At 33.7% G+C, this 144,179-nt stretch overlaps 1 protein-coding gene and 1 long non-coding RNA gene across 4 annotated transcripts; one reads left to right on the forward strand and one right to left on the reverse strand.

The window, feature by feature from the left end:
• Window positions 1-30,375: 30,375 nt before the first annotated feature.
• LOC126968816 (limbic system-associated membrane protein) lies at window positions 30,376-103,131 on the forward strand. Of its 3 annotated transcripts, none has more exons than XM_050813960.1 (10): window positions 30,376-30,490; window positions 34,013-34,191; window positions 52,893-53,017; window positions 59,921-60,128; window positions 73,900-74,073; window positions 87,475-87,603; window positions 95,589-95,727; window positions 98,062-98,210; window positions 101,187-101,240; window positions 101,819-103,131. In XM_050813960.1, exons 2-10 carry the CDS (start codon window positions 34,119-34,121, stop codon window positions 101,923-101,925), a joined length of 1,158 nt encoding a protein of 385 aa, XP_050669917.1. In that variant the 5' UTR covers window positions 30,376-30,490; window positions 34,013-34,118; the 3' UTR covers window positions 101,926-103,131. The 3 variants fall into 3 exon arrangements, with proteins under 3 accessions (XP_050669917.1, XP_050669916.1, XP_050669918.1); XM_050813959.1 differs by having other exon boundaries at window positions 30,435-30,586; XM_050813961.1 differs by lacking the exon at window positions 30,376-30,490 and adding an exon at window positions 31,025-31,158.
• Window positions 103,132-114,910: 11,779 nt separating this feature from the next.
• LOC126968844 (uncharacterized) lies at window positions 114,911-116,653 on the reverse strand. Its single transcript, XR_007730295.1, has 3 exons — window positions 116,547-116,653; window positions 115,762-115,891; window positions 114,911-115,084 (listed from the first exon to the last, which is right to left on the reverse strand). It is a non-coding gene; the product is annotated as an uncharacterized LOC126968844 (long non-coding RNA).
• Window positions 116,654-144,179: the final 27,526 nt, after the last annotated feature.

Raw genomic sequence — 144,179 nt, forward strand, 5'->3', positions numbered from 1 at the left:
GAGGAAGCTGAAGGTCCACTTGCATATCATCTCGGAATGCCCAAATGATGGAAGTTTTGAGAGAAGCGCCTTATGCATACACGATCAAAGGTTAAAAAAGAATCTTTACTTGCTGTTAGACAACCAGGATATGTTAGATAAAAACAGGCCAGGAATATTAGTTTAGTGTGCGTGACAAGCTGCTTGAGCTACTACTTGAAATCTTTTCACCCAAATAATGAAAAAATAGTACTTTTAAAACTTTTATGTTAATGTTCGTTCTGTGCCGTGAATTATTAATAAAGTAATTATAAATATTCATAATCATAAATACCTCTTTCTTTTGAGCTATTAGATACTGACCATTATATTATGATCTTAAGTTTGTCTTTTAAACCAAACAAACGCTCCTTTATTTGTCTTCAAATGGGGGTTAGAAGGGTTCACGGTTTCTTGGTCGCCTACACATAATGCCGAGAACGGATTTCGATACATATTACAGAATATTTCAATATCGTATTTATATTACCTGTGGGAATGACATGGCATTAAATTTCTCGACGTGTGTGAGATTGTTTTGGGAAGATGTTTCTACTGTCGTCTATTGCTATCAAATCTTGAATATTTTATTGACTCTTAAAGTGAAATATCGATGTACTGTTGTGTTATTATTTTTTTGAGTATGATGTAGTACCTCTGCTAGTAGTATATAGGCTATTCTAATTATATTAAGAAAAAAAAACAAAAGAAATTTAATAAAAATTGGACAAGGGCGATTCGATCTAGCCCACAGAAGGTTCCGTACAACTTTTTTATGATTTAATTTCAATGATGACGAATTCGTTCTCTGCACCCTCGAGACCTCGGATTCGATATCAATATTGTTGAAATCATAAGTTTGAGCGGCGGCCATCTTGGATTTAAAAAACAATGTACCGAAAATCGTGACGATTTGCTATAAAATTTCTCTCTTAAGTCGATAAAGAAGTTTCACTTCAAAAACATACCGACGTATTGAGAACCTCCTCCTTTTTGGAAGTCAGTTAAAAAGAGTGGCCGGTAATGTTCTCACGAGCTCAACTTTTTCCGAAGATATGGTAAATTCAGTAACTTAAAAGAAATATTTATAGTGCTTAAGCTGCTTTATATTAAGCCTTATAATTAAATTAAGATTATAATATTTTGACTTTGACTTTGAATACTTATAACATCATGTGGCATCGTACATTACAGCCTCCTATCAATATCTACCAACAAACACATAAAACTATCCCAGCGGAGGAACTCGGGGTACATAGTACATTCATAACTGGCAACATATTTTTTTAATGGCATCTGTTTTGTTTACAAAATATTTTTCTGTTTTGACGAACGTATTAGTGTGAACGTGAAATGTGATTTTTTTATCATAATTTTTATTATAAGACGCTTTGTGACACCTTTTCACTGCACAGTAAATCATTTTTCAATTAAATTTCGTGCACTGATTGTCCTGAAAGTTGAAAGAATGACACTGACGCGGCGGGAAACGTATATGGTCATAAACGACCACATTGAAACTGCTTCATTTAGCTTGGACCTACTCACGTTATAAGTGTTATTATTCTAAGGCTGTCACAGTCTGTCTGGACGCAAAAATTATTTAAGCATATTTTATTAAATTCCGAACAAAGAAATTACCAAGCTTAATTTTATAAATCAGCTTCATAAGATTGTAAATATAGATTTATATTATAATATTCAGAATAGTAATCGTGTTCGCGAAATATTCTAATAAATACAGACTACAAAGATACCCAATTTCTATACAACGCCTTCATTGCCTTTATCTAATTATATATCTAAACTTACTAACACAAATGTATAGCAAAATTGTGAAATTCGCTTACAAAATTAAGTCAATTTTCCTAAGAACTCTGATACCGAAGCTGTCATCTCATTTTGCGACTGCAAATGAGATCACAAGCTACCTAATATCTACTTATTTTGCGCCCCTGGTAAAGGGATGCGAGGCAAAACTTTGAATCTCCTAATTATTTGCCCGAAGGATGTTGATGATTATTATTATGAAGTTGCTCGAGAAAATATTATAAAAGTGATAATATTGATCTGAGTTAAGACTTATTTATAATTGGTAGTCAGCTGCACTAAGTTAGACATTCTTTTCTCTAGCCTATAACCTTAATGTCCTAGCAACCTATCCAGTATAACTTTAGAATAAGCCACGAGCAGTGTAATCGATGATAGAATGGTGATATAAAGAGCCCTTAACTTTAACTTACTTATTATACAACACGTACAGTTTATTATTTCTTCTTGAATTGTATAAATTCAACTCACAATCTTCTTGAGGTTACATTTTTATTGTGAGGGAAGGCTTAGGATGTTTAACAACTTGAATCTTTCCCGAAGCATCGAACAATCGTAACTCCTATTACTCCACAGCTGAATATTTAAGTGATCGGTCAGCCTGGGACTGGATTATGATTATTTTAAAGCAAGAGTAATGACAGTACAATATTGTATATTTTCATTAAAAAGAGCGCAAAAAAAGAATGCTGAGAGTTTCTTGCGCCGCTTCTTCTCTCTCAGAACGCCATTGGTTTCCGAAGCTAGTATAGTAGTATCTAGTACATTAGAAATGACATCAAAAAGAATTCTAAAGGAATCAATTTTGAGAAAATAAATGCCTTTTATGCCTTTTAAGCGAGTCCCTTGGTCGCATATTATAAATCATTATAATAGTCCTCTTTTGGAACACAATAAAAAAAAATTTAACAAATAAACACACCGACTTCAAAAACACTATTCCAAAACAATGGATATAATATCCACTAAAATGTATAATAATAATTGCGTATTTTTATACAATCTAATTCTAGTTACGATTATTGTTATTTTTGGAATCCTTCCTTATTGAATTGGTGTCCTGCCGCCGCGACCCGCTCTTGCCTCTCGCCTCCTCACGACTCAGCAAATCGCACCTATAACTATGTATGTAGTTCCAAACCTATAATGGCTGACACCGACTCCAGAAATTAAATAATTAACTTAAAAAAAAAACATACCGACGCATTGGGACCCTCCTCCTTTTTTGAAGTCGGTTTAAAATACACTGAAGATCAGCAGAATTTCTCCACAATAATAAAGTGTATGACATTATGTTATGGAACAATATTTATAACGAGCTGTATTCATCAAATCTGTAGAACTCAATCTATTTCCTAAGTTACTGATATGTGGGCCCGACTATAGTTTACTATCTATGGTAATGCCAAGAAAATCAGTGGCAGGTACAAATTCTAGAGTTTTGAAATCTAGCATTACCTTAACCCCCTGTGTGTTTCTATTAGGCAGTAGAAATGAGATGAAATTTATTATTATTACTGTTTTTAAAATTGGTAGTTGCACAGCACAATCAGCAATAAATGGGCATACAAATATTTTACTGTCAATATTGAAGTCAATTATATATCTTCTGACACATTAAGAAGCTATAATTAAATAATATACCACTACCAAATAATCACATTAAAATATAAGCATTTATGGATATAGAATTCCTTTACAATAGAAGTTTTTATCTATTGGCCATAATTTTAATTTTGTATGCATTAAAGTTTTAGGCAACTTTCTAATATTTTTTGGAAGATAGTTAAAGACTTCCTTTACAATTTTATTATCATTACTAAGTTATTATTTGTGAACCAATTTAAGTCCCTTAACTAAGTATCATTAACCATTTTGCTGTCCACCGTATTTATTACCTTTCCGTTTTATTTTGAATAAAAGTAACGCGTCATCAGCGAATAAAACTATATTCGCGAGTTTCTCTACCATGAATGGAAGATCGTTAATAAAGACTAAAAAGAGAAACGGGCGAAGTATCAAACCTTGTGACACGTTTATCTCAACATCCTAGCCTTTGATTGTATATTACAAATGTATACAAACTGTTCCAAGTCTTTAAGTAAGAAGTCATTCATTTTAATTGAAATAACTAAAACTAAAATTCACGCAATCAAAAGCCTTCGAAAGGTAAAAGAACATTACTATTGCATCATGGGAGTCCTCCCAAGCATCATACACGTGTTGAAGCTGTGCCTTTCCAGCATCCAATTAAATTAAATAGGTATATTGGTAAAATCTCCCCTGGTAAAACCAAATTGTTAGTCAAAGTCACAATCAAATAAATTTTATTCGATTAGGCGTATGCTAAGTGCGTTTGAATCGTCACTATAAATATTTCTTTTAAATTACAGAATTTACCATATGTATTATTTATCGTAACTTATGAAAGCAATTGATTAAGTATTAATTTTTAAAAGATTTTACTAAGCACTGGTGGAATTGCTATAGGTTCTAATAAGGCTTCTAAACCAATTAATTTTATAATGTTCATTAACTAATCACAAAAGTATAATGCACGAGAAATGACGTCAAATATAATATTTTCGGAACTACAACTAGGCAGCTTACAAAAGCTTTGGGCAAACTAAAATACGTGCATGTAACGAAAGCTCCTATGAAACTTGTTTTGGCATAATAGTTAGAACTTCGGCAGTTAGCGCGCCTAGATATTTTATGTTTGGTGTAAGTAATAAGCTGAACATTAATTTTATTTTTTTATATGATCGTCGCAATGAATAAAACATATTTCCATTGGGGTATAAATGTAAACAAAATTTCATAAAAACAAACCATATTGCTGCACAAATACAATTAAAATACTAGTCAAACTTAATGAACGATTTATTTTAAATTACAAACGTTATAAAATCTGTTAGTACAGCTAACGAAAATGTAATGGTTTAATATTTTGAATTTGATATATTTTAAAGCTCTATCTATGGATTTAAATTAGTAAATAATATTCGCATAAAGCAGTAGTTATTTCATGACTTGAACCAAAAAGTTTTCCCTACCTGGCCACGGTTGGTGGATATAAGGGGGTCTCACTTAGAGTGTGGTCCCATCCTAATGACCAAAGTTTTGCCAACTTTACACATGCGTAATTACCGGAGTTATGATAGAATATTGTTATGTGATGTACGTGATCAGTTTCATGTGTATCGATTTTATTGTAAAATCTTGGAAAAATTTATTTTGAGCTCTAAACTCTTTATGGATCTGCTCCCCATTTGATGAAAACACTGGAATAATATCTCTGGTACGTCATTTCAAACTTTTGTATTATTGGAAATGATTTAAAATATAACAACGAGTATAATAGATATGTTCAAAGAAAATGAGTACAAATTATTAGTATTGTCTTACCTGTTTATACCTGCCATGTTTTGATGGGAAAAATAGTCTACTAAAAGCTTCCGTAATGTAAACTTGATACTTTTGATTGGTACGTAATTGTTTGAGTAAGGTCCAGTTAGCTGTAGGTGTTATAAAAACATGACATATTATGTCTTTTTACCAAAATGTTTTCATTATCCTATTTTTTTTTATTTCAGTAAATAGAGTATTTTCTTTTATTAACGCCAGTCTTACACATTTAAAGCAAAAAACTCATTTAAAGGATTAAAATGCGTGTTTTGTAATTGTGTTTTTACATTAGATTTTTGCGTAAAAGTTACATTTTTATTTTACTTAACCCGATGTTTCCATACCTTTCTAGATCTCGTTTTCGGGACTGCAGATAAAATGAGTCAAAGTTAGTATTTATCGTAGTTGTCATTATGAAGTTTAGCGCCATTTATTGTCTCGGAGGTGGTATTTGCTGTAGACAGATGGTTTTTGGCAAAAATTTACTGACAGTGTCCTCTTCTTTTTTGGTATGTGTAGTTGTGGGTTTCAATTTAGAGATTATTGGATCCCAGGTGTTAGATAATTTTACACCGTAGATCTAAGTCTCTTATGTACATAAGTTTAATATAAAAATAACACTATAATAATAATTTCATTATAGCATAGCAATAGCAATAGCATGCAAAGTTGGTATTGGGCAAAAATTTTATTACAATATAAATTAATTTATTTTTTATAATACAAAATTCACACAACAAAATTATAATTTGATGTAATATAAAAAAATTATTAAAGTCAAGATAAGATTAATCTACTTAGAATGCAATGTCAAAATCCTTTACTCTTTGTGGTCAAAAACTCTTATATAGAATAAATGTGTTTTCAAGAAGCCAACTGTGTAAGGATACTTTAAATCTTGAAAAAGGTAACAACTAAAATGAATCAGGGATCTTATTGTAAATTTTTATGCCCATCCAGAAGCATTTTTTCTGAAATAAAGTTCTATGCAGAATGACTCTAGTCACTAACCTATCAGCGTACCTAAGTCTTCTAGTACTGTGGGTCATATGTTTTTGCTGTAAGTATAGCACACTGTGATTTTCCTTCACAAATTTTGCCATCTCGTAAATGTATAGACCGGGAAGTGTCAATAATTTCAGTGACTTGAAAAAGGGCTTGCATGAAACGTCAAGCTTAATACCACAGATTGATCTGATGCACTTTTTCTGTGCAATAAATGCTTTTTTTATTTTTGAAGAGTTGCCCCACAATATGACACCATATCTAAGTATTGACTCAACGTACGCATGGTAGGTTATTACGGATGTTTGCCTCGAACTAACTTTTGTCAGATTATAAAGTGCAAAGGAGAAACTGTTTATTTTGCTACAAACTTTACTTACTTGATGTTTCCAACTTAAATCTCTATCTAGAGAATTTACCAAGAAAATTTAAATTTATAATCTATGACCCTGCTGCTGTTCCGTTATGGGCGGCGGTACTTTCAACGCGTCACACCGCACCGAACACTAAGTCTCTTCTATCTTCTGCTTCTTCTTCACCTGGATCACTTTCCACTTTTCACTACTTCTTCTTTTCTTCTTCCTTTACACTTTCGAGTCAGAACTACAACTGCCGTAGGCCACGCTTAGTACGGCTTATATACCCCCGGATCTGTTCCATTTTCAAAATGATTCTCCTATTCCATCTTTAAATTTAAATTGTACTATAAAATTCTTTTAACCTGATTTGATGAACTTACTAGAAAGTATTGCTGACGGAGCTGTTGAAATTATCAATGTCTTGAAGTTTGACTACTCTCGTCATGTACGTTGCTGCACGATATGACGTTTGACAACTCTCGTCATATACGTAGAAGCGTTGCTACATGACACTGCCCCCTCCCAAGACATGATCGTCCCGATCATCGTTGCTTCCGTAGTACTTAGCCACCCGATCGACATGTACGATTTTCGGGGGACTGCGAGGGGTACGCTGGATTCTGAGAGTCACATCATTTATCCTTGTGATTACTTTGTATGGTCCCTCCCAACTTGGTTGAAGTTTCGGAGACTTCCTCTTTCGCCTTATTGTGTAACCAAATCAAGGTTCCTTCTTCAAAACTAGGAACATTAGCTCTTCGATCGTAGCGCGTCTTCATCCGTTCACTTGCCTTAAGCCCAGTTCTTCTAATTTCCTCGTAGATGTTAATCATCTTATTCCGTAACTCATCCACATATTCTGTTATACTTTTCGGAGTGTCCGGTGGACAACCTGAGAGTAAATCAGCTGGCACTCTCAATTCCCTTCCAAAATTGGCGTACGCAGGAGTCACCGTAGTCGTCTCGTGTATTGCGGCTCTATACGACGTGAGAAACAGTGGAATGTGCTCATCCCAGTTACCCTGATGACTGCCCACTAATTTTGCCAGATTCCGCTCCAATGTTTGGTTAGTAAACCTCTCCACCATCCCGTCCGACTGTGGATGATATGGCGTAGTTCTGGTTTTATGGATTCCCAAGATCTTGCAAACTTCTTGAAATACTTGTGACTCGAAGTTCTGCCCTTGATCACTGTGCATCTCCAAAGGCACACCGAATCTGCAGAAAACTACATTCACCAGCTTCGTCGCAACGGTGACTGCTTCTTGATTCGGTAGAGAAAATGCTTCCGGCCACTTCGTGAAATAATCCATCACCACCATTATGTAACGGTTTCCAGATTTGGTGACTGGGAACGGTCCGGCCATAGCCAGAGCTACTCTTTCCCACGGAGCCCCAACATTGTACAACTGCATAGCTCCTCTGCTCCGGGTCTGAGGTCCTTTGACAGCTGCACAACTCTTGCATTTTCGGCACCAGTCTTCCACATCATCACGGCAATGCAACCAGTAAAATCGTTCTTTAATTTTTGTAAGAGTTCTTCTTATTCCCAAATGTCCACCTGAAGAACCATGGTGATAAGCTCTCAGGATATCGTTCACCTTCTCCCTGGGAACGAACAGTAGCAGGTGGCAATCTTTTCCTTGCGGAGTTTCCCATTTCCGGCAGAGTAACCCGTCATGCATCACCAAACTGTTCCATTGTGCCCAGAGACTCTTGGTTGCCGTACTGTGTATAGCCACTTCAGACCATTTTGGTTTAAGTGATCCACTTGCTAGCCAATGTAAAAGTGGTTGAAGATCCTTATCATTTTCCTGAGCTCTCCTCATTGCATCGTTGCTCCAGTTCTCGTCGATCGAATCTGTTCTGATCAGCCGGATCATAAAATTCTCTTTCTCCTCCTGACGAATGCAATGTTTGCATTCCATCGGACAAGATCTTCTAGATAAAGCATCTGCACTTCCATGACTTTTTCCTCCTCGATGCTCGATTTCAAAGTCATACTCTTGAAGTTGCTCAGTTCATCTGGCCACTTGTCCTTCCGGATTCTTGAATTCTAGTAACCATTTTAAGGCGGCATGATCAGTCCTTACGAGGAATTTGCGACCCAACAAGTACTTTTTGAAATGTTGTAATGTCTTTACCACGGCCAGTAACTCCTTACGAGTTACACAGTAGTTTCCCTCCGGCTTCGATAAAGATTTGCTAAAGTATGCAATGACAACTTCTTGATCTCCTCTCTCCTGAAATAGTACTCCACCAATTCCGGTGTTGCTAGCATCAGCATCCACTATGAATCTTCCCTCTGTGTCAGGATATCCGAGGATAGGTGATTCACATAGTCTTTTCTTCAACTCTAAGAAAGCTTGTTCGCATTCTTCATCCCAGGAAAAGGCTCTTTTCTCCTCCGTCAGTCGATGTAAGGGCTTAGCAGCATTGGAAAACCCTTTCACAAAGCGTCGATAATAAAAGCATAGTCCTAGAAATGCTCTCGAGTGTGTCTTTTCTGTCGGCGTCGGCCAGTCCTTGACAACACTTATCTTGGCAGGATCCGTCACAACGCCTTGCTCCGAGATAACGTGCCCCAAGTAATTCACCTGACGTTGAAATGAGGAACATTTCTTTGGACTCAACTTCAAGTTGGCACCCTGCTGTTTTGCGAAGACTTTTTCGAGCTTCTTAAGATGATCTTCAAAACTTCGTCCCATAATGATTATGTCATCCAAGTAAACAAGGCAGGTTTCTCCCAATATACCTGCCAGCACATGCTTCATCAACCTTTCGAAAGTAGCTGGGACATTGCATAATCCGAAGGGCATTGTTTTGAACTGCCATAACCCTTTTCCGGTTGAAAAAGCCGTCTTCTCCTTGTCTTTAGGGTCCAGATCGACTTGCTAGTAGTACTTTTCAAATCCAGAGTAGAGAACCACGTCATGCCACAAAGTGAATCTAAGGTGTCATCGATTCTTGGTAATGGATAACTGTCTTTCTTGGTTACATCGTTCAAACGCCGATAGTCCACACAAAATCTAGTTAATCCATCCTTTTTCTTCACCAGAACCACGGGAGAACACCATGGATTCGATGACGGTTCTATCACACCATTTTCTTTCATATCCCGAAACATGACTTCCACTTCTTGTTCGCGTGCAAACGGAATACGTTTTGGTCTTTGCCGTATAGGAACAGTGTCTCCTGTGTCGATCTTGTGTTTCACCAAACCAGTTCTTCCGATGTCCCCGTTGTTCTTCGAGAACATCCCGGCGTAGCGTAGCAGGAAATTTCTCGCTTTTATTAACTGTAGTTTGGTAAGATTGTCCTTACAGCCATCCAGAAGTTTCTGTATGTTCACATCCTGGCTTGCAGCTACGGTCTTCCTCCCATCTTCACACTTTCTTAAACAAGCTATCTCCTCACAAGCTCCGATCACTATTCCCTTCCTAATGATTTGCTTGTCCTCATGAGGATTAAACACGGGCACCATCGCAATTTGGGAGTTTCCCACAACAGTCCTGGCTGGGATCCATGTCGTGTCCGATGTCTCTCTTTCTATTATAGCGCATTTAAAAGGTCTTCCTCTGTCATCCCTTGGCAGGACTACTGGGACTAGGGTCAGCGATCTTGCATTTAAAGTAGTGTCTCTTAAGCACAACACTTTCCCAAAAGTTCCGCCTTTTATTGGAATATCTGCACCTCCATGCTTCAATACACCATGTTTCATGTTAATGGTACACTGATGATTTCGAAGAAAATCCAACCCAATGATGCAGTCATCTGTGATATCCGCGATTACCACTTTTTGCCAGTACAAAGTATCCTTGATTTTCTTGGCCACGATCTTCTCTCCCTGGACTGGTATGCGCTGGTCGGTAGCTGTTGTGAGTGTTAAGTTTACATTTTGTCGCATAATATGTCGTTTTCCGATGCTCTCTAGTCTTCTTTGGCTAACGACTCTACGTGATTTTCCATTTATCATTCCTTCTATAACTAAAGTGTTTGCGACACATGTCTGCTTAACGATGATCCTTGGGGCTTTGCTTCTACCGGCCAGCGCCCACCCCACTGCCCTGGCCTTTTCTAGTTTTCCTGCTGCTCCAGCGGTGATGTTGAGACCGCCGTATCCTTCCTACCTTGCGTTATGCTCCCACGCCTGGGGCAAGTGCTCTTAATGTGTCCCCGCTCCCCACACCCATAGCATACTGGGTTATATGCATGCCTTCGGCTGGAATCTGCTGGTACAATTTTGCGGAGTCTCAACGCCCGAGTATCGTGGCGAACCGCTTCCACTTCCAACGCATGTGCCACCGCTTCCTTCAAGCTAGTATGATGACTCAACCGTACGGCTGCTCTGACTTCGGCGTCGCGTATTCCATCGATGAACAATTGGAACAACATTTCTTCTATTGCAGCTGGCGACGACTGATATGCTTTACGCACTAGCTTCTCAGCTTCCACGGACCACTGCTGCAGTTTCGTTAGCCCTTTGACTGCGGTCCTTAAATTGCGCCCGGTACACATGCTAGAGGTGTTTATCGCCATAACGTGACTTCAACGCGTCAAGAAGGTCTGTGTAGGTCACTTCCTGCTTCCCAGCGCCGAGTGCTTCCAATACAGAGAGTGAATCGTCACGGCGAGCTAGTGTGAGGGCAGAGTGCGCTTCTTGGTCACTCCAACCGCAGGCTCTTCTGACCGTTTCCAATTGTAGCTTGAAGACAGCCCAGGAAGACTTGCCGTCGTAGGGAGGTACTTTTAAATTTTTCAGAGCCGGATTTTTCTGACTCGTCCTCTGCCGCTGCAGCTGCTCCCGCTCGCGTGGTCACTCCCTTCTCGTTCCTGGGCACTAATGGCATCTTTCCAATCGCACTTCTGACACCAATTGACACGAGAGTGGGTCAGGGATTGGAAATAATACTCCGCTTATAGGAACGAGTCTTTATTTGCGTTCACTTTTCTCAACGTGCACTTCGCTGGTCTGCTGCTGTTCCTCTTGTGGGCAGCGGTACCTTCAACGCGTCACATCGCACCGAACACTAAGTCTCTTCTATCTTCTGCTTCTTCTTCACCTGGATCACTTTCCACTTTTCACTACTTCTTCTTTTCTTCTTCTTCTTCCTTTACACTTTCGAGTCAGAACTAGAACTGCCGTAGGCCACGCTTAGTAGGGCTTATATACCCCCGGATCTGTTCCATTTTCAAAATGATTCTCCCATTCCATCTTTAAATTTAAATTGTACTAGAAAATTCTTTTAACTATTTTTATATGCTTACACATTTTCCATCCCTTTTTTTCTGTTCGATTTGATCCTGAACTTACTAGAAATTTCCATTAAAAATCCAAAAAATCCATACACTGGTAGGTGTATCGAACCCGGGTCTACAGCGTCTAAAGTAAACACTTTTACGCCAAAACTACGATTATTGCTGACGGAGCTGTTTAAATTATCAATGTCTTGAAGTTTGACAACATGTACGTAGAAGCGTTGCTACGCCACAATATATTACTATTTATTAGCGGAATAAGTATGAGATCATACATCTTGGGGCTAGATTACATATTTTATGATTCTTACTTATTATAATTGTGATATTAATTCATCTAAATTAGTACTTAACTACTTAGGGTCAGCTTTGTATATCCAAAACCCTTATAAGAAAATGAGATTAAATGCGGAATAAAAATTGGAAGCTGAATAGTTGAAGGGACGGCAACCTTCTTAAGGTGACGTCCATAAATCAAATTGACCGCAAGACAGAAACTAAATCTCCTTCATCCGCCCTTCAACCCTGCTCATCAACCAAACAATATAAACGACCCTTGCATTATTAGCATTATAAGACATGGAATTATTGTGATGAAGATAATATTGTTCCGGTACATGAAACTACTTTAGGGAAGTTCACCCATTCATCATCGTGTACCCCAAAAATTAGCATTACATATTATATTCCTTTTTATTGAAGAGAACATAACAGGAGTGTTAACTAACTCTTACAACACCAATGGAACCACAAGATCATTGCAGACCTTATAAAAAGTTCGATTATCGTTGCTCTTATGAATTTGTTAACTGAAAACACATAACAACCTTCGAGAATTGATCCAGCCGTAACAGTCAACACCAACTTATTGCGCTTTTAAACTGATCTGTGACACACCACTCTCCCATAGACAATTTACTACACCAATACTACCCTCACTGTTCCACATCTTTACTCTGCAACGCCATTCCGAATTTGAAATTCAGTTTGTGGACACGCATTTTTATATAATCAATGCTCTGTGGACTAAAGATGGCTATATAATATTAATATTGAGATATATTATATTATAATTTTATTAAAATATAATTGTGGAGTGTAAAAAACAAAAGGGACGAGAGATTGTGAAAACCGGGACCAGCGTTGTATAGGAACTGTGAGTATTTCCATACAATGACTCGGTAGAACTTATGTATCACGCGGTTTCTGCTGAAATTTATAAATGACGAAAAAACAAGGAAAGCAACAAATTGATTGATGCAAATTGAAACTTACTATTGCATAATTTAAACAATGTTTACTTTAATTATTTTGTAAGTATAACAGGTTTAAACATAAAAGAGCTCCGGTTCAAAGGGTGTCAGGGTTTAAGTACATTAATATCCCAGATATTAATGTACATGTCATGTAGGAGCATCTGCTCGTTCCCTCACTGACTCCACTACAAACATACATTACTAGAGAGTGTCCGCGACTTTGACGTAACATTTGTTTGTGAAACGTTTGTATTGAAAAAAAAACATTAAAGCCAAACGTGGAAACTCAAAAATGACAAAACTTTCATTATAAATTACTTATCAGTTTCATTTGAGTATTATTACATACATTCCTATAAGAAACCACACATGACGCAACAAGTTTGAAACCCGTTTGAAAAGAAATCCAAATCAGTTGCGTTTTAAATGTTTGTAGAAAATTCGTGTCAAGGCTATAAATATATATATATTAATTTCATTTTTATAGTATCCTTGGCTGTACAATGCAAGTTATCAAGCTATTATAGCTTGATAAACTTTTAAGACGGAAAATGGAAAATAAAGTGTGGACAGGCTTTAGAAGAACAATGAAAATGATAGGTGAGTAATCAGTTTATTTTTGTTAAAAAATAAAAAACTATAAACTGTGGTTTAAGTAGTAATCATTTCAATTATTTCTTAAGATTTTTCTAAAAATAAAAAATAAAATGTTGTATATCTTTATGAGCTTAATAAAGTTAGATCCCAATCCTATAGATAGGGTTGTAGAAATAAGCTTTCTGATACCTACGTAAAAGGCCTAAACTGTTAATTGCTTTTATTAATTAGATAGTAAGCTCTTATATTAATATACATTTACATGCAATTCTTACAACCGTATGTAAAAATTGTGATCCAAGTGCAGCAGAGGTCACAAAAGCTATAAATACAAGTACAACTTAAAATATTTAAAAATTACAAATGATGCAAATTCCGAACATATTATAACATAAACACATGGTCGGATTGGGTACGACCGGACCAGCAACAAGATAGCATCATACTATGGAATAGGGTCCTCTACCGGACCGCTTCCGTTGGTTCGGCCGTACCAAATCGGATCATGTGTTTAGGCTATTAGAATCGACCCTACTCCTGCTAAATCCAATGATAATTTTGTTCAAACTCCTTCCAACTCATAGAAGAGAAAGGTTAAAAATCGTTACATGAGACTGATAAACATTTTCATAAACTATTTAAAATAGTAATTTATTCGCTTGAATGAATGTCAGATCTCCGATGACTCTGTTATGTTTTCTTGAATAGTGTCACCTCTGAATTTAGGGAGACTAAATTGGCGACAATTCAAAATATTCAAGACGAAAACACTAAGCTTTATTGATAACAAACTGAATCCGACTACAACTGCGACCGCAACAACAATTAACAAAACATGCTAACAACTATTTAACAAGGAGTTCTTATTCGCATATAAGAACTCATTGTTATACGGTTGACCGTAACGGTGGAATTAGAAATTATTAAAAAATTTAAACTTAACTGATACGAATGGAAAATAATCGAGAGATAGACAGGTCGTGAAGTGAAGTACGAATGGTTCACTTATATTTAATATCATTAAGTAAAATAATATTTAATAAGAATAAATTAATATAGTATATAAAAGTAAAGTTAATTATTATACAATGTAAGGTGTGAGGAAAATTATATTTTTTAGAAGATTTAGGTATATTATGGTCAACCCTATAACAATTCAATTCAACAATAAACAAGTTCTTATATGCGTCCTTAACATATTATGTGGCAAGCAGCAATACCTAATCTTCTACACTATTGAAATAAATCAATCAAAATTTATAAAATTGTACTACATTTTTTATTATCATTAAATTAAAATTTTAACAGAAATAAATAAAAATATCAATTCGAACACAAACTTAGAGATATATTACAAACAGTAAAAGCCGAGCAATGTTCACCTTTCTTCGATATCAACCATTTAATTTTATCTGTCAACACAAGCACTATCAATCACTAACTCGTTGCCCTAAAACGCTATCGACAAACAACAGCCGTATTGTATTACAAAATATCTATACGGCTTTTGTGTTTGCATTGTACGAGTATGTTTCATATTTTTAATATTACTTTATCAATATAAAAATCTTCAACGTTTCTTTTCTTTAACTATCGCGAGTGTTACACATTTAAATAAAACACTATTTAAATGATTAAAACTTATTTATATGTAACTGTTTTTACATTACATTTTACGTAAAAGTTACATTTATATTATAATTTTAGTCAACGCGACGTTTCAAGACCTTTCCAGATCTCATTTACAGGGGGACTGCAATTTAGTAAAAATCTTGCTCATAAATCTTTATGTGAATAATATAATATCATTGAGTATGCAATAAAAAACTTGAAAATTAAGGAGTTAGTTTATTTATTATAATTAATTTGCTTGAGATATTGTACATAATTAAGGCATTCAATAAACTGCAAAGTATAGGTACTAAAAAAACTGATTGTCATTCATTAATTTATTACCTACTCGTGAGTAATTGTTATGTGACAGGTATTACATGACATCGGAATTTCGGTACATGTTATGTGTAAGATGTGTCTACATGTCTGGAATCCGATTAACTATAGATTTTTCATAGAGCAGGAAAATACATTAAAGTATCTAATCACGTAATGTTTGGACCTGTATTTCACACTTTAAAAAAAGCGCGAAAAGGACAATCTTCAAACTGAGGAGATGAGAATGACCAACAGACCTACCCGATATGCACACATAAATTCATAACAAGCCGTTTCGGAGGAGTTTGGTAACAAATAAAGCCATACGAGAATTTTCTTTATTAGATATTAGCTGACCCGGCAGACTTCGTACTGTCTCAATCGATAAATAAAAGATCTAAACTTTTGTATAAAATAAACTTAAAACAAACAAATGGAATCCTTTTTTTATTGAAACACATAAAAAGAAATGCTCAGTATTAATGAAATTTTACAATTATTTTCGATTGATTACACATGATGTTGTTCACTTACAAAACAGAGTTTTCCTAAAATTCTGGCTACTTATAAGGTTTCAATTTATTTTGACAGACACACACAGTTATGATACAGTCTGTTAATCAATTTAAAGCTTTCTGATAAACTATATTTTTTTTTGTTTTGTGGTGCAGTTAGGTTCAGAAATTTTAGTTTTTGACAAAACTTAAGTTTTATCAATCTACATAAAATTAATCTGATAGATAGTTAACAACTGTAGTTAATCTACCTACTATAGATACCTAAAATCATTTATAATTTTTACCTCCTGAGAAAGTTAGAAAGATATAAAAATTGTAATTAGTTATTCATTTTAAACTAATATATTAATTTGATTTCTGAACGACGAGGGACACATGAAAGGAAAATCAAAATTGTTGTTTTTATTTAATCCCGAGTATTTTCATATTTATTCAACCTTTTAAACCTTCACTGGACTTCCATAAATAATTCAAGACCTAAATTAGCCAAATCGGTCCAGCCATTCTCGAGTTTTAGCGAGACTAACGAACATCAGTTCATTTTATATACACACATCAAAAACGTCTAAGCAACATGCATTATATTACAAATTTACCATTTATATTAATTAATTTCTAAGTATTTGTTCACTCGAAGTGCATAGGTATGTAAACTTTTTTGTTATTGATGACATACTGGTTGTAAATAAAATTCGATTATATTTTGTTTTTTCATAAAATTAAATGAAAGGGAATTTGTTTGAATTTAAGTGCGTTTTTCTTGCTACGTTTAGTCTTGGTTTTATTATTTTACCAACCATTTAAATAAAATTAGCGACACAATTGAATTGTTAGATATTCTTTACGTCATGGAGCGACGCCATTTGACGGCAAATGAAATGCAAATAGCTGTAGGGATGTTGCAAGCGGGTGATCAATCTCAGGTATCTCGGCATTTTGGCTTTTATAGAAGTGTTATTTGTCGTCATTGGCAGCGCTACAATAATACAAGGGAACCCCCTGAACAGCATTCAGACCGTAAAGGGAGTACAACCACTCGTTTTTGTAAATGGAAACATCAACGCCGAAAATTACGTTGTGGATATTCTCAGACCTTATGTCCATCCATATGCACAAACCTTTGGCTCCGATCTTACGTTAATGCATGACAATGCGCGTTCACATACAGCTCGGCGAACCAGTGAATACTTGGCAACGGAGAACGTCCGGGTATTGCCCTGGCCTGCTTTTTAGTTGCTTATGTACCTTTGTCTCTGCAGTATATTCTTAATTTCTGTTATTAAAAGAATTAAGAAAGACAACGGCTGTTATTTTTACATCAGAGGACCCTAAAAATATTATTTTAAAAATAAAATACAACGTTATAATGTGAAACACCATCTAAAAATTTAAATTAGTACATGTTGCTTAGACTTTTTTGATGTGTGTACATAAGACTAGCGGACCCGACAAACGTTGTACTGTCTCACCGATTTTCGATAAAATCTTACTTAAAGCCTGGCCTAGTATCGGAATACTGGGTGTCGAAATCTCGAACGATTGCCAATCCCGCGGACATCTGGAGAGCAAAGCCAAAGTGGCTTTGAAGAAGCTGGTCTTCATAATACTTCAAGCCGGCCCACATTATAGCGCTCTACAAAGCGTAGGTCCTGCCACATATGAAGTATTGACTCCAACCATTTGACTGCGTGCAACGCAGAGCTGCTCGAAGTATCGCGGACTTAATACTCTATAAACGGCTCGACCACTTGGCGTTGCGTAGAGACTTTGCTTCATTGTGTGTCTTCTATCGCATTTATCACGGGGAGTATTCCAAAGAGCTGTTTCACCTGATTCCTGCCGCCCAATTCCATCTTCGCGCAACACACCACTAATTAGGATATCATCCCCACCATCTCGATGTGTGTGCGTGTGTGTCCTTCACAGTGCCGTGTTCAAGTAACATTTACTACAAAGCTGTGAATTGACCTTCCTTGTGCGGTGTTCCGGGACCATAGGACATAGGATACCTTCAAGAAAAGAGCGTACTTTTTTAAAGGCCGGCAATGCTTCATTCCTCTGGTGCTGCAAAAGAATGTGGGCGGCGGTGATCACTTAACACTCGTTATCGCCGTGATCGCTCGTTATCGTGATCGCCCGTTTTTCCTCCTTTTCCATAAAAAAAGCTGTAACAGTCGGGACTGTTTTGATGAAAATATTTATAAAAACTTGATTTCAATATCAAATGTCATTAGATATTAATATTAATATTTCAATTAGTATGTGATTTATTTAAAAAAAAATATTAACAAAATTTTGCTGCATCTGATCGCAGCACCTATTATAGGGACACAGAAATTAAAATAACTGAATTATTTTTGAATAATCGACACTGTGATCACAGCGGATTCTGACGAATCCAATGCAAAACATTCCAAGATCAAAAACAGTTAAGAAATAATTATTTATTAAATAAACATTTTTACGTGAACTGAATTGTTAATCTAAAACATTCTTGAGTTCACTGAAACTCAAAACAAAATCATCAAAATCGTTCCAGCCGTTAAGCAGGAGTTCACTGACATGCACATGAATAGAAGAATAATATATAGATTGAATTAGAGAAACTAAACCATTCTCAAATTCGCTTACACACCAAAAAATTTCACCGAAATCGAAAAACAAAACTGTTGTTTTTATTTCATTCCGAGCGTTTTCATATTTATTCATATTTTAAACCTTCTCTGGAGTTCCACAAATAATTGAAGACCATAATTAGCCAAATCGGTCCAGCCAATCTCGAGTTTTAGCGAGACTAACGAACAGCAATTCATTTTTATATATATAGACTAATGGACCCAACAGACGTTGTCCTGTACACACGTCTTAAATTTGTAAAATCGGTCCAGCCCTTAGAAAGAGTACACTAACATACACAATTATATGGACGGATTTGAGAATCTAAACCAATCTCAAATTCACTGAAACAAACAAAAAAATCATCAAAATCGGTCCAGCCGTTTAGGAGGTAGTTTAATTGTGAATCTAAACCATTCTGAATCCACCTGAAGACACACACCAATCTCAAATTCACTGAAACAAACAAAAAAATCATCAAAATCGGTCCAGCCGTTTAGGAGGTAGTTCAATTGTGAATCTAAACCATTCTCGAATCCACCTGAATACACACAGAAAGTTTCATTAGAATCGGTCCAGCCGTCTAGGAGGAGTTCAGTGACATACGCACACAAGAATTATATATATAAAGATTTTTAGACGATTATTGGTTTATACGACGGCTTTTGAGGTCACCAGGTACAATTAAAGGAGCGCAACGGAGAACGTGACAACAAATACTATCTCTACCTCTAACGCCCTAACGATATCTAGTATAAGTGATTATCTTACTATGTGGATGTTATAATTTCAAGTATATTTTATACTCGTACTCAGCCCAAAAAAATAGAACGGCAGTACAGAATTAATCTGACTGCCAAACCATATTATATACATAGAACATTTTAGTATCTTAATTTTTTTAAATGTATTGTTTTCTGGCATCCATAGAACAGGCCATTTCGATATTTTTTTTAAATTCCACAATTATTATCACTTACAATAACATTGTAGCTGTACCTACAAACAATACTATCAATTAATACAAATGTCTAATATCTAAATTGTAACGTAATACCTTCGTAGCATTATAGATCGTAGAAATATTAATCGTGCATATTAACTGTAATAAGCGTATGCCGAAAGATTCGTTCTGAAAAGAACATTCTATTTTATATACCGTTATATTAGCTCTTATAAGAACCATTTCATAATGCTGTACATCAAGTCATAGAATTATGCAGATCACCAGTAGTTATCTCATCGAAGTACAAGCATCGTCACGTTTTCTCGAAGACCGCAGATATACTCACGTGATCAGTCATATGCTCCGCGTTACACAACCTCACAGCAAGGCCGAGCGTACTCGACTCAAGCGTTGCGGCGTCAATCACTATTCATTCAATTTTAATCAATGAGCGACAGAGTAGGTGCTAAATGCTCATTGACATCGGATAATCGAGGTTCGACGCGACTTTACACAAGCGCGCGCTCGCTGGCCGGTTTACTGCGTTAGTAGCGTAGCATTAGTTTTAGAGCGAGATAGAACACATAATATTATTCTCAATTCTTATAGAATGAAACGTTTAACTATTGGTCAAAATGTAAGCTTTAGTATTGGTGTGTATTTTCTAAACTTGTAAATATTTTTAAAGTAACAATTGTAATTGGTTAATTAGTTTTAAGGATTTTGTATATATATCATGTAACTGAAGTAAAATATATCATCTTCCATATATTCTTCACAGTCTTACTACTCAAGCAGTTGTTTTATTTAATCTCCAAACGCTCAGTCTTCAAAACATCAAAATGGCTTTGTATATATTTTTGTTAAAATATTATATTTCTAAACAACCAGAGAAATAAATCAAAGCTTCTCAAGATCCGTCAGAACAAAATCTTCATTTCATTCGCTGAGTACTGTTGAAACCGATAATTTATATCAGTACAATGGCCGTTTATAACTGTTTACGAGTCTCTCGAGTATTCCCCATCCCATTAACAATGACAAACAAAAGTGATGAAGTACTTGGAAAATAATTATACACAAACCGTCTCTACAGCGCTATGATGAAAAATTCACAATCGCCCCCTGTTTTATCAGCGACGATAAACTTGTAATTTCACGAGGGCGATACAGTCTTATTGGTAAATATTTATTCATCGTTGTTTGCGTTTCTTTATAATTAATGATATCAATATACGAATTTTGTTTATCTTTAAGAACACTATTATATTAACATGATCTCTATTAAAATTTGTATAGCAGTTCCAAGGGTCCAATCTTCCCTTACAAATACTGGACAAAGATCTGCGGCCCGATTCACGTAATTTTACATGAGCGATAACGCAGTGACATCTGTCGTTCACCTACGATTCGTATTCACGTGATTTAAATCGCACGTTCGAGAAACGATCCTATTCAAAAATCGCTATAGCATATTCACGTCAGCTAGACGGACTTCAATCGTTGTGTCAGCTATCTTTTTACAATCGGTTATAAACGATTTAATGTCAAATCAAACGTCTGAGAAGTCGCTGAACTGAAGTTAGTAATTTGCAGTTGTTGGCTGTTTAAAGTTTTTTCATAAACATGAATATCAGCTTGTCTTGGCTACTTTTGGATCTTTCCAAAAGGGAAGACGCCGAAAGAATATGAGGATCAACAAATATTTTGCTTTCGTGAAAACATTTCGCTTTACCAAGGATTTAGTCCTTGGTATTATTGAAGACCTCGCTCCTCTAATTCCGTGAGAGCGTAATACTATACTTAGTTTCCGATTTAGGTTGGTTGTTACTAAGAAAGATAAGAAGACTAGTAGTTACCTACCTACAGATACCTACGTCAGATAAGTCTGACTAGATATTTACTATATTTAAGACTGTAATTAAATAAATTATAAAATCATGTGTTTTTTTACATCATAGGTATTAATAGCACTAGCATTTTATGCTACAGGATCTTACCAAACCATTATTGGTCAGAGTAATTTCAACTCAGTACGTATCTCAACCTACAGTGTCTAGAGCAGTGCGACAGGTCACAAAAGCACTCAATGATGTTGAGTTATTCAAAAAACATATTCATTATCCTCTTACTCAGGATGGAAGAGATAGAATGAAGAGAAGGTATTTATTTACCTTATATGTTACTGGACTAATTAAATACCTACTTAATTATTTATAAAATATTGTAGTTACTTATTACAGCTTTTATGAAAAAACTAAAATAGCTCAGTAAGTAATTCAAGCACGGTTAGATACAATCTTCTTCGAGCTCATTTTGTTTAATTGAACAAAACGAGACGAGAAAGAGTTATTACAACCATTTGGGTATGACTTTTCATTTTCAGCCTATTAATTTCTGTATAAAAATAATTATACCTTACCTTTTTACTACTCTACGGCTTCAGATATTCAAATTCAAATCCAAAAAAAAGAATAAGGTAAAAAATAAAGGAATAGTACAATTAGACTGGCAATGTCCTATCGCAAGTCGTCGATGAGTTGCTGAGTTTCAGTTCTATTGAGTTGTCGTCCTATCAAATTAGTACGTGAATACCAATTTTGGACCAAGTTTCAATAGGATGACTTCTGAACTACAACGATTTTTGGATCGTTAGAATATACGTGAATCAGCCTACTGTTATCATAAGCCTTGGTGGATACTTTAATGAATGACACTTGCTTTCAGAACCAACTTGTATATGAGCCTTTTCAACTAATCAGAAATTAAAATTAAATTATACATAAATCTGAATAGAATTTTGTAAACAATAATAGTATGTATAACTAAAAATAAATTTTATGATATTCGAGCTGTATTCGCCGGAATTGTTACTCGTACCAAAACAATTCAAAATACAGTAAAAAAAAACCCATAATAAATAAAGTGTGTGGTAGTACTTAATAAAGAAATAAACCTATATTAATCAGCGAACGTTTATGGAATTATATTGTTTTTGAAGAGAAACTTCTTTAGAATCATTGTGATTTGAAACTCTATGAAACGATAAAGTGAGACGATAGAGACAAACGTAAATGTATAAGGATTCAGCCGGTATGTTATGTTATGATTATTTTTTGGTACTAGGCGATCATGGTTGAAGAAGAGATTGTCTTATGTATGACGTGAGTATACCTTAATATATTCTGACGTCATGCGCACGACGTATTACTACATAAACACCAGGAGAACATAAATATAGTAGCTGTGATAGAAATGTGTCATCCTAGCAACATGTACCAGGACTTCATATGCGGTTAAGAGGTTCATGCACAATGCAGCTTTCACTTGGTAGATGTGTACTTTGTACGCACGCAATTTTATTTATTCATTTGTACGTCAGCTATTTTCAAGGGAGTCAATTTGACAATTTCTCAGGGGAAGGTGGAAGATCATAAAATACTAACATCGGAAATACCTTAATCTAGTGATGATGGAATGGATGATTCAATGAAAACAGCTAATAATACTTGTAATCATTATAGTCATATTTTGTGACTACAACAAAGCTTAAAAATAAAGAAAGCGAAACGACAAATGTGACAACAAATACTATCTCTACCTCTAACATTCTAAGAACTACTAGCGTAAGTGCTTCTCACACCCTCATTATGTTCTAATTTCAATGTCAAGTAAATTATGTAATACTCGTATTAAAAATAATTTAAGTTCTGAATGTATCTGAATGCCATAACATTATGTCGGTCTTGGATGCATAGCTTTCAGTCTTTGATATTTTGTGTGCGTCTTTCTCATTACATTGAATCTTAATTGGGTCGTTATGAGCACAAACGGCAAAAATATATACGGGTTAACAGTAAATTAATATCATAAAAAGTCATTACTTTGTGATGTCCTTCACCTTGACTGTTCATCTAAAGTCAAAGCCAAAGTCAAGAAGATGATACGAGAATCTCAACGGCCACTCGTTTAAAATGAATTAGAGTATTATAGTATAATAGTGAAAGAATAATCGACTTATTCGCGTTTATCCAAAGACTGTATACTTAGAAATAATTTTCCAATAAACGTAACACTTTCACGACACGCTCAGAGCAAAATAAGAGAATTAGGACGTTGGAAGAAAGGGCAAAGAATATTATAGTTGTGTAGTACTATACTGGTACATCTTTAACTGAGTGGGAGGATAAGTACCCATAACTTAATGTTGGAGAGTCACGATCCCTTCATGCGAATAGCTTCACACGTCTTGGATCTAACTTACTAGCAAACGTGTATGTAATATAGGTGCGATAACTTATTGCAATAGATGGACAAGTTTGGAAAAAATCATTCTGATTGGAAATACCGAAGGCAAAAGATCGCGTAGTTGTTCTCCAACAAGATGGACTGACCCAATAAAGAGTCGTCATTCAAATTTTTCACGTTTGTTAGAGACGGGCTCCAGTGGAGGCAGATCATCCGCTCCAGATGTAACTCTTATTGTAACCGTGATCCTCAGACACAAGGGAGAGAACTCCAGAGAGAGAGATAGAGAGAGTATTTTTTCTTATTATTTATTTTAATCGTCTTTAATCTCGATTCATTAGTGTTTGTTCCGACTTATTTAAAACGATTCGGAGGTCCTTCATCAGGGTCAGTCTAGCGAGTTCTTGGTAACGTTCCGTCTCGCACTACAGATCTGCGCTCGTTGTGCGTGCCTTGACTCGCACGGAAGCACTGAAACTGTGTCACAACTGCACAAAGTGTACTCACAATGTCCACTAGCCGATTTAATTAAATATAGTTAACGTCGCACGAAAGTTTTATTTTAAAATTTATTTTATTAGAACCACCAACAGAAATACACACATAAAAATTTGAGTTTTAGGTACTAAGTAAACATATAATTCCATTTACAGGCGACTTCAGCATGCAAATTTAGAGAGGTAACTCATGCGACAGAACTTAGTATTAGTGGACATAAAAATGAACAGATAATGCAGCGTAAGACAAAAAAAGGTGTTTAATTTGTTATTGTAAAAAAAGATTCAATGGTGTTTCTCACCACACACAACATGCACAACTCTAAGAAGTTAGTGCTTAACATCTTCCACTTGACAGTCAAAATAAAAATTTTAGTTATTTTTGATTTTTGATTGTTTATTTTAGATAAATAATAAAAGAATGATGTTAAACGGGCAGCGATTATAACAAGCAGGTGCCCCCACTGTTTGCCCCTAACATAATTCATAATTTATTAAGACTGTCTGGAAAATTAAGGCAATAACTCAAGAATCCATTAGCCAAAGATACTCATTACAACCATAAGATCAGCGACGGCCATCTCAAAATGTGAATTTAACAGTCTCTTACATTTTATAAATTACACACTTAAAAACTTACCTAGCGCTATCAAGATTTACTCGTCGATGTAAAGCTGTCTCGAAACTTGTTCAAACTTAGAAAGCTTTCTATTTTACGTACAAAAATATTATAATACAAATGATGTATTTTTATACTACTTTAAGTAATACGATTTTGTTTAAACATAATTGCTATCTCCAATTTGATTTAAAGAAAACACAAACAATTTTATGAATACAGATCTTGTTTTAGAATTGGTGCATTAAGCTTTTATTGCTTAAAATAATGTCATCCCCACCACCTGGGTGCCTGGCGCTCCTGTACAATACGGTTTTCAAGAAAGTTTCTTCCACATACAACCAAACAATGGAATGAGCTTCCTTCCACGGTGTTTCCAGAAAATTAGGACATGGGTAATTTAAAAAAAAAGCTCACCTAATATCAGATAACACTGAGTTCGTTTTTCATAAATATACTCAAAGTTTAAAATTGTATTTATAAATATATTGAGACTGTATTTGACGCTAAGCTTGGTCGAATGTTTTCCGAGCTCTATTGTGCAGATGTTACATCTTCTTTTCAATTCATAACTTGGATAATTGCCAAACGATTGAACATAACACCTTATTTGAGGACTCTGTATAAGCTACTTTAAACACAGTTTTGAATTTGTATTTTCCTTCTTAAGTGCCAACTTTTCTAAGCACTTATAATAGCATTTCGAGCCCACGAAAGCAATAAATATTGGATTCTGTTTACAAATGAATATAGTATTCGCTCTTTATGCTTGGAAAATTTTTGTGAAACTATCATGCTTGCACATTGCAATCAAAGTGCTGGTCAGTCAGAGAGACTATTTAAATTCACCAATTTAATGTCTACAAAATATTATGGACGTTACAGGACTCGACACCGCGCCTCTCGGGTTCCGTCCAAGCGCTCTTACCAACTGAACCAATCACAACCTTCTATTGAACAAGACACCAAGATTTACAGTCAATACGTCACTTGTAGGGCCATAAATTTTGGTACAAATTAAATTTGTAAGAATCCTAGATGAAAATAACAAACTGTTTTTAAATTAATATTTTGAAACTCGGCCTGACTTTATGGACTTGACGGCCGTATGGAGGGCGGGGAGTACATTCTATAAGCAGACTAATTAAACGAAGCGTAATTAACACTAAATATCTTATTTTTAAAAGTTCAGTCTCATTAATTTCCCACAAAATAACTTTCGCAGTGCTACTAAAGAGGCATTTCTTAATAATATTACAAGACGAGTGGCCCCGTCTGTTTGTCTGCGAACATTTCATCTACGTGGCTATCAGACCATTCAATCAGGTTTAGTAAATAATATTAATAAAATATAATATTATTGTTTATTTATTTTTTATAACTTTTCTTCTTGGCTGTGCTCTTCATTTATGAAGGTAGTCCATAATTCAAGGTTTCATAACGTTGCTCACTAAAGCCTTCCACTCCTTTTAGTCCTCAGCCTTCCTTATTGCGGTCGTAAGTGGTAGGCCAGTGAGTGTCTTGATCAGGTCCGACCAGCGGCTACGTAATCGCTTACGTGGTCTTTGGTCATCCAACTTAACTATGTCTAAATTACTGGGAAGGTGTCTGGCCATGCATTATTTTACATATCCATATTATTATTTTTTAAATAAAAGCTTAGTTCACACCTCTAAAATGAGCTATCTTCCACTGAAATTATCATAAATATTAATCTACGTTTTGGAGATATTTCGGAAAAACAGACATACTTAAAATATTTCATTTCAGTCCACAATTTAGTATTCTATAAGACACAGATCCGACCATAGACTAACAAATTTACCACGGTACATAAAACAGTTGTCCAAGAGATAAGAACATCTCTAACGGAGGTACAGCAAGATAGAAAAGATAAGCGAATCTATTCTTACAGTAACCTATTTTGATTGACAAGTTGCAAGGAGTAATGACACGTATGGCACTAGCTCCTTGCAGTGTTATTATAAAATATAATTTAAATATGACATGTACAGTGTGATTTGTTAAACAGTGTCTAACTATTCAAATGACGTCAAAAATGGCGTTCATCTTGTTCTATAAACAGTTTTTAGGTTGTGTTTAACTAAAACATCGTTAAGCAAACCATTCACTCAGTTGGTGTTTGTTCTTTTTCACGCGATATATAAATAAAACTAAGTATTTCGTATCAAAAATATTGTAATTGCTTGTTTTATAATGAAAAACCATGCAACCCGTATTAAAATTATTAACATAACACAGTGTTTAGAATACTAAGACACTAGCTAACGCACATAATATTGACAAATCAACATAAATCACGCGTTACCGGGCTGTCAGATGGTCTATATGCTAGTATATTGTATGTGTATGGGGTTGGAACATATAATATAATATTGTTCTGTTGTCTGCTCTGGTTAGTCATAGTATCAGCTAGAACAATTTACCGCGGGTAACACAGAGGTGCTCAAATCGGCTTGGTTACACTCTGTGATGAATCTGTGGGCATTGTGTAGAGGGATTAATTACAGGGAGAGTTACGAAGAGGTGATTCCTCACTCCGATTTCGACCATCTCACCGCACACCACTAACTTAAATATTATCCTCATCATCTGGAGCAGAATTGATAAAATGATCGAAAAAAAAAACATTTTATTTTTTACAATAAAAAGAAATATTGAAAAATTATAACAATAGCTAAGTATTGAATCTTAACATTAAATTAAATGAACAAGTTTTTAATAAATTGTGCGAAACAATAACAAGGAGTATTAACCTCAACTTTACCGAAAATTAACATCAAATTAAAAAAAAAGCAATTGTGAATACATTACAATTCTCGTCCATAAATAATTAAAAATCACACATACAGGTTGATGATGTATATTTACGTATGATTTTATTTTTTATTTCCATTAACTTATAAAACGTTTTTTAAAGATTCATTAATATTTGAATAACCACTTAATTCAAGAGACATTAAAAACAAACTTCATGTTCTTTTATTTATGTGTGTGTGTGTGCGTGCGTAACGTTAACATTCACTTTATCATTTTTCCCAATCGCGTCAACAGATGTAGCTTCGATAATTGTGTACACCTCCTTAAAATACGAACAATGCTCTTGTGATCTCTGGTTGTTGCAAAAAATGTAAATAATTGGCAAAAAATACAAAAATATGGTATTAAATGCACAATATAAAGGGCATAATGGTATAAAAGGCATTTATTTTCTCAAAATTGATTTTTAGAATTCTTTTTGATGTCAATTCAAACTTCGGATACAAATGGTGCTCTGAGAGAGAATAATCGGCGCAAAACACTCATTTAAACTCACCCAGCATTCTGTTTTTGCGCTCTTTTTAATAAAATATATGTTCTGTTTCATTGTTATTGCTAAAAAATAAATATGGTAATAAGATAATCTGTGCTATATAGCTGTGAAGTAGTAGGATTTACGACAGAGGCATTTTTTAATAAAACATCTAAATTAATTTATAGATAATGTCTGAACAGCGTCTGAGACTTAAAATTGTTAATATATATTTACCCTTAAAGCCAATATGCATTTTATGAAGTACTGGAAGTAGTTACAAGCAATACCTTATTTCTAGTGTTATAACATTGTCATAATATTTTTTTCTTTATATTTTTCTTTATATTTTTCTTTCAGTGACTGTCTATAACCAAGCTTAATATAAAGTACGAACAGCTCTCTTTTGCAGCGCACTAAAGAGCTGTAACTAAACTAAAGAGCTCTTACTTCTACTCCACAAAGAGACACTTGAATTATTTATGTTTATAGATAAAACAGAGACAATGTTCCATCATGTGTAAATGTATTATATTCTCGTTATCTCCACAAGCCAGGGGTAATAAAATAACATTTCACCTGGCACACGCCGTGAAAATGTTCGTCACCCCTGCTGGGGCGTAATAAGTAGTGAGAAAACACTTAGCGGGAAGAGGCTTCCTGGCAACTAATCTTTTTATATCGTGTCATAACTTAAGAAGCTTAACGTATATATATGATTTTTTCTATAATTATCTTGTACAGGCTTATGTTATTAACATATTTCTTATAATAATAAACCTAAATTCCTCACAAAATATTAAGAGTATTTACAATCTAATCTTCACTAAGTAAAGCTTCAAAAAGTAAATTTCTACAAGTAGTGTTTCTAAATTAACATATTTTTTTCATAGTTAAAATATATGTACATTACACAGAAAAACGGGCGGTTTTGTTTTTTCTATATTACTAGTAATCATTTAGTTTTAAAGAGGTTTTAACAGCCAAACTTACTTACTAATATTGATTATTGTGAACTATGTCGAAAAAAAAAAAACACTCCCTAAGTGCTATATTGTGGAATCAAATAAGCACCGGTTTAATTTTTTTTATAGAAGAGAAGGATACTGGTACAGGAACGAGCGTAACTTGATGGTAAGTGATAACCATTATCTTTACTCTCTTGAATCAACAAATAAATTAAATAAATGAACATGTTATGAATTCAAAGACCGAAGACGTGATAATAGGTACGTGGCGGGCTGGGATCAAACCGGGGCCACTGTATTGCAAGTCAACGTTTAGTACCACCGCTTCTTTTATGTGTAACCAAGGTCAAAAAATATTTTTTTTAATTTTTGATTTGATGTAACTTAAAAGTTTAACGCATCACTACAAATATTTCTGCTTGTAACTTTAATAATCTATAACACTAATTATTAATTTGAAGAATCCAAATCCAAAATGTTTTAGTTAAAATGTATATGCATGGGTACAAATTAAAACTCAACCATTTTGAAACCATCTTTAACTAAGGTTCAAAAAAATTAATCAGTTTTTTATAAATTAAATGTTTAACGTGTCATTAAAAATATTTCAGCTTATAACTGTAATAATATATATTATAGCATTAAGAATAAATTTTGTAAACCAATTTCAAAATATTTTAGTTAAAATTTAGGGGTACAAAGTAAAACTAGAACAGAACCATTATTAGAAGACGTTTTAAAGTAATATTCCATAAAAGCGAGCTGTGAGCCAACCTTACAGATTTCCAGGCTTTAATTTTAATCGCGCCCTTTGTTCTCAGTAAAAAGCTCAGCACCACAAACATAGCCTTTGATCATTAGAATACAATCCTTCATTCCTTCTAAAGCCTGTTTTTTCAGCCACTATGGTAAATAAGACATTCGTATTCATACAAAAAGCGCAAGGCTTAAACGCCTAGGAGTAACCTTTTGAGTGTTACGTCGTAGCGAAGCGTAGCTGTGTGCTACATCACTAGACGGCTGAGGTTCAGTGTGCTACGTGTTCCGCTACGAAGCGGTTGTGTACGGCTTGATCGTGTAGTTCACGGCGAGAAATACGATGTGATTTATATATTTCTATTGATAATTGAAAAGCTTTTATCAGTGTCGGAAATTATTTGCAACTGTGTTTTCTTTGTGTTCGGACGAAACAACAGCGTAATGTGATTGATATATATTTATGTAATATAAAAATAAGTGAAGTAAAATTTAGGACAATATATTCGATTAGAAACAGCGGGTGAAATTTAGTAATCAATAAATATTTCAAATTCATAGTAACCTCTGCATTGATTATATATTCCTCGAATTTGTAAACAGCCTTTGTCGCGGCTTATATTTTAAAGTCGTCAATTGATTGAACGAAACAAAGAGATTCGTTTGAGTTCTTAGTTGCGATCTAATAAATGAAACATAAATTAATGAAGATATTCTGTGAAAGTCTATTGTGAATTTCCGTTTATTGGTATTCAAATTTGCTTATGGTTAGCTCAATTTGTAGTGAATTGAAATAGATTGGACGTTAGTTGATTTGTTAATTGGAGGTTTTAATAACAATTCCGTGGGTATTTATTTTAATTGAGAATATCAAAAAGGTGTATAATACTATAATAAGTATAACGATGGATACTGTATTTATTCGTCTAGTTCATGCTTTATGGTTTCTTTTTTGTTGGCTAATAAACCAACATCATCGAGCTAGCTAAGTATCTATTTTACTACAGGAAATGGTTAGGTTAAATAACAGTTACAACAACAATACCGTTTTAAACGTGTTATTATAATTGTATAATATAAGTTCTTAAGGTTAGGTGTAATATATTTCTTACAAAAAAAAATATCTTGTATGAGTACAAGTAGGCTATTTAAGGCTATAGTCTCAATTTTTTTAGCCCGATGCAACTTAAACTTACACTCTCCAGAGCGCAGTATGAGTACAAGTAATACATGAAGATAGGTTTTACTTCTTAAAATTTGTGTATCTTCATTCGTTATACCCGGAAATGTGAAGTCAAAAGAACTTCAAGGATTCGTCTTTAGTCAAAACGTTTGATACCAAGATGTTTTTAACGATCGTCAACAATATCAATGCAATTGGCACAAATATAAATGCATTTTTTTGTGATGTAATGTCATTTCTTAATAAAACTTATATATGTTTAGTTAAGTTTGAGAAAATAACAAAAAATAATTCTATTCAAAATGAATACTTTTAATACCTTTTTTAATGCAGACCTTTTATCTGTCTGGTCACGAATCTATGAATTTCCACACTGTTTCCATGTCAAATTCACTTCACATATTAAATTGCTTTGAAGTTTAATAGTAGGATTTAAGACAAACTCTTGATATAGTTTGGCTAAAATCTTGTCTCCTTGATAATACACCTCCCCCCAACCATGTGTGATGCAGGATGCTGACCACGTTCTACTTTCCTGACCACTTGTGAATCTTGTTTGGAGCTATGATCGTATAATTGGTCATTTTGCTTATTGTTGTGCACTACAATCACAAAATATTTTGATAAGTGAAAAGGATATTTCTGAAGTTTTCAACCGCGTAACGGAACAGCATGCATTTTGATCAACCCACTCTCTAAGTATAGGGATTGATTTAGGGCATGTCCTATACATGCATGATAAGTAGAAGCTTCAGAAATTCTAGGATGATACGGAAAGGAGTACTAGTGAGTATCTTTATTTTTCATGATACAAATTTTTGTTTCCTTATCGGAATTCGGCGAGCTCTGGCTGTAAAAGCAATAACAGCCTTTTTAGTTACAACAGTATGTTGCAGCTGTTCTGGTATTCGTTAGTACAGGTTGACTATAGTTACATAATAATAGCATTGGTTATAACAACAAATACACTACAAGTGACTCGACTCAGAGAGTTAGTTATTAGTTGACGTTACACTTAGAAAGGATGTGTGAGTATATCTGATTTTCTAAAGGGGTCAGTACAATAATATTTATTAATTATTCAAATTAACTTAATAAAATAGCTTTGTCTTTAATATATTTTTTTATATATATAGTCATCAACATTGAAAAACATTCTAATGGTGTTGGTATCTTAGATTAGATAAATAAAAATAACACATGATATCCTTCTTCCGCGTTTGACCCTTTTAAACATAAAAGTTAGTTATTAGCCAAAAGCCTACGAAAGGATCAAAATAATGAACTAATTAATTAATGTGTTTAGAATAATTCAGTTTTTACGTATGTTTTCAACTTAAAATAGTGTCTTTGCAATACATAAATACCCATTATCCATATCCACGTTCATCTTATATTAGTATTTACCCTGTCTGATTAAATTTGCATTCCAAACCAATTGCTTTCTCAAGAAGATACTTGTGTTATTGTTCCCGAAGTTGGATTCAAAGTTAGGTACAAACGTCAAGGAAGGTGGTTTATTACCTGTCTTCTCAAGCATAACTTCATTGTTGCGTTAAAATAGCTGTTCAACCTAATATTATTTTAATTCAAGAACCACAACAGTTTTTTCAAAGAACAATAAAAATTAAATAAGTGTTATTTTGTGAGGTACAGCGAAATTGAAAATGTAGGAACCCTTGCAAACAATTCATTATTTTAAGAAAGAGACGTAAATGCGGGTCATGTGATGAGTATGGGCTGTGGTCATCACATAGATTACCGCAGCCCGCACTCTCTTGTACACAAGAGGAATCACAAATGTATGAAATCCGAAAACCGAAAAAAACACTTCGTAGCGGGCCAGGATTGAATCGGAGGTAGCGTGGTGACAGTCAACCTTTACGGTTGGTCCTATTGTAAAGATAATTGTAAGAATAATTCAAAATGCCAATAGAAATCAAGCAAACACTGTGTTACCTCGTGAATACTTCAATACATCAGTAAAACAATATACAAATTGTCTAAATAAACATTAATTCTCAAATCGTAAAAGTAGGTCTCATAATATAATCTACTCATATTGCGCTCCGCTAATAATGCTCCGAAAACAGTTTTGTACTATACGGTTCGTTGCTCTTTGGTATTAAAAAAAAAGAATCAATTCAATAAGCAGTTATGGCATTATCAAAACAATAGTTTTTGAGGTACTCATAAAGTTGAAACATTATAGTCAAAGACAAAGTCAAATAAACTTTATTGAAATAGACTTAAACTAAGAGCTTTTGAATCGTCACTATAAATGTTTCTATTAAATTACTCAATCTACCATATGTTCGAAAAAAGTAGAGCACGTGAGAAGAACATACAAGAAACTCAACAGCCACTATTTTCAATCAAATAGAGTATTTTACAATGGCTTTAATATACATAACAAATTAGTTTGAAAAGTGCTCCAACCGATATTTTAACAAATATTTCTTAAAAAGTAATAAATAATAAACTGTATACATATAAATTAACGGACTTATTGGACGCATCAACTTTTAGAGCTTGAATTAATTGGTTGTGTTAGGATGCTTCTCGAACATGATGGTCGTGATAACGGTCATAATTAGTAGATAGTCGCATATATTTACAGAAACTGTAACAGCTAACAATTATTTTAAGTATTAAAAGTATGAAATGTAATCAATATATTACAGGCCATTCTACAAAGCAGAAAATATATTTAATAACATTGCTCATGCGCTAGTGAACCGTGTGTGTATATAAATAAAGACTATAATTGTAATGAGTGAATAGTACGTAATGAGGACTGAACGGTCGTGTTTTTGGACGATGTTGCAAGCAGTGGCTCTTCTACCAACCATGGCTCTGAAAGGTAATATACTCATATGATTAATTACGTACATATTTAATTATTTGTCACCGATATTATTATTGTACGATATAATTTATTGTAAAAAGTGATGAAATCAGTATATAAGACGTGACATCATATTTTTTATGGATTTATAAAGCTTATATACGTTGGGTACACTAAAAGTTTTGCGTAGCTTAAAATAACAACATGTTATAATCAAAATATTATTATCAAAATATTATTATATATTGCTTTTCAAAATACTCTTCTTTACATTTGAAGCATTTTTTCATGCGATTGAACCATTTTTTAAAACAGGAGGACAACTGCAGATCTGAACGCATGTTTCTACGTGCTGATTGAACGCTATCACTGCCTCTTCGGAATTGGTAAAAGTGAAACCCCTCATCAAATCTTTGATTTTGGAGAAAATACAGAAGTCACAGGAGGCTCGGTCGGGGCTATGTGCAGGATGGGTGACGAGTTGTACTCCTTCAGAAGCTAAAAATGACTTAGTTTTGTTGGCCGTGTGTGAAGAAGCGTTGTCACGATGTAGGGGAACTCGCATTTTGGTCGCCTTTCGCGTCTTAACAACCTGGGTAAAAAAATGGTAGAAAACCACTCGGCATTAACACTCTTTTGATCTTCAAGTGAAATTGTGCAGATGGGACCCGTAGCCAATAGCCCTTGAATTATCTCAGAGGTAATCCGTGGGTTTTCTTCAATTGGCTGCTTAACAGTAGCCACATTAAATTCGTTGACGGCAGTTGAAGGGCGGCTTCACGAAATTCGTCATGTAAAGAAACCAGGCCTCTCTCGAATTCAGCAAACCATCGCCTCACGGTGCTCAAGCAAGGTGCTACACTGCCGCTCGTCTTCAAAGCATTTTTAAGACGAGCGGCAGTGTTGCGGAGAGAGAGAACTTTTAAAATCATAAAAAATCATCGCCTTAAAATTTTTTCGACTTAATTCCATTTTTGTTGCGTACTTGATTGATGTGTGACAATTAATGATTTTCCAATGGTTTTTTTTATTACTAAGAAGGTTGCAACGTTTCAAAAATTATAACATTCCAAATTCAAATAGTTCTGATTAGCTAGAAGTGCAAAACTTTTAGTGTGCCCCATGTAAAATATATTTGAGAACACAATACACATACACACTCATACGAATTCAAACTTGGAACACGTTTACTGTGTTAGGAATTCTATTGTTTCCCACCAATAAACATACTTTTTTTGGTAAGTATTAAATTACAATTACAGAATGGGATATTAAAGCAGACATAATTGCGGTGCCTTGCACAAAGTGGATATGGAGGCTTCAGTCATTTTCAAGATACGTCAAAAGCTGGATATCGTTTGTTCCTTTATCGAACTATTGACAGTGTCAGATACTAGAGTTTCTGTAGAACAAACAGTGAATCAATTTCTCATGGAAACATTACACAAATCAAAAGGCCTGCATTCAGCAAAAGGTAGTCATTTTTAATAGAATTATATTTATTATTGCTGAGGATTTAACAAATAATAATAATAAAGCTTTCAAAAATTCAAAATAGGATTTAAATTACTTTATTTTTATATTGAACATCTTAAATACCATCCATTCGAAAAAGTATGTCTCAAACCTGAGAAGAACGGGCGCATTATAATGTAGTATCTTACAATAAAATTTAATGAAATTGCCTGAGGGCGTTCGCTCCATCCCCAGTCTCTGGTATAATTACGAAAATCAATTATGTTATAGTAACCTTTACCACACAAATGTTTTTAAGAATTCTTTTGAATTTGGTAACAAATTTGTTTTGCACATCTTCTGGGATCATGTTGTAAAAAGTACATAATAACATCACCTAGTAAAAGATTACAGAAGTCGACTTAACCGAGTAGTAGGCATAACAAGTTTATGGTTGTTTGGTGTTAATATTATGACTGTCACATTTTCTAGAAAATTCGTAAATGTGCTTGTGAATATAAAAGACATTATCTAGAATATATTGAGATGCAACAGTCATGTTTATTTTTTAGTTTTTCTCTAAATGATTCCTTATGTCTTAGATTCCTTGGGACTTCATTGTAGCACAAATATGTTATTAACATCGACTGTACTGCCCCACAACAATATACCATAGGACGTAATACTGTAAAAATAACTAAACTAGTCACGCCGTATCTATGTAAGTGCTATCTGATTTTTTCCAAAACCAACATTTACCAGCCATTTCTAGTGAAATGTTAAACGTTTATTAAAATTTATCCCTTTTGAAGTAAAAGCTTCTTTAGGCACACTGAGTACATTATCTTGTGAATAATAGTAAGCCGTTACGCTCAACTGTGGAACGCTGGTTCGCGTAAAGTCAGCTCAAGTCAACAAAGGTAGCGCGATCAGTCAAAACAAATTACCAGAGTATAATTCCACAAATGTAAAAAGTTTTATCTCATTAGATTAATCTCGCCTTAAAGTTGATGAAGTTTTTTCATAAGTCTTCACATTAACCAAATAAGACGGTATATCTTAATCTATAACGGTCAAACCTAACATTAAGGAATATACGAGCTTTAACAGTGACGTTAACACCTCAAACGAACTGCAGTACCTAGTCACCTAGTGTTTCATTCTGTAGAGAATGACGATTTACATGTGAGAAATATTTGCAATTGCACGATTTTTTTGACATACATTTTTAAGACTGTTGATAAAAAATCCTTACCCACATGAGCTCCCCGAAGTTTCAGCAAATTATGTCTAGTTCATCGTGGTTGTTAAAACATCTCATAAATACAATTCATTAAAGATTCGTTCGTCAGTTTCGTTTCAAAAAAGTAAAAAAAAACTCACTTGTGGTCCAATATGCGATGATAATATTTTAATAGTCTTAAGCATAATAATATAAAACTATCGATAGCTATTTATTTTTCAATAATATAGCCTCGGTTTCTTTGTACGTCTTTTTCGTCTCGTTTGTCTTTAGGGAACTTTTCTAAGTTTTTTTCATCACTGGACTTAAGAAACAAATATTACTTGACTAACTAAATAGAATTTTTCTAAAGCTGTGCTAAGATTCAAGTGACTTCACGCTGGACGTTTTGTAAAAGTTCAACTTTAATAATATTCTTTATTAAGGTTGTCTGACAAGATCTTTTGAATGCTAATTTTTTAAAACTTTAACACCTTCTTGAAATAAAATTCATATTGAGAATAGTTCAAGAAAAATTCGAATGCAAATACATTTTTTATAAATTATAATGTAATAATATATAACATGTATAAGGTATAAGTTACGAGTAATTCATAATATATATTTAGCAAAAAGCTGAATTATAATATATGCAGATATTTCAAATTAATTTTAATTGAAAAATGATAAAATTACGAATGAAATACTTTTAATAAGTTAATAATTGTTATGAGACGGATTATCTATATAATATTTATTTGTAAAAAGAAACACCTATTAATATAATATCTTATAAATATATTGATAAATATTAAATATAACACTAGCTAAAACAGTTTCTAACGGTACTGATTACACATTGAAGACTTAAGACAAAAGTTAAAAATTACATTTAAAGAGTAGCTCAAGTTACCGATACAAATATAGACTTTAGTTTTCCATTAATTTTGGTAACAGAAATTACAAAATTGTAAGCATTATTTCAAAAAAGTCTATGTAATTATAACAGTCATTGTGTGTTCTGCAAGCTCTGATCAGAAATCTATTGTCAGAATAATTTGTTCTAAAGAACTAAAGGTAATATTTGGCTGGTGTAGCGTTTTGTATGGATATTTAAAGCGAATTCGACTAAGAAGTGGATACCCAACAAAGATTATATCAATAGGGTCTATTAAATGAATTCAAAAGTAGTTGTTCAATGAAAACAAATAAGAGAATAGATTTAAGTAATTTGAACAGTTAAGAGATTAACGAAAACTAGAATAATTGACCTTATCCGATTAATTTTAAGAGCTGTTATTATGTGCACGGAAAATTTTCCGCTTACTTCTTTTACACATTTGGGTTGATATTTATTTAAAAATGTTATTATAATATTTTTGGGCTTATGGTAGGGTTCTGTACCTCAAAAGGAAAACGCAAAACCCTTATAGGATCACTTTGTTGGCCGTTCAACTTTCTGTCTGTCAAGACCTTTTATTTCCGGAATACATGGAGGTATCAAGTTGAAATAAAAACCTGATTATGATTATGAAATACATAATAATAATAATAATAGTCTACAGATTCTTTAAGCTGTGAAGAAATCAAACTTCTCAGTTAACATTAAAAAATTCTTACACTACTCAAGTGTAAAGGGAAAAATCAGAAAACTATACATTTGTAATCAAAACGCGCTTGTCTGGTGTCATTTGAATTAAATGCAGCCTTAGTATTACTAAGCAACAATATGATAGTATCTTTCTTCTATGTCTCTTTTCTAGCTGTAAAAAGCTTCTAAATGAACCCAAAAAGAACATACATCTATTTACGCCATTATAATTAAAAATTAAACCTACATTTTATGAAAGAGGAGGAGAGACGAGCATACTGGTCACCGTATGGCAGGTGGTCACCGTATGGCAGGTGGTCACCGCGAGCCCTACTATCTTAAAGCCTTCTACTACTATCTTGAAGTTCTGCGCTGAATTTCAACATGTTGAGCAACATGTTGCGCTCCAAATGTTGCCTAGTGGATGGAGGCTTAAGATACCAGAGCAATCACAAGGACGTAGCCGACCTTATAAAGCGTCGAATAAAATGTGAAACACATTGGTACGAGGCGGGTAAGGATCGAACCGGGGTCTCCGGGGCGAGAGCCAACAGATGTACTTATTTCGCCACGGACGCAAAAAATCAAACATTCATTATATTTGATTTAAAAAATTGTCACATGTAATACGAGTAGTAAAGAAAAAATGTGTGAGAATCTTAGCTCTAACATTAACCCCTCTGAAACATACAATAAAAATCGAATTGTAACTGTATAACACAAAAAAAGCGTCTTGAAACATAACCGAATAAAAATTGTGTTCCGAGTAATTTATACACTCTGCAGTAAATATAACATACGGAACCAGTCACTGTATAATGGACTCGTCGGTTCATTGTTTAACCAGCTGCACATATACACGATCTTTTTATTTGGCTTACCGCTAGAACGCATCTCCTGTGATTAAACTCTTAATATGTATACAAAATAATAAACACACTACGTACAATATCAGTACATTTGTTTTGGATTTTAACAAATAAAATCAAAATATTTTTATTATGAGTCACATTATTACCAAAGGACAAAATTTGTGACGCCCTGCAAGGGCACAGCAATTTTATATCCGAAATAAAAAAGTTTTAAATAAAATAATATTAAGAAGTAAGAGTACATAAATAAAATAAAATAGCCTTTACTATTACCAGTGACTTAATTTTTTTCTTATAAATAAAACTTAAATTATCTTAACTAGTAAATTGTCTCTCGACAAAGGCCTCCTCTAAAGACTTCCACCTTATTCGGTCTCTGGCTACTCTCATCCAGTCCGGTCCCGCTATCCTTTTAAAATCGTCCTCCCACCTTCTAATCTGTCTACCTTTCCTTCGTTTCTTTTCCCTCATTATGTGTCCAGTCCATTTCCACTTTTGCTTTTGACAGAGCTTGTGTGCGTTTTTGAATTTTGTCTTACTCTTAATGTTTTCTAACCTAACTTTGTCTCGTCTCCGCACTCCAATTACGCTTCATTCTATGGAGTTTTGGCACACTTTTACTTTTTCCGAGAGATGGTCTGTTAGAGCCCAAGTTTGACATCCATATGTTAGACATGGGAGTATACACGTTTTATAGACGTTTCTTTTTATTCCTATAGATATTTCGGGGTTTTTCATGATTTCACTCGTAAGAATACATATAATGCAACTATAATTATTAATATATCTACGCGTTTATTTCTGCAGATCAGTCAAATCATGAGGCAATCATTTTTCATATTTTTTTATTTTATTGATTTGATGCAAATGAGTCAGTATTGTTGGTAAGGCTAAACCATGCCGCTAATTCCTGGGTAGTTTGGCTCCACCATCTCTCTTGTTCGAGCTGATAGTATGGTGCGCCAGACCAGAGATATTGATACTCTATATATGTGTGAACCTGCGCTTTGTAGAGCGCTAGAATTTGGGCCAGCTTGAAGTGTTGCCGTGCTCTGTTTATGACGCCCAGCTCTTCGAAGCCAATTTGGCTTTGCCCTCCAGGACACTACAGAATTGGCAATTGTATTCCGATTGCCTGGCTTCAAAGGAGATGATGATGAAAAGCAGTGATACTTCTTATTTTGTTACTTATGTGTTTCAATTTTTTCAATATATCCTTCTTGATGTTTGCGGCCAACTGTATAACAATGCTATCGTATATTATATGAATAAGATATCTCGTGATACATTACCATAATATCTAGATAGTAGAAAATTTATTGAAGTAACGCCACTTTGCGCAAAACCATAAATATACAAATGATTTGAGTTTTCTTTAGTGTTAATTCCTCCAATATTTGTCCTTAAACGATTCGACACGTGTTTCGCCTCTACACGAGGCATCCTCAGGAGGTGTTGTCTCGCCAAAATCTGGCACGAGACTCCAGATAGTAGTTATATTTCAAGTGAATATCTGTAAGCTATATTTAACTTGATGCGATAAAGTTATATGTTAAAGCTTGAAATGAAATTTATTTAATGCATCGGATAGTGTATACATTATAGCTTAAATTTACTGTGGTGTCTTCTATTTAGCTAATTTAAATTATTATGCAAAAAAGTTTATTTATTATTATTATTTTTAATTATTAAAAAAAAACTTATTTTCCGTATTTGTATAATTGTATAACACTATAAATAATTTTATAAATAACATTAAACATTTAAACAGGAGTCCAGAAAATCATTTCTGTGGTAAGTTTTCAATTCTAGCGGTAGATGATCAAATAATTTTATGCACATTTAATATTTATTTAAAGGCGATGTGGCAGATATTATAAATTTAATATTGAATATTTTGAATTGTGCTGATTTCTGGTCAAAGCTAGGGTTATTTAAATTATGTTTTTAAAGTTTATAATAATTATGCACGGAAAAATATTAATTTAAAAATCCTAAGGACCGTGCGTATGTCAAGGAATGATTTGTATTTTAGGTATGGTTATGTGGCAGAAGTATTTTATATGGAATAGTGAAATACGCTGATTTCTGATCAGAGTATAGTATATTAAAAATCCTAAAAACTGCGTGTATGATTTAAAAAGCTTGATTTGTACTTAAAAGGAGTGTGACAGAAAAAGTAATTCATTCTAGTAACAAGAATGTTATAATGAGTTATGGTGACAGTAAGTGTACCATCAATTTTGTGTCCATCAATTTTAATCAAATAAAAATATTACACACTCATACAATAAACATAGGAAATAGAGTTTATTGTAACTGTAGACTAAATAGACAACGACAATAGAAATGAAAAACAATTGGAAACAAGAGTTGTTGAAATTGGTACATATAGGATGGAAACCTCGTGAACTCATGAGTGTTATTGCATTCAATAGGGCTTCAAATGTATAAGAAATTTGTATTTAAATTGATTCTAAGCTTGGTAGTTCAAAAAGTTAAAATGTAACGCCGTAATCTGCTAATATATCTCTTATATTTAAAAAAATATCATGATGTTGTAAAGTTTGTTAGTTACTAACAAAACATTTGTACAAATATTAAGAAAATCCTTTTCTTGATATGAATATAAGCAAGAGAGACAACTAAGATAGAGATAATGAGAGATAATGGTCTCTAAGAGTTATACTTATTTGTTTATTTATTTTTTACTTATATCAATAAATAATTATCATTTTACTGTAACGTACAATGACTTTTGTCCTTTGCAAACAATGTAATATTACAAACATCTTTGCATGAACTTATAAGATTGCTAAACAAAAGATATTATTAAATTTCGCCAAATACAATTTATGCTTGAACAAATTCGATTTGTGAACTCGTGCAAATCTACCATTTATCCGTTCCGTTTTCTTGCAATGTGTTTTACTGTTAGATCCACGTTTCAAAGTACTCCTTATGTAACATTACGTACAACCACGCCCTTAATTGAAGTTCATTCTTACAATAATTGGGTAGTTAAAAGAAATCTTTAATAATTTAATTTAATAGTTTATAGGTTTTGCCAAGTTATTCATAAATGTTTACATCTATTACGTTATATGCGTGGTAATTCATTTAAATGCAAAATATTGTATCGGTCTAGTAGTAATATCAGCACTAACTTCAAAAAGCTATTATAATACTAGCTGCCGGCCGCGACGTCGTCCGCCTGGATGTTATAAATAAGCGATAATATTTTGTCTGCATCTAGCGTGACAATATATTATAGCCTTTATGTTATCCCGACCTCTTGTTGTCTGTTGGACATACATATAGATAAACATATTGTATGTAGAACGTACATCAAGTATTCTGTTTAAACCACCACCAGAGGGAGGCTCCTTTGCACCGGATGCTGGCTAGATTATGAGTACCACAACGGCGCCTATTTCTGCCGTGAAGCAGTATTGTATAAGCATTACTGTGTTTCGGTCTGAAGAGTAGCTAGTGAAATTACTGGGCAAATGAGACTTGACGTCTAATGTCTCAAGGTGATGAGCGCAGTAATTGTAGTGCTTCTCAGAATTTGTGGGTTTTTCAATAATCCTGAGTGGCACTGCATTGTAATGGACAGGGCGTTCAATTACCATCAGCGGAACGTTCTGCTCGTCTCGTCCCTGATTTCCATAAAAAAACATACTCAATGTATTAATATAATAATATAATATAATATGTACAATAATATAAAATAATATAGATTTACTTTAAACTATCACTTAGTTACATTGTTTTAAATGATAAAGAAATGTATTTTTTAAAGGTTATCCGTAATAATAAAGTTAAACTTATGTTTAAATTAATTGCAGAAGCCGAAATCAATTAAATTTTGATCCGTAAATGACGGCGACTTATCGAGAGTAAAATTGATCAATTTTGAACATTTTACAAATTCAAATATTTTTATTCAAAATAGGATTTAAAATCACTTTTTGAACGTCAAAAACTACCACCCACTCAAAAGAGACTGCCTCAGACCTGAGAAGAATGGGCGCAAGAAACTCAGCGGGCTCTTTTTTTAATATAAAATATGGATTACAATGTAATATCGTACATGAAACATTTGTAATTAAAGAGCCTGAAGGTGTGTTCGCTTTATTCCCTGTCCGTGGTGTCATTAAGAAAATCGTTTCTGCTATAATAACCTACCCCACACAAACGTTTTTTAACAATTCTTTTAAATTTCGTTAACGATGACATCGTTTACAAACAGGAGCTCAGTAGCTCCACGTGTGACAATCCATGGGGGTCACCGATTCGCCATACTAAAAGATTTTTGTCTGGGCATTTGTAACATAGTTACGAAGAATAATTTCGGTATTTGAAAATTGAACACTACAAGAGTAATTTCCATTAAAGTTCGTATGATTGTCAATGTTTTCACTTAATGGTTTCATTTTCAAAATTGTGGTATGGCTGTGCAATGATTTTGACTCGAAAAAATATTTGCGCAATGACTTTTTACGATTTTCTCATTCAGTCAATAAGAAAGTTGCCAGAGACTTCATAAGCTTTGCATCTTTATGCATAAGTAGATTTTAAGCTACCTGCTAATACTGTTAAAAAAGGGCTGCAAAAGAACCTGGTTTACGGAAATAAAATTCCTTAAAACATAATTTAAAAACACGTGCAATGTACATAATCATTCCAAAAGTACATTTAACCAGAAATACATACTCGTGATATTATTTCGAATCATAACTGGTTCACGATAATACATTCAAACATTTTGATTAAATTTTCGTTTGTCGTTGAACATCTGTACATTTTTGGTTTTAGCATAAACATAATGCATTTTAATATTTTAACACAAAATTACAGCCCCATGTTTGTGTCCCTTTGCTTATTTTAATGTCATTGATTGTGGCGGTGTGTCATGTCCAATCTTTCCATAAAACATGGCAACGAGTCATCGTTGTAAGCATCAGTCTGTCAGCCAGAACGCTCAGTTAATGTTAATTGAAGTAATACTTTCATATACTTTCATAAGAAATTTCCTCCTCTCTCACTCTAATCAATTGTTACTTCTATAGAATAATCATACTAATAATGTAGATATACAAAATTCTATAATCAATAAAAAATATAAATATAAATTTAAGTATAACCTAAGCTTTTCTGAATTTAAACAATTTCAATGTTAAATAGTTCAATTTAGATGAGTTTATGTTATCACTTGTCATGTGACGGGCGTCCCGAAACACACGCTTTTTGACCGACTTCAAAATAGGGGGAGAAATAAAACTAAGAAATAAAAATGTACCGTAACAAACCTAAAATATTTACAATAATTGTGTTACGGTGGACAAATACGTAACATTTCGTTTGTAGAAGTAATCGATCGGTCGTTCTGTATAATGCCCTTGCAGAGGCGTCTACATTTCCATTTGGTGACAGGTGCGAATCGCCCCAAACAGGAATACAATTTCACTTAAGGTTATTTTAAAAGCAGAGAATTTTGATTTACTTCCGGCCTGTTTTGTGACTTCACTAATGATGATGGTTCATTGCTTAATGTGAAAGTTTGCCATATCATAGCAACTTTCTAGAACAAACTGTAGGGATTATTTTGTCTATTATTTTTTTTGTTAGTTCAAGTCATCCTTGAATAATATTTGAATACTGTATGATCAGGAATAGAGTATTTAAATAAAAACATATCTAACAATATTTCTCCGATTTTATGTTAATTTATATTAACAGCAATAAAATAAAAGTTTATATTTAGAGATTTATTGTATATTTGTGGATAAAACAACAGAAATAAATATGTTTGGCTTATCGTCTCGGATGCTATAAATAATTTATTCTCTCTTGTGTACAAGAATCAATTTAATCATCTTTGGCAAAAAAACTTTGCCTATTTTTATGCGAATTGATTTTAAGGTTGACGCCATTACCCACAGGTAGTAAAATAATTACAAATTGTATTTTGTCTAAATTAGAAATTTTAACTGTATTATTCCCAAATTTTAATGTACGAGTCAGTGCATACATATTTTTTGTTGTAAGAATAAGCTCGCTCGAATAATTATACTTCAAAATCTATAAATATAAAAATGAATTGCTGTTCGTTAGTCTCGCTAAAACTCGAAAACAGCCGGACCGATTTGGCTAATTTTGGTCTTGAATTATTCATGTAAGGCCAGAGAAGGTTTTAAAGGTTAATAAATATGAAAATGCTCGGAATTCAATAAAAACAACAAAAATTTTGTTTTTCCTTTGATGTGATGTGATACATAATTTCTATGAGAGAATTTATTGACGCACGGTTTGACAGTTCTGCTGTGAAACAATTTCATTATAACAACAGGCTGCATATTTTACGAAGTAATTCTTGATGTTATGATATATTATTGACAAATTCATAAAACACATTATTTTATTTATTATATACAGAACAACGTCTGTCGGGTCAGCTAGTATAAAATGATAATTTAACAGACATTTCCACCACAACACATGTTTTTTAGATAAAAATTCTCATATAAATCTCTTGAGCGTTTTCCGTACTGTAATTTTGCGGAAAACTTTCGTGATTATGTTAAGTTGACCCGTTTTCTGGGACGTGCTAAATTTTAAGTTGTCTGTCATCTTAGTTTGTTTAATTGAGTAAGGAGCAAAGTTTAGAGAATGTTCGTAATAACTTACCAGTATTAATGGAAAAAATAGCTAATATAGTATATAATAGTTAACTCTCTGCATCGTTGTATGATTAGTCTTGAAGACTTTATATGTTGACGTTCTTCAAAAAGTTTCACTCAAAACCACAAGCAATGAAGTCTTAACATATAGTCTGTTATATATCGCTCTAATGGTTGCCATCCCTCAGTTGAGCCGACTTTACCTGAATGGGCGTGACATATTCAAATTCAAATATTTTTATTCAAAATATGATAGGAAATCACGATTTGGCCTGACGGCTATCACGCCATTTCCTACCTGTGGCTTAGAAAGTTATTTATGTTATAGTTACCTTTACCACATAAACGTCTCTTAACAATTTCGTAATACATTTGTTTTGAACATTTTCTGGGATCATGTTGTAAAAGTATAATATACATCACCCCGCAAAAGACATACTAACTCGACTTAGCCGAGTAGTAGGCATAATACGTTTATGTTTGTTCTTGGTGTTAACATTATGATTATAGCCACGCGTCACAGGTCAGTGTCATTTTATATCTATATATAAGATAAAGTTCTCATGATTCTAAAGAGTTTTAACTTCAAACAGCGCAAACAGCGATTTCATTAGTATTTCTTCTCTCAAACATACCTCAGTATCTAAAGCTTTTGAACCAACGTATTGCAAACAATTTCTATGTAAGCGTGGAAGTTAAAACTTCCTTGTAATAACAGAGCAGGTTGAACCACAAACTATAACTTCGACAGCTCTTAAGTCGAAGTTTCAGAGTCTATTATTGATTGCAATTAATGTTATTATGAAGCAATATTGGTTCGCATTACTTTGATGATTTCGTTAGTGTATTATTATAGAATGTTGGGATAAAGACTATAACCAACAAATATTATACTTAGTCTGGCCATAAAACACTGTTACAATTTAAAATACACATAATATTACATTTGAAGTTGGAATCTGTCATTTTTATGTACATTTTTTTATTTTATTTTTGTCTATCATTTTACGTCTGTCAAGATTTTATAACTCCATCTGTGGTGAGGTAGATATTTTTAAAGATTCGTTACCTGCGTTTAAAAAAAATGTTACAAGATTGTTAGGCGCCAAATGACTGATGTTCTTCTTCTTTATTTTTCTTTTCAAATTCGCATGTATTTTGATTTTATACTTTTTGTTTTATTTTATATTATTGTGTTCTTGGTGTCACGGACGTAAAGACTGTGCATGTTGTGACATCTTCATTTGTTGTACATTCATCTCATATTTTGTTAATATTCGATATATTTTAAGCGTATATGAATGTAACAACTACTCGTTGTCCTATAAATAAATTTTTGATTCGCTATTATGGCGATAATGGCCTTAATATAAAAGATATATGTTTGCAGTACACGGCTGAATAGCTTTCAGATGGCAGAACTTTTCGTACTTCCTTGACATAATATAACATTATATTTTGGACAACTCAAACAATATCTTTATAAATTAATAGCTGATATGTTATTTTGATGTATCGGCTATGTTATGGTAAAGTTTTATTTAGATGCATTAGTTTTTGCGTGGAAAATTAACAAATATTAAACACTAACCCATACAAACATTCGCATTGTAAACCTTGTTTGATTGTCCAACCCGCATTTAGAATTTCTGTTCTGTTTTCTAATTTAGAATGTTCTAGTTGTCATGTATATAAAGTTTGACTCTGAAATCTCGTAACAAAGAGGTTTTCTTTTAATCCAAAGCAGCCAGTACGTCAAGATATAAAATTTCAGACGTAAAATCATATAATAATCTTATCTTTATAGACCATAGATTTAAAATATACTAGAGTAAATGTAGATGACCTGATAGCCCGATAACGCATGACCAACTTTGATTAGTCAATGTGTGCGTTAGTCAGTGGCTTAAAATACTAAGGAGCTACTGACAAGCGTGGCTGACTGTTAACGACTAGTCAATCAAAATCAGTTACGGTAACAATAGGTTCGCTTATCTTTTCTATCTTGCTGTATATGTATGTAAGAGATCTTCTTTCCTCTCGCACACTATATTTGTCTATAGCTAGTACATTATCTTTAGTCTATGGTACAGATATGACTTACGTTTATACAGAATGTAGTCGTAAAGTGTGACCACGCGATTATTCCGTAACTATTACAGATATCAAAAAACTTTAAACTGACATCGAAAGTACGTTACCTAATCATTAAAACGGCATCAATTACTTTTCAGAAATCAAACGAGAAGTATCCAAAACTTTAAAATTAAATTATCCCATACTATACATCACATAATACTGTTACATCCTGTATATTTATAGAATGTTGTTTGACGTAGAAATGGTGACAGCAGCTTAAGCTTACAAATATTGATATACGAACAACTACGCGTTTATTTTCTGTTTCAAACATGACTCAAGCCTAACGATCGCCCACTAGTCACGTATCTATAAATGTTATAGAGCCCTGTAATATGGACCTAAAGCTTCGGGTACAATTATTATATATAAAACCGAATGCTGTAACCATTTATTTCAATTTATCTATCGTAATTTTGCAGAACTGTGATGTTGTTTTTTTATAACTTCATCAGCAAAACTTTGCGAATAAGTTGTATCATGTTACAAGAGCTGTATTTGTGCTCAAGCCAAACTTCCGACAGTAACATGATTTTTTTTTATAAAAAACAGGCAGGCAGCCGTCCATGGACATCCACAAAACCAGTCAAGAGATCCGTTGCCGGCCTTTAACGTGGGAGTATGCTCTTTTCTTGAAAGTCCCATCGGTCCGGGACACCAGCAGCCGGCCGTGACTCCACACAGTGTCTGTACGATGCAAGTGCACGATAGCAGAAGAGAACGTGATGCGCTTGGTAGAATTTTGACGTAATATCCGGTGGTGAAACTCGGATGCTGGTATGGTAAACTCTTCTGAGCACTTACCAAAATATTAGATTAGATTGCTATTCCACCACTAAAGACCACGTAAGGTAAAGTTACTGTTTGCTATTCCATAACAGTATGTACAACTAGGATCTTCTTGTGTCTACCTAACTAATACGAACAAACAGTGCGCATCAGAGCCCTCTTCATATTTGCCGAGCACCTTCGCCTGCGCCGTGTATTTCTGGAAACCCAGCGTTTAAACGATATTTATGACCTTATTAACAAAGCAATACTATCAATTAAATAAACTATCTGGTTGCTCCAGTTACTATAATACTTCACACAAATACTCACACACATACAGCCATTTACACACAATCACAGACACACATAAACATACATACAGTACCGCACTCGCTGGCTAGTGCGAAGTTTCTTCAAACCTAGAGTCCATTGGACTAACAGATATATTAGATCGTTAGTGATCTTCTCTCCATCCAGCATAGCGAGCTGTCGGTCCGAGGTTCGAGTCTCCTTCCGAGACGCCTCGCGCCTGTGAGCTACATTTTCGCCCGGCTTCGCTGAAAAATCTTTTAGGACTGTCAGCACAGATGAGGTTTTAAGTCGGTAGGGGGTGCCTACACCCGAACACGTTAAAAAAAAGTTATCTCACCTCAAATTCTGTTCACTCAAATGTTCTGAATATAAGCAGTTATATTCTTGTACCATCATGTTATAAGAAAGCTGAAAATAATTTACCCAATCCAATTAAATTCCACCTAAATTACAATTATAATATAATGGATCCTTATTAAAATGAGACTTCTTAGAATTTGCTATGAAAATATTGTCATATCTCTAAGAATGTTTGGTATTCAATTATTAAATAATATTGCTTCAAAAGTATTCGCAGATGATAGACAGCTAAAAATCTTATAAATAACGAATCTATTATTATAATCCTTCTTCAAACTTCATTTTCAACGTTAGACATCAAAATATTTAATACACCTATCTCATATGGAAACCGAAAATCTTCTTTATGGGTACAATCCTTACAAATACACATATACACACACTTTGGTGTAGTTATTATTTTAAGTTTATTAATTTATTAATTGTTTAGTTAAGTTTTAGTAAATAGTTTGTTGCCACTAGCCACTTGTATATTATTATTTTCTGTTAATTTTAAGAACTATTTCCCCCATGAGATAGGCAATGTCTTGTGTCATAAAATGTTACTGTGTACATGTAAAATGCGAAATGAATTATTTTTGAAGGGAAACTTCTTTACAATAATTGTGATTTGAAACTCGATGAAACGAAAAAGCGAGGCGTTAGATACACAAACAGGTAAATGTATAATAGGATTCAGCCAGCATGAGAATAAGATAGAATACATTATTTTTAATATTTTTTATGGAATGATATTTTTGGAAATATATTTTTATGACAGTAAGGGCCGTTGTGGTGCCCATAATCTAGCCGGCATCCTGTGCAAAGGAGCCTCCCACTGGCAATCCCCTTCTTTGAAATATTGATGTAAAATATTGACGGGAAACTTTGAAATATTTATTTTTAAACTTTGCCAGTTGAAGTGTCACTTCTACGTGCTCTACTAAGTGTCCCAGCACACATTTAAATTTTCTTATTTTATTTTTTACATAATTACTATGTATCAAATATTTTACTGTGTGAAAAAAGTATGATAGCTAATCAATGGAATTCTGGGGTAGCAAATATAATATAGAAAACACAAGTTAAAACCCCATTTTTCTGAATTCGATTGAAAATACGATGCACAAATTTAATTAAAAATTTCATCTCTCGTCCTATAAAATTTGGATATCAAAAGAAACTCAAATACTTCATTACTTGCTAATGCTCAGTAACTGTTGATAAAATATTCATGTTTCTCCATTTAAGCGGCAAATACTTCCTGCCTCCCGTTCCCGTTGTAACATTATAAAAATATTTTTTTGCGAATGCTTCGAATATCTAGGTTGTTTTAGCCGTTCCCTAATAGAAACCCATTTTTTTAATGGAAGAGAGGAGAGACGAGCGTACGAGTCATCACCGCCGCTGACATTCACTTGCAGCACCAGAGGAATTACAGCAATGTTGCCGGCCTTTATTAATCACAGCAAGGTACCCATGTCGTATCGTCCTGGAAAAACCACACAAGTTCCTTGAAACTGTGGAGGAACGCCGCACATCCAGATAGTGGGATGGATGGAGATCTGAAGGGTATTTTTTCTTAAACGAATGCAGTTATGTAATTGTGATTAACATCAAATATCACGCGCATTTTCATAAGCATTTATAGGTTTATTAGGCTTTTAAATGAACCATTGATACGATAATTTAAGTCTTATATTTGGTAGATCAATTCCATTGCCCTCGATAAATTTTTGGTGATTAACAAATTCTCATAGTACATGTGAGGGAAAATACCCGTTATTTAAAATTAGTGTCCTACAAATTTGTTGGAGTTTGAACGTAAAAACAATTAGACGCGAACTACTCGGCTATATACTTTCAAAACATGCTTTTTGAAGAAGATCTCAGAAAATATTAAAAACAAATGAATTACGAAATTCAAGAGAATAAAGGCATAAAAGGCATTTATTTTCCCAAAATTGATTCCTTTAGAATTCTCTTTGGAGTCATTTCTAATATACTAGATACTTCACCGCTTCGGAAACAAATGGTGCTCTGAGAGAGAAGAAGCGGCGCAAGAAACTCTCCCAGCATTCTTTTTTTGCGCTCCCTCGAATTGTTAAAAAACGTTTGTGTGCTAAAGGTTACTATAACATAAATGACCTTCTTATTTATACCACAGATTGGCGATGGGGCATCCGCCCTCAGGCTATTAAATAATAAATTTTATTGTACGATATTAGATTGTATATGGTTACAATTCCCCGTTCTTTTCAGGTCTGAGGCATACTTTTTCGAATGAGTGGTAGTTTTTGACTTTCATAAGTTATATCATATCCTACATCTACGTTATCTGCCTGCGTCGCTTATAATTGTATTTTTAATTATTTAATCCATAATAATATAAAAAAAACAAGTTTAAACTGTTTGTTATTTTTAATTGATACTCTGGGATTAAAAATACAAATTTAAATTGTACCGTCCGGGAGGGTTGGCTGAAATGGTAAGAGCGCCGGGAGGTAATCCGAGAGCCACGGGTTCGAATTCCGCATCGTCCATTAATTTTGGTAGGAATTTATAAATATTATCTATTATATCTGTTTTAAATATAGCAATCTTTGAACGCAAGTCGGACAAGATCCTTTGCAACCTTGTTTAATTAAGTCAAATAAAAATCACTTTATTCATGGGTCAAGGAGATGAAGGTCACTTATGAATGTCAAAAGTTTTTTTATAACTACCGCCACTTCGGAAAGGGTTGAGCTTAAATGAGAACAAGTGGCAAGAAACTCATTGCCAATCTTTTAAATCAAGATTTACAGCTTCATCTTTTCACAAATCCTTTAAGTTACAATGTATGTAAAGTGATGTAACAAAACTACTCAAACGTCAAATACTCAACGCCTTACATAACTAAGTTAAAAAATATGTAAATTAATACATAAAAACAAGAGTTATTGAGTACAGTAGACGCATTAATCCACAATACCGTGAATAAATAAAGGTATTTTGCGACCATTTTATTAGCGATTAAAAAATAATATAATAACTTTAACTTTTAAGCCATGAAGCAGAGTTTCCGGCTACAGGATCACCCTGCCACCACAAATAGCGCCCGTTCACGAGCATGACGCATGGGCCAGCCACCGCCTCCCTCAACCATATTTTATGGAAGGGAACGACCCGTCCCACGTCGCCGCCAATAGTAGTGGCATATTTTAAGCGAGCATAATGAAACCTGGCACGGGAACTCAGCTCACTCAAATTATATACAACAACTACCAAAATTATTAAAAAGTTTTTGAATTTGTTGTTAATAATTATGGTAAATTGTATTGTTTCAGATTCACACACAACAAAGAAGTTTTCAGAAGAGCCTGAGTTCGAGAGGCCGATAGGGAACCACACATTCTTTCTTGGAAGAGAAGCTGTTCTTGGCTGCTCTGTTCTCAATCTTGGGAAGCACAAAGTATGTATTCATTTAAAAAAATTCCCTAAATTAATTAATTATATCATTAACATAATAATATTTTGAACTCTAAATTTGAATCTAGGATTTTATGCGTATTTCTAAATCTATTAAAAAAATGAGGATAGCATATATTTATATGTTTTATCAGCTTAGTATGTATGATCTATGTAACGAAATCTTTTTCACTGTAAAACATACCATATTATACCTCGCTATAAAAATAATCTCTTGTAAAATAAAAGCTATTTTTTTTATTTATAACCTTACCAGCACACTTAAAAGCGAAACAAATATTAAAAAATTTCATAAGCTCTTCCAAAAAGTTACCATTTGAAAAAAGTTACTGTTCTTGAATACTTAGAGGAAAAAACGTTTCGAATTTCTGTTCTGCTGTTCATTGCCGTTCAAAACAAAAAATTGTAACGTACCGTCGGTAAATTTACACTGATAATAAAAATATATTTAGTACGATCATATGTTTACAATAACTTTACTTAATATAATATTTACGTAATATATAAAAAACATTCAAGTGATAATTGTAAATGTACATAATAATGTATAATATTATATAATGTGTAATATCGTGCGATATCTTGTTCAGAATAATGCAACACAAACGTATAAATGTACTTATAAGTACTTATACGATGAAAATATTTTTTTTACTGAGATGTTCTTTGGTTCCAATTCTTTCTGTAAGTTTTTAAGTTATCCGAAGATTAAAAGCATTTATCACAGGCCATTAAACATTATGGCTGCTACAAACTTTGCCACTTGACTTGATATAGCGCCCGTAATATATGGTAACTATATTATTGTCTACAATATTATCGACTGTAATATCAACAGTTAATCATTAATAACCAAAGTTTAGAACAATGGCCACTTCATACAAATTCTGTGTCGTCTATAGGTTATTAGTTTCCGATCTTTTGTTAACCAGAGCTTTATCGGCGAGGTTTATTTTATAGGAACATTTTGTATACTTTTATAATAGAGCTCTGATGCAGGATTAAAAAACTAATAAAGCGATTGTTTGCTACTTTCTTGATCGCATTGATTCTATATTGTGAATGATATTGAGTGCTGTGACTTTTGTATATGTGAAAAGACTTTTCTTTTTCCATCCAGGGACCCAAAATTATAAGCACCTTAGTATTGTAGAACTACATTGTTTCAGAGAAACTATTTTTGTATATGCAAAAAATCTACAGTCACATCGTAAAGATAATATAAATACTAATTTCTCATGTAAATTAAAAATATTCCTTGGCATTACTTTTTTATGAAATTAAGGAAAGCAACGAGCACGACGTTCAGCTAATGGTAATTGATACGCCCTACCCATCACAATGCAGTGCCGCTCAGGATTCTTGAAAAACCCAAAAATTCTGAGCAGTACTTCAATTGCGCTCGTCACCTTGAGACTTAAGATGTTAAGTCTCATTTGCCCAGTAATTGCACTAGCTACGGCGCCCTTCCGACCGAAACACAGTAATGTTTACACATTACTGCTTCACGGTAGAAATAGGCGCCGTTGTAGTACCCATAATCTAGCCAGCTTCCTGTGCAAAGGAGCCTCCCACTGGTAGAGTTACTGTTTATATTTATTAAACAAATATTTTAAATTAAAAAAATTACACACTTTCTTATAATATTATATAAATACAATTATATTGATATTTAAGTAATGATTTGAAAATAGTTTGGCTTCATTTTCTCTTTTTTTTTTTATAACTTGCACGTCGTCAATTTGGCAGACATTTACTTTATAAATAATGTTTAAGTAACATCAATTAAGCATGTTTATGCAAATGTTGTTATTTTATAGAAATATTAATGGGCAAATAGATAATTTATATTTGAAGTCAATATTAATGAAAGTATATAAAAAAAACTATGGTTTTCAAAACATTACATCACATACTGAAGCACATGATGCACTTACAGTTAGGTTAGCTCGTCTTTTAAATTCTAATCATAAAATAAATTACATTATATTGTCTTAATAGTGTTCTATTATCACTGCTCTCGTCATTCCTCTGGTGTTGCAAAAGAGCCAGGGTTCTGGTGATCACTACCATCAGATTACGCGCACCGTCTTTCGTACTACATTTCTATAATTAATAATCTTCAACACTTCTACGTCCATTTGATATTGATAATACTTTATCAGAAACGTGCAATCAATTTCCAACCTAACCTCAGAGTCACACAGTCAATTTCTAGCTAACTTAACTAATTGACTTACTTCAAAATGTCTATGTACTTAAATAACAAAAGATACACCAGTACTTGGAAAAATATTTAATCGGGGAATGAACCCGTAACACATTACTCGATAGAAATTTGACTACATGATTAACCAACTGATTAATTATTTACAAAAGTATGTTTCAATTCGAAGGTTATTATGGAGTTAAGGGGAAATTATAAAGATATGATTTAATGTTAGCATGTGATGAAGACAAAATAATTGACTAAGAATGTATTAAGTCAATAATTACAAATAATTACATGGTTGTTCTGTTATTAATACACAACTTTTGTTTGTTCTTTCACTATCTTTTCATTGTGATAAATTATAACAATTTATCATTTATCATTGCTCTGTATTCCAGATATTATTAAGTAATTTATGTACGACAAAGTAAAGTAATTTAAGGAAAAAAGAAAATAATTGTAAGCCATGTATTTTTGATAGGTACAGATCTTATAAAATTAAAAAAAGAACAACGGACTTTAATAACAACTATTCCAAAACTATATATATATATATAATAAGCAACTAAAAAGTGTAAAATAATTGCGTATTTATATACAATCTAATTAATCTAATTCTAATTACGATTATTGTTAAATTCTATTAGGACAATATAATACTCATGGGATGAATAAGAACAAACACTTGTAACTAAGACGATGATATTATATTTAACAATTATAAAATAGTTGACGGTTTAGAGTTTCAGTAAACCGGCTTAAAATAACCACAGTACTTATAAATATTGGTTACAATAAGTAAACTACTTGTGTACTCTGTGGTTTAATTTGGGGGGTAACGAAAATGCACATATGTAACGTAACGTAAGCAAAATACAGAATGCCGAGATACTATCAGCTGTGATTAGGATGGATGTAACGTGCCGAATTTCGCTATTTGTTTTATAATATGAGGGCGGTCGCTCCACTCCCAATTAATGGTATATAATATACTTAAAATTTGCCAAACCTTTACACAATATGTTGAAAATGTAAAGTGTAACTGTATTGATAATACTCGTATGTTGATTGGTTATTATTTAAATAAAACTTTATAACTGTTCAAGCTAAGCTATAAAGTTGAAAATAATTGTAAAATAAAGTTCGTTTGGTGCGCTGCGCATTTTATTATGTAAATTTTATTTTGTAAAATTTTATTTCGAGTGTTAAATAAAATATAAGCTGTTATCTTCTGTTATGTAATAAAAAATTGTTCTATTTCGTATTGTCTTCGTCTTGACGAAGTTTCCACTTTTGTGGGAGGGTTTATTAATTAATAATGGAGATTTCGATCTTCTACTCGATCGAGTCCAATGTATATAGAACTAATCTCCATAATATTTAAAATCTATTATCTTCTTTCTTGTTTGGCTTGCTTGTAAATGCCTCTTGCCTCTATTTTTAAGGCACAACTTTACTTTTTATTATTCTAATAGTTTCAACACATGATTGGATTTGGTACGGCTGAACCATTGGGTGCAGTTTGGTAGCAGACCATAATGCGATGGTAAGTCGCATTGTCATCGTTCAAAATTATTATTATTGTTACCGTAGCGACCGTACCGAATGCGATACTGGATCAACTGGTGCGAGGGGCTCACCGGACCGAATGTACCAATCTCACCATATGTTTAGGCTATATGTGTTTAGAACGCAAACATTAAAACTAGATTACTCAAAACAAAGTATACGCTAAAAAAATCAATACATTACATGAAAATTGGCTGAGTGCCTACGATATAATGAAAATATAAAATACAACAGCGATTAACTCTCGAAACGTTTAAAATTTTAATAGAAAACACACATTAATTGCGATATTTTTATAAGTTATCGTATAACACTTCCATTAATGTTTAAAAGTAAATTGAATTCACAGCTTTAGTACAAGCTATTTTATGGTTATTAAAAGGCATAAAAGGCATTTATTTTCTCAAAATTGATTCCTTTGGAATTCTTTTTGATGTCATTTCTTATACTACTAGATACTATTACTTTGTGCTTTATGTTAACTTTCTATTTTTTTAACTATTAGCTTATAATTTTTTATCTAATTATACTTAGTCTGATCAATAATGTGACAATAAGAAATAAACAAAATATAACTCGTATTATTTTTCATTGAGTTTTCTCATTTTGGCACCAATACATTGTACAATATTTTGCGATATTAAAATGGAGTGGGGTGATAAAGAGAACCGAATCGCCGTGATTGAAGTACACAAAGTAGATATGGAGCCAAATGCAATTTTAAAAACTCTTCATACGCTTGGTATTAGTAAAGTGTAAATAGGTACAATGAGACCTCCTCTGTTTGTGACAGAAAAAGATCTGGCCGTCCACGTAGTGTTCGTACGAAAAAGGTGGTCAAAGCAGTAAAGGAAAGAATTCGAAGAAATCTTGTCCAAAAGCAATCGATGTTATCTCGGGAGATGAAGATAGCACCTACGTCTCATTTGCCCAGTAATTTTACTAGCTACGGTGCCCTTCAGACCGAAACACAGTAATGCTTACACATTACTGCTTCACTGCAGAAATAGGCACCGTTGTGGTACCCATAATCTAGCCGGCATCCGGTGCAAAGGAGCCTCCCACTGGTATACTTCTCGGTGTTTAATAATTTTTAATTTTAAAAGATATCCCCTCGCATCTGGGATTAAATATACAAATTTAATTTTGACCTAAATTTATGGACGGATTCAAACCTGCACCACTCGGAACCTGCTCCAGAGCTCTAAATCTTTCTTATTTATCTATTTTGTTTAATCTATATAATTTTTATATTTGTAAGAGCTACATCCCAAACCAACTTCCTAATATGCAATTATTAGGATTAAACAGGTTATCAACTGTAAAACAGAACACTAGTTCTATTTTACTAGTCTACTAAGCTGGGGTCACAACATGACAGTTGAAACCAGATATACCAAGGTAATGTGTCATTCGGTCGTTTGACTAATGGCCGTTTTCAATAACCTATCTATCCTTAGTTTAAGTTACTAGAGGTAGACAAATATATCCTTTTACGCTTAATTACATTTCAATAACCTATCGGCATAAAGCATTGAACTATAATTACTATATTGGACATAACATAAAAGATAAGATCTTATTATTAAACGGTAACAGCACGGTATCCGTATCTAGAGATACGTTATTGAAAACGGCCGTTAGTTGGTAAGAGTGTCCATAAATTTAGGTAAAAATATTTTTATCAGTTTCGTAAAAAGCATTTGTTACAATTTGTATATATATAGGAATCTTAATTGTTTTCAAATAAATACAACCCAAGTTACTAATTACATACAATGATAAATAATAATTGAATTTCATGAATTTTTAATATCTATTTTTGTGTTTAGGTTGTCATTACGAACTCTTTAAAAAAGTGATATAAATAATGAGAGAGAGATATACCCAATCGAAAGAAAGCAAAGACTTAAATAACCAACCACCTTTGTACATTTAAGTTCATTGCAAGTGTCAGAACACGTCAACGAAACTGATTTAGTGGACACGGAAGTTAAGTTGAAATTTTTAATAATATGATAGAGCTGAATCCAGTTCTATGTTACAACAAACATGCAGTGCCTCTGTTTGATATGATTTATATTACCCTATACTAAACCGTGAGTCAGGGCTAACATATTTTATAAAACAATCTCAAAATTCATAATTTTTTTCAAAATTTATTCCTGGGTACTTATTAATGTCGACTACAAGAAAATAAAAAAAGCTTCGACCTTAAATGATGCTCTGAGAGAGGAGAAATAGCAAACCATACCAGAATTATTTTTTATTAATATGTGACTATTTAGTCCCATCATGCCTTAGAATTTAGATAGTCCGTAAAATAGTTTGTTTGATAATCCGCAGCATAGTAATAAGATTTACGGCAACGGCATTTTAATAAAACATTTAAATTTATTTTTAATATAACGTATGAATCTTATCATACTAAAAGTGTATACATTTATATTTAAAACAATTGTCTATTCAATGGAACCTACTAGAAATTGCCATACGGCTGTACGTGAGGGCATGTAGATATTCATTGTCCATAACAGTGATATTATTATCTCACTATCAGAAAAAAAGTTAGGGCGTAACGTACAACGATATAATCACAATCAATATTGTGGTATTGCCCCAATAAAAAGAACCAAAGTTTTACTCGTTTTATAGCGATCACCGAATGCTCAATTCACCCTTTCTTAATGGTTTGACATCCAAGGCATTCCAAGTCACGATTCTTTGATGACCTAGCAGGGATTTATAACAATTTATGCATAAGAATAATATTATTATAGGCGTGTCCTGTGACTATATACAATTAAAGAAATGTGTTTCTAGACGCTTACCTCACAAACGGAAAATCCAACGGACGATCCGACAAAGTTGCGGGCGCCCACCAGTGATTAAATAACATACTTTTCAATTAATTGAAATGCAATTTAATTGTTAAATTTTATCATTTTTTTTTAATTGATATTATCTTCTAAACAACAAGGCTTCGCCCGCGTTGATATCCTTAAAAAGTGTCAAATATTACTGAAATAAAAATAGCTTAAATTGTTTACTACTAGCGTAACTCGAAAAAAATATTAATAACACTGTTATTTAATTGGTGACCAGGTTGGCTGGCTTCGTGCTGAAGATCAGACGGTACTGACGATGCACGAGCGAGCTGTTCTTGGGTCAAGGTACGCGGTCAACATGGATCCTCCACGGACTTGGCAGCTCCGGATCAGACCACTGCGAGCTGAAGATAGAGGCTGCTATATGTGCCAAATTAACACGCAGCCCACCATGACATGGCAGATTGGATGTATTGATGTCTTCGGTGAGTAAATCAATGTACAACTCTCATTAAATATTTATTTGAGCCTGTAATATTTAATTTTAAACAGTGTTAATTAATCTCAGTAACATTATATCCGCAGCTGGTCCAAAGCCTCCCCGTTCTTCTACCAATGGGGTTTTGTTGACGTTGAACTCGTACTATTTCTTCAAAAACTATTACTTTATAGTCATTTTTCTTCGTTGTTGGTCTTAGTTTTGCCACGTTATAATATCTTCCCAGTTTCTTTTCATTCTTTTCGTTATTCTTGTAGTTTACCCTTTGTATTACATCTTATAAGATAAAATACTCTTATTTTTCTTACAATCTTATGTGTAAATAAAATACTTTTCAAAGGATTAAAAGCGTGTAATTGAAAATTAGGTTTTTGTGTAAAAGTTACCCCTTAGTCCGCCTGAAAACGTGCTCTGAAAAGGACATGAAACGTCGGGTTAAATATAATAATAGTAAAAATATAATTTAAACGAAAAAACCCTAATGAAAAAAGTAGTTTGTACATTAGGTTAATTATTTATACTATATATGTAACACTCGCGTAATCAAAAGAAAATACTATGTGTAAACAATTTCTTAACATGTTTTATTTTCCTAATACTCACCCACCAGTTCCTTAGCTCCTTTGCACAGGAAGCCGGCTAGATTATGGGTACCACAACGGCGCCTATTTCTGCCGTGAAGCAGTAATGTGTAAACATTACTGTGTTTAGGTCTGAAGGGCGCTATAGCTAGAGAAATTACTGGCCAAATGAGACTTAACATGTCTCAAGGTGACGAGCGCAATTGTAGGGTCGCTCAGAATAATTGGGTTTTTCAAGAATCCTGAGTGGCACTGCATTGTAATGGGTTGGGTTAATTATATCATCAGCTGAACGTCCTGCTCGTCTCGTCCCTTATTTTCATAAAAAAAACTTATTCATTCGATGCCCATATTGGACAACCATACTCATGGGTGAGGTGATACATCAAGTGAAAGCCTTTCTATTTAAACTTTGTTTATTAAAAAATTAACAATAAGCAATAATATATATAGTACAACCTTATTACATTTATTTCTCAATTTCTATACTTTTCTAATTTTTGATCCAATATTAACTAAAGATGGAACTTATCATTAAATAAACAAGCTGAGTGTTCTATTGAAGTTGTATGGTGGATTGGTAAACAGTAACACAACAGTTAGTAGTATCTCAGAAGAGGTTGACTCAGAAAATAGACATTATATTTCCTTGGCTTACTGTCACTTGCATCAAACGTTCTATGCAAGCAATCTTAGTCTTAATCTAATGTCGAATGTACGCCTATATGCACATTTCCCAATATTTATTTCATGACCAACTAAATCACGTGGCCCTTGGAAATTAGTGTATTCGTGAATATTATGTAATTAATAGTCTTACTAGATTTAAAGGGTATGACAAGGTTTATAAAGTTCACCAGCTGAGTTAAAGAAACAATCGAGTTTGACTTTTGTGTCTTAGTCAGACGATGTTTTGATTAAATTGATATAATTGGTATTATTAAAACAGAACGGCATTTTTTTACTCTGTCTGCCGACGCCTAAGTCAGTTTGATAAATTTATTCCAATTTTTTTTCCAAGAATATGATGATTCGAACGCTTGGTTATGCTGGATGCTCTTTGATGTCTTTATTAAATAAAAAAAAAATACAACTAAAATCTCGACTTAAACTTTATAATTTAAAACAATTTAATCAAAATTTTAAGTAAATAGAGTTACTAATCGAAGTCTACTTTTTAAGAATCTTTAGATTACTCAGAAGAATAGAATGGGATAGGTTAATATTCCGTTGATATTTAAAAAAAACTCCATATTTAAAAAAATTGCACTGAATCTGTTGAACCAATTCTACTAAAATATATTTAAAGCCACAGTTAATTGCTTTGAATTCAAATGCTATCAGCTAAAATTTCATATTTAGTTATAAACATTTCAATTCACTTAGTTGACGCTAATTAGGTGTATGGACTGTTTCTGGTTTATCGCTTATACGGTGGCTATAGACTATTAATTAACCATATTTAAATGTTATTAAAATTATTAAGTGGAAGTATATATTATTATAGTTAGATCTGTGTTTTTATTCACTTTTATGTAAAATAAACGATTAATAAGTATTTGAGGAGCTTTGTTTATGTAAATTAATGAAAGTAAGTGGTTGACTCATAATAAGCTACGCGCAGCATATTCAAGAGCATTTAAGATATCGTTATGACATATAATATAAAGTTGATAGATAGTAAGTAGGGTTGGCATGAAAACCTGTTATTAAAAAGTAATTGAAAACAAATTAAGCAACGGTAGTCTCAGGTTCGATAGTCGCCAGCCACTTAGCAATACTTATGCTGTGTTATAAGTAAACGTGAAGTAATGTTACTCCAAATTTATTTTTTTTGTCTTTTTCTTTCCTTTTTCGCATTAATATTTACGTTTACTCGATGCTTAATAAGATTGGCAACGCTCTTGTGATTCCTCTGGTGTTATACGACAGTGTGAGTTGCGGTGATCGTACCATTTGATGACTCCTATCTATGCTTGTTACTTCTTCTCTTTTTATAAAAAATATATGATATAATAAATATAAACGAAATTAAAATATGCCAAATGGAAGCTCTTCTAGCGTGCGAGTAATACTTTCGCTTAGTAGAGATATATTATGTAGCAACGTTTTACGGAACTTTTCCATCTAAAATGATTTGATTAACTATGTCAAAATATAATCTACAGATAATTTAAATAAAGCACTTTTAAAGGATTAAAACGCTTGTAATTAACTGTAGTAACTGTGTAATTGTAATTGTAACATTAAATTTTTGCATAAAAGTTAAATTTTTATTATAATTTTAGTTAACCCGACGTTTCAAGACCTTTCCCCCCTTTTAAGGGGGACGTATTAATCCTTTAAAAGGGTTTTATTTAAATGTGTAACACTCGCGTTAACCAAAGACAATACTATCTACAGATTACTCAAAAAAATACAACACTTATAAGAAAATACAATAAAATTATCATGAAAGTAGAAAAAAAGGAAAGATTTGAAAAAAAGGTAACAAAAATAGATTTAATATTACTTCCCATCTTTCTGAGAGACAAGTGTCATGGTACTAGAGTGGGCTGATTTCCTGGTGATTTTATAAATAAATTTATACCTGTTCAATTACTTCTTTGTTCATTTCATTAGTAAATAACTCAATGAAATGCGTCAAGATTGGAACTTTTTAAACAAAATTATAATATCATCAATACAAGTGTTAGTTTATAATTTATAATTTTAAATAATTGATATTTTTAAATTCGGAGACAATTATTGAAGTGAAACTTCTTTATCGACGTATGAGAGAAATTTCATAGCAATCTCGTCACGATTTTCGGTTACGCGCCATTTTGTTTTGTATAAAATAATATATTAGTTTGATAGTGATAATATTAAAAGACTAACTCTTATCCATGTCTAAAATAATGAAATAGCTTTAATTTAATACGCATTGTTTTCTGAAGCCTTTTCTACCCAATTACTGTAAAGTTATAAATAATAGAAAAAATAATATATTTGATGAAGAAGTTTCACTTCTTACCCTGTACTTAGATACACGCATATTTTTCAACGTAAGTAAATAATGTAATATTTTCTAAGTTTATATCATCACATCGAAGACCAATAATTATTGTCTGTTCCGGCAGTTGTTCAATACAGATCACAGATATTTTTCTTCTACTACTGGAATAGATGAAACCAAGGAGGATGATGCTTATATTACAAATAACAATTGCAAGATTCATATATTAAAATATAACTATGTCGGAGAGAAAGAAAATGTTTACTCTCTAAAGTAACAGTGGCTTATTTTTAATTCAGAATCAGTAAAGTTAAGCGAACATTTAAAGTAAAATGAATCTAGGATTCAAGTCACTAGAGAATTTACCAGGAGCATTCTTGTTCAATAGTTACTTCAATGTTTACTGAACTTGGAGCTAGAATAAAATACACAATTTTGTAATTTTCTACATTGTTCAATCTGATTATAATCTTAAGTTTTGGTTTTACGTAGTTATTTACTGAAAACCTACTAACAGACTTAAATAAGTTTTTATTAACATTGTTTCAGGTTTTTTCAGACTTTATCTTGTTACAGAGTTTTAATCATTCGTTGTCAACCAATTGAGTTGAAATTTTACATGTTAGTTTAATTTTAATGACTATATTTTTTCGGAATTCATAAAATTGATAATGATTAAGTTATTATTATTAATTATATTCCTTAGAAAAACTTCACAATACTCGTGTCTTTATCGCTGCGAACCAACTAATTCCTGGTAAATAGTTCGCGTTCCGTTCTACGCATTAGTGGCTACATCAATAGTCCACTATCTCACTGAATATTTTTTCATATTTTAAGCAATACGCTTTTACATGGCGACAGTATTCCTCCAATCATTAGATAATTATTTTGTATTAAGTAATAACATGTAATTAGGTTTCTTTATTATCGCGGAATATATTGTCCTTTAGGATACCAATGATAATTGAATAAGAAATGCAACCAGTGGGAGGCTCCTTTGCACAGATGCCGGTTAAATTATAAGTACCACAACGGCGCCGTTTTCTGCCGTGAAGCAGAAATGTCTAAGCATTATTGTATTTCGTTTCGAAGGGCGCCGTAGTAAGTGAAAGTACTGGGCAAATGAGATTTAATATCCTATGTCTCAAGGTGACGAGCGCAATTGTAGTGCTTTATCAGAAATAAACCCAAAAACTCTGAGCATAATCCATAGCGGCACTGCATTGTAATGGGCAGGGCGTATCAATTACAATCAGCTGTACGTCCTGCTCGTCACGTCCCTTAATGTCATAAAAAATGAAATCTCCGTTCTTTTACGGAATGAACAACTAATATTTAATAAAAATGACCCTACTATTACCTGAATTATCATGTTACAAGTTGTACCAACAATTTGTATTGATCATGTAACACTTCAGCCAGTAATCACTTCACAAGGGGTATCACAAAGAGATTATCATTTAAACTGTATCATTGACCTAATTTCATTTTGTAACATAAACCTTTATCCGATACTAAGTTAATATTTGTACGACAAAAATATGAACGGGATTCATAATTCAGCGACGACTCCTCGGGTCAATTACTCCCCATTAAGGAGGGTGGGTTAGGGCATGTCCTGCCATATATTCACCTCTCCTGTTTTACTTTTATCGCTGAATTTTCCAGAATTTTCCACTTGAAAACGAACGTGAATTGTTATATATTAGGCAACCCCAAAAGGTTTTATTTATTAATTATTTAAGGGCTATTAATTAGTGACGTGAAATATAACTTTTTATTGAGTTCATGCAAAGACTTAAAATAATATTTACAAATGCTTTTGTAAAATCAGAACTACGAAACTATATTAGAATTGTATATAATTATTTTAATGATATAAATTATTACAAATTTGAGTGGTTTTTGGTGTGCTGAAATCTTTTTGTCCATCAAAAGAAGATCCCAGCATACCAATCAGAAAGCCTACAATTTGAAGAATATCATTGTAATGTACAATTATTTGTGTTTTAATATCTCTTAATTTATTATAAAGTTGTTATCATTATTCAAATTACTAAAAGTTTTTATCATTAACTTTGACTTTTACGTAGTAATATTTATACTAGATTAGGTGTAAAATATTTAACTGAAGGAAGTGAATTAGGAAATGACACCGTTTGTACTTAGTTCAAGAAAATCGATCGTTGAACCCCGGTTCAATCGGCCACGGGTCGAACACGCGAAGGATTTGTAATTCTTATTGATTTTGTATTAGCAACCACATTGTAGCTATAAATAATCCTATCATATAAGTCGTATATCTTAACATGAACACCTTAACTGAATTAAATGATATTTCTTTGAAAAACATATTGTAAAACTAATAAAAGTCATCGCTTTAGTTTTAATTCGTATTTTCAAATTGAACTTCAATAGAATGTTGGACTTTAATTTTTTAAATAATAATTTATAGTTCATTATTATTTATGAATTACGAATTATTTTTAACTTTGTTTTATTGATTCTAGCAATGTCCCTACAATGCACCTACCTATTTAATAATAAAAGGAGCGGGCTCACCATCAGATGTATTTAGCTTTGTGTCCCAATTTCCTTAAACTATCTGTTATCCTGGTAACTATTAACACACTTAGATAAAAGCTCCAAAATATATCCGTGCTTTAAAACATTTGAGTTCTATTCCTACGCTTTGTTCAAATGCAGACAAAGACGTAGACCTAAGCTTGTCATAGTTAAAAACATTTTCCTCAACTTCGAAGTACAAACAGTAACCGCAAAACTCGTGAATAGAACTAAAACGAATTTGATCATTCAAAAGCTAAACTACACAACTGACTTGACGTAGAAACGTATTAAAGCGACGTTCCTGAGAAGAAACATTTTCGGATAAAAATAAAGTTCGACAGCGGGCGTAGCTAAGAAAGGGATCGAGTTTAGCAATATTGTCGCATTTGCATGCGGCGTTTGCGATTTCTTTTCAATTTCAACTTGTTCTGTAGTTTATTGGAGAGGGTGGCAGGTTGTGCGATCCGATTATTCTTTTCCCATTTTCTAAGCGGAATTATAATAATATCTTTTCATTTGCAAAATAAAAAAACAAAAATAACTTGTTTATAAAGGTGGTTAAATTGGGCTAAATTTCATTAAGAGGTTCACCTTGAATTTCTAATCCAACCTTAAGATGAAGTTCATTAGTTAATTGAGAGTATTAAAACCCATTGGAATCAATTTAATATTTGATAGTGTTGACACCAGACTACAATGGCAGCGCCTTCACCTCATAGAGGTATTGGCTAGTTCTGTTCAGCAGCATAATTATGTGGTGCTAATCAATTATTTTTTATACGGACACGGCTTACTTAGATAACTTAAGTTATAGTATTTTCTTTGATCAATGTTAGTTCTTATACATATATTTAAACAAAACGTCGGATTAAATAAATAATAATAATAACAATGTTACTTTTATGCAAAAACCAAATCTAGAAATCACAGTTACACGTGTTTTTATCCCCTTAAAAAGTACTATAGTTATTTTCATAATGTTATTTGGTATGGTAGATTCATACAGTGCAATCGAAATTTGTACGATATTTGTGCCGCATAAAGGGGGCAATTGTGCAATCTATAACTTACTTTTAATATGATTAAAATACGTAGATTTAGATTTATTTTCTACATTTAGCACAAAATTATAAATAACCTTAACTAATAAGTTCGTCCAGTTCAAATAATTGTATTAAGATAGTTTTAAAGCGTATAATTAAATGATATCTATAAATCTACATAAATGTGGAAACTTTTAAGTAGCCTTCATTAGTTTTAATTATTTAATAAGTTATAATTGTAAGCTAGCTGTAAGTCTGCCAAATATTAATAAATAAAAAAATAAAATAAATATAAGCTTCTCATTTTAACTATAACTTGTCTAATTGAGCAAAGCCTATGTGTATACAATGGATCAAGGACTTTTTAAGCTTATATATAAGAAAAAATTTACAAATGATGCTATAGTGATTGAAGTAAAAGTCAACAGGGATTTATAAAATTATATCATTATAAAGACCCGCTTATTTTATTGCAGCATTCCTTTTCAGATCTGAGTCACTAATAAGTGATTCAATAATCTGACATTGAAAGAAAATTATTTAAATACGAAGTTTCTTTCACAATAAAACTAACTTTTATTTGGATGGAAGCCCCAAATAAGCTTTCACTGCAAATGGAAAATATACCAATCAAATACTAAACGGCCAACCTGAAGCAAGAAAAAATAGAAATTGCTTGATATTAAACATTTCCTCAGGAAGTTGCGGTTTAAGTTGTGATGCAAGTTTACGATTTCTTGAGTTTTAAAGAGCTTTAGATGGCACAAAATAAAGTTAAATGAAAATTGTTTTGCTGAAACGTATATTGAATGCATAAAAATATAAATTATTATGAAATACTTTGGAGAAATATTTTTTCTATAATTGAATACTAATTGCTGTCTTATTTGGTTATAGAAATGAAGAAAAACCATGTATTCGAAACTTAAATATCGACGCGTCTTAATCCGCAGAAGAAACTTAAGGTTTCCATAATTTGAATGTCCTTTTACAGAATACACTTCTGCATAATTTGTTGTAAGAATACTTTCGAATGACGGCAGTGACAACTATAAGCGTTTTTCAGTCTAAAAGCTAGAAATAAAACAAATTAATATATTTTTTTAAAAATTTGATTAGCGATATAATCCCATATATATATTTTGTTCTTTGATTATTTAAAAAAGTAGCATCGGTCACCGAGTGCAGCAATAATTGGTTATGTTACTATTTTGACAAAAAAAAATATTATGACTCATATAATATTATTATATTTACTCTATATATACGCTTATGTCGAAAAACATATCAATACATCGCGTGTAATGCTATTTTTAAACATTAAACCCGCATACAATAACGTAACCAATCAAAAAGCAGTTTATCGCCCGTCAAAGGGCTTACCCTCTCACTCGTATGTTATTGAACCGCCCGTAAACATCGATCATCTAGGATTTAACTATATGGAAAAGAAATTAAGCCTTAACTGACACTTTATTGACACTTGAGCTCCAATATGTATGGGACCTGAGTTTTGCAAAATGGACACCGAATTTTTGTATTCCACACCATTATTTCTTTTGATAATATTATCTACAATATCAGTTATTAAATGTTTGATGTTTTTAAATGTTAATTTATCCATTTGTCTAGCTGTAGGTATCACAATTCAATTTACTTAAAAGGCTATTACTATGTTCAATACTTAGTACATGTCATTTTTTCCTTAAGGTTATATCGGAAATTTGGAAATGTAATGCTGGAGGAAATTGCATCGCATAGCCTGGACTGCGCACCGTACAAATGTTTCTATCTTGCATGAAGTGAGGATCACCGCGAGATCATCGACCATCTGCCCCCGTAAGATCTTTGACTCTTTCGGTCACATCGCCAGAAAGAAAAGCGACAACCTAGAAAAGCTTCTGGGCTGTTCTTCGTATCACGAAAAATACAAGGAAACGCAAAGGACTGAGAGGCAGAAGTCCGATACATTGGAGTGATCAGATCCACGACGCCACCAATAGAAATGATCACGAATCTTCACACATTGCCGAAAACCGTAACAAATGGAAAGCGATCGTCCGGAAAATAATTTGAGGAGGTCACGACCCTCGGCAATGAGGAAAACGACACAAGAAGGGGATTTCAGAAGTTTTATAGGAATTTCACAAAAAAATTCCGATGAAAATATAGCTGTCAAATTACTACATATATAAAATAGTCGATATAAAAGAAGCCATGACAATTTCTTCAAATTAAGTAATAGGCCGCTCTTAACAATAACATCGTGTTTTTTGTATTATTTAATTTTATAATATATATAATAAAAAAATTCTATTGCAAATACCGTGTATTACTTTTACTGTGTAAGTTTAATACATAAATATAAAACAAATTAAAATATAAACACTATCCGAAGTGTCTCCATAGGCTGCAATACAGTCCTTTAAACGTTGAGGCCAGTTATCAATAAAAGCACGCACTCTTTCCATGGGAAAACTTCACTGCCGATCGTACGGATTGTTTTAGGGTCTCCGCGTTTAGAGCAAGCCGTATTATCTAAAACTGTTCTAATTTTTCTGTGACCTCCCTTTGCGTACCACTTCAGTAGTTATTTCGATATTTTTATTTGTTAAGTTTCGCCCGTTTTTCTCAGTTCTGAGGCAGTTTATTTTGAATAGGTGGTAGTTTTCGACGTTCACCAAGTGTTTTTTAATCCTATTTTGAATAAAAATATTTGAATTTGAATTTGGAAAATTCCCACATTATTTTTAAATTATCAGTTAAAAAATAACCAGTATGTCTTTTATAGGCTGCAAGTTCTACGTCATCTTTGAAAATATGCGACATGGTACTAGGTCCTATCGTCATCTCCCGAGATAAAAGGTGTCGCTTTTTATCTCACCGAGATAAAAATGTTGTAGTATGAAAAAGCACCTTTTTCGTACGAGCACTACGTGGACGGGCCAGATCTTTTTCTGTCACAAACAGAGGAGGTCTCATTGTATTTATTAATAGCCCGGTACACAAACATTTTACGAATATCAAGCGTATGGAGAGTTTTTAAAATTGCATTTGGCTATACAAACCTGGCAAACAGGCCTGGCAGAAATACTGTTGAAATTAGAGGCATCTCAGAACACCATCAGGGACCTGCAAGCTGAAGTTGCGACTTTGCGCAACAATACTGTTGTAAGTAGGTCAATAGAGGCCAATAACATCAACACACGACGTGGGGCTTGCATTGCTTCGCCAGCGAATTTTGAATCAGCGAAATTCGACTCGACACCAGCCGCTGTGCCTGCACGTGTAAGCGGTAATGTACTTGCCACCCGTCCCTCATCTCCTCTCCTCTCGGAGGTGTCGCCTGCTGTCGTTACGTCAACACCTCAACGTGACTATGCTGCTGCCATCCGCCAGCAACCCAGAAAGCGGACAGTGCTGAGGACAGAAACTGGAATCGGGCACGCTCGCAATGAACCCGCTTGTAGAACTGTGTCGAAGGGTCTGGCCGACAAGGATGGCTTCATTAAGGTGGAGTGGAAGAAGAGGAGACCTCCTAGTCACAACCAATGTGGCACAGCACCGATAGAACAGAACCAGCTCCTGCGTCCCGTAATCCTAGCGACGTATCTACGTGTCTCGCTTTCACCACACCACCAAGGCCTCTGACATTGTTCAGTACTTGGTGGAGAAGACAAGGTTCCGGTTGGGAGTCGAAAAGTTGGTGACGCGTCACGCAGTAGACTTCAACTCTTTTGTTGTTCGCGTCCCGACAGAACATATATCGATATCGACCTTCCTGGACGTGCAGCTGTAGCCGATGCGGGTCGTGTTCCGCAAGTATCGCGGACGTCGCCGACCGCGGGAAGCTACCGAACCCGCGCCTCACATCGCCGCGAAAATGTGACGTAGATTTAAGTTATATATCATATGTATGTTACGCTATAAGGTATTTATTTTATGGGCCTTGTAGGCTGAAATAAATGAATTATTATTATTATATACCTACTCAGTGTAATGCAATCACAGCGATTCGGTTGTCTTTATCACCCCACTCCATCTTAATATCGCAAAATAGTGTACAATGTATTGGCGCCAACAAGACAAACTCAATAAACAATCATATAAAAACAACAGATTCTAAATTCAAATGTAATATTTTGATTATTTTTAAGTGTGACAGTATTACTTTCAATAAGTGATTTTATGTCGTATTTTGAATAAAAATATTTCAATTTGAATTTAAGGCCAGACTAAGTATTGGTATATACTTAGTCTAGCCAAAAATTCAAATTCATATTAATGTTTTCTACTAAGTATTACATAAAGTCATAGGAAATTATTATATCATGAATTTCTATTACCTAATTATGTAACTAGGAAATTACAAATAAAGACATTAAACATATAAATTCCTTGAACCAAAAATCTAATTATTTGAAACGTACATCAATGACACTGACCGAGACGAAAGCATAAACTTAATCGAGTCACGAGTCACATTCAAATATGAAAGTTTGAAATTGGAAAAGGAATCACAGTTCCCGCGCATACAAATGTGGACACAAATAAAAGAAAATTGCAAAAGTTTTGTGCATATTTGAGACCAAGTTGATACAGTTCAAAACGTTTTTATTTTGATATGTTTATTCACTTTTTTATAGGTTATAATTGTAAAATCATAATAGACTTTAAGAAGAAAGTATGTTTCTGTAATTTGTGATTGAAAACTTTTTCTTTATATGTTTTATATATTATTATCACCGACTAATAAAAAAAGAAGGACTCCGCGCCCGTGATATTAGCAAGTGAAGCACCTTTATGCTAGTGTGCGTGTGTGCGGTTACGGGGTATACCGGATACAAAATTTTTTCTCCCTTAAATAATTATATATCCACAAATACATTTATAGTATTGTTTTTACACTTTTTCACAACGCACGACGGCATTTTTAAAATATTTTATTGCGACGCAAACTGATCTGTCACAGACGATGGCAAATCTCATAATGGCGGCCGATCGGCTTGTATTAGAGTAAGTGTATGCGTGGGGCTATGTATTTTCAGGTTTACCGACTTGTTTTGGTGCCTCACTGTTATGCAATGACACGTAGTCCTTCTTATTTTACTCGTCCGTGATTATTATATAACTGCAATTATCTCTCTGTTTTTCAATGTTTTTAAATATACAATAAACGTTAATTTAGCTTAATTTATAATATCTACTAGAAATCATAAATAAAATAAAATCGTAACAACAACTACAAAATTCACATTGGTTTATTTTCACTGTGCTTAAAAATGCCAACTACCTTAATAAGTGAAATAATCTGTCTTATTCTCACAAAGTAACATTTGAAAAAGGATGATTCATCGTTTGACAAAAGTATACAACGATGTAATAACATCTTAAGCGAAGACTTTAACATGAATATGTCGTTCAAAGGAATCTCAAAGAAGCTGACAATTCCAACTCTAAAACTTTTCCCGCCCAAGTCTAATATAGCAAAAAGTGATTTCTGTACCGAAAGCAGCGTGATTTATATCATGCCACCCGAGATAACACGGAATCTTTTTGTTGTTTTAAACGTCTTTGTGTAGAGATGCCATTTGCATTCAACGTTTTATTTTTGCTTGTCATTTGATTTGGATAAAGATTTCTTTTCATCTTGTTTTTCGTCTTTGGCATTGCTTACGTTTTTTCTTGCTCATAATGTATCAAAACTATTTTAGACATGTTATTTATTAAAGGATTGATGTTATTTTTTTACCAACTTTAAAAAAGGAGGAGAAGGAAAGGTTCTCAATTCGTTGATATTTTTTTTATGTTTGTTACCTCAGAACTTTCGACTGGGTGAACCGATTTTGATCATTCTTTTTTTATTTAAAGTCGGTGCCAGACATGGTAGGTTTGTAACTACATACATAGTTATAGGTGAGATGTGCTTGAATCGCACGCGCGAAGTGAGGAGGCGAGAGGCGAGAGCGGGGCGCCGGCGGGAGGACACCGATTCCAAAAATGGCAATAATCGTAAAAGAATCAGATTAATTAATTAGATTTTTTATGCTTTTTAGTGCATATTATATCTCTTGTTTTGGAATAGTGTTTTGATGTCGGTTTTTTTTCATTCACTAACTTTCACTAAAAAAACTGAACATTAAAAATAGAAATAAACATAATTTAATGGAACATCGAACAAATAGCAAATACCAATATTGAATGATTAAATATAGAAAGTTAATTCTAATCGTACATTAGAAAATACACTAATATTCATTAAAAATTGTAATTAGCTGATATTTTCTTCATTATATAAGTATTAGATTCACCTTAATATTTTGACATTTCGACTTATATAAATATGAGACATAGGTAAGAATGATAAACAGTTATTACATTAAGTCTTAATTATTAAATTACAATTGAATGAACTTTTATCCACAGCTAGGATGTTTTGTTTATAATATAAATGTCGTTGGTTATAAAATGTTAATTGTAGATTATGCTATAAAAAGTCAAGTAATATAAAGCTAGTAAGTCATAAATATGTTTGCTATATTTTATGAAGTTACTTGTTTTCAGTTCCTCCGGACATCATGAGTGACGATACTTCAGGGGATGTGTCGGTTCAGGAGTTGGAAAACGCTACCTTGACCTGCCGAGCCACTGGTCATCCCGCACCTAAGATCACATGGAGAAGAGAGGACCACGAACCTATATTGTTGAAAAAACCCATGTCCAGGGAGTTTGAGAAAGGTAGGTACCACTTTGTTAATTGTATCAAGCAGGGGTTGCCAACTATCTTAAGAATAAGTTAAGTTGATGCACGTCAAAGAGGTAATTAAAATTCAAGAGACATCATCATATCAGCCGGAAGATGTTCACTGCTAGACAAAGGCCTCCCCGGGGATCTCCTCGACTATCGGGTCTTCACTGTCCTCATCCAACCAATTCCGCCAATTTTGAGCAGACCAGTGGGGGGCTTATCAACGCTCATCTTCCAGTACGTGGTCGCCATTTGAGGTCTTTGCTGCCCTAATGGCCATCTGTCCGTCGAGCTATGTGCTCTGCTCACATCCACTTCAGTTTCAGGATCATCCAAGCTATAGATATGTATCGGTGTCTTTGTAGATCTATGTAAACAAAGATTTCAAAGATTTATTGAATTATTTAATAACATGTGAAGAATAATTCTATTTACTTGATCAGAAGAAAGCGTTGAGGAATTCCAGATAAATTCGAATTATAATCTGGATAATTGAAAATATGTTTCGGTAACACGCTTTATAAGAAACAAAGATATCTCAACCTGTGCATTTAGATTTTATTAAACATTATTGTGACTTCATAGCAAATAAAAAGTACCTAATGTTTCATAACATCACGCGTTACTGAAGCGTTTATCCTTCGGGAATCTTGATGGGGAATAAAATTTTATCCACATCGTATTCAAATAATCGAAGGTATAATAACACTAACGAAACGTTCTTTAACTTTACAGATGTAGGAATATGAGTGCAACAATATTCGTCATTCTGTTAGTTATATTATGTAAATGTTACATCAAAATTCGATGTGGTTCAAATTTATATTTATTGGAATGCACATAGAATGTTAGTTTGAATTGACTTATTGTCATTTTCAGCTATACAAATTTAATTTTAATTCGATAATTTATGGAACTTGGGGCTTAGAAGCCGTGTATCTTGGGGGAAACGCCTTAATTTCAACGCCGCAACCACTGAGCCAACTGTCCCGATAATTAACAAACACTCGATATATTTTTTTTTGCCATTAATATTTAGTTTTGAATAATTTATGTGTGTTTAATATTTTATTGAAGATAAGATGGGGCAGTAAAGTTTTAGTGGCGACCATGTACTGGAAGTCGCAGTGTTGGTAGATCTCCCACAAGATGGACCTATGATCTGGTCAAACTTGGCGGAATAGGTTGGATGAGAGCAGCACTGGACCAATAGTCGTGGAGAACTGTGGGGAGTTCTTTGTGGACGTCTTCCAGCTGAAATGATGATCTACGTATGATCTATTTGACCGTTGCTACACAAAGCTGCTTGTTTTGTCATAAGAAGATAAATGAGTGTAACCTGATGCTAAGGGATCACCGCTGTGCCTACTTCCTATCCTAAACCGATCATCTCATGCGTTCAAGCGGCAATTGACGACGTGCTTGCACAGATCTCCTCCGCTGAAATCGTAGTCTTGGGTGATTTCAACGGGCACAATGCCGAATGGCTTGGATCACGTACCACAGACTACGCAGGGCGATCTGTGCATAATTTTGCATTGGCGTATGGTCTGTCCCAATTGGTTGAGTCGCCAACGCGGCTCCCGGATGTGGATAGCCACATGCCGTCCTTATTAGATCTTCTGCTGACTACACATCCCGATAATTACCAGGTCTTTGTGGACGCCCCTCTCGGATCGTCCGACCGTTGCCTGGTCAAGAGTGTAGTGCCTATCCGACGCCAACGTCGCAGACCACCAGCGACCCGCCGCGTTTGGCACTACAAGTCAGCAGATTGGGATAGGATGCGTTCCTATTTTTTGCATCCTACCCTCGGGCCAAGGTTGGTTTCCTTTCGGGTGATCCTAGTGCCTGCGCCGTTGCAGTAGCCGATGTGATACTGCAGGGCATGGATTTTTTTATACCAAGCTCTGTAGTACCGATCGGTGGCAGATCACAGCCCTGGTTCGATGCGTCAGTTAAAGCAGCATCTGACTGCAAAAAACAGGCGCATCGAACTTGGGTTGCGGCGCTGGGCACAAAGGATCCAAACTGCAAAGTTCTTAAGAGGAAATATAACCGTGCCTCCAGATTTTTTAAGCGGCAAATTGCTCGTGCGAAGTCTAAGCACGTCGTCAAAATCGGCGAGCAGCTTTCTAGTTACCCGACCGGAACACGCAAGTTCTGGTCGTTGTCGAAAGCTGCTCTTGGTAACTTCAACCAGCCGTCCATGCCGCCGTTGCACATGAGGAATGACACCCTGGCCCATACGGCAAAAGAGAAAGCCGAGATCATTTAATATCCTAACACAGGACCTCCAGCTTCGTCACTGGGCGTAGCATACAGGTCGTTGTCGACGGATATTTCTCGAACCCGAAACCCGTGAATGCTGGAGTGCCCCAAGGCTGTGTGCTATCTCCTACGCTGTTTCTTCTGCATATCAATGATATGTTAGACACCTCCAACATGCATTGATGACAGCACTGGTGATGCCGTATACACGGGCCATGCAGGTCTCTCTCGGGAAATCGTCGACCAGTGCCGGAAGAAACTTGTGTCTTCTATTGAGTCCTCTCTCGAGAAGGTTGCGGAATGGGGTAAATTGAACCTTGTCCAATTTAACCCCCAGAAGACTCAAGTTTGCGCATTTACCACAAAAAAAAACCATTTGTCGTATAACCGCTCTTCGAGAACACTTCTCTTAAAGCCGCGCCTAGTATCGGAATACTGGGTCTCGAAATCTCGAGCGATTGCCAATTCCGTGGCCATCTGGAGGGCAAAGCCAAATTGGCTTCGAAGAAGCTGGGCGTAGAATAGAGCACGGCAATACTTCAAGCCGGCCCATATTCTAGCGCTCTACGAAGCGCAGGTCCGGCTACACATGGAGTATTGCTGTCATCTCTGGTCTGGTGCACCCCAGTATCAGCTCGATCCATTTGACCGCGTGCAACGTAGAGCAGCTCGAATTGTCGGGGACTCAGTGCACTGTGAACGGCTGGATCACTTGGCGTTGCGTAGAGACGTCGCTTCATTGTGTGTCTTCTACCGCATTTATCACGGGGAGTGTTCCGAAGAGCTGTTTAACCTGATTCCCGCCGCCGAATTTCACCTTCGCACGACACGCCACAAGTTAGGATATCATCCCCACCATCTGGATGTGTGGCGGTCCTCCACAGTGCGGTTTTCAAGAAGCTTTCTCCCTCGTACTACAAAGCTGTGGAATGAGCTTCCTTGTGCGGTGTTTCCGGGACGATACGACATGGGTACCTTCAAAAAAAGCGCGTACACCTTTCTTAAAGGCCGGCAACGCTCTTGTGATTCCTCTGGTGTTGCAAGAGAATGTGGGCGGCGGTGATCACTTAACACCAGGTGACCCGCTCGTTTGTCCTCCTATTCCATAAAAAAAAAGGAGTGTTCAATCATATTCCTGGGCAGCGCATTGTGTCCAAAATAACAGACAGTTGCCCCGCCTCGCTCCCTCTCAGTACTTTTTACTTCTCTCTTCTTTCATATAATTGTTGGCAGTCGATATTTTTTTTACATTAACACACGAACAACATATACTATTTCATATAGATGTATTCTGTATAATGTTTCACTGTGAGAAGAATTATTTACCCTAAGCTTTCCTGGGTTAAAGGGTACAGACAGAAGAACAAAACATTCAATTAACGATTCAAACTTTTCGCTTTTGACATCAGCGACCGCGCCCCTCAATCGTTACACCCTACAGTCAACACTCAAGATTAATCCAACGGTATTCGTGACACGAACGATTATCATAAAATTTCATTCACGTGAACAATTTCTGAACAGCTCTTTTATTACGCTTATGATAAGCATTATTTGAGTGTATTTGTACTGAACATCTAAAGCGTAAAATTATAATATGTATCGTTAGCTTTTATTTTATTTGAAATTGTCCTTTATATTATAAATAACAAGTCTTCAGCATCATTATATTAAATTTTTAAGTCAAGTTTTGGAAGATCTCTCCGTAATACCTCTGACCTCGTAAGTTTATATATAACTTGTGTGATTCAAAATTTTGAGAATATAAATGCTTTTTATGCCTTTTACGCCTTTATGCCTTGATAGTGTAGTAAATATATGTAAGAACATTTAAATCACTTAAAAATGTTTGTGTTAAACTAACTGTCGAACTCGTAAGTCTTTCGGTAAGATCACACACGAAATAATGCTTTTTTGTATGAAGAACCGGCGCTAGAAACTCTCCCAGCATTCTTTTTTTGCGCTCTTTTTAATGAAATATACAATGTTTTACTGTCATTGCTATTTTTTATAAAAAAGTAATAATAATCTAATCCCAGACTGTCCGATCACTTAGATATACAGCTGTAGAATTGAAGGATTTACGGCAGAGCCATTTTTTAATAAAATATTTTAATTTATCTGGGACTTTATTATAGTATACATTTGTAGAATACACTTACTGTATATTATAGTATACATTAAGTGTATACATTTACCCTTAAAGCTATTTTTGTATCTTCTGAAGCCTACTAGGATTAGTTTAGTAGTTTAATGCTTCAAGTACAAAGGTACGAAAATAATAGAATAAAGCAGGTGGCACTGGATTGACATTGTCATTACTTACTATTTCGGTGTGCTTAAAGATGTACAAAATACTTTTATGTTAATAATATGTGTTCCAAGCCTTATCTGGACCAAGTCTCAGGTGTGTTTGCAAATTGCTTGCAAGTTGAAGGAACATTTTTACTCCTTCCCTCACTTTTAAGTATTTTCAAACATTGTCGTGTTGAATGTAAGTTTTCCATTTTATCGCATAATCATAATATGAGAAAATATTATATTTCGTTGTATTTGAATTAAAACTGAAAATGGTAAATAGAAGACATAATTATTCTGCATGTAAAATACTTCATTGTAGTTACACCATTTATGGACCTTCCGGATATATTTACAAATTCAAACTTCATACTATATAATTAATTAACTTATCATTTGTGATAATATTGATTCAATAGTGAATATAACGTGAACTGATGATAAGTCAAATTTTCTAAAATGAAATTTATTTTCAAGGTAAATGTTAAATAAGTTAATAATATATAAATAATAATAAGCAAATTAGTGAAACTTTAATGTACGATGCAAAAGTACTTTAAACACAGTATAATCTCAGTACATCTTATTGGACTTTAAGACACAAGTTCTTGATTGGCTGTGTATCCTAAAAAACAGCCAAAAGTCGAGATAAAAATTTGTACTCTGTGAATGAATCAGTCCTTTAAAGTTGGGAAAGATAATGCTTTATTTTACATTTCCTAACGTTTCAATCGCAGGACTTGTTTTAGTCAGGCTCTTTGATTTGGTATCCTTCGCCGAATCCCTAAGTCAAAAACTAAACTTCAATCCTTTCTGGATTGGATGTGTAAAATTCTTCGACAGCGCGGTAATCAAGAAAAAAACTTATACATTACACTTGGCTCCGAGTAAAGCGTTTCTTAAAAAGCTGCAACGCTTTTGTGATTTCTATTGTTCAAGAGAGTTTGGGCGGCGGTTATCACTTATTATCAGACGACCCGCGTGTTAGTTTATCCTATTACAACCCATAACTATCTCAATGAAAAGACCCTGTTCAGGTCATTCCAGAAGAAATAAAGCTAAATATTTGACCAATTCACACACAATCAATACACTAAACTATTCCAAATTTCCAAAAATAAACGGCATGTATTTTAACATTTTTTTATCACTTTGACATCAAATTCGGATTCAACTATTTTTATTCAAAATAAAATTTAAAATCACTTATTGAACGTCAACAATGACCACCCATTCGAGAAAGTATGTGTCAGACCTGAGAAAAACTTCGCGGGATTCTTTTTTATTTTTCATAAAAATAACGTTACAATGAAATATCGTACAATAAAATTACGCTGAAGGCGGTCGTTCCATTTCCAATTTGTTATCATTTAGAAATAAGTAATTAATTTTATTACAATTTTTACTACACAATCGTTTTGTAACAATTGTTTTAAATTTCGTAACACAATTGTTTTGTACATTTTCTGGGATCATTTTGTTAAAGCACATACATCGCCCAACAAAAGACTTACAAACTCGTCACCAATATCAACGAACGATCATGGGGCTCACTTAATGGAAGGACGCGCGGAAAATATTATCATACAACCACCGCTCGTTTTATTTTAGGGCTTATTTTCGTAAACATGCTCTTATTTTATCATTATTTCTTAAACTGTGGTTAACATACTTTAATATATTGCTCGAACAGAAACACGATATAAATTCTCGATTGAAAAAATACAAAAGCAGACCTTTTTGCAGCGTTTTTACGCGTTTTATTACCAAATGAAGTTAAGATTACTTGTCTTGGACTTTATTCTAGTACAACTTTCCAATAAAATATTTATGCTTAATTTATTAATTATCACAATTGGAAATAACGTTATATGGCACTTATGCAAATTACTTTGTGAAAGGGATTAACCACGCTGTTAACCACGCCTATGCTATTTTAATCTATTGAGAATGTTTGCCCTTAAGTTCAAGTAATGGGAAGATTCACAAACGTGTAATCTATTTAACGGCTCTCACAATTATTGTAAATAACGGTTTATTGCCCTATCCAGAATTTACTCATTTAAGGCTTTATTACATGTCTGTGACCTTGCACATAGAGAGAGGGTGGGCGACCAGGCGCACGAGTTGTATTTAGAGCTTGAAATACTTATTAATTAATAATACTTGATGACTATAAAAAATTGAGTCAACCACTCCATGTAGTTTTCTTTTCGTTATTTATGGAAACAAAATTATGATATTTAGAGTAATATTAACCAAACGTTTAGGATTTATTTAATTATTTATACTATTAATCATTTACAGAAAGAATCTTAAAAACTAACATAGTCCCGCAAATCTGTTTGGACAGTTTGTCTGCAGGATCAAGTCTCTTGTAATACATTAGTGCTTATTAGAATATTGATTTTATATTATAATTTATAAGTATTAAGTTACAACATGTGATTTGACAAAATTAAAAGTACAATAGACATCTTTAGTTAGTTAGGTTAGTATATTATACACTATAATATTTATTATTTTATAGCTGCTAGTTATATAACATTAGAGAAAACTGGTTTAAGCGGGAGTGAATTTTCGGTATTCAAGGTCAATGCTATAACAGTTTAATATTATATTCACAGCGGCGTACAAACACGTTGCTCTACAAGCAGTCACCTATTCATGCAAATTCATAATTCAAAATAGGATTTTAAACCACTCAGTGAAAGTCAAATGAACATTCATTGGAAAAATTATGAACAGACATGAGAAGGACGGGCGCAACAAACTCAGCAGACCTCTCAGACTATTCTGGAGACAGGCCGTCGTTCCATTGCCAATATGTGCCCATCTTTAACAATATCGATTATTTTATACCTTTGTCAGACAAACGTATTTTAGTTATTTTTAAATTTTTTACAACACAATATTTATTGTGGACATTTTCTGACATCATAATATTAGCATAATAAAAGGATATACATAGATCAACAAAAGACTTGCTAACTCGGCTTAACCGAGTAGTAAGTATAACAAGTTTATCATAGTTTCTAGAAAATTCAATCGAAAATGAAAATATTTTTTTTTAATTTTTCTCTAAATAATTCTTTAAAAAAATGGTAAAAATATGGGGTCGTATTCAACTGCAGCTGATCAGCATTAAAAACATTAAAAGTTTAATTACTTTTACCAAATAAAACCTCGAACAAAATGTTATTTCATTTCAACTGTGATTTGTATTCATTCGCCTGTAAATCAATTCTACTTTGTTCTGGTAGACTATCATACGCACCAACTAACTTTTAAATTGAACTTTTATCTTGGAATGGAAAAATAAATTGATGCGACACGAAATTATTAAAAAGTTTCGGTTAAATAATAGAATTCGTTGCTAGAAAATCTATCAAATATCAATTCTGGTATTTTGTTGAAAACAGTTTTGTATTTACTTTTATCGAAATGAAAAACTAATAGCCCATTATCATCAAACTCGTAAGGTGAGGTTTTAATCTATAATTAAGTAAAAACTATATACGGAGCTATACAAAACATTATCAATAATTGAAAAAAGTAGTTTTATAAAATAAACTAAAAAGGTATACAAAGGCATAAAAGGCATTTCTTTCTCAAAATTGATTCCTTCAGAATTATTTTTGGTATTTCTAATATATTAGATAGTACTAAATAATTTACATTAGGGGTTAAAGTATGAAATTGCCGATTTGTACTAAAAAATTTAAATTCTTTTTTTTTTAATTTAACATATTTATTTAATCAAATTACTTTATTATCTATAAATTGCTGCCATCTAATAGGAAGGTAATTTATGCCTTTGCGATAGAACTCTGGTGATCTAAATTCGACAAACTGTGTGAAAGCATTTTGTACTGCCTCCTAAGAAGAAAACTTCTTAACACGTAGAGAATTGTCTAAATCACAAAAAAAATGGTTGTCCGTTGGAGCAAGGTCTGGCGGATACGGAGGGTGACGAATGGTTTCTAATTGCAGTTCCTGGGAGATAAAATGGTTTCTCGTGCTGTATTAGGTCTCGTGTTATCATGGAGCAATAATGGTGACGGTTATAGTAACATCCCATTTCACATTTAGATCAAATATTTCTTAATTTCTGTATCGATACAACAAGGCAGCTCAAGTAACAACATGCGTTCCTTTCTGCATATCAGTCAAATCATGAGGCACCCATTTTTCGTCTTTTTTATTTTATTGATTTGACGCAAATGAGTCAATATTGTTGGTAAGGTAACGTTTAACCATGCCGCTAATTCCTGGGTAGTTTGGCTCGGATTGGCTTCAAACATCTCTTCCAATTCATTTTTATTCACCTGTGTGGGCGGTCTTCCACGTGGTTCATTCTTCAAATCAAAGATGCCACCAGGAAAGCGTTTAAGCCAAAATCGCACGGTATGTTCATTAGCAATCCCCTCTCCAAACGCAACATTGATATTGCGAGCTGTTACTTCCGCGTTAGTTCCTAGTTGGAACTAATATTATAAAATCACTCGAATTTTCGAAGTATCTATCTTTCTTGTCTAAGCTGAATAAAAAAAACCACTGAAGTTGATAACAGAATGTTGCACAGTTTTAAAAGAAGACCTACATAGGTACCTAATGAAAATAGTTTTACTCAAAATCTCAAGCCATGAAGGTTGTATGTCAATTCAAAGTACCTTTTACAATAAAGCGGCAATTTCATACTTTAACCCCTATAATATTTTTTCTGTTATTTGATTTCTTAATACGGTCATTGAGCTTCTATGTTATATCTTACTCTTAAAGCATATCATAAATACATATAAACCGATATTGCTTAGTTTAAGTAAGCATATTTTTTATTATAATATTTAGAAGAATATTTTTTCTTGTCTGTATTTTGTGATTTATCCGTACATTGTCAACTAAGTTTAATGATACATTTTCTCAAACTCTCCAGTTTGTCAAGGCAATTGTATTAAGTTACCTTTTTTAAATACACATTTAAAATCAGTTTCTACTATATCAAAAAAATGTTAAGCACTAAGAAAATCTACCCTCAGATATTATACGGATATTACACTGGCCTGCAAAAGTAAGTATCATCACAATTTTCAAATTATTTTTTTTTCTAAACTATAGAAGTTATCTCTACCTTACCTTAAGATTAAAAACGTTTTGTTGCAAATTTTATAGGCTTTAATTCTTAGAAACTAAAATAATGCATTAGAAACATTTTTAACTTAAAAAAGATAAAACAATGAAAATAGACATTTTTAGTTTAGTGTAAAAAAATTCAACTAAAATGTATTACATATTATTTAATTTTTAATAACTGGTATTGCCTCCTCGAGCTCTGATTACAGCTTCGAACCGGTTTGGCGTACTGAACACTAGGTTTCGGAGCCGATGTTGGGGAATATTCTCCCATTCTTCTACCTGGGCCTGCTTTAGTGCCCTGAGGGTAGTAGGTGGTAGTCTGCGATTTCTGACTAGCCTCCCAAGCTCATCCCAGGCGTGTTCAATCGGGTTGAGATCAGGACTTCTTGATGGCCAAGCCATCACGCTGATACGCTGATCTTACTGTACTGTCACTAATGTAGTCCCTCCGGGTCTGAAGTAGCTGTTGCTGGACTTTAACTGCATTTTGGTGGCGATTTCTTAACACAGTGGAAATAATATAACGATCTTCTCGGGCACTGGTACAACTGGATCTGCCATTACAAGGTCTCCTCAGATGGTGTCCAGTCTCTTCGTACCTTCGCTTTACCTTCTGGACCGTTCGTACCGTCACACCCACCATTCTTGCAGTGCGACGCATACTGATGCCTAGTTCCAGAAAAGCCATGATCCTAGCACATTCTTCAACTGAAAAAGGCATGATAAATAAATGTTATGTGCTTTTTAGCATAAATTTTTAAAACAAGACCCATCGATCTTGAAAAAAATTTAAAACAGAAAGAAAAATGTGAATGGTAAAATTGTAATTCGGAAATGTCCACTTTGATAAAGGAATGGTTTTGTTTTTGAAGTTTTTTTTTCAGCCAATTCTTAAAAGAAGGTTACCGACTATAAAGTTTTTATGTACATAATTAAATTCTCTTTGGAGTCCTTTTTATTTCGAAAGTATATCTTGTGAACTTAAAACGTTATCCCAATTTTAAAAGTGTGATACTTACTTTTGAAGGCCAGTGTATATTATGTTACACCCGAAATAAGTCACAACCTTCTGACATTTCACCTTAAACGTCTTGATATAATCAATCGTTTATAAATAATTCCTCCATTCTTGAGGTGACCTCATATTACAATTTTGACGTTACAGTATCGTCTATGTGTTAATTATTTAATACCCTTTGGAAATTAGATTTGAACCAATGGAACCAATAACCATGTATAAAAGGCAAGCGGAATAAAACTGGCTGGTTTCACTTTTACAGCAAAATTCTTAAAACTTCTGCTCTTTACGAGATCGTACTCCCAACTGTGTCTCAAGGGTTGTCCACCAACCACCAATTATCATTGACAAATCATATGCAATATCACTTTTACAGCTAAATTCTTGTATGTGCTCCCATGTCTCAAAAAAATGTAAAGCTATTATTGTCGTCTATGCATCATGACGACATTATAGACGACGTAGAATTGAAGAAGCCGGAGATGATTTTATTTTATAATAAAATAAAGGGTGGCGTAGACACTCATGACAAGTTGTGTTCCACATATAACGTTACTCGGCGGACGAAGAGATGGTTATCTTTTTTCATTTATTCAATGCATTCGTTATTTATTACTTCAACAACAATGAGGCTACCATAAACAGACGAATTTATCTAAAATTATTACCAACAAAATTAGTAAAAGCACATAGATTAGCGCGAGCAATAGTTCCGTCCCTGCCTAGTGCTTTGAAAAAGTGATTGGCAGAACCTGAAGTTGCGACTCCTTCAAAGTCTAACACTGGATTGCATTCAATAAAAAGAGGAAGGTGCTTCATCTATCAACGAAAAGGCGACAGGAAAACGACCGCAAAGTGTAATAAGTGCAACAAATTTATCTGTGGCGATCATACAAAGAAAATTTGTGATAATTGTTGAATTATTATAGTACTAACGAAAAACATATTTCTATACTGTTTTAAACATCTTGTTGAGATTTTTTTTGTATTTTGCTAAAAGTTTAATAAGAAATAAGTAGAATAAAAGCAATTAAAGTTGATTACTAATTTAAATGTTTCTTATTTCATACCTATCAATTTGGGGTAACTGCAGACCCCGCGCGACTAACAATGTTAGTTTATTGGCGCGCCTAATTAAAGGTTAAAGACAATTCAATAGTGTGTGGTTTGAAAAATAAACTAACAATATGCTATCGTATACACTTATAAAGCATGCGAGATAAAAGAAAACCAATATATTTTATTATTAACCAATTACTGTAACTGATTTTGATTGACAGGTCGTAAGCAGTCAGCCATGCTTGGCTTTATCATTTATTCATTAGCTTATTATACATATACTTATATTAACATTAAGTCTCTATCTAAGTAAGGCACACCTTCACAAATCCAACTAGATCGCGCATTTTCGGGCTGTCAGGTAGTCTATACGTTAATATTATCGAAGTCTATGGATTTAACCATGAGCTGCGATCACCTTTTATGTTGAGCTAATAGTGCATAGTACACAGAATATATCACACACAAAAACACAATATATCGAATCTAGTAAAAATGTTTGAAACCGTTCGATAAATAGACAAATATTAAATACGTTAATAAATAATAATTTTAATTATAACTGATTGACATCGTATACAACCCCGCTGTTAGTAAATTGTCAGTTGAAATAGATAGCGGTTTAAATATTTATGTTGTCTTTGACCCGAATATATTTATAAAATTATTAGGTTTCAGAAACATTATTTATCATAAAAAGTATTACAAATTCGCTTACTAATAACTTTAACTTAATAAATAATATTCTAGTAATGAAAAAATAAGCAAATATTATGAGATATCAAAATTAAGAGATCAACATATATTTTTTTTATTTTTTTATATATTTCCCTCAGTTTGATTCATTATATTAATAACAGTAATACTTTGAAACAAATTCCTTCAACAGCACGACAAAGTCTTTACGGTGTATAAAGTTAGGGGTAAAATACTAAAAAAACGCCAATATACGTGCACATTTCATATTAGCTAGAAGCAGGCGCAAATTAAAGGAAAATAAAATTTAAGGAATAATCTAGAACTAGCAGATTTTCAGGATAAATAGGCAATATAACTAGGAAGTGGCGGTTGGGTCAAGGGAGGTTAGCGCGACTGACTAATAACTCAGAATAATCTATATATTTCTAATATATCTATATATATTAATATTAATAATAATCTATATATATATATAATATCTATGTATACATATATATTGAAAATGGTCTTTGTTTGAGGATCTTTCACGCCTAAACCACTGAACGTATCGACATGAAACTACTACCATTCGATACGAAATTTAGATAGATAGATGGTTTATGGTTATTAAAAGGCATTTATTTTCTCAAAATTGATTCCTTTAGAATTCTTTTTGATGTCATTTCTTATACTACTACCGCTTCGGAAACAAATGGCGCTCTGAGAGAGAAGAAGCGGCGCAAGAAACTCTCCCAGCATTCTTTTTTCTGCGCTCTTTTCATTAAAAAATTTTTCGAATTCTAACGTTCCTTCATTAATTTATTTCCTTTTCATTTAACGCCGAATGAGTCTGTATTTGCATAGTTAATCTATATAGAAGGCATGTTTATAACATTGTTTATGTCCGATAATACATAATTGATTGTTACAGTCGAGAGCTATGTGGGCAGTTCCATGCCACTGTGGCGGGTGGATCGACGACAGATGGGGGCGTTCTTATGCATCGCGTCCAACGACGTGCCGCCAGCAGTCAGCAAACGAATCACGCTCAATGTTAATTGTAAGATATTTTATATTTATTTATTTAACAGTAATAGAATTTGATACAGTACAGATACAGCAGATACAGTGCACCATCGAGCAGTTCTGCTACAACACCGATTTCTGTAATATGTATATTGTCTTATGCAAAATGTTTCAAAAATATATCACAATACAATCACAATCTCTTATCTATTTCTGACTTTTCTTGCCTAGCATATAAAACAGTGGGAGGCTCCTTTGCACAAGAGTGGTAGTGCCATGTTGGGTCCTCACGGACACAACCGAATTGGGCCGGCACGCCACTCCCCCACTCGAAACCGACGTGAAATAGCGGCTATGCCACTGTGTTTCGTCCGGTGAGTGGGGTATCCGGAGGCCTACACCCCCCCTCCCAAATACAAATGGCAGCACAGACTAAAACGAGACTACTCCAGGACGGTACCAGGCTATGAAGACCTGGAGAATCCGTGATTGCCCAGGCTGCCCCGCGTATTCTGGAGGGGGCAAATCTGCGCTGACTCGGGGCAAACTGAGCAGGAGGCTCAAACCACCCTCCTCCACACTCGCTGTGGACTTTTGCAACATCAGGGGGCTTCGCTCAAATTTAAATGCCGTCCACTTTCACCTGGAGACAGCGAAGCCGGCCCTGCTCTTTTTAACCGAGACACAGATATCCTCTCTGGCTGATTCATCTTACCTTTCCTACCCGGAGTATAATTTGGAACACTCCTTTATACCACGGGCTGGCGTGTGCGTTTACGTCAGGGAGGATGTCTGTTCTCGACGCCTGAGTATTCTTGAAGGACAGGACCTATCCATCATCTGGCTGCGTGTAGACTGCGATGACCATCCGCGAATCTACGCATGCCTGTATAGGTCCCATAGCGGTAACGCAGAGACTGACCGGCTCCTCGAACACATCCAAATGGCTACAGATTCCGTGTTGGAACAGATCCCCACTGCAGAGATCGTGTTTCTTGGCGATTTTAACGCCCACCACGCCGAATGGCTAGGCTCACGTACCACCGATCATGCAGGGAGATCAGTTCACGACTTTGCCTTAGCATATGGTCTGACGCAACTGGTTATTGCGCCAACGCGAATCCCAGATATGCAAGATCATACACCTTCACTGTTGGACCTTCTGTTGACCTCACATCCGGACGGCTACCTAGATTCCGTTGACCCTCCTCTGGGATCGTCGGACCACTGCCTGATTCGGAGCACCGTGCCGATCACGCGCCCAACACGGCCCCGCTTATTAGGCTGTCGCCGCGTGTGGCACTATAGGTCAGCAGAGTGGGACGAGATGCGGTGCTTTTTTGCATCCTACCCGTGGAGGCAGATCTGTTTTTCGCTGGGAGATCCAGATGCCGCTGTTGACGTTGTTGCTGATGTGGTACTGCAAGGTATGGAACTCTTCATTCCATCCTCCTCTGTGCCTATCGGTGGCAGGTCCCAACCATGGTTTGACCGCTCCTGCAAAATGGCCTCTCGCCGAAAGCAGGAGTGCTATCAGGCTTGGGTCAATGCGGTGGTATCTAAGGATGTGAATTCCAGCGAACTTAAAAAACACATCAATCATGCCTCCAGGTCCTTCAAAAGAGTTATTGCTGACGCGAAGTCGAAGCACATTGAGACTCACAGTCATTAAATCGGGACTCACTTTTGGCCCGAATAACTATCGTCCTGTTTTGGTTTTGCCGACCCTTAGTAAATTTTTTGAAAAAAATATTTTAAGCAAAGTGCTTACTCACTTTAACACTTATGAGGTACTTCATATAAAACAATTTGGCTTTACTAGGAGACGCTCGACTACGCATGCAGGTGTTGAACTGATCAGGAATATTTTTGAGACCTGAGAGGAATCAAAGAAGAGAAGAGAATCGAAGAAGATACCAAGTGCATTATCACTTGGTATCTTCTGTGATTTATCTAAAGCTTTTGATTATGTTCAACATTCAACGCTGGTCAGGAAGCTATGTAACTATGGTATAAGAGGATCTGCACTCGATCTTCTGATCTCCTATTAAATAGGATAATAGAATAAAATTGGATTGAGAGGATCGATGTGAATGGCGGGGGATCTCATGGGACTCCTTTCGGAATGGGGGTACCGTAAGTGTTATTTTTGGACCCTTCCTCTTCCTAATATATATAATTGATCTACCTAAACTTGCGAAAAAAAACCAAAGGGAGTATTCTTTGCGGATGACACTTCACTCATATTCAAAGTGAAAATAAGCCAAGTGTCATGATATGACGAAGTAAACAATGCTCTATCTGACATCGTGGACTGGTTTATCGCCAATAACTTTTTCTAAAATGGTCATAAAACTAAATATATTAAATTTATGATTTACTAGATTACTCGGCAAACTTTGTTATGCTATATAAATTATTTTTAGTGTTCGACCGATTTTCCAACTTACTTTTTAAAGCCGAATAATACCACGAAAAAGCCGTTTCATTCTTCTGGTTAATTTTTTTTGAACATATTCTTTCTACTTTAAAGCAGTCACGTGCAGGTGTTATTGTGTTTGGGCTTGAAAGTTGCCGTAGGTAGTGGAGTTATTGTTTCATTTGAGCAACATGTCCAGGCCAATACAAGCTCAAAAACCGTATGTTCTTCACGATATCGGGTTCGCCAAATATGTATTCAAACAAACAAATTTTGTAATAGTCTTGTATTGTCTTTATATCACCTTAAGATAAAACTATACCTTATGATTATTATTTTAGAAGAATTAGTCTGTAAGTAATATTTAGAGAATGTAATCAAATACATTTATACAAAACTATAAGTCCTTATTTTTACCACGCTCCAATTTATAGACAGGCCTGCTGTTTTAATACATAACAATAAATTTTATATAAATAATTGCACTTACTATTACCATTCTCTAAGTAATCCAAAACCCATCGCTCAGACTATAAATATTAACGTTTATTTTGTTTTAAATATTCATATTCAAATAGAAAACAGCATTTCCATTCAGAGTTGCACACGCCCGTAGCTGCCAATACCTACGAACAGGGTTAAGTCAGAATAACAATATAAGCCGGCGACTGTCACATCTGGAAGCAGTCCAGAATAAAATTTGTCTTCGACCGACCGTACACTTTCCTCATATATTATGCAATTTACGGACTACAAATTCGAGAGTAGCCTGATTGGTAAATCAGGTTATCTGGCATAAACGAATACTAGTTATAAAAACACGAAACTTCGTTTATCGCTAATTGTAACTGAATAAGTTTGGTATTCGTAATAGAATATTCTACGAGTTTTATACGTACAGTTCTCGAACCTACCTAGTATTCACTTAGATTACTGCACATTTTTTTTTATAAAAATAAGGGACGAGACGAGCAGGACGTACAGCTGATGGTAATGGATACGCCCTGCCTTTTTTTCTTTCATTCTTGTAAAACAACAAAAAATTCTGAGCGGCACTATAACTGCGCTCGTCACCTTGAGACATAAGATGTTAGGTCTCATTTGCCCAGTAATTTCACTAGCTACGGCGCCCTTCAGACTAAAACACAGTAATGCTAACACATTACTGCCTTACGGCAGAAATAGGTGCCGTTGTGGTACCCATAACCTAGCCGGCATCCTGTGCAAAGGAGCCTCCCACTCACATTCCAGGATTATGTGAATTATGGTTTTGTCCTTAGCAAGACATCCTCTCCACTTAGGGCTGTTATATTGATTGTGAAAATGTGCTTATTATTTAGTATAGTATATTTATATGTAAATTTCTTTCTTAGTTTTGCGTTTACAACTTTCTTTATGGCTACTCACGCATATTGGAAGATGGAGCCTTGTCTGCCCAAATTCAAATATTTTTATTCAAAATCACTTATTGACAGTATAAAACTACCATCTTTCAAAAAAGACTGCCTCAGACCTGAGAAGAACGGCCGAAAGAAACTCAGCGGGCTTTTTTATATAAAAATATGGATTACAATGTGATATCGTACAATAAACATTTATAATTAAAGAGCACCAAAGAGTACTTAAGTGTCATTAAGAAAATCGTTCGTGCTATAGTAACTTTTCCCACACAAACTTTATTTAATAATTCTTTTAAATTTCGTAACACATTTGTTTTGTACATTTTCTGGGATCATATTGTAGAAGCATATACATCGCCCAGTAAAAGACTTACTAACTTAACTTAACCGAGTAGTAGGCATAACAAGTTTATGTTTGTTCCAAAATTTTAGCATTTATATACCTATTAGTGAGATCATCATTAGAAATACGTAGTTCCGAGTTACAAACATTAGATAATATAGTTGTTTGAACACTTATAACTGGACAACGGCTGGACTGATTTTTATTGATTTTTAAGTTTGTTGGATTTGTCTCCGTCCCAAATAGCAAAATAAACAATGAAATATTGACGAAAAATAAAATACTTTTTAATATCTAATTTTAATATTGCTTTTACCAATAGAAAGTTACATTTTTTGTGAGACATCATATGTTATATTTCCTCTCACATATCTCTCACTTGACGCGGTGCATAATATTAATAGCACCCACGACTAGATTTAATTTAATAAGTATAGCGTGTAACATGACTTTAATACTACATACATCAACACATGTATTATAAAGTGAAATATCGATACTTGTCAGTTCTTATTTGTTCAGTTATATAATTATTGTCAAAGCCGTGATATTATTTCACTAGTGATATTACTAAACTGTCACTACAACCAGGCCGTTAAATTGTAAGAAATGAAGTTGATTGACAATCTATCGTATGATTATAATATTACAAGTGAAATTATAATATCACGGCTTTGACAATATACCTACGACATAATATACATTACTTCGTTAATACAAGTAGACATCACCACGTCTAAAGCCCTAACTTACCCAGACCGTAACATATTCATTTATGTCAGTATAATACCCATTGTCATACCAAACATTTAGCAATGTTCAACAGTGTGAGGTAAGTTTGAAATTTAAGTACAATTTAATGCTCTTAAGTTTCGATCCAAAAGCTGTATTTTTATTGCTTTCTGCGTTAGAAAATACATATCTACAATGATGCAAAGCCCCGCATTGTATACAAAGGAGTCAGGTGTTCATAACTTAAGAATTTTATTTCGTAATACAGTACGTCAAATATGAACGCCATTTCCTATTGTAGTGGTGAAAAATATAGTCAGGAAAGTTGGCCGACTGCCAGTACGTGGGCTGCATCACTCACTATGAACGACACTCGAGGGATGAAGTGCAGTCTATAATGTCGAATTATCGCTCTATACATGTGTCAAAAGGAGTCAAATAAATCTATTACTAGGATACACTTAACTTTAAAAAAATTTGATTTTTTAAATAAAATAAAATCGCGGGTTATTATAACTGGTTTTTTACATTAATTATTGTCTAAAAGTAAAAAAAAAAACAGTGATAGAATAAACTTATTTTAAAAGAAATAAGAATAAAAAAATTTTAACAAAAAACAACCGACATCAAAAACTCGATTGCGACGATTTAAAAAATGCCGTTTGTATGGCGTGGAGCAGATCATGTCATGACAATCATGTAAATCTAAAACTATCCAAAGATTGTTACGAAAGGCTATTATTATTATTGCCTAAAAGTTACATATTTATTTTGATTAAAGCTAATCCGACTTTTCGTGACCTTTTCAGGGGACTGCGGTTGACTTGAGTCGAGATAGTATTTGTCATAGTTGTAATAATGTAGTTTAGCGACATTTGTTTGTATGTAAAAAAATTACTCGACAACTTTGCATGTATAAATTATTTCAATGAGTAAGAAAATTTACGTCTAACACATTTTCATTATGTATTTTCTATTAGTTAGTCTGTAAATTATAAATTTTAAACAAAGAATTATACAGTTACATAAAATGCATTAACTGTAATGATCATCGTCCATACTAAAAGCTCTTTCAAAAAGGAAATCATTTTAAGTATACTGTAATCGAAGAGTTGAAAACGACTTAAGACATACGCACACACACTCATACGCCCATACACTCATACACACATACACTCATACACACCTTTATATTTATTAGTTAATTATTTTTTATTTTGATTTAATCATAGTTTAATTAGAGCGTTAAATGTTATACCATAAATAGTGTGAACCTGTAATTGGCAGTCGGCCATCGCATAATATTTTTGTTATTAGTTTAATTTTTGTGTGCTGTTGGTTCAATAATAAATAAAAAAAATAAAAAAAAAAAAATCATTCCATTGCAATGCATTAATCGATATTATTTTTTAAATTAAATGAATAAATTAATTTTAACACAATATCATTCTAACACACGCATTTAAGAGTTATATAGGAGAAAACTTGGCAATCCTACTAAAGGATATTTTTGTAGAAAATTAAATTTGCATGAAGATAAAATTACACACTTAAATATTTTGTTTTGGTGCAAACGTAGGTACCTATTCATTTTAGTTATATGCATTGAATATACAATCAAAGTATAACAGTCACGCTCCTATAATTGATGTGAGTCCAAACGTCTTCGCAATTATGTTTCTAAATGATTCCTTAACTGGGCTATCTTGTCTTATAACTAAACCTTCTAAATCATCTTTCACTTTCATCTAAGTCTTAAAGTGTCTCAAACATCACCTGTGACTTATGATTTCTATTTCCTATTTTGTTTTCTACTACTAATGTTGATTCTTATGGAAAAGGGCAAATAAGCTCATTGTGTGATGATAAGTGATCACCTATGCACATTAACTCTTGCAACACCAGAATTATCTCGGAAGCGTTGGCAGTCAGAAGTAAGTTTCCCTTTTTCCCTTTTCTGTAGCCCTGAGTACCGTGTCAGATTGGATAAGGTTTCATGGTGATCTAGAGTTAAGTCTGGGAAGTGTAACAAATAAACTGTATGTAATATGTAATATGCTTCAATATGTATTCAATTAATATTACCTACTAACTAACTAAGATCACTTAGATTATTTATAAATCTATATAGTCTCTGACAGCTGTGGAATCATTGACAAAAATCAAGGTTGACTGTTTACTTCCATTGAACCATGCACTACACTACACACACTAACACAAAATAACAATCAAATCGGGAGTGTAAGACGTAGCTTGTCACGCACACTAAAGTAATAAACCTGGCTTGTTTTCATCGGTTATCTAGCAGCAAGAGGTTCTATCTAGACGTACAAATTATATAAGATTATTATCTATACTAATATTACGAAAAGGTTATAGTTTGTGAGGTTGTAGGGATTTATCTCTGGATCTGGAACCTATTTTGAAAATTCTGTTACCAACAGGAAGCCTCATCATTTGTGAGTGTCCATAGGCTTTATACTAACACAAATAATGAAAAGACATGTTCGTGGTTGCCAGATTTGTAAAATATAGGAAAAACCGTAACTTAAGAACGCTGCCTAACCATGAGAGATATTCTATTGCTTTGTATAATAATATGAAAGTAGCAATGGAACACCAAACAAATTTAGTTGCACAGGTATATGCCGACGAAGTAGCGGATAACAGTTAGTCAATAATATGTTGCAATGTTAAGTTGTATTTATCTACAAATTAAATTTGTAACCAAAATTTATGAACGATAAGGAATTCAAACCCGCGCCTCTCGGGTTTCGTCCGAGCACTCTTACCAACTGAGGCAACCGTTCGAGTGACGCATGGATCGTATATGGTATGTCTATTTCAACTCTCAGGTTCTGTCTCCGTCTGCTGGATCTTCGGTTACAGTTGATAACTTGCTTCATAATTGTATATTATGAACATGACTTGAGTTGTCGCTCTTCAAATCTAAGTTAATTTTGTTTTTAAGTGATATCCCCACATTTGGAATTAATTATCCAAATTGAATTCGTAGGTAACCAAAATTCATAAATTTTGGTTATTAAAATAAATTAAAACACAACTTAAATCATATCAGTATAAAAAAATAGCAATATGTTCTATTTTCCTATCTTGTCAAACAGTTGCACCGACAGTGAAAGTGCCAAACCAGCTCCTGGGTGCACCGCTTGGTACGGACGTCAAACTGAAGTGCTACGTGGAAGCCTATCCCAACACCATCAACTACTGGATCAAGAACAGAGGAGAGATGTTGCTTGACGGGTACGTGTTGACGTAAACTTTGAGTAGAATCATAATATACTGAATTTATAGAAATATATTTATTTACCATAGGGACTGACATAACATATTGCAAAAACACTTGGTAAAAGTCATGACGATACGTCAGTTATCAAAGAGACTATGACATGGGGAGAAAAACTGAAAAGAAACTCCGAGCCTATATTTAAAATGATATAACAACTTAGCCTGCTTAATATAAGATTATACAATTTTAGGTGGTCATTTTTTGCTTTTGTATCGATTTTTATGTAGTGTAAAACTTTAAAGATCTGGTTTTAGTTGATATTTTTATGTTTTTCAAAAAATAAAAATGATTATAAATATTGGAATCTATTACTAACAGTTCAAAATGACAGTTATATTGTATTGTAGATGACCTTGATAAAATTTTCACTTTTAAGCACACACTGACTATTGAGACTGTTCTTAGGGTAGGCTTTATTCGAAGTATAAGCAGTATCACTTACTCAATAGTTTGGATCATATCGATTTCAGTTCAGTAAATATTAGGAGTGATTTATTTATTTATTAAATGCAACATCAACATCATAATATTATAATTAACAATTAATGAATTTTAAAGGAACAGACACTGACTGATACGTGTCTATAATACCTGTAGATGTACACATCACTCAGTTTGGTTATTTAGTAAAATTTAAATCCATACAGTGTTAATGATTATGAGATGAATTAATGTAATTAAAATGCTTCATTGAAAATATTATAGCAATAAGAATCTAGTCAGCAAATTACCAGTTTTTTTTTATATTTAAAAATAAAGTAATATATAAAATAATAAAAGTGCATATTATTATAATATTAACAATTAAAACGTCAGAAATTATCATTATAACATTTAAGAATACTAAACAATTTATTCACCTCTCTAGTCCTTCTCTTGTATATAATATTACTTTATTTTGTATTGTTGCCTGAATAAAAAATTTTTTAATCTTTACGATGTTATCAAACTCGTGAATATAAACAGAAACCCAAATGTTATTACGACACGAAAACTTTGTAACTGACATTAAAAACACATAATTTAGGGCGCGTCCGCACTGCCCTATGTTCAAAGTTCAAAGGGTAATGTACCGTCAAAACAACTCATCCCTTAATGATTGTATTAAAGAAACTTTGCACGAATCGCAACTTGATTATACTTTGTTGTGTGTTATTAACCATGATAAGTTTGTTTTTTTTAACATCCTAATAAGAAACAATGTAATTAAATTATGAAGGTGGTCAAAATACGTATTTCAATCAACATATTTTATAGTTGTAAGTGCTATCCAAATTAGATAGTCATTATTATTATTTTTTCCAGGCCTTTTCATTCAATATTTTATAAGACCTAGTGTCTTATGTCTTAATATTGAATGTAAAGGCTTAGCTGGCCTGGCCACTCTTCAATGTGGCTTAAGTATACTAGCACTCACTGAGCACAAATTTAAAAAATCTATATTAGAACTTTTTTGACAAATAAGGCTTACTATATATAGTTCTTATCAAATAGACCACCTGGAATTGTTATAGTATTAATAAGAATATTGTTTGATTAACGCGAGTGTAACAAATTAAAAAAAAAATCACTTTTAAAGGATTAAAATGCGTGTAACAATTGTAATTGGGGGACGCGCTTTTATCCTACATAAAGTGTTTTATTTAGTATTTATTATATTAAGTGAGATAAACAATTTTCTTATACTTTTTAAAAGGTTTACGAAATGATGTAGCTTCAAGACGTTCAAAAAGTATTGATGCAATATTAATTTATGTATTTATTTAAGGAAAACCAACAGCTAATACAACATTTATAGATACTAACATACAGTTATTACTTGCATCATACAGATAGCCAATAACAGGTTTTTACTAATGGAAATATTGTAAGTATGTAGGTACACTATTTTGGGACTAAAATTTACGCTAATAGGGATACAAAAAACACTATAAAAATGAAATAAAAAGAAATGATAACTAGTTATAAAAGTTATGGGCTATGTAAATATGTTATTGTCACTCCCTATTGTAAATAAACATATTTCTCTTTCTATTAGGGGTTCCGCACCCTAAGTGTAAGCAACGGAAACACTAACGGCCTTACAAATAAACTTGGTATAAAGTTATACCCGAGAATATACCAGGAATATGCAAAATATTTACAAGTATACAATTTACTTATGATTAGTTTATTCGGACGTATAACGTTTCCCGCGTTTATGTGCGAGGCTGCCTGCACAACTGTCATGTAACTAGATATAGTAAAATAACTAATTAAATCAATTATTTATTTTCTTTAAATTCTAGGCCAAAATATACAATACGAGAAGAAAAATCATCGTACAAAGTGTCAATGTGGTTGACAATACGACAGTTTTCCAAGAGTGACATTGGGACGTATAACTGTGTGAGCACCAACTCTCTTGGCAAGAGTGAAGGAACACTAAGGTTGTACGGTAAGTTATAAGGAATGATCAAGAGATCACCTTAGTTACAATTATTTGATCGTCTGAGAGCGATGCTGCTAAAATTGTCGAGGATCCAGACAGTGAAAAGCTTGATCAGTTGACATTACGTAGAGAAGTCGCTTTATTGTTTGTCTTTTCACAATTTACTTATTTATTCAAGTATTTATTTATCAATTCCACCAAAACTGTTATATCATATATTTACTATACTAGCGTATATACTAGCGCATATAGACAAAAAAACGTGCGAGAGAAAAGAACATCTCTATCGGAGATACAGCAAGATAGAAAATATAAGCGAATATGTTATTATTGTCAATGTAATCAATTTTAATTGACAAGTCGTAAACAGTCATATACGCTTGACATTAGCTCCTTAGTATATTCAATATTAAACTACTTGCTAACGTACACATTGACAAATCAAATTTGCATCACGCATTACCACGCTGTCAGGTAGTCTATACGTTAGGATATAAGTCTACACTGATAACATTAAAAATTAAACGTGTTGAAAGCAGACACATAGCGATACATTTGTTTTCCTTTTCATGAAAAATAAATTAAGCTCAAAGCTTAAAACAAATTACTCAACTTGTGGAATATTTTCTTCATAAGAATGTATCGAAATAATGAAAAAAATAACTTTACTGTGATATCACTTTTAATACAATCATTTCAACTTAAAAAGACAATTTTATTATATAAAAATTACTATAATTTAGTTTCAAAATCAAATAAAATTATTTTTATTCAAAAATTTTTAATCTCTTATTGCCTATTATACCAAACTCAGTGGGTATTTGTTTTAAAAATCAAAAAAATGCAATTTACAATTTATTTATATTACTGAAGTTATAATGAATTAATTATTGTATTTTGTTTAATTAACGCGAGTGTTACACATTTAAATAAAACACTTATTAAAAGGGTTAAACAGTGTGTAATTGAAACTGTTTTTACATATAATAATAATAAAAATCTAACTTTTACGTAAAATCTGATGTAAAAACAGTTACAATTGCTCGCGTTTAAATCCTTTAAAAAATGTTTTATTTAAATAATGAATTCAGAAGTCTAAACTGTAGAAAAGTACAATATATTTTAAATGGCAACCATAACGTTGTGATTGTACAATCTTGATATTATTTCCACGAGGTTCATAAATAAAGTATTTACTCCATTTCACGACCCCTCCAGAGAATACTTGTGCTACTAGGCCGACGCTAAATAAATAATACACTATCTAGGAATTGCGAATATTCTCCAATATAAGTATCGTTTCAAGGAAAAATCGTTGACAATTGGCAAAAGATCTTCATTTATTTTCCATTTCAAACCTTTACATTGGCAGTTTGCCCGCTACTTATTGCTTCTTGCTTCCGTATGTTATTTGAACTCTAATAGCGACCGCGTCCTATTTGGGAGTACCTCTTGCCAACCGAATGTTTTTTATAAATTGATCTTGGAATTCTGACAACAACTCTAATTGATATTCATAATAATTACTCTTATAATATTTAAGCAATATATAAGTGAAATACAAAACAAAGTAAAATTCTGGAGTGTTCTATATATTTCTTTTAAATATCAGCCATGACGAACATTGCGTCAATAATCCATGAAATCAGAACAAAAGCATTATATAATAATTATTGAGATATTCGAGCCTCCAGACAAAAAGTTCTTCTGTAAATTTATAACTAACGTATGTTTTATTTGTTTTATATCTATATAAAATAACCTTAGTAGTAATATACGAAATAGTTTTACTTCCAATCCCAAAGAAATATAATATGTTCTGCTAGTTTTAGAGTCTCCCTGAGTGTTGTACGGAGAGGTTGTATAATAAAATATTGAAGTGACATTTACTACTATTCCGAGCTACTCACCGGGGGCCTAATGCTTAACATTTGATGATTATAAATAAGAATTCTATGTTTCTTTCAGTTCTGTTTATGCGAATTTACAGTAAGTTTTACATTGAGTCTTAACAGACTAGAGTTCCGTGCTATATGATTTCAGACAATTCACAAGTCATTGTTATTGAAAAATGTTATCTATCAGTCCTTTTGTTCAGGTTACTCTCTTTTCGAAAAGCGTATGTTGTATGTGACGACACGAGCAAGACTTTCTGATGGTAAGTGATCCTCGCCACCATTACAATGCAACTTCGAGACTTCTACGTCACTTTGAGATATAAGATGTTAACTATTTGGCTGAGATCTGTACAGCGTACTTAGACTTTGCTCAGCCTTTACTTACGTTAAACTTAGCTGAGGCCAAGCTTCAAACAAACTCTGATGTGGTATTTGTAGTCATTTGACAGCATAAACTATTCTATTCAATTCGCGATTCATAAACAGTACATTGTCGTTTATTATTGTAACAGGATCCAAAACTTATTAGATTATTAGTTATAATGAAATAAGTGGAAGTAGATGAATGATTTATCCGAAATGCGGTCTTGTTGACGGTCGAACAAAATTTGTGATGATGTAAAAATTTTTGATCTCCTTTTTGTCCGGCTTATAGTCTTCGTGATGAATAAATGAATCTTCGTATGAGTCTTCCTAAGTCTTCGTTATGGTGGACTTAAGCTTTAGCTTAGCTCAAAGTTATGTTTATATATACGGTCTTCGAATTAAATACTACTACTAGATAAGTCTGAGCAAAGTCTATAGGTCTCAGACTTATAACCCGTGTGATTAAGGAAACGAATCTAAAATGAATCGCTCTCACTTGCACATGTAACATCGCCTATCTGCCATCCATCCATACATAACGCATCAAAATTTAATTAATAAGCTAATCTTTTCTCAAGTTAAAACAATGTCAATATTAATAAGTTTAACTTAGAATAGTTAACTTAGATAAGTTATCACTTCGGTTGGGCGTCCCTAAACGCACACTTTTTTACATTTATGTACTTAATTGATATTTAATGAGTATGATTTATTTCAGAAATCAAATTAAACTCACCAGAGGACTTCAGTAACCAAATAAGCATCGCTGGAGGTGAGTGTCCTTTAAAAGTTTTCAGTTACATTAATTATCACATAATCTAGAATGAGCGGTTTACACGTAGACTTACAATATCTAGTATATTACTGCGCCACTACTTTTTTTTGCGCCCAGACAAAGGAAAAAGGGCTACCCTTCGGCATAACAAAGAGAGGGAGGGGGTGAATGCTCATGCATACCAACGCAGCCAGCTGCGTTTGTTATGTGGTATATAAAAGCTAAGTGTGTACCCACTAAACAATACCTGAGGTTTGTTTGCGCTTGATAAGCCTTCATCGGAGGCGACCTTCTCTTGGGGAGGGAGAGATGTAGCACAGATGGAAGAATATTAAAACAAACACATTAACTAATGAACATTGGCCGTGAATCATCGGACCACTCGGACTGTCAGGTCGTCTGCTGGTATACTCTAGGTCTACGGGTTCACTTTGTGGCATTATTTTGCGGAAATTCATTGCTATTTAAAATGTGAATGATCTTAGAGTCAGAGGCGGTGGTCACCTTACATCAAGTGACCCGTTAAGGGTTATTATATAATATATTATTATTATAGTTTAAATTGTTATTCACAGGTCTAACAGAAGCTGCAAAGGGAAACTCAAATGAAACATTGTTTATAACGAGGACTTTAATATTGATATCATTATTTTGTGCCGTTTATCTCAATGTAACCTGTTAGTCATTGTTAGTGGGTACTTGATTGTAAGATTTTATTCTTATCATTCAGGAATGAAATGTTAAAGATGCTCTTAACAAAACATTTCTTCTTCTCTGGATGGATGGCATCACTGTTGTCATTCCTTGGATTTATTCTTGAACCAATAGTGGTGATAATTTACTTATGTGACATTTCCCACTTGAGATCTTTTGATCTACTATACGATAAATTAATTACATGCCTATTATTCGCCACATTTTCAAAACTCAAATAGATCACAAATTAAGAAAATCTGAATTACTCTTTTAAATTATCAAATGTTTTAATGTAATGTGTGTGTTAGATAGCAAGGAGAAAATAATAGAACATATTATTGTTAGATATTCTATATAATTATATTATTATTCTTTGTTGATATAATATTACGAGAAAACGTGATGCAAATACAATAATTCAATAAAAATATAAACATTAAAAATTACTGATGCAATTCTCACCAAAAGTAACACTTCAACTTTACAGCTAACCAATTTTATTCCAATACCGTACAGCTCATAAATATAAGTTTATTATTCATTTTGTACAGTCAAGTGCCCTATAAATGTAAATAGGCGAGGTTTATGCTTTAAAAGTAATTTAATTACATGTTCTGAATATGTACGGTAATGTATATTATATTATGTACTGTAAATATTATTTATAAGCTGTTTTTGTTATGTTATTTAATAGTACATAGAAGTTGGCAAGTTGGGTTTTTGATTTATTATTAATTTTTATATCATACAAAAAAAGCTAATGTAATATCGATAGCATATTTATTGAGATACAAGTTTAAAGAAATACAGCGTTTGAAATCTTCTTTTATGTAAAATGTTTTTACTCTTTGTGAATACTTTAAAACTATCGAATACCTAATAGAACGGATTGAAACAGTAAAATAAAAAAATCAAAAGTAATATAAAATATATCTATCATTTTCATTTACTCGGTCATTTGATATTACTTACGAAAACTTTTGTGAATTGAAAAAGAAAATCTATTTTACAGAAATATTATATAATATTTTTGGTTGTATTTGTTCATATACCTAACTTGCCAGTAACTTTAAGTAATAATAATATACTGGAACTTCGCTTGGATCCGCCAAAAATCAATAGTTTACATGTTAGTGTAAACTGATCGCTCTATCATAAGACTGTTTATAACAAATAAAGTAACGGATATTAACGTGTGTTTGATTTATTTTTTAATCACAAATATTATAATTGTTATTATAATGATAATAATATTTTATGTTAACTGGTTGGATTTCCGTTTCAGGTTTGTCATGCTTATTAAAATGTTATTACTTATGGTGATGTCGTGGACAGAGTCGTTCCGATTACAAATATACAATGGCGGAAGTGAATACTCGAATGGGCGCTGTCTCGGATGACCGGTCGATCTTTCCAACATGTATATATAATTATATGACATGTTGAATAAATTTTCGTATAATATTTTTATTTACTAACAATGTAGTTAGTAAATTAGTGCACTATACTACTCAGTGATCTTGAAAATCCCAACATCTGTGCGGCGCCGCGCTTATAGCTGGGTCCAGATATGGTCCTTGGCCCGTTCTCCCGACGAGTCCCAGATAATAACGTACCCTCCCTCGCCTTCTGTTCAATATTTTTATCTAAATAGTTTTTATTTACCACAGTACTTCCCTAGCCCTATATGCTTCAATAAATTTCACGATAGTGTCGTTATCACAACATTTTGATCAGACTGTCTTGTACATTATATCGTATCATCTATGAAAGGGTCGAAAAAACCGACTCGCGAGCGAACATGATACGTATTAAGGTGCCTTAGCACTGTATAACTGTTCCGAACGTGCGTCAACACGATCTTGGGTTGCAACGCCGCGCTGATACGTTACGGAGGTAGGGAACTGACGAACCAGCTTTATATGTTATTAAGTCTCATCAGCCCTGTAATTTCACCAGATACGGCGCCCTTCAGACCGAAACACAAATAGTACATTAAATATAACGAAAGCTGTGTTCGATTCTGTTGGGTGGCAGACAAAGGCAATGCTGTGGTGTCCGAGAAGAAGGAGATACATAAAAATTGAAAAGGGGAGCGAATCTATTGTGACTGTACCAATTTTTTAATGACAAGTCGTAAAAGGTCAGCCACGCTTGGCATTCGCAAATTAGTATTTTAAATATTAAACCACTGGACAAACGCACACATTGACAAATCAAACTTGATCTCACATTATCGGGCTGTCAGGGCTTTATTATAAGTATATGGTCGCATAAATATCCTGTGTACAGCATCCGGTACTAAGAAGCCTCCGACTGGTTTCTTGCCAATTCTTATTAAAGCACAACTTTTTCGAAATTTTGAGCTAAATTACTTTTATTTGATATAATGCGTGATAAATCTAATTAAATCAAACTCACTTTATTTCTCTGGGGTAACTCAGAGTAAGGAGGAGGTTCCTTGAGCAAATGACACTTATGCATGTCAAAAGTTTTCTTTTTGTTTTTAACCTCATTCCCACATTTACAACTGGATCGTTTTACAATTTCAATTACAATATATAAGTATGTAAAGTGATACAAAAATACTGAAGCGGCAAATATTTAATGCACTCGTTAGTCAAAAAATAAATGTAAATTAATAAGTTTAAAAAAACGACACTCATTGAGAACAGATGTAGTTACACACACTGTTAATAAATAAAGGTATTGAGCGGGCGTTTATACAATTATATACTAGTCGCTGCCCGTAACGTCGTTACGTGGACGATACATAAGAGAAAAAATAAATCAGCGTTCGTAACAAACGTTTTCGGGCGACAGTTTTTTCTCCGAATTACTTTGAAAATACGACTGTCATGAAAATGTCATTTCACTTTTCGGATTAATACCTAACTTATGACACTTACAAATAATGTGGCTTTCTATTGACAATATATTTTTTTTAATCGGTTCAGTAGATCCATAGATTACCCCCTACCACCTTATAAACGTTACCTCTATATAATATCAGATACGTAATAAAATAACGTCATGTAAATATCTAATACCAAACAGGTTCCCTTTCAGCACGTAGCGACAAAGTAGATAATATTATATTTCATACAGAGAGAGTATGCTTCAAGCCGATGAATGTTTACCTTCATACTTCAGAGCTCACTGTACTTTCATTTATTACGAAGGCTTGATATTTTCAAATCTAATTTATTACATGTTTATTGAAATATACCACTATACATAGACCCTTGTTTTATTATGTTTTTTTTGACTTGGAATTATATTTTCTTAGGTACTGTATACATCAATTTTGAAGGGTTAAAATAAGCCTGCAAATTAAACCTGCTTTTAAATTTAGCCGAGTACGAGATAAAAAAAGGTGATCGTTTATATGGCCACCGGTCCTCGACACTAACCTATGCGAAACATAGCGGCACTAGGCCGCTGCTTCACGCCGGTATTCTGTGCGAGTGTGGTAATTAACCCGGACGAGTCTGGCCCGATTGTGCTGACGTCAAAAGACGGCAGCGTGACTCTCCCACTTCTAAAAAGCCCTTAGTCGCCTCTTACGACACCCATGGGCCTGGGACTCCCCTATTCTTTTTACGCTCCGGGAAAAGTACAGGGCAAAGTACATAATATAATAAAGCTTAACAATCTTAATATTTCCTCGGTCAATACGCTCGTGGTATCGGTAAGCAGTCGTGGCAGTGATTATGAAGTAAATTAGTACGCCTCATAATGTATCGCCATCTGTCACTGTTGGAGGTCAGTCGAGTACACTCATTTACGGGGCCGCTCATAGCAGATTTAATATGGTCAGTCTATCTCACTCCACCCTGGACGAAATGGCGCTCAATGGACTTTTGAAGTTCCTTAAAATACAATATAGTTTCCGAGGTACACACTTTTACAATTGAGGACCAGTCGCTGATCAGGTGGAATCTATAAATAAATTTAAATATTTTATTAAAAAATATCTATGATATAAAACTAACTACTCAAGCGGAATATATACGGGACTACATTACGTAAGTAAAGTCTGAGCAAAGTGTAAGTACGCTCTATAGATCCTAGCCTCATATTGAACTTCACTCACAAGCGATGCTATCTAAATCATTTCTCGATTGAACTACTTTAATCTACCATGTTGACACCGCCGAGAATGCATTTTACGTGATGCCCGAAAAACATACAAATATACCAAAAAAGGGACAGAAATGAAAAAGAAATGTCCTTTTACGTTGTATTACTTATTTGTACGTGTCCTGTTAAATTTGGGGAATTCACTGATTTTATTATATTATGTTATTTAAATTGTTTTTTTTTTATGGAATAGGAGGACAAACGAGCGTACGGGTCACCTGGTATTAAGTGATCACCGCTGCCCACATTCTCTTGCAACACCAGAGGAATCACAAGAGCGTTGCCGGCCCTTAAGGAAGGTTTACGCGCTTTTTTTGAAGGTATCCATGTCGTATCGTCCCGGAAACACCGCACAAGGAAGCTCAATCCACAGCTTTGTAGTACGAAGGAGAAAGCTCCTTGAAAACCGCACTGTGGAGGACCGCCACACATCTAAATGGTGGGGATGATATCCTAACTTGTGGCGTGTCGTGCGAAGGTGGAATTCAGCGGCAGGAATCAGGTTAATCAGCTCTTCAACAAGGAAGCTTAATCCACAGCTTTGTAGTACGAAGGAGAAAGCTCCTTGAAAACCGCACTGTGGAGGACCGCCACACATCTAGTTGGTGGGGATGATATCCTAACTTGTGGCGTGTCGTGTCGAAGGTGGAATCCAGCGGCAGGAATCAGGTTAAACAGCTCTTCGGAACACTCCCCGTGATAAATGCGGTAGAAGACACAAAATGAAGCGACGTCTCTACGCAATGCCAAGAGATCCAGCCGTTTATAGAGCACTGAGTCCCCGACAATTCGAGCTGCTCTATGTTGCACGCGGTCAAATGGATCGAGCAGATACTGGGGTGCACCAGACCAGAGATGACAGCAATACTCCATGTGTGGCCGGACCTGCGCTTTGTAGAGCGCTAGAATGTGGGCCGGCTTGAAGTATTGCCGTGCTCTATTGATGACGCCCAGCTTCTTCGAAGCCAATTTGGCTTTGCCCTCCAGATGGCCACGGAATTGGCAATTGCTCGAGATTTCGAGACCCAGTATTCCGATACTAGGCGCGGCTTTAAGAGAAGTGTTCTCGAAGAGCGGTAATACGACAAATGTGGTTTTTTTAGTGGTAAACGCGCAAACTTGAGTCTTCTGGGGGTTAAATTGGACTCGATAGAAGACACGACTTTTAACTTAAATAAGGAGCTCGTATGGCAGTGCAGTATTAAAACAAGAAAAACATTCAATCAACCCAAAACACACTCAAATTATGGTTAGAATTCTGACAACTAAGGGCCGATTTTTCAATCCTAAGATGTATCACCAGATAACTATCGAGAGAATAAAATTAACACACTGTTTATCTAACGATTAAAAGTTTTGAATTTTTCAATCGCTTTTTATCCAAAGAATAGTTTTCTGTGGTATTGTCGAAGCAACTTCACACTTCATACGTGCAAGCGAGATGGACATATATATTATTTAACGCATACGACAGAGAAAGGTCAAAGGATGCTTGTTTGACATTAGACATTTATCACAACAATTAATAACAAAAAACCTCTAATACACTCGTCTATTTGTTCAGTTTATTTCAATTTAAAATTGTTTTCGTTGTTGTTGAGGAAATGGATTTCTTCTTCAATCGCGAAGTCGTCAATTGTCTCAAAAATATCCATTATATTATAATTTCTACTATATTAGATAGTTATATCATAAATTACGTGTGTAGTCGTCAAAAGATGACAGTTATTAGATCTTTTGACATAGACTTTTGGCATAGATAATACACTTATAACTAGAGAATGACTACTACAAATATAGCCTAAAAAACTTAAAAACATGTCCTAATCATCCCACCGATAGCTCTTAACCGGCTCCCAAAGGGGCCGATAAATATAATCACCCGATATAGTATTAATTCGTTCGATAACTTCTATCCGCCTGTTGAAAAATTCGAAATTGCGCTATCTGTCGAATTTCTTTTATCTAGTTGTTTAACTGAGGATTGAAAAATCGGCCCTAATACTTTTTAATAACGGATTCTTTTTGCGTGGGCACTGTGGGGTTGAATTACGTTTTATTTATTTATGTTACTGTTACTATGATATTATCTTTATTATAACAATTGTTTTTATTTTAGATTTTATAGAGCACATTAACAAGCATGCTGTGTTTACTTCCAGAAGGAGCTAGTCGGCTCTACATGGTAATGTGTATAATATAGTGAACCAAATAAAAAACTCGTTGAAGTTATTCACCAATGAACGTCTTAATACAGATTTGGCACAACAACAACATCCACGTCTTCAGATGTTAACCTGTGATCACGATAACCACAGAAGCGCTGCCAGATGTTGAAGTAGGTCTACTCTCTACTAGATTTTTGTTTATGGAAAAGGAAGATAAACGAGCATACGGGTCATCTGATGTTAAGTGATCACCGCGGCCCAAATTCTCCTGTAACACCAGAGGAATCACAGGAGCGTTACCGGCCCATAAGGAAGGTATGTATGCGCTTTTTTTGAAAGTACCCATGACGTATAGTTTTCGTATCGTAAGATTTTCGCACAATAATTTCTTTTCTGTAATTTATCGCACAAAAATGTTATAAACACATTTCATTAGTACTACAACCCCGGATCATCCTAAAATTTTGGTAGGGGCATGAAGACCATATGGCTGGGGAGGTTGCAGCGGGCGGGAATGTAAGAATACAGAGTACCGTGGAGGCTCTTAGAAGACAATCCAGATTATCGGTGGAGGCGCGGCAGGTTCAAACCATGCAGGATTCTGGCGTGGATATGGAGTGGCAGACCTTTATTTGTGAACTAAAAGATGGAAGTATAATTTTTTCATATTTCACTAACCAAAGTAGTAATACAATATCAAATCATATATTAAAATATCACAAAAACAGTTGATGCTTTCGTTATATCACACAGCAGAAGGAAACTGTAGGTAAATTACACATTTGCCACATGTCTAAATATGTGGCATTTTAATGCTTACAAATAATCTTTTCTATATACAGTTTATTATATAGTAGGTAAGTATTATGCCATCAAAAACATAACTTGTAAAAAAACAAGTCTCGCAACTCAGTTCTTGTACCGTAACAATTTGTGAGATCCATGTAATACCAAGTCGGTCAATTTATTTAGTCCCTACTTAAGGGTCCTTCTGTATTAAGTTATTAGATAATTAGCTAACTTAGCAACATCTTATAGTGACCATATCAATATTGAAATTTTTTTGTGTTTTAAATAAACAAAATTCAGGCGTCAGGTCTTATCCATAATGTAGTTATAGCGGGTCGAAAATGGCTTGAACTGCTTCGAGAAAAGATTGGTACGGCCTTGCCACTTTATTTATCTGGAATTGGCGGGGGACTGCCGTGCATCAGATTTTTTAACTCAAGTTTATGTATCTTTACTATGCATTGTGATATACACACTTATAGAAAATCAAATGAGCAACGTGCAATAAATAAATGTAAAATTTCAATTCATTTTATACTTTATAACTTTGACATCATTTGTAACAACCTCTTAAGTATCACTAATTACCAAAAAAAAATATTTTTTGTGTGATTTGAATTTTGTTGTAGAAGCGAGGCAATTACCCCTCACTAATCTTGATCTTTTAATCAAGAATATGGCTGACTTACTCTTTGGGTATTACTACGTCTTTATAATTTTTAAATCAACGAATAGCGCAATAATGAATATAAAAATAAAACACAACCATGCAATAATTACCTATCTTAAGAAGTGCACATTACATAAATATATTTAAAGTTAAGTTAAGAATAATAATGACCCTTAAATTCATATTATTTTAGAGATGGCGTTTATCAAATAACAGATACAACCAAAGAAAAACTATGAAAAAGGAATATCTTATATCATATGTTTGCGTAGGATAATAAATAGGAGATCCATTGAAATCTGCACGTTTAATATAACGAAACCTCTGCAACCAATATACTTGATTTCAGACTTTCTCTCTTTAAAAATGAATGGACGCTCGAACACAGATTATCAAATGTTTCGAAGTGCATTGCAACTGGTGCTCGTATTTCCAGAGTTCAAATACAGTGTTAGAAATACGTGGATGAAATTGGACTGAAATATTCTATGCTTTATAAGACTGATTTGAAATTCATTGCTTAGATTCATATAGTTTATCTTGAAGCACCGGTGAAACATTTTTATATAAAAGATCTGAACTAAAATAAAAAAAAAATATAATTTATTTTCTAAAATATTTTTATACAACATGACTCTTTTGTTGTAAGCCTAAGAGATATAAATCTGCTCGCAGCGTGTTTTATCGCGCTAAGCACTTTATTTTGTGGGTATTTAATGACATTAAGCTGTTCGCTCGACTATGATACGCTGATTCGGATAGAGTTGGCTGGAGTCGACTAAGGTAGAAAATATTTCAGAGTAATAATTTATCTCTTTAAATGTTTTCTTTAATACATAATATAGTTAGGGTGTTTACAATTAAATAGACACAGACGTTAATAAACTAAATAAAAATGGCCCAACAGAAGACCAGCGTTGGTTATAAACCATCAAACATGCTGAGTTGAGACTATTTTGATACGTAAAGGAACTCATAGTATAAATAATGTTTCAGTTTTTTTTTGTTTATCTCTATCATAAGTTTTTTTAAAGTTATTTGTATTTTTGTGTAAGATACATTTCAAATAAACATTAAAAAAATAAGTGAATTTTAACATTCTCCGTCTGTCAACACGACCATAATACTGATCGTCAACGGTGTTTGTCCGGTCGTGGCTCCTGCCGGTACACACACATAGACGTGCCGACGTATCACACGACACTTGCAATACTATGTCAAAATTGGTCTCATATTATGAACTAATTCTGCAAAGCTTAGATAATTAATACGTCTAGATAGAGGCTCTTGCTGTTAGATATCGGATGAAAACAGGCCAGGTGTGCGTGACAAGCTACGTCTAACACTTGCAATTTGTGTTAGTGTGCGTGCATTGCTCAAAATAGAGGTTAGTTCTAAACTCAATTTTTGATTGCCTGCGGAAGCGCACTTTAAGACAATGGAGCATTGTTAAGCCGGACTTCTTTTAAGAAAACGAATTGTATCATATTGGAAGTTCCTATACATTTGTTGATATTTTGATACCTTTTTCACAAAACTATGGCACAGTCACTCCTTCATAGCTAATACCCCACCAAACCATCACTGAAGTCGGATAGTGCCCACGTTGCACTCTGTCGACTAATTAGGAAGCTTCCTTGGAGCTTTGAGCATAAGTACCGTCATTTTGTTTGTTAAGATTAAGAAGATTTGGCCAGACTAAGTATATTTAAACAAATCAAAATAATATTGTTTATATCAGACATTCTTCTTGATCGTGTACTAAAAACTAAAACCATCTGTTATCAGAATACCATTATACGTCAAAATAGATTAACGACACGTACACACCGCATGAGATATGACGTGCCGAATTCACACAACACCAACAGACGTGGATTATGTCCAACACTCAGGTCCAACATTGATAATTGATGAACTAGCATTACCTGATTTATTGTTCAAGGGATATTTGTAGGAATAACACGATAATATAACATAGAGATGTGCTGAAATAGTTGATGAATGGCGTGTTGTGATAACTATATCGGAAGACTTATTATAGTTATATTCTTTTTTATTCAAAAATGTAAAATGAAAGTTTTTTATTTTATTTATTATATTCATCTGACCATAGATGGATTTACAACATAGCAAACCCATTCAAATTCAATTATTTTTATTCAAAATTTTTTTTTTCAAAATTCAATTTTCTTTTCAGATTTATAAATTTATTAAATTCTGAGCTTTGTTTATTAGATAGAGGATACGATAAATATTTAAATATTATAATTATTTGTTTCACTCATTACTGCCAAAATAGCTTTCACGGAAAAAAAATATAGGAAGTTCATAATATCAGTGTTAGGAAAATACGTCCAAACGTTTGCTGAGAACTTTCCTTTTTGCGAATCGCGCTGCTGCCTGGTTTGTTATCATTCTACATAGTTAGTTTTAAAGCATTAATATCTCTTTCTTTATTGTTTTTTAAACATTTGTATTGTTATTTTTCTTTTCTTTATACAATGTTAATTGTCATATCTATTGTACTTGTAAAAAATTTGGTGGCAGTTTTTCGCAAATAAAAAATTTATTATTATATTATTATTATTATTATTAAAATAGTATATGAAATCACTTATTTATAGTCATAAACTACCACCAACTCGGAAATAATGAACATAAAAAACTCAGCGGGCTTTTTTTTTAATAAAATATCGATATAATGAAATTTATAATTTAAATTGATTGATTATGAATAGACATAGGTTATTGAAAATGGAAAAGCAGGAAATGGATTGAAATCTAAATTCGATATTCACAGATCGACTATTTTAACTTAATGAAAAAGCTATTGTTGATCTGATTTGATAGAATAAAAACTTGAAAAAAAATCTTGAAAGGAAATTTTACACGGAAACAAAACGAAACAAAATAAACCGTCCATAACCAATTTTGCATTAAAAAAGATATATAACATTACTGCATTAATAAGATAACATTAATTAATTAAAAATTAGAAATTAGAAAATTAAAATTAAATTATTTAGCTGATTGAGACCACCAGGTAGTTGTAAAATTGGGATTAAGTAATTTCTTTCGTAGAATTATTTGCTTATAAATTTGTCAAAAAAGTTCTGAAACGTTCGCGCTATTATCGATAAGACTACTGTGCACCCAGAAACTTTAACTGAGTGGGTCAACGACATGACAGCGATAAGTATAGGTGTGGAGTCAGTATTGACCCGAGGAATAGCTATGGTTTATTTCCTGTTTCTGCAAGACTTCTTGAGATCCATTTTGCGTGCAGGATTGGTAAGTCCCTCTCACCAACCCAACTTATTTTAGAAGTAACTGACTGTAACGTTGGTAGACTACTCAGATTGACCCGATATTTTTAAGGATTTTTGATTCCTTAATTAGGTGACAGTTAAATTTTTCACCCGAGAGGCTTACACTTAGGGCTGGACAAACACTGTAAACTATCTAAAATTGGTATTAAAAGGTGTTATTTTGGAATTCAATTACTATTGAGTGGAATTAACACTAACGATCATCTGGTATAACAGTATAAACTTCACATACAGTTAGTCTGTTGATATTGTTGAAAAAATATGTGTGTACCAGAGTGTGAAGTTAAACTTCTATATTATGATATATCATTTTTCTACTATTTACAACTTCATAGAAATTGGGTAGCTATTGTAAGCTTGTTAAGTATTAAATCAAAGTTATTTTAATATTATAGACATTTATACAAACATATTAAATACACGCTCACGGTTTGGATTTATCAAAGGAAATAATATATAATGACTCTCACTTATATTATAATTAGCTTATAAATTGTAATTTGGATAAATCTTTTTATTTTATCACATTCAAACTAATATATTATTGTTAACGACACTGAATACTTTGATATAAAAACAACATGGCGCATAACCGAAAATCATGACGACATTGATATAAACATTCTCTGCTTTGTCAATAAAAAAGTTTCAAGTCAATATTTTAGTATAATCATTACAAAGGAAGATTTGAGGATGAAAAATGGTGTCTTTTTATTGAGTAGGTATCAGTTAAGAAAAGATTTTACTAAAAGGGTTCTAACGGGGTTAAATTGGGTTTTAAATGTTGGATTAAAGTCTTATGAAGTTCGACTGTAGTGGTATTGGTAGTGTTGTATAAGTACCTTTATAATTACGAGTAAAATACCTTTGACACCTACGCCTTTCGATGATAAAATTATGAAAAAAAAAATGTTATACTTAGTTATTTAGAACTGGGATTGCTTGATGGAGGCAAGACAGCTCATTCTGCTTTCAAATTATCTTTGAATATAGAATATTGAAAATAGAATTTGCCTATACCTCAAAGTTAGCGCTCCAATTATATCAATGCGGATTCTAAGCCCTCCAAAATTTTGCAATGGAACCAGACTTCAGGTTGCATAAACATGTGATCGAAGCCACCATTTTTACTGGCGTCAACCAAGGGAAAATAGTCTTTCTCGCTAGGATTCCCTTGATACCATCGGATTTCTAATTTGAATTGAAACGTATGCTATTTCCAGTTAAACTATGATATCCGATGACAATTAATAAAGCACAGGGCCAAACTTTGAAACTAGCCGGTATAGATCACAGAAATGATTGTTTCTTGCATGGCCAGTTGTATGGGGCGTGCTCCAGAGTCAGTGCACCAGATTTTTCTTCAACCCAACAGAAGAACAATAAATGTTGTTTACAGGGAAGTTTTAAAAAAATATGGCTGTCAATTCTTTTTTCCATACCATCGGATTGCCAATTGCAATTTAAACGTAGCAACGATTTCTTGTTAAGATAATATGCTTTTCGATAATCTTTAAATAATAATAAGGCAGAATCAAACTTTGAAAACAGCCGGTGTACATCTCAGAAATTGTTTCTTTCACGACCAGTACCTACGTAGAGGCTTATAACAATATTTGAATTGAAGTTTTGTTTACGGGGAAGATTGGAAAAAATGGAACTGTCAGCACTTTATTCAAAAATAAAAAAATGTAAACTGCGACCTCTTTAGGTATGGACTATGAAGTGCGGTTTTTACTAGCGGTAGGACTTCATTTGTCGATAAGTTTGATTGCCCTTCCAGCAAAAAAATCTGATATTTTGCGGGAACAAAGTCGCGGGCAACTGCAAGTTACTTATAAAAGGAATATCATTAAATGAAACAAATAATTCAAATTATTTATTTGTATATTTTCTTTCGAATTTAAAAATGATATTTTATTTGCTTCACAATGTAATCTTCTAGTTCCTTACTAGCTCTCAGTAGATGAATCATCCACAATAGGTTCTGCATCAGCTTTGCAAACGCCTTTGTGGGCAAATGTTGCACCGCGACAGTCACATCTGCAGTATGAAAAGTAAGCATAATTAAAATAGAAATAATTATTGTGACAATATAATATCGCTTAGAAATAGGCGCATTAAGGTATTTATTTATTAAATAATTAACAATCTCATCGATGTATCTTACCTATGTATAACCACGTATCGTAGCCATGTTAGGGCTATTACAATTATTTGTCATAAGACGTACTCTTCTTAATTATAAATTTCCTTTCTTGTAAAGGAAGTGTTCGACTTCTCAATGACTGCTTGTTCTGGTGTGCAGACGTTATATGTGTGGACCTGACTTTCCTCAGTCAGTTGACGTGTAAGATAACTTTAAAGTTACAGGATTTAGCAGCACCGATAGAGGAGGCGGTGCTCATTCAGAATGGCGATACACCTGCCCTTATATACGAGTATAATATACTAAGAATAGTGAAAAATACATAAAAGAGTTTCCTTCGATAAGTGATCACCGCCGGCCACACTCTCTCTTGTAATACAGCCACCTCAGGGGCGTTACTATGTTTTAAATTGATGGTACGCACTTCTTATCTTATTTATATTTTGTTCATAATATTTTAAAAATGATATAACTCTCCTTTACATATATATATATATATATATATATATATATATATATATATATATAATAGGCGTTATGTTTATCATAATTGATTATTCAGAATACTTACATGCATCTGTTTCTATATGTCTGTCCATTAGTGGCACAGACAGGAATGTATAAAGAATCGCACGCTAATTCACAGAAGAGTTTTGATTTAGCACTTGCCCAAGCAACGATTGATAAGATCGCTGTAATAACTGAAATAAATGTTTAGTTCTTTAAATATTAGCATGACATTTAAAATGAAGAAAACGGTCTATGAATAAAGTTGTAAGTTGTAATGCGATAGGTACCGTAGAGAGATGTGAAGCGATGCTACGCGGCGCCGCTCTAATGCGGTCAAACTTTTATAATCACTCTGGTAAATTGTGCACTGACTCTTGGTCATTTGGTCAATTATAAGAGTACATTAAATACGTACTATTATAAATACACTTATGTTTGAATAAAACAAAATATGTAATGAAGATTTTGATTGGAGATTTACTGAATATAAAATCTAAGAAAAGCTTTTACAGTTGCTGTTTCATATTACATTAAACTTTGTATTTTCAGTTGAAATACTAAAATACTTTCAAATTATATAAAATTAATAATTTGAAATACATAATAATGGTGATTATCAAAATCCAGTAACTTATTATGAAAAGCTCATAACGAAAAAATTAAAATTGAAATATTATTTATCACAGAGATGTTTATTTCCTTAAAAATTTTTTAAAATTTTTTATGAGATTACAAATAGCGCAAAAACCTCTAAAGCACAAAGATGTTATTAATATCAATTAAATATAAACAATAATAATTTTAAAGGTTAAGATCAAACGGTGGAAGCAAATAGATAATACTTACAAAGTAATAGTTTCATGGCTAGTGGTTTTATTTCCTTCTATCAACGTGTCACACAATGAAGAGACTTCGAGACGAGTAGTAGTATTATAAACCTACTTCGACTGTCTTATATAGGTATGGTATACAAGGAAATAATTACAATTATAATTAGTTTTTTTTGGAATTATTATATTTTATCATTAAAATTAATCGTTTACACATTAACTTAAATGATAAATATAATATTATGTTCAGCTTATCGCGCTATGAAAGTATAATTTATGTTCAATTAAAGTAAATACCACACAAGTCATAACCAGCCTAATAAGCAACAGGGCAGAGGGTGCTAAGAATCCACGGGTTCGGTAAAGTTTTAAACGAATACTATAGGCCCTGGCAACATATACTGTCAAGTGACTGCGGATCGACGAGAAGTTAGAGGAGCTGGAGGAAGCTTGATCAAACTACGATGGGACGTCGTTCTTATCTGAAGTCCGAAGACAGGGTCAAGTCTCGAATCTCTTAAATTCCGGACACCTGCTCTACTTCCGGGAGAGCGACCAACTGTCCCACGGTGGTGTCGGATTCCTCGTCCAAAGTCGGTAGTCAGCAACGTGAAGTTGAGGTGCGGAGCGTTGAAGGTCATTCAGGTTTATGCTTCTACTTCGACACACTCTGACGAGGAGGTGAAGACCATGTATGAGTGCCGGCGATGAGTTGTGAGTGGGGCAATTTGGTTATGGACATCGAAACGCCCGAGGCTTTATGCTGGCTGACTTCATGGAGATGAACTCCTTCAACAAGCCCGAGCAACGCATTTGGATTTGGATTAGACCCGATCATGCTGCATAAAATAAGATTGACTTCATCAAAAGTCAGATATTGATGTCTCTGTGATAAACTCAGTGAAAATTCGGAGTGATCACCGCATAGTAAGAGGCACATTGAATATCAATCCAAACCTGGATGGGTCTCGACTGGTGAAGTCTACACACCCATCCAGAACCTAAACCCGGTAAACTTTCAACTCTGTGGATGAGAACGAGTATAATAAAAGGTTCGTGGATGCTGTTCAAATGGCCGAGTCGAAGGTCTTCAAGGCCAGCCGTCCAAAAGAACCGGAAAAATAGTAGATTCTACCCATATTCTATAGATGGATGTAAGACGTCAAATGAACCTTAAGTCCCCGGACGATGCTTCCCAGTACGAAATAGACAGATCTTCAAGTCATTGACTCGCGATATACGCCGCTACAATACAGATTGTATGAAGGCGGCCATAGAGCTTAACAAATACTCCAAAGTATACGCATGAGATTTGTCTATTGGGCAAAGCCAACTGAACAAAGGTTATTATAGCATAAACGATTTTCTTAATGACACCACGGACTGGGAATAAAGCGAACACCCTCAGGCTCTTTAATTATAAATGTTTATTGTACGATATAACATTGTAATCCATATTTTATATTTAAAAAAAAAAGCCCACTGAGTTTCTTGCGCCCATTCTTCTCAGGTCTGAGGCAGTCTCTTTTGAATGGGTGGTAGTTTTTGACGTTCAATAAGTGATCTTAAATCCTATTTTGAATAAAAATATTTGAATTTGAATTTGACGAAGCTGAAGACCGGTGGCGATAAGCTCGTTGTGTCATAACTCGAACTTTTGAAGAATGTCGAGATATTGTACATTGATATTGTAATCTGTTACAGGACAAGTCAGTACTTAACTAAAAGAAACTATTTTATACAAACTGTAAATTTAATATATTGAAAGATTGTAAAGAGGTCTAGTATCTATATCTTCTATATATATACCTATATAAATAAGAGATTTCCACACATAATTGAATCACGAAATGACAGAAAATACAAAGCCTACAATTTTGGAATTTTAATGGTAGATTATTTTTAAGTGGTCGCTAAATACCTTTATTTATTTACATGTGTGTGGATTGATGCATCTACTGTGCCACTGCCTACTATATTGTTGATCCAGACTGTACTCAATAACTCTTGTTTATTACGTATTAATTTACATTTTTTTGAGTATTTGTAGTTTGAGTATTATTGCTGCATCACTTTACATATATTGTAACTGAAATGATTTGAGAGTGAGTGATTGTCACAATAAGTTTCTTGCCACTTCTTCTTATTCTCAACCCTCAAGGGCGGTGATTATTTTATTATTGTTTACTTGAGTGCTCGTACCAGGTTCCGTCATGCTCGCTTAAATGTCACTGCTTGTGGCGGTGACATGGTACGGGTCGCCCCCTTCCCTAAAATATGGGTGAGGGAGGCGATGGCTGGCTCATGCGTCATGCCCGTGAACGGGCGCTGCTTGTGGTGGCAGGATGATCCTGTTGCCGGAGACTCGGTTTCAGATTTTTAACTTATTTATATTATTTATAATCGCTTATAAAATGCTCTTAGAATACCATTATTTATTTAAGGTGTGTGTGGATGATGCAGCTACTGGACTCAATAACTATTGTATTAATTTACATTTCCTTTTTGGACTTACTCGTGTAAGGCATTGACTATTTGACGTTTGAGTATTATTGTTGTCATTTTACATATTATATTGTAATTTAAATGATTTGTAAATCGATGGAAACGTAAGTCTTGATATAAAGGAGTGGCAATGAATTTCTTGCTAGTTATTCTCATTAGCTCAACCCTTTACGAAGTAGCGGTAAATTAAATAAGAAATAGTCAATTTTACAACGAGAGCACAAAACGAACCATTTTTATCCGAGACTTTTAGCAAGCCGAGCCGAAGGCGAGGGCTGATAGTAATGTCGAGGATAAAATAGTTCGTTTTGTGGACGAGTTATAAGCTCTGCTTTTCATTTCGATTGCGAGAAAATATGGACATTTTATCAATTTTACCAAATTTGACGAAATTAATAAACGCACGAAAACACAAGACCCGCCGCATTTTTTTAAATTTACGACATTGATATTAGGCTTGGGCTCCAGACCTATACAGCCTACTATTAAACAATTTTTTTAATATATATATATATTTTTAATTAATTAAATAACCTACCGTATTTTAATTTAAATTTTAATATCTTTTATGTCTTAAAAAACACATGAGGCAAATAAATTAAAGTAAATATTATAAAATAACAAATTCTATCTCTGAAATTTTTATTATGTATGGCTGTATGGCTCATTTTCTTTGCCTTAATATATTTATGAGTAGAAACTTTAACACTTTTTTGCACTTGTGAAAAGTGCAGCCTATATCGTTCACAAATAAGCAATTTCAGAGCATGAGAAGTGAAAAATATTTTTTTTGCCATTGACATAAGTGTCATTTACGTGACCTACATGAATAAAGTGATTTTGATTTTGGTTTCTTTAGAGACGTGAAAATCGACTTTTAGCTGTAAATAACAAAACTCTGTATAATTCATTTTGGGAAATCCCCTTTTAAGGGACCACCCATTTTACCAATAATAGAGGGAGAAAGCTTGTATAGAAAAGTTGTAACTATAGTTATTTCAACATGAAATTAGAAATGTAGGTTCTTTACAGGGGGTAAGTGCAAGAAAAAAGGATGCTATGAAAATCCCCCACCCCAAACGGTGAAAGGGGGGTTCGAAGGTTGTATGAAAGTCCTTTTTTTTGAAGTTAGAGTGAATATGGACATTTAAGTTACTAGCTTTTAATAATAAAATCTGTGTAAGTCATTCTGGGATATACCCTTTTAAGGGTGATAGGTTTTAATTATTTAATTTGGATTAGGTGAAAATAGGGGGGTAAAGTAAGTATAGAAATGTAGCAACTATAGTTATTTCAGCATAAAATTGAAATTTGAAATGTAAGTTCTTCATAGGGAGCAAGTGCAAGAAAAAGTATGCTGTGAAAATCCCCCACCCCAGACGAGGTGAAATGGGGGTTGCAAAGTGGCATGGAAGTTCTATGGTTAGTTACCCGAAATATTTTACGAAAACCCTCCTAAGGGGATGAAATTGAGTTTGAAATGTTGGATGAAAGTCTTATGAAGTTCAGCTGTACTGGTATTTTTTGCAAAGGTACCTTTATAATTAAAACACCTTTGACACATACGCCAGGGATTGCTGGAGAAAGAGCTATTCTAAGAAACGACTCAACCAACAGTATTGATAATTTTTTAGTTAGTTCAAATAAGATATGAATATTTAGACACTGTATTGGAGGTCGATGATGCTGTGCACATCCTATATCCCAAAGTTGGCGCTCCAATTATTTTAATGCTCAACCTAAGCACTTCAAAGCTTTGCAATGGAACCAGACTTCAGGTTGCATAAACATGTGATCGAAGCCACCAGTTTTACTAGCGTCAACCATGGGGAAACAGTCTTTATCGCAAGGATTCCCTTGATACCATCTTGTTACCAATTGAAATTTAAACATAGCAACAACTTCTGGTTAAGAAATTATGCTACTCGATAATCTTAATATAATAATAAAGCCAGAATCAAACTTTGAAAACAACCGGTACACATCTCAACAATATGTAAATTGAAATTTCGTTTACGGGGTAGTTTGAAAAAATAGAACTGTCAGCTCTTTATTCCAAAAAAATGTAAATATCGACCTCTTTAGGTATGAAGTGCGGTTTTTACTAGCGGTAGGACTTTTGTCGATAACTTTAATTGCCCTTCCAACAGGAGAATAAAATCATTGAAAATCAGAAATTATGCGCGGAGGATGATTTCACTAGCCCTTAAGATTTTGATTACTTAAGTAAAAAGGTAAAATCGAATATACTAAAAATAAAATAAATACATAGCTTTTTAAGTTTAACTATTCCATGGAATCCAAATATAGCTGTGTAGATATTAGAACTGAAATAATAGTGTGTGTGTTTAATACCGCACGGCAGAAGTAATACGTCATTGGTAAATATATAATTAGTAATGCATTACCAGAATAAATGAGAAACATGTCATAAAAAAAAGTTATTATTTATTTAATTCTACACTTAAAATAAAATTGTTTCTCTTCGTTTTCGTATTCTACAAAGGATACACTAGGTTTTCAATACCTAAAAATAGAAATAAAAATATTATTTTTTTTTTGAATATTTAATGTTATACCATCAACTCACAACACACACTAACCCCATAATGTAAACAAAAAAGTTTTTTAAATAATTATTGTTACGTACCAATAACAACTATTAAATTAATAATGATTATTATTAAGTGTTTATATAATATCTAAACACAGCAACACAACAGCGAAGAGCAGCTGACTGTATCTTTCTCGCTCGGGTTCAATCGGCGGTCCCGAGTTCACCCGATCGAGCACCTGAGAGCGTGACGGATCAGGATTACCTACTTAACTTTAACCTTTTACTACGAAAAAACATGTATGCGGGGCGCCAAAAGAAAATTTCACTTCAAAAATTATTATGTAATACAATACCCACTTCTTAAATGGAATACAAACAAAATATGCTATGCAAGGATTTTTAAGATAACATAATATATAAATGTATGAGCCTAACATCTGCAAAATTCATATTATTGATTTTGTGTTTTACTTCTTGAATTACTGTTACCAATAACATTTTATTTTTCAAAACTCCAGGGTGAGATTCCAGAACTGAGTACAGGTATTTCTTTCAGTGTATAAATGCGGTTTTCCTTGTCACAACTTTTACTGACGAGCCTGTATACTCGCATATACTATAGACGCAGTGATTTGACAAACTGTATCTGAACATCTGTAGAAATTAAATGGTAATTTAATACTTGCAAATTTGAAACTAAGCCCATTAATTTCATTATTCTAATTCAATTTCATGATACTCGAATATTACTCATACAACTTCACAATAACGGTATTCATTACCATGTAAGCTCGTTGCATGTAAATTGCTAGTTCGTACTCACACTAAAGCGCATTAAACTTTTTCAATTTCGAGGTAATTATAAAAGTTGTGAATTAACAATAACCTTATTTTGTCGGGTTTGTACTAAAATTATGTTATTGGAACTAAATTAGGAGTATTGTTTATTGTGTCTGTAGCTTTTTACATATAATAATGACGTTTTATGTACATATGGAAATATCAGTAAACAGTGGTTAAAGACAATGTAAGCACCCTTTTCTCCTTGTCGTGTGTCAGCTGTGTGTGAAGCACCATGTCTAAGTGTGCTATAAAGAAAGTGCTCAAATAATACGTTATCGACGCAAAACACAGATGGTGTGACTTATCACCGGTAAGTTTATTTTATTTATATAAGATGGGCTGGCAATAAGCGTCAATAATTTATTAGAACGAATATTTTTTCATTAAAAATGGTACAATTTTTGATAAGTATTCACATCCCTTTCTCTCCCGCTAGTCAGAATCAGACAGATGAAAGGACGCAACCAGTACACAGTAAGAAATGAAAACTATAGACATATGATGTCACTGGCCCATAAATGTGAACGCCTTACAAGAATCTGAATAATTACAAACTAGTGCTATTTACACGGTATCACAGACGTGTGTATGTGTGCATCTTAAAATATCGCAAGAGTTCTGAACACTTCATTTACCAAAAACATACCCTGGAAAAGATATCTAAGTCGAAAAGACCAGTATACTGAATTATTATATGTAGATAATGATAATATATTAGAGTTTTGTTTCTCTCATCATCGGTAGCCTTAACTTATTAGACCCAATTCTATTTAGTTAATGCGTTAAGAAGTAACAAATATACAACAAATAATAAATGAACATAAAAACTTTCGCCTTTATAATATAAGTGTGATTTTTGATAAAAAAATAACGTAAAAAACCACCGACTGAACAGATTCTGATCAGAAAATAGGGACAAACTGACAAATAAAAAACTTATAGCAACCTTTTTTTTCGTCAGGGTTTAAAAAAATACTTAGCTGCTACTCCACTGATGTCACTGTCCAAATCGGCCTCTAAATTCAAAATACGCAGCTTACACTGAAAAAATGGTTGCATTGCTGCCTATTGACCAATAATATCTTAAGCAACTGGAGTAAACGCAGAAATGGCAGTCGAAGCTAATTATGGTGTCATTTGTGGCATGTGCCATATTTCGGGATTGCTTTTGTATGACGTGCATTGTCTATATGTATAGAACGTTATTGCATATATTACTTCTGTATGATTATAACTAAATTTAATCATAACGGCATAGCCGTTTTTAATAAAACTCTCGTCCTCGCATCTCTGGGTTATTTTAAAAACATTTCTTCAAGTATTGAGCATTTGATAGTGAAACGTTGTGTTTGTGCTGTTATTATATTTTTAATAAAATACTGTCAAAATAAAAGATCTTTAATTTCAATAAACCTGTAAGACTGAACGTCTTCATTTTCATCAAAGTTTCAGAAATTTAAGCATTATTAAGAGTGATGGCCCTTAACAACCATTAACAATAACTTAAAGCTAAGCACATGCTGTTGATTCATAATCTACATGTTTATTCATAATCTCCAAATACTACCAAAAGAAGCTGATAATCGTAATAAATTGGTAAATCAATCATGGTTCAGTCGTATTGATGACCGATCTAATGAAACAATAATATTTATTCAGCACTTGGGTTTTAGCATTCACTTATACTTGTCAAAAATTGTAAATAGAAAAATCTGTAGTGACGATTCAAATGCGCATAGTTTAAGCCTGATTGAATAAAGTTTTTTTGACTTTCACTTATTATGTCATTGTGACAGTATGTATTTCTCTTTGCGTTTCACTAAACAACCACGCGCTTTTGTCATTCAGGTCATTATTTACAATGTAATAAGAATTTTTAATTAAGATGTTCTTGATTACTGATATAATATATCTACAAAAGGGCAATTCTTGCAGGCAAATTGGTATTTTATTATAAATCACACCCACTCCCACAAAAGAAGAATGTACTTTTTGCAGACGATAATAATCATTAATGGCACTGCCAGTGGGTCTTAAATTTTTGAACAACAAAAAGATAATCCAAAATATCCATTTTTAACATCAGGCATACTCAGGGACTGTCAATGGAGGTGAAAACATTAAGCTTTACATATAAATCATTAACGTGTCACTATATGAAATTATGGGTGATAGTGATAAGCGATACAAGCTCTCCATTAAAATGCAGTGTCGCTCAGGATTCTTAAAAAATTAACGAAATTCTGAGAGGCACCGCGATCCTCACTTTGAGACAAAGTCTTACAAGCTCAATATTTTTTTTTAGGAATAGGAGGACAAACGAGCGTACGGGTCACCTGGTGTTAATTGATCACTGCCGCCCACAAACTCTTGCAACACGAGAGGAATCGCAGGAGCGTTGCCGGCCATTAAGGAAGGTATACGCGCTTTTTTTGAAGGTAGCAATGTCGTATCGTCCGCACAAGACAGCTCATTCCACAGCTTTGGAGTAAGTACGTGGAAGAAAGCTCCATGAAAACCGCACTGTGGAGGACCCCCACACATCCAGATGGTGGGGATGATTTCTTAACTTGTGGCGTGTCGTGCGAAGGTGGAATTCGGCGGCAGGAATCAGGTTAAACAGCTCTTCTTATAATTTCACTAGCTTTGACGACTTTCATACCGAAATTGTATTAATATTTGTTTGATGCGATTACTTAATTATGATAGAAATCACGACCATCATGTTTACAAGACATCCTTACACAAACAATAAATTCAGCCTCTAAAGTTTGATGCATCTATCTCTTTCTCTATCATCTTTGAACACGATTCATATGTTAGATGCATCACCCTACAAACTAATTTGTTTTATATATTACAGCCATTGTAAAATACTCTATTTTGATTGAAAACAGTGGCTGTTGCGTTTCTTGTATGTTCTTCTCACGAGGTCTACTTTTTTCGAACAATTGGTAGATTCAGTAATTTAAAATAAATATTTATAGTGACGATTCAAAAGCGCTTCCTTTAAGCCACATTGAATAAAGATTATTTGACTTTGAAATAAAATAGCCTAAAATTCTGGTTCAAGGCAGAAAAAGGCCGCTGTTGTACAAATACTTATAATCTTATAAGTCATCTATGCGCTCGGCGCCATGTGTGCGTGTGATTGCTCATAATTGCTCAGACGATGACTGCCTCGCTAGGATGACTTTAAGTATCTATACGCACTAACTCGGCGTCCTGTGTACAGCAGCCTTCCACTGGTCGCCTCTCATGTCTTCCTTGGCTAACTCGATCTGACTTCACCCGAACTCATTCACCCGAATTTTTCGTTTTAAAAGATTTTGGCCACCTTTTTCTGCTGCAAATCAATGTGCATGATCCATTGTCCTTCCTCACTTAAACCCGATTTTAAGTTTCATGGAAACGCAGAACAATGCGATGGGCTTCATATTGCATTACCTTACGCCTTAGCTCGTTTTGTGATGCGTTTTAACCAGATTATATTAACGCAAATAAAGCATTTGCTCGTACCGGTATATATCCAATACCATTAAAAAACAATGTTTTATTTTAATATTTTTGCCTTAGCAAAAGAAACAATAATTCATAATATTTCGTTGACCTGCATGTGCGGAATAAAGTAATTTATAACGTAGAACTGATTGACGAATGAGATTAACTGCTGCATGCGATCTGGCACGAATTAATGTGAACTGCCAAGTTTCATTATTATATTACTAGAATCACCTAAAAGGAATATAAATTTATAGACATATTGCCTAAAAATAACACTTTTCGAAATAACCTTTATTTCCATCCCAAATGCTTTTGAAGATGTCGGGTTCTATTGAACCCGACATTGTGCTATTCAACTATTTATTTTGTCATAGGATTAATAAATTCAGATTAAGGTAAAGAGACCTAGTCTCGGGTTCGAGTCCCGCGTCGTTCATAAAATTTCAAATTTTATTTGTGTTTTAATCCTAGAAGTGAGTGTTAGCACTTTAAAAACATAACAAATTGTTAAGTTTTACAAGAGCAGCATCTCAAGTCAATTTCATAATATGCAAATATTGGGCTTGAGCAGGTTGTCAACTGTAAAGTGGATCCTGTATATATGAAGCCACAACCTGAGAGTTGAAAAAACCATACCATAGATTTTATGACGATACGTCATTCGAACGGTCTGCTTAATTGGCAAAGCATTCGCACGGAACGCGAGAGGTCGCAGGTTCGAGTCCCGCATCGTTAATATTGTTTTCAAATTTTATTTGTAGTTTTATTTTCACTTCTTTTGCTGTAGCCACATTGATGAGATATGGCGAAGATTTGTGATTTTCGCGAGATGTCTGGACTAATTTTGATTTACTTTTCCAATTAAGTATAACTTCTGTCGTGCGTACATTAGTAATTAAGTAACTGTTCTTGTTATTAAATTATTAAAAATTTTGTTAGACATGACCGGTTGGTATCGACTAGTTTCGGACCATGTAGTTGACCAACCCACACCGTTAAATAGTGAGTAAAGCCGTATTACTAAATAAGTAATTATTACATACTTAAACGTGCGTGGTAACAGCAATAATTAAGCAAGCGATCGTGTAGCAACAATCAATGAATTCACTGATGAGTGTTATTTAAAATATATATAATATAAAAACATGTTATTAAAAATAAAATTTGACATGTAGCTCTAGATACCTAAGTCTAAATTGACTTTCTATATTATGATCAATTATAGCAGTCTACATATTGTCGTGAATTATATCATATTACGTGTATGTATGTCGCAGGCATACCGTCACAACCGTGTTATTATAATTTTACAAGTGATATTATAATAAAATGGTAGATTGTCAATCGACTGCAATTCTTACAATTTTTCGGCCTGGTTTTAAAGACTTTGTAATGTCACGGTTTCACTATAGTGATATTTTCAAGATATTTTAATAAATCTAGATATATTACAAATGAAGTTAGCAGTTTGAGACGTCGAGCGTTCTGATTGAGCAATTGTTTTACATACGCAATTTGCAAAACATTGAATGTAACAGAACATTGTTGCGTGTGTAGTAGTGAACAAAGGCCGATACGTTAAGATAACAGTTAGTTGATTACCCGTGTAATTACAATATCACTAAAACTAGGCCGTATAATTGTAAGAAATGAAGTCGATTGACAATCTAATTATAGTATCACTAGTGAAATTGTTAAGAAATTATTATAAAATAAAGAATAACTCGGGCAATTTGCCGCAGTTACTTTCATGTGTCAAGTATCAATATTTTTCAGTTTTATCTATCGAAGTCAAAGTTAAATAAATTTTATTCAATTAGGCTTAAGCTTAGCTTTGAATCGTCACTACAGATATTTCTTTAAAATTAATGAATCTATCTAATGTTCGGAAAATTAGAGCTCGTAAGAAGAACATACAAGGAACTCAACGGCATTCCAATCCAATCCTCAATTTCCATTAAATATAGTATTTTAAAATGGCTGTAATATACATAACAAATAAGTTTGTAAGGTACAGCCAATATATGAATCGTGTTTAAAAAATATCAATTATTTCATAAAAAGTAAGTAGTTTTTTATATGGTGATCACCCTTGTGACGTTTAACCAGATTTTCGTCTTATTTAATGAAGGGTTCGTACACAAATTTACATAGTGATATTTTGTTTTAGCAATAAATGTGATAATTGAACATTGTGTCACATTAAATTCGTAGACAGACATTATATTACATCATTTGGGGGCAAATAGTTCTAAAACTGTTTGCCCCCAAATGATGTAATAACGTGAGTCTGTTCATTATAAATTATTTGCATACAATTACTACTTTTAAAAGTTACACTTTACCACTATTAAAATGTCAATTCACTCTTAGCATAAATGTTGCAGTGACAGCCCTATCAATACAAACAAATATAAAGTGCACTCGTATCCTTCTACGTGAGTTCTACGTAATATTTATTCGCTTTACATATTTAAGATCAAGTACCGTCTTTGATGTATCACAAGGGATGAAAAGTTTCTTGAAATTATTGATTATTAAGAAACTTTCCCAATTCATTCAATCTTACATGGGGCACACTTTTAGTGTTTTGTACTTCTAACTAATCGGAACTATTTGTAATTCGAATGTTATATTTTTTGAAACTTTGCAACCTTCGTAGTAATAAAAAAATACAATTGGCAGGAAATCATTTGTCAATTGTTTTTATCACACATCAAAGTTCTACGTACGCAACGAAAATAGATATAGTTGAAAAGATTTTAGAGCGATGATTTTTTATGATTTTAAAAGTTCTCTCTCTCCGCATGACTGTGTCGCTCGTCTTCAAAATGCTTTTGGGAGAGAAGCATCTTGCTTAAGCACCGTGAGGCGATGGTTTGCTGAATTTTAGAGAGGTCGGTTTTCTTTACATGACGAATTTCGTGAAGGGCAGCCTTCAACTGCCGTCAACGAAAATAATGTGGCTACTGTTAAGCGGCTAATTGAAGAAAACCCGCGGATTACCTATGAAACAATTCGAGGACTATTGGCGATTTGTATGAGCCAAATTCAGATAATTTTACACGGAGATTGAAAGTTCGGAAACTTTGTTGTCGTTGGATACCTCATCTCCGCTGTCAGTTCAGTTCAGTCCTCGGTCTCGCGTGGCATGGTGCTCACAGACGCTAAAAAAGTACGATCACGGACATTCTAATGCTGTTTATGACATTGGAACAGGAGACAAAACGTGAATTTATTATTATGAACCCGAAAAAAAAAACAGCAATTTTGTGAATGGGTGTTTGAAAATGAGAATAGGCCAACAAAACGTGAAAATGAGAATAGGCAGGCGAGAAACGTTGGTAAAAAAATGATCGCATTTTTTTTCTCAGCTACGGGTCCCATCTGCACAATTCCACTTGAAGAACAAGAAGGAGTTTTAATGCATGGTATTGTACCATTTGCTTACCCAGGGTACTAAAAAAAAATTGCGAAAGACGAACAAAAAGCCGCGTTCTCCTACATCATGACAACGCTTCTTGACACACGGCCAACAAAACTAAGTCCTTTTTAGCTTCCGAAAAAGTACAACTCGTCACCCATCCTGCACATAGCCTCAACCTAGCACCCTAAGATTTCTGTATTTTCCCCAAAATCAAAGATTTGATGATAGGTTTCACTTTTACCAATTCCGAAGTGGCAGTGATAGCGTTCAATCAGCACGTAGAAAACATGCCTTCAGATCTGTGGTCCTTCTGTTCTAAAAAATGGTTCGATCGCATGAAAAAATGTTTAAAATGTAAAAGTGTGTATTTTGAAAAGTAATAAATATAATATTTTGGTTATAACATGTTGTTTTTTTAAGTTACACAAAAGTTTTAGTGCGACCTACGTATAACTGTGTTTGCTTACAATACATCCAGTCTAAAATCCCAATTTATAGCACGTTTTGTGTATTAAATAATATTAAAATTTAATTATTTCTCTTGTTATTAGTTTCTTTTTCAAAGCTTTACAGGTTTAAGCATAATGTTTAATTTCTTAACAACAATAAGTAGTTCTCAAATATTTTACAAATATATTTAAAAAACTTTCCTAGTTCTTTGATCCTAGACAGAAACTACCAACATATTCCAACGAAAATCAAGCACTAGTCCAATATAAATTAAATATTTTCACTCATATAAAATTTAAAATACTACTTTATCTATAAAGGAACATGACCCTGCTAACGTTGTTTTGTCATATAAATTAAGTACCCCGCGCCCGCTCAGTATAATATGAATTATGATATGTCATTGAATGTCGTTGGCTGAATTAATTGTATTGCGGACATACAAGTATTAAACATATAGATTCCGAATAAGTAATCTCAATGATATATTTATATATATATATATATATATATACTAAAACATTCTCCGAAACACGCTGCATTGTAGAAGTATAACTCCTATCGGTTCAGTAGTTTTCGTAGTATAATTGAAGGAAAACACCAGCCCTCCATTTATTAGCATAGATATGAAACATAACCTAAACGACAGACGTTAAATAAAGTTACTGTTCGTATTGTTTTCAATGTCGGAACATTAAATACAAAAACTACCCACAGCTACACTTTCGTTGAGAGCGGTGGAAATGTTTTCCTTCCATCCGTCTCCTGTTTGCTCAACAAAGGGAAAAAGTCAACTCGAAGCTAATTTCAGTTTGAATCAGAAGGTATGTGCAGTGTGTGAAAGCTCATTATATAAGGTCGGTGACCTTTAAAGATCGGTTTTCACTGCAAGCTATCTTTGCAAAGCTATATTAGCCGCGAGCGTATTGCTGAAAGTTCAATATATAAGTATGCAACAAATATGTATTACACATTATACTAGCTTTGGAAACTTTGTATTTTAAATATATAAACAACTAGCTAACGCACACATTGACAAATCAAAATTGTTCATGCATCTAAGTCTATGATGAGTACCTACACAAGAAAAACTGCACGGGATAAATAATGAGATAATTATTTAAATGTATTAATTTCTAAAGACAATTTTTCATCTTCAAGTGGACGACATGCACTTTGTTGAAAATGAAAACAGTCCAACGTTAATGCTACAAACATTTACAACTCATTTTGTTAAAAGAGCTAATTTAAAAATTGCCCAAATAATGAGTCTATTTGTTAGGCGCAGGTGTATTTTATATAAAGAAACGAGTAACTTGATGGAATGTTGAGTGAGAACTTGCAAAATACTTTATTGTTTGGTATTTTTAGTTTCTTGGAAGAGTATGCCTACAACATCGCTTACAGCTATACTTAATTACATAAATACTATATGATGTGCCGATGCCAATACGCTGTTTCTGTTTTATTTGGTATGCCGATTTGAATGCAGTTTTTACTGTTGCATTTTGTTTATTCAAATCCCAAACAAAACAACCGACGAAAAGTGTGTACCATCGACAACATAGTAAATAATATTATGTAATTGTAGCATTACTTACCTTATGTAAAAAATTAAGCTGGTTATATAGCTGTCTAATATACCGCATACTACCAACTGACTCTTACTTCAATACAAAAGACAGAAATACCCTTTCGTGAGTAAAAACTTGAATCGCAATGCAATTGTTTCTAGCCGGTTTCTTTATCCGGATAGTACATACGTGTTCACCCGGATATTGCAAACGTTCCAATGCTCGAATGCCATGAACAAACGAAGCCTCAAACACATGTAATTACAACTCGTATCAGTCGTTTTGGCAAATTTAATATAACTTGTGGTGAACGTTCAAAGCTTCGTGTCATTTGTAGAGATATTAAAAATTTATTTGGGATGACTTTTGATAATTATGGATATTGTAAGGATATTTTAGTACTTTTAATATAGCTTCTATTTTATTTATGTTGAAATTTTCTTAGAAACTGACTCTTTCGAAATCAATAACATTTTCAAAAAGGAAAATTATTTTAAGAATACTGTGATCGAGGAGTTGATAACGACTTAAGACATACGCACATATACTCGTACACACATACATTCATACACAAAAATCTTTATATTTATAACTTAAATTTATTATTTTGTATTAATCATAGTTTAATTAGAGCATTAAATGTTGTACCACAAACAGGTTCACAACCTGTAATTGGCAGTCGGCCATCGCATAAAATTTTTGTAATTAGTTTAATTTTTATGTGCTGTTGGTTCAAAAATAAAAAAAAGAAATAATATGAATTATGGATTAATTGTGACTACTTTTTATTAAGGCATTTAGTTCCCCATTCTTACACGTTGGTACAATGACTGTGTTTCCGGGACAGTACTTGTTTGCAAATTTTTGTTGCATAGTATTTTATTAAGTCTTTGCAGGCTCTGTTGCCCTGAAAGCATGAGTCTGCTCAACTTGAGATCACGAAACGTCGGATTCAATAAATTTTAGCTACAGTCATACGTGTTCTAGTCCATTAGAAGTATTTTATTTCAATTAATATTTATAGTCTATTCAGCTTACATAGATTAAATAATTATAATAAAAATAGAACAAGGTAGAACGATGAAGCTGTGGATGTTGATTTGAAAGAGTGTCATAAGTTTCTCGCCATTTCATCATATTAAAGCTCAACCTTTTCTGAAGTTGTATATAATATATTGAATAGATACTAACGTATAAAGTACTAGTACATGACCCGGCAAACGTTTTGCCATTTAAATTTAGCACCCGCTATTTGTATGAATTATCATAATTACGTAATGGAATTATGACATTGGCTGAATTATTGGTATTTCTAAGTATAATCAATAATATAGCTTCCGGATAAGCTATAACCATAAATTATATACCAAAATCCTCTCAGAAACACGTTACATCTTATGATATAAGTATTATTCCTATCGGTTTGGTAGTTTTCTAAGTACAATCGAAGGAAAAAATGGCTCTCAGTGGATAGCCTGATAAGTGTATTACTTATTAATTATTAATTCTAAATAATACATAAGTATGTATATATATATGTCAGTGTTATTGCTTTGACCATTATGAACAAAGTATATTTATTTATTCTGACACTCACGTCTATAAAATTGGATATTATAATGTTCTAATGCACAACTGCTGAGAGTAATAGAATAAAAATTGAAAAAATAATTATTGTATATGAAAATATTATAAAAATCAAGTTGTTTTGTCATGTTTCTTGTTTTTCTCTGTATCTGGTGGCTGATATGAAATGAACGACGAAGCGTTAAAAGGAGGTCGACCTGTTGGTAGCCGCTGGCAAAATACATTGCAAATGAGATTAAACTTATTTTTATTTACTAAAGATATATTTAGTCATTCGGCTAACGGCATGGCTATTCCAAGCTCAATTTTTAAATTAATTTAATGACTTTTTAAAGAATAGGAATGCCACTTAAGAGACTGGCAACAATTGCTTATGCTAGTTTTCATTCACATGCTACAAAAAAACTCATTTTAAAGAAAGAAAATTAATAATCTAATTAATTGTAAATACTCACAATCTATTACAGAACCTTATCAGGCGCCTCAGATGTTAAAAACAAATAAACAAATAGACAATTATTAATAAGGTATTATTTGTTTAATACCTCTGTTACAATAAACGTTTATAACCCATTCTATGTAGCTTTGTCTATTTCGTATTGTCCTATTATGCGTGAAATATGCCCATGGCACTATATCATTTGTATTTGAATACATTTACATATCGTCTATGTTCTCACAAATGGCTAACGTTATGTGATTTATTATTACTGTTTGTGATTATGGGTATTGGACAAATTGACTGCGAGAATGGGCACGTAAAATAGAGCATTTGAAGTGAACATTTTTATGGAAGGGCTTTGAAATTCTGTTCTGAAACCATTTTGTGTGATCTTCAAGTACTGACGGCTCAAGTTGAACGAGTGCGGAGTCTGAACGTAATTTCACAGAATTACGTATATTCTATCATAAATATATACAATATGTATAATCATATAATAAAATCCATAGTCCACTAAATTCCTTGAAATGATCCATTGATGGATCTTTTACCACGGTGATCCATTAACCAAGACTTTGTACATAATGTATTTTTGCACATGTGAGTGTCGAAAATTACATTATAAGATTATTGATACACCGAGTGAAATATAATATATATTTTTCTTCTTTTTAGCACAAACACGTTTGTAACTATGTAAAAACCGTACATTTTACATTTTTTTAAGAATACTAATTGCTGTGTGTTCTAACAATACCGAATTCAAATAAGGACTTTATAAAATATTTGTCGGTTTATCTGTATTTATGTCCTGGCAATAATTTTACCGCATTCTGTAAATTAAACCACCATTTTAAGACCGCTTAGCTATAATACTTGAAATAGTATAATTATTAAATTAATAATAATTATTTGGAGTCGATGTAAGATTACGAAATGACGCCACATAAAATGTAATTTTATATCTCATACATAATAATTCTGTTTGCATATAGTATTTGTATTAACAAAAATCGTTATTATGCTATAAATGTCCTTTACAACCAATATGTAAAATACGAATAGGCTACAATGAAATAGTCAAGATCATCCTACATGACCCTACATCAATTCAAAGAACTCATTGTTATAACTCAACATATACGTATCGTTGCACAACCTTTATAATTATATTTGAAATAAAAACTGCAGAAATGATGTGCTCCACGGACAAGGACATACTAATGAATATCGAAAGCCTTTCAGCTGTAGCTCCACACGGCACGCCCGCGCCGGTCAGCGGCAGACACTCAAGTAGCAAATTTCTGTAGTAGTAACTACCTGTCATAAAATAGGTGTTAATAATATATATTTACATACTTGTTAGATCACATAATTTAAGAAATATATTAGAGAATACTTGTACATATAATTTCATTTAAGTAAGCAATAATCCGTTTGTTTTTTTTTTCTTCAAAAGTTTTGTAAGTTTATTTTTGTTTATCCTCTTTTTTGACTGCTCGCATGATAAAACTATATTAGTGGAACCTTTATAAGTGTGTGTGCACAATTTTTATATGTATTTTTATAAATGTTTTAAATAAATGTCTCCCAAAAATAAATGAATAAAATAAAATTCAATAAAACGAATTCATGTCAACTGATGTCACTGTATTGACAAGCGACATCTTCCAGTACTTTAACACTATAGAAATGTAGTGTGGAGATTACTTTTGTATTATTTTTAAATCTGTACTTACGTACATTATTTCAATGTAACAAAGAGAATCTGATATTTGATCTGACAATAAGTAAAGCACCGAGATGATGTTCATGAGATGCTTGCTTTCACTTCTCATCCGTAACATCTGACTGTTTTCTCCCTCTGATAAAAAAATAAACTATAAGTTGAATAATGTCCACGCCCTACTGTATCGCAGTGTTCATCTGAAGCAGAAAGCTCACAATGTTACGCTGCAAATTATTAATGCAACGTGTATTTATAGAAGAAAAGATTTTATTAGTATTTCTTCTCCCCATTCCAAAGCAGTTTTACGAACTTATATAACAATTTGATACGTTATTGTCACTCCCTATAGTAAATGAATATATTTCTGTTTCTATCTCTATGCCAATTTCTCTTCTTTTACTTCACATCGTTCTCTTTTGTCATTTTTTCTTAAAAAAATATGTGTAAGAGTTAATCTGTCTCATCACACTTCTCTTAACACTTCATTTATTACGCAAAGGTTTCATTTCTGTTGTATTTACTCTACTTTTCTTCTTCTGCCGTACATTAAAAACCATTTCAAAGCGTAAGATATCTATAGGCCTTAATGTGCAAGCGGACGTGTCTTGTTGGAAATATTGTCGTTATGCATAAACTAAGTATAAGTAGCTAATCTTAAGGCTAATCCAAAAATTATTGTCCTGAAAAACATAAGAATTGATAATTTTCCATGTTTATCCATTATTTTGACGAAACGAAAACATCAGACTAATAATTAAGGCTAAGGATGTTTTCGTAAATAACAAAAATATTTAAAAGTGCTCTTATCAACGTAGTAAAATCACATAAACAATATTATTAATTATTAAAACGTGTAGTAGTTTAACTGAATGGTTACCTTGAATATTAAGTATTTTTTACAATATTTGGTTATATCTGAATAAAAAGGCAATAAAAATGTTGTACATGGTAAATCATTGTGAGACGAATGTCACCTACACACACACATACGTACGTTTGCAACGCTCAGAACTTGTGGAGACGTGTAGATAATAAAGGCAATAGGAATAAAATAACAATATAATTGTTAAAAATGATTGCCATGTAACTTATATAAAAAATATTAATTTAGTTATAAAAGAGTCTCAGTGAATTTTAATATTTTGCCGTTTTAATATACGTGCAAAGAGATGAAACTTAATTTTGACCAGAACTTTTTAAGAATATTGTAAATATAAATTCTCAAGGGATTAAACAGGCAAAGAGCAAGCCCTGGCCAATAGATGCCAGACAACAATATACAACATACATGAATATACATAATAAAACATCCAAGTACTTCATAAAAATGATTACAGCTACTAGGATTCGCACCCGGGACCTCTAGCTCAGTGGTCAGAGTCACTAAACACTATGCTATATGGGTTGTCTATTCTTATTTCCTTGGTTTTGAAGATAGACAATTTATGACAGCTTCAAGGGTCTTCAGACGTATGTTTGTGATGGTAATTTCAATTTTATACCTTTTATCTTTTTAACACAAGCAGACTCCTCCTCATTCATGACAAACGGTTTCGGACAATCCTTTTCCCTTATTAATAATTTTTTTAATGTTTCTTTATTATTTAAAACATATTGTATTAATTATGGTGCTATATTATGAAATCGCAATCTCAAAGGGAATAAAAGAACACATTATGCCAGACACGTTCATACATCTCGAAGGTAAGAAAAAACATTTCATGAAACGAGCTCCAATGGAACAGTACTAGATATTTTGTTCTCTATTATTTTCGCTTGTCTTACATTTTTAGTAAAATATGACTTATCTTTATATGATAGCAGCTATTCCATTTCTATTAAATTAATGTTGATAAGATTGTTGTTAAGATTGGATGAGTACAATAATCTCAATATAATTATTTTTAACTTAATTGTGGACGAGAAAATGCAATAATTATTTTTACAATTAACAAGTACATGTTTTGCAAAACTGGCGTTGTCAAAAAACCTGTCAGATACAGGTAATATTTTAATTCAATATATTAGAATTTCTAAAAATCTCATGTAGGTTTTAACTAACGAAGACTGTAAAGTAGAAGATTTCTGGCATCTGGGTATTGACACGATGGCGACGCTTCAAGTTATTAATCAATTTGCAAAAAATATTCTGAACGTAAAATTTTATTTAAACTAAAAGTTAAGGATAGAAATTAAGTCTACGATCTAAGAATTGCGCTCCATGACAGAATTATTAAGCGCGCGTACAATGTTTCATAATACACAGCTATTTAAATCTATAGAAGATACGGAACAACGTAGAAATATTGCAATGTTCGGGTAATTTATATGATTCATGGGCTATTACAGCGCGTTATTGGAGTTTTGAAAAATCCAACCTCACACAGAAGGACAAAGGTATGCGTCACTCGTTAGGTACAATCGCATTCAACTTTGATTTAAACTTTTTCAATATTTAATTATTCTATGAAATTTAATCTTTTTATATAAAATATAAAAGGTGATTTATTTATATTATTATTATGTTTCTTAGACTTTAATGTTGGCTTTATGAATCCGATCTTTCCTCTTAGTGGTAGCTTGCTTTATAACCGGTCATGATGCCATCAGACGTGGTCAATGGCCATCCCTCATTAATCTACAAAAGACCCCAGAGGCAGCCCATTCAACGTACTAATACCGTATTTGCCTTTTAATTAACATATTAAAATAGACGTTAGTACTACTAACTAATATTATTAATAGTTTTCCAGCTTGAATTATTCTGTGTAATACTTTTGCTTGGTCTTTTTTAAAAAGGAACACAGTTATTATAAATGCTAGTACTTTTATACTGATAAAGAAAGCAATTCGTGCGAAATTATTCAGTATCCTTTCCAAAAAATGTCATACTTTATGAATTGAATTATTGACACGGAATTGTTTTGTGTTAGCAAGGAGTTAATTGAATAGTAAAATTTTTCGATAAATCAATATTTATTTGCACTTGTTATTTCAAATATTTTTTACTTAAATTAAACCACATCTAAGGCTGGTCGTGCACTCTATAGCTTGTTCCTCTCTCTCGCTTGCACGCTCGTCTCATGCGGAACGTGACGCTTTTTCGTGCGCGCACTCAAGGACTTATAAGACGTTATCACGTCAAAATGTTTGCTGGAAATAACAAAGTAGTACTAAACTTAAAAATCCAGACTATCCTAGCTCTTTTTAAATATTTTCTCATAAATAGTTAGTAATGATATGTGTCGTAAAAATATAAAAAAAAATGTGTGAGTGTAATTGGTTTTTGCATTAAACCACTTGTGAACGCGTTTGTACTTTCTTGAATATAATATTTTAGGTAGTTTATCAGATAATTGAACAATTCTCCACAGAGAAACTGCATCATACTGCATAGCTAGAATATTCATGGAATAAATCAAAAAATACTTTATGAATATTTCAAGCGAGTAATTATCTTAATTTCACTCTTTTAATGTCTGCTTTTAAAGGAAGTTTGTCTCTGCAGATTAATTTGACTAACACCATGTTTGATATTTTTTAAGCACTTGATCAACTCAGATCGCATCGCTATTGATGACACATGATTCCTTATTGAGCGTTTCAATTAACGATTATTAAATATTTAGTGCTAATTGAGAGAAATCAAGCTTATCGTGAAATTAATTAAAGTCTAAGAAAAATATTAATATAATAATTTATTTATACACTGATTACACATTATAATTAGTACTATCTATTTAAAAGTAATAAATAATCATGTCTTTTATTAAATTATTTTAATTAATTATTAAGGAAAATGAACATTAGGTACTTTATATTCCGACATTCCTGTGTCCTGCTCTTTTAACTAATAAACCTCTAATAAACAGTGAACGTTTGCATATACCAGTTGCCATGAGGATCACAGATCATCTATATAAATATTATGATAGAGAGAGAGAGAGAGATTTTATTTGTGCACGCATCACTTAATCATCATTTAATAATAGTCACAGAAAAGCTACTAGATAGATTTAAATTATGAATTCTGAGTATAATTTCAAAGTTTAAAAATTTTAAAAAACAATATTTCAAAGTGGCTTGGCTCTTATCAAAAAAAATATTGCGATAGCTTCATTTTAATAAAGTTATTAAAATTTTAAGAAACACTGATTTCTATAAGCAATACAATGTCAGTCAAGTGTGTAACAGGAGTTTAATAACTGCAAGTATTTAATTTAATTACACACAAAAAATTAAGGCCCTTATTTATAAAATAACTTTTTACTAACTGATGTGTCAAAACAAAGCCAAAAGTTAATAAAGCCAAAATAGCTCGTCATTTATCTTTTAAATGTTATAACAATATCACCATTGTATATTTGGACATCAAAGGACTTTTTCGGGCTAATTGAACAAAGCTAATTAAGAATGACAATTTGTATTTGATTAAGGCAATGATTAAATAAGTTTTGATTGTTACCAACTTTAAATATAATAAATATTTTAACATAATTTATTTATTTATATTTATTACACGTAACGTAACGGTACATATACATATATTATTGCACGTGGTACTGTGTAGATCGGCGCGATTTTGGCGCTCGCGCAGCATTCTGTAAATGTGCACTGTTTTTTTGGCGCATTTAGATCTTAGATTATTTCTATTATCTATTATTATCAGATAATTTCATACTAAATGTATGGGAGTGTTTAGTATCAAAATAAAGTGTGCGCGTGTAATCGTTACGCGCGATTGAAGTAAATCTTAATAATAAATAACAGACGTATTAATATATTACATTAAATTTACATTGAATAAAGCCGTATTACCAATTAAGCACTCACGTGAAGAGCTAGAAGCGTAGTTAGATTTTTTGCCATTTTTTTTCTTGGAAAAGCTGACGATACAACTTCATATTTTGAGCAAAGGTGGCATTTTCGCTACTTAAAATAAAAAAATGCCTTTATTAATGTATAATATTCTTGGAAACACAAGAAAATTTTCAAGACGTGACGTCACCTCTCCCCACTTGCACGACACCCCCCCCCGGTCTGTGTCGGTCTGCCAGAGGCAAGCCCCGGGAACCAGGCTGGCGGGGTGCTGAAGTGCCAGCACCTTCACTTGGGCCAAAAAAAATATATAAATTTTAAACAGATACCAGCATGCCACCGCCAACTCCAAGCCTGTCACAGCGACGCGCGACTCGACCGCACCCGCTTCGCCGGAAGATTTTTGTGCGGTCGGCGATCTCAGGTCTTGAGGCCGGGCTGGATGCAATGATAGCGTCCGGCCAAGCCACCCTCGCTGCCTGCGCAACGAAGCAACCCGACCCTGATCAAGCGGGTCCATCGACGGAAGCCGGCGAGGAGATCTTTGCCGCGAGCCCGCTGACACAGTCGCCGGACTCTCCAATGGAGACCGCGACCAGTCCGACATACGCGGCTACCGCCGCGTCCAATAAGACACAAGCTCCCACCACTTCCACCGCGACCGCCACCGCTGCCGCCCCCACCTCGGCCACTCAGACTAACAAGACCAGTCGTTACCAACCGCTGATCGTGGAGGTGCTTCCAGACTGTCCAACGCACTTCCGGGAGCTGAAAAAGATCCTCGGCCACACCCCTAACGGACGCCCGTTTGAAAAAGGCGTCCGTTTTATCCCGATGTCGGACCAGGAGTTCCGCCACATCCAGCGCTACCTCACGCAGCTAAAAAGTGTCGCTGGAATCTTCTAGTTCTGCTACTCGCTTCCAGCGGAGAGGAGCGCTAAAGTAGCGATACGCGGTCTGCTGGTGAACACAGAGCCGGCACAAGTGGAGGCAGAGCTGCGCGAGCTAGGGTACGTCCCGGAGCACGTGCGTGCGATCCCCACTCGCCCAGATAGACCCGGATGCCTGATGTTCGCGCAACTCCAGCAAACACCGGGCCTCATCCCGGGTATATATGAGGTACGCGAGCTCCTTTGTAAGCCCGGGATCACAATCGAGGCGTGGCGTGGCAGGAGGGGACCAGCACAGTGCCACCGATGCCAACAGTTTCGGAACTCCTCCCACAACTGCCACCGGCCCATTGCCTGTGTGCGGTGTGGGGATAATCATCCCGCCCAGGAGTGGTAGCGCCCCAGGGAGAATCCGCCGACGTGCGCCAATTGTGGCGGTGCGAACACGGCGAACAACGCCAAATGCCCGGTGTTCCGCAAGGAGTCGCGCAACCGCCTCAACTGCACGCACTGTTATATATGCACATATGTATGCTTTAATGCAGACATAACAGCGTCAGCAAAGTATAAAAGCAAAGTGCAAGGTGTGAGGTCTAACAATACTTTATCCAAAGTTGATTGCATAAATATTATACTAAAGAGCGTTATTGTCATCTACATTCTAATTTAATTACATCATCTCAGGTTCCGAGAACATTTTGTCGAGTATCACACCGTAGTACATTTTAAGTTTTATAAGTGAATATTTTATTTAATTAAACATGTCGGTTAAACAATCTCAAATTAAACATGAAAAAAATGAGTTATATATTAGCACTTTATTCAAATTCATTAGTCCTTTTGATGGGACACGCGAAAAATTAAATCCTTTTATTAATAATTGCAATAATGCTATTGGACTAGCACCGGATTCTCAAAAATCGATTTTATTTAGGGCAAAGCGGAATTAGCTTGCTCTATTAAGGAATTCGACAATTGAGATCAACTAAGCGATTTTCTCAAAACACAATTTGGGGAAAGAAAGAATTATGCACACCTTTTACTTGAATTGCAGGAATGTCAACAAAATAATACAGAATCAGTGTCACAATTTTCTTTACGCGTAGAGACATGTCTTTCAAAACTTTTAACAGAAGTAACTATATCGAATAAGAAAAAATCAGAGTTAACCGGTCGAATGGCAGCCAGCGAAGACCTAGCTCTCCATACCTATTTATTGGGTCTTAAACTCAAAATTTCAAATTTAGTTTGTTGTAAAGATCCACTAAATCTCAATGAAGCAATTAATCTCAGCAGTCTCAGAAGATAAAATTTTAAATTTATTTCATAAAAGAAGTTCTCACCTATTATCATTACACCAATCAACTCCTAAACCCCAACAGCCATTTAAGGGTCCTACACATAATAATACCCAAAAATTTCAAACCACAAGGCACTTTGAAGCCCATTCTGTCGCTACTGTAAAAAACAAGGTCATTCAATAGAAAATTGTTTTAGACGATAATTTAATAACAACAGACTACAACCAACCAGACCCAGAGCAGATAATGTTAATTTTGTCATAAATGAAAACTTAAATAATGATAACTTAGAGCCACGACAACTATGCTCTAATGATAATAATGACCAACAGCTTACCCATTTAAACGCGTAGTGGGCTACCGAAGGTGTCACGCGAAGCCCTGCAATAAAAATCTCAAATCAAAAAATTATTTCGACACCATTCCCACTTTCAAGGCTACACGACAGGGTAACCAGCCCCAAAACGGAGGCCTAACGCTCAAGGCTACACGACAGGGTAACCAGCCCCAAAACGGAAGCCTAACCCTCAAGGCTACACGACAGGGTAACCAGCCCCAAAAGGGAAGCCTAACTCTCAAGGCTACACAACAGGGTAACCAGCCCCAAAATGGAAGCCTGAAGTTAAATCCTCAGCATCCAATATCTAAAAAAGAATAAAGAAAAAGTATTAAAATCTTACAACGTTAACACAAATCCATTAAAAATACTTACCTTATATTGAAATCCAAACATCTCTCTCCTCAAAACCCTTTCGACTCTTTGTCGACAGTGGAGCTATAATCAGTCTTATTAAAATGCATATAAAAGAAAATATGCCCGAGGTGATTAAAAACATTATAACATTCAGTGGCTTAGGAAATACCGACAATCCAATCAATTCGTTAGGTTGTATATTTATCGAAATTAATTCAATAGAACATGATTTCCACCTCATACCTAATTTCGACTTTCCATACGACGGTATTATCGGAAATGATTTCCTTTCTTTACATAAAAGTAAAATAGATTATACTTTGAAGGAACTTAGTATTGATGACGTAAAATTCAACTTAAAATTTAATAACCCCATTTATACAATTGCGCCTAGAACCGAGACGGTAATAGAATGCTCAGTACATAATCCCGAAATCAAAGAAGGTCTCATTCTAGATCAACATATGATGGATTCTCTATTAATCGCTAACTGTATTATTAAAGTAAAACCTAATTCTAGAATTAATATATCAGTGGTAAATACATCCGAAAATCAAATAGAGATAAATTCAGACCTCAAATTAATAATTAATCCTTTAGAGTACAATGAAAATAACTCTATATTTTATTCGAATATTAATGATCAAAATATTTCAGATAGAACTGATAAAGTTTTAGATCTTTTGAGAGTATCCCATTTAAATTGCGAAGAAAGAGACGCTCTGTTTAATTTATGTTCCACATTCTCTATATCATATATTTCATTTGCCTAGTGATAAGTTAACTTTTACAAAAGGTATTTAGCATGAAATTAAAACATCCTCCTCAATCCCGATACATACAAAATCCTATCGATTCCCTGACATTCACAATTCAATCACAAATTAACAAAATGTTAGAAGAAGGAATTATTAAACCTTCAACATCCCCTTGGTCATCTCCAATCTGGGTCGTCCCAAAAAAGATGGATGCATCCGGAATAAAGAAGTGGCGGGTAGTAATCGACTACCGCAAACTAAATGATATCACAATCGGCGATTCTTATCCTATCCCAAACATATCCGATGTATTAGACCAGTTGGGCAAATGTAAATATTTCAGTACTCTTGATCTCGCGTCGGGCTTCCATCAAATTAAAATGTCACCCTAGGATGCACCCAAAACAGCCTTCTCAGTTCCACAAGGTCATTTTGAATTCACTAGAATGCCCTTTGGACTAAAAAATGCACCTGAAACATTTCAAAGACATGAATTCTGCCCTATCTGGGTTACAAGGTATACAATGCTTTGTCTACTTGGATGACATTGTAATCTACTCCTTCGATCTT

Source organism: Leptidea sinapis, chromosome 16 (genome assembly GCF_905404315.1).
Source record: "Leptidea sinapis chromosome 16, ilLepSina1.1, whole genome shotgun sequence".
NCBI lineage: Eukaryota > Metazoa > Arthropoda > Insecta > Lepidoptera > Pieridae > Leptidea > Leptidea sinapis.

What these genes read in the sequence shown, in the direction of transcription:
- LOC126968816 (XM_050813960.1), top strand. Translation starts at nt 34,119, where the DNA reads ATGAGGACTGAACGGTCGTGTTTTTGGACGATGTTGCAAGCAGTGGCT. An exon ending in ACCAACCATGGCTCTGAAAG is followed by an intron (nt 34,192 to 52,892) that starts GTAATATACTCA and finishes GTATTGTTTCAG; the next exon opens with ATTCACACACAACAAAGAAG. An exon ending in CCAAATAAGCATCGCTGGAG is followed by an intron (nt 101,241 to 101,818) that starts GTGAGTGTCCTT and finishes TGTTATTCACAG; the next exon opens with GTCTAACAGAAGCTGCAAAG.